The sequence below is a fragment of the Halichoerus grypus genome, chromosome 2 (assembly GCF_964656455.1).
Source record: "Halichoerus grypus chromosome 2, mHalGry1.hap1.1, whole genome shotgun sequence".
Taxonomy (NCBI): Eukaryota; Metazoa; Chordata; class Mammalia; order Carnivora; family Phocidae; genus Halichoerus; species Halichoerus grypus.
The window spans coordinates 12,776,817-12,920,995 of record NC_135713.1 but is presented as its reverse complement, the minus strand read 5'-3'; the positions used below and the strand labels follow the sequence as shown (position 1 = coordinate 12,920,995).

Genomic DNA, 144,179 nt, shown 5'->3' with positions numbered 1-144,179 from the left:
GGGAGTATCTGAGAGCATGAGAAACAGGAACTAGTGAGAAGAGAAGAGAATATTAACGCTGATGTGTAAACAGAGAAGAACCCCCTCAAAAAAAAAAAGACCAAGAAGGAGTTGTGAGAATAAAGAGAGAGCTGTATTCTGGAAAGCCTAGGAATTTGTGAGCAGGAGGAAGTGGGCAGTTGTTGAAGACAGCAAAGGTTTGGAGCCTGGAATGGTGAAGTCTGTGGCCACCTTCAGCAGAGAAGTTTTAGAATGTGTGTGGGGTAGGGATAGGGATGAGGATGAAGGCTGTGTATAGGGATTAGGAGGCAGGACATTGTATCATGTTAAAGGGATGAGGGCTTAAAAAGTGGAGAAAGTAACTGGAGAGAACTCTCAAGAATGGTGACTCCAACAAGAAGGAAAGTGAATAGAACTAGAGATAGAATCAAGAAAGCACCTCCCCTTGCCAGTGGCACAGGCTTCAGGTAATTAGTTTAAGCTGAAGCTAATGGGAGAGAGACAGGAACAGAGACAGAGACAGAGAGAAATATTTCAGAGAAAAAGGGACTCTAGCTCGCAGAGGCAGGGGAGATATGGGTCCAGAGCAGAGATAGGCATGGCTTTCAACTGAAGACAGAACAACTTGTTCAATGAAAATGCAACTAAGGAGGTGGGATGGTTCATTTTGTGTGTCAACTAGAATGAGCTAAAGGGTACACGGATAGCTGGTCAAACGTTGTTTCTGGGTGTGTCTGTGGGAGTGTGTCCAGGAGAGATTAGCATTTGAGTCAGTAGACTGGGTAAAGAAGACTGCCTTCATTATTGTGGGGTGGGGTTGGGATGATGTGGGAACATCATCCAAACCACTGAAGACCTGCCTGGAACAAAAAGGCAGAGGAAGGTCGAATTCACTCTCTTTTTGCTAGAGCTGAGACATCTATCTTTTGCTCTTGGACATGGGTACCTCTGGTTCTCAGGTTTTTGGACTCAGACTGGGACTTACACCATCGGTCTGATTTTCAGGCCTTTAGACTCAGTCTAGATTATTCCACTAACTTTCCTTGTGCTTCATCTTGCAGAGGGCAGACTGTGGAACTTCTCAGCCTCCATCATTGTGTGAGCCAGTTCCTATAATGAATCTCCTCCTATCTGTAGCTATAGCTCTATCTCCTGTTGGTTCTGTTCCCTGGAGAGCCCTAATACAGGAGGCATGGCTGTGGTTTGCATCATAGATGCAGATGTTTTTGTGGGCTCAGAAATCTAGAAGCCAGTAGAATTCCATGCTTGTGGGTTCTGTTTTCTCTGTGAAGTAGGAAGAAAGGCCAGATATCAAGTAAAGATGATACTATACATATATATTATTGGAGTGCAAGGAGAAGAGGAAAAATATGAAAGACCGAAAAAGAGATGGAAATCATTTTGACTAAAGCATAGGACAAGGTTTCGTGGAGGAGGTGGATTGGGCCCTAACGAGGACAAGATGGAAGAAAAGGGGGAAGGAAAAGTAAGTTCCAGGACGGGGACTAGAATGAGAAGAAGAGAGAAACCCAAGTGTAAAGGTCATTTCAAGATCACTAATTCACAAAACTGAGAATGTTGGATAGATAGCAAGAAATTACACAGGTGAAGGGAATTATACAGATATAACAATTACAAAATGTTATGTTTATTTATGCGTTTCTAGGGTCCAACCTGGTTCCTGGCACAAAGATGGGTCCTCAATAAATATGTGTTAAATGAGTGAGAGCAACTTCATTTGCTGTATAGCAAATTAAAAAATTAAAAGGAGCATCCAAGGCCAACCAATGGATACTAATTTCCTTTTTTCTTAAAATAGCAAAATATCATTACATTTCACTTCCATCTATGTAGGTGTTCTAGTCACTATCACTACATAACTATCCCCAAATATGCGGTTAAAGCAGCAGCCTTTCGAAAGGTAAATGTCACAGATTCTGAAGGCAGGGCATTTAGGCGTGGCTCAGCTGGGTGATCCTTTTGGTGACTTTGCGATTACTTAGCGGTCCTCAGTCAGCACATGGGTTAGCCAGAGGGTCCACCATGCTAAACATCCTATAATGCACAGGACAACCCCCACCCACTCTTCCTCACAAAGAATCATTCAGCCCAAAATGTTGAGAGTGCTGATGTCGACAAATTCTGCGGTAGATCCAGGGGCCCAAGAGAAACAGGCAGCCACTGTAAGGCGGAAGCCACACACAGTCACTTTCCCCTCATCGTACTGCTTCCAGGAGGTGGCACAAAAGCCAGTCTAGGGGAAGGGACTAGACTCTACCTGTTGATGGGGGGGTTGGCAAGGTCACCTCGTGCTAGGGCATGTGGACAGCACAATTTTGGAAGTACAATTTACTCTAACAGAGATGGAAGCATAAAACAGATATAGGGGGGCAGCATTTAATGCTAGAAAAGGTGGCGTCCAGAATATATATAAAATGCAGATGGGGAATGGAATGGAACCAGTCAATGTGCTTTATAGAAAAAGTGTGCTTTCAATTGAAAACCCAAGAGGGAAGACTGCCTCTCCCCCATCTCTGGTACAACTGACAAGCAACAAATCAGTGACAGGTGGGCCTATCAGGAAGAATTGGACTTCCCCTCCTGCTGCTTCCTTGGGACCCAATGGCCTAGGGTCTTTACTGATGCTGAGGTCACTGAGCTTAGGCCACCAGTATTTTCACCAGAGATACTCACTCTCTGAGCTCTAGGTACCCATGGAGGTTATAGAGAACAGTTCTTTGGCTTATGTTCATTCTTGTGTTGCCCTCCCCTTAAAGCCAGGTCTCCTGTGAGGCCAAACCTCCGAGCCTCCACTCTGCCTTCCGTCAACGTAAGTTCTCTCCCAAGAGGCTCCTTGGGCCTCTACGTAAAATCACCAACCAGTCAAATTTGATTTGCAGTTGTATTTTGCTTATTAAAAAAAAAAGTAAAACGAATTTTTAAAAGACATTTAAACAAGTTGTCAATATCTAAAAATTAGAAATTTCATATTAAAAAAAAACTTGCTTCTTTTGAAAGCCTGGAAGATCTAGCTATATGGGATCCACAGTCTTGACAGCAACAACTGTCAGAATCAGGTAGCATCTGCCTTGGGAGATACTTTGTGGTCAAAAAAGTCTGTGAAGTATAAGGGAAAGTCCCCAGTTTAGGGATTCCCATTGCATGGTGGCATATTAAACTCCCCGGCAAGCCCTGAATCATGCTGATAATAATGCTAATGAAAATGATCATTGCGTAATTTTGTTTAATGCAGCATTTCCAAAGAGCAAGAAAACTTTTCCTTTTTTAAAAAAAAAAAAAGATTTTGAGACATGTAGAAGCAAAATGTAAGCAGGCCCTCATGAGAGCCTGTGACTTGCATGAAAATGCCTGATCTGGAATCTGGTACATGATATATGTGAAATATATATATAATATTAATAATTATATATTATATATGTATGCATATATATATATTTTTTTTACAAAAATGAGTGCAATGATTTTCCTCTTTGTGTTCATGCCTTTGTTCATTCACCTTTCTTAGTGACTTTGGCCTTGCTCCAGTGACGTATTTGGCTAATAGGCGGAATAACAAATATGACACATGCATAGATTTAAAATTCCTGTGTATTAGGTCTTGCCCTCACTTGCTGGGCTTAGAATTCTGAGACCACCATTTGAATATGTGAGCTAGCCTGCTGGAGAGGCCAGGTGGTGGAGAACTGAGGTATCCCAGCCTACAACCCAAGCCTCCGAGATTGTGAATGGGCTCTCTGGGACCAGCCAGCCTACAGACAATTTTCTAACTCACTACAAGTAAATACACAAACCCAGCTGACATGGCTTGGAACAGCTAACTGTTCCTAGCTGAGCCCTGCCCAAATTGCCAACGCACAGAATCATGAGCAAAGAAGTGGTTGCCATTTTATGTTACTAATTTTGGGATTGAACAGCAATGGAAGACAGACAGCTGTCACTCTCTGAAGTTCTGTATGATGATCTGCTTAGTCATTGCCCTCCCTTCTAGGATTTAGTCTTGTGAAGGCAGGAACTTTGTTTTGTTTACACTGTGGTTGGCAAGCTTAGAACAGAGTCTAGAAGCCACCCACAGAAACCCTCAGGAAATATGTGTTGAATGAATGAAAATCTCCTGAAAATCTCTCGTGGAGCAACCTCGTCTGCTCCTCCTCCTTCCTGAGAAAGGGAAGAGGAGGAGATACCGTCAGGAGCAGTGAGGGGATTATAAATCTAGGTGATCTGGAGTCAGCAACACTTGACACTTTTTTTAAGAGTGGAAAATTTCAATCTGCACGAAAGTAGAGAGACTGGTTTAATATGCTCCTCCTGAACTTGAATTCCTTTCTCAACAATTATAAATTTATGACCAATATTGTGTCATTTATTCTGAGTGAAAACATTTCTGAACTATCTGAACATGGCCACCCCAATAGATAGAAGGTATGTGTGTGTCTGTCTTTTAACTCAGTTGATTCTTGGTCTATTAGATAGAAAAATGACTTGACGGCCTTTTAATTTTTTCCCAAATACAATATTACAAATGAAGCAGCCACACTTACTCATAAAACTCCAATCCTCTCATAATCTTGGCATACTATTTTAAAGACTGCTCTAGATTAACTGCACATTATGAACTCAGTCCAGAAGTCTGAATAAAGAGAAAACTCCCATTTGGATGAAAAAAAAAAAAGCAATTAAATTTAACTGGTAAAGAGGAAGAAATGAAAGATAATGCAAGATTAAGACCAAGATTATTTTTTTATGTGAAATCATCAACGCAGGTGAAATTATTTCAGAGGAAAGATCAAAGGCCTGCTATTTTGTGAGGAAGCCAAGGAATGTACCATATGTGCTCTGTGGGTCCACACAAACAGAGCCCTGGGCTTATATCCTCTTGATTGAACAGACGCTTTTAATGTAATCGGTTCAAGTTCTGAATCAAGTTTAATTTCAAAGGACCACTAGTTGAGCATCAGCCCTTTATTATTCAAAACTATTTTACTATCCAGTGAATTTATTGTCAAAATACCTCTTCAGACACTGTTGCTTCCATTTTTTTTTTAAATAGTCTCTTTTCAGTTTACAAAATCGCCTGAGAATCTCAGGATCAAAACCTGTGAGGTTATAAAAGCCATATTATTCCTGCCTCAATTTTTAGCATTAAAAATAACAAGCAAAACAGTTGAAACAAAACTTGTACATAAAAAATAGGTAATTGTATTGTGCACCCGCATTAAGACCTTAATTGTTGTATTTTTGAAATGCAATTTAACCATGCATATGGTCAAATATCAAATGTTACAAAGGATATATAGTAAAAAGTAGCCTTATATTCTACCCTGCTCACCTGTCCCACAGTGCTTTTTCCAAGAGTCAACAATCTGAGTTGTTTCTTGTACCTTTGTAGAGATAGTGAGTGCACACTCAAACATTAGGCAGGTGCCTCTGTTTTATTTCTCTCATTCAGATGATAACATGATATAAACACTCTCAAACACCCTGTTTTCTTTTCCCACTGTATCCAGCGTATCTTGGCAATCATTCTATGTTACAATGACTGGTGCTTCCTCATTGTTTTCAGTGTTCCATAGGATTCCATTATATGATGTATTATAATTTATTTTATCATTTTCCTATTGATAGATATTTAAGTTTTTTTTTAATCTTTAGCTGCCATAGAAAATGCCACAATTAATAGTCTACTACACTGTCTTTAGGCACATGTGTAAGTATATCTATAGGATAAAAGCACTCCAGCAGAACTGCTGAGATATACACACTTTAAATTTTAATACATATTGGCAAATTTTATAGAGATTATATAAAAGTTATAGCACCAATAACAATGTATCATGTGCTTATTTCACCAAACTCTTGCCCACTCAGTGTGTCACAGAATTTTGCCAATATGATAGGTAAGAAATGATATCTTATTGTAGTTTTCATTTGCAATTCTCTTATTTTAAGGTGACTATCTTTTCATAAGAATAAAAATATTTATATTTCCTTTCTGAGAATTACCTATTCATGACCTTTGTGTGCATAGGATTCTTTTTTTCTTTTTTTAAATATATTCTTTCATTTTATTAATTTGAGATAGAGTGAAACAGAGAGAGAAAGAGAGAGCACAAGCGGGGGGAGGGTAGGGGCAGAGGGAGAAGGAGAAGCAGGCTCTCCACTGAGCATGGTGCCCAACACAGGGCTCAATCCCAGGACCCTGGGATCATGACCTGAGCCAAAGGCAGACGCTTAGCCGACTGAGCCACCCAGGTGCCCCTTTTTCTTATTAATAATTTATAATAAATCAATCTTTATAGTAACCATTATATGTATTTATATAATTAGGGACATTAACCTTTCCGTGAATATTGCCAATATTTTTTTGCAGTTTCCTATTTGTCAGTTGACGTTGATCATGTTGTGGTGGAATTTTTTCATATCGTTAATTTATTTTATAAGCAACCTATTCTACTTTTGAAGTTCCCTGCCTGAGAGTCAACACTGTAAAGAATATATCATATTTGTTCTGAGAATTTCGATTTAATCTAAATTTTTAAAAACTGTTTGCTAGGAGCCATGCATGCAGGCATGCTTTCTAGGTGAAACCCCAGAAGATTCTAGCAGCAACCAGTAGAGAGTGATCACACTCCAGTGGAATCTGACCACAGAAGAGTTGATCTTTGGAAAGGTTCTATCTACATTTCAGATGATAAAGAGCATAGCACTTAAGATAGAGGAAATGAGTCTCCATTTAAAAATATTTTCTGTGGGGACACCTGGTAGCTCAGTCAGTTGAGTGTTGGACTCTTGGTTTTGGCTCGGGTCATGATATCGGGGTCCTGAGATCAAGCCCCTCATTGGGCTTCACACTCAGTGGGAAGTCTGCTGGATTTCCTTTCCCTCTCCCTCTGCTCCTCCCCCTTATTGTGTGTGTGTTTTCTCTCTCTCTCTAAAATAATAAATAAAAATCTTTAAAAAAATTTACTGTGAAAAACAGAGATTAATTTGGGGAAACATTTGCTTCCATGCTCAATAAAGTGTAGGAGTACATGAATTCTGTGAAATAAGAGACTGATGACTAGATGAAAATCCCAGCGTTGCATGAGTAGGGATATACCTGAGAGGTGGGTGGAAATAAAAGATAACCGGATGAGATAGAGAGGAATGAAAACAATGTCAAGATAAAATTATGGAGATAAAATTGTCATTGGAATACTAACTGGTACTGCAGAAAAATCATTAGGTGAAAGAGAACACAAATATTTCGGAATACACAGGGAAAGGACAGAAAGGCAATACAAATGAGCAAAAAGAAAATGCAAAGAAAGGAGGAGAAGCAGAAGCGGAGAGCCGCTGATCAGGATGAAGACCCTAGAGGACGTGGAATTAACAAGGATGAGGACGTTCTAGCCTTCAGATTTCTTCCCAGCAAGCTAAAGAAAATAACGCTGGGTCATTTAACCAGAGAGAAGAATTTATGTACAAATAGTGGTTAGTTCACAGTAGCTGTAAGGAAGTACTAGACTCAGGCTTGGAGTCCTGGTAACCAGGAAGGAGGCACAGCGTTAGGCAGGAGGACTGAGTGCAGGATCCGGGATGGTCCTTCTTCCTGCTCTCTTGGTACTTGGATGTACCTGCTCCCACTACTGCCCCCCAGCTTCTTCCCACAAGTGACTTTCATTTCAAAGTCTGCAGTGGTGCATCGAGTGGGGAAGTGTAGATCATGTTCCTGTATCCCAGACACTGGGAAGGCGCTCAATGTGCGGTGTTTGCCATTTTCACTTTCTGTAGAGGTGAGCCGGCTTTTTTTCCAAACACAACCGGAGAATCATTAAAAAAAAAAAAAAGCTTAGAGTGTGGGCTGGATTGAGAAACCTGTTTCTAATAAATAGAATACAATAAAAGTGATGGGATATCCCTTCAGAGATTAGGTTACAAAAGACTGACTGCCGGCTTGTTGGACTCTTGCTCTCTGGCTCTTGTCACTTGCTCATTTAGTGACATAATCTGCCATGTTGAGCTGCCACCTCCCAAGGAACGGAAGGCATCTTAGGCCAATAGCTAGGGAGGAACTGAGTCCCTCTGTTCAACATCCAGTGGAAAAATGGAATCCTGCCAGCAACCACACATGAGTGAGCTTGGAGACAGATCTTTTCCCAGTTGAACCTTGAGATGAGGTCCATCCCAGCTGACACCTTGACTGTATCCTGGAAGAGATTCTGAGCCAGAGCCACCCAGCTGAGCTGTGCCCAGATTCCTGACCCACAGAAATGGTGAGATCGCATATGTTGTTTTAACCTGCTGGGTTTTATAGAATTTGTTATGAAGCAATGGAAAACCAATTTTTAAAATACTTAACTACTTCTTAATGATTCTTAGGTCAAGAGTTAACCAAAACTGAAACTATTGATTCCTTGGTGTGTATGTGTGTGGGGGGGAACAATGAAAGAAAAATCACATATCAGAATATATAGGTGAGCTTTTACTTCTGACCTCAGTGGTAGAATTTGTGGCTGAGTGGTGCCTCAGTGAGAACAACAAAAGCTGGTTGCATTGAAAAATAGATTCTTTTTTGAAGACTTCAGAGACTGCAGAAGCCCCTTGGAAGTAAGGGGCCAAGCTTCTGGAGAGAGGCCAACTTACTGACTTGGATTTCTGCCAAGGTTGGGAACTGAAGGGCTAATATCCCAGATGGAAAGAAGAAGATGGAAGCTGAGAGATAAACTATTTCCCTTTCCTTGCCCTCCCCTCCCCCAGAAAGACCATAGAGAGGAGCAGTTTGCAGAGGTCCCCAGGGCTGACTCACAAGCACTGAGCAAGCCCACCTGCAGGCAGGCAGGCTCCCGTGGACTCTCCTGACAACGCTGCCTCATCCCCCTTGTGCCTCATTCCTACTCCCTGGAATGCTAATTCCTAATAAAGTAACAGCTCATAAGACCGCTGCCTGAGGCTTTGCTCAGTATTGAAACCAGATTCAAAATAAATGAACAGAAACTAAAACATCTTTAAGGCACCAACAATAGCTAATTAGGAAACATCATGGGAAAAGCACCCCATAAGTTTTATTAGGTTGTGTTTTCATTATCAGTTAAAAATATTTTCTAATTGCCATTGTGATTTCTTCTTCAGAACCATAAATTAATATATGTGAAGGGCTAAAAAGGTACATGGTAAGCACTATATAAGTGCTGGCTTTTACTATTGAAAAGCATAAATATACATATACATATATTTACACATATATAAATATACACTATTACAAGTAAAAGAAAACTCACAATATATATGACAAACAAAATAACAACAGCTAGCATTTATGGAGTGTTCTAGATGTCTCTTTATGACACCACCATGTACTTTTATCCACACATTACAAATGAGGAAACTGAGGCACAGTACTTTGCCTCAGTTTCCAGCTGGTAAGTGACAGAGCCTAAATCTGAACATAGGCAAATTTCTTATATAAAGAACTTTGAATTCTGGTCCGGTTTAGATAATGAGAGGCATAAAAAAGACTTTCTCTTTTCAAACCCTATTAAAATATAACAAATATCTAAGTAAACCCATATGATACTGGAAAGCCAGTGGGGGTGCTAAGGGCATAATAAAACAGGAAATTCTGGAATGTAGAAAGCAATTGGCAATAGATTGATAGTAAATGCTAACAGAACTGAGAAACCTACAACCTTACTACACTGTAACTTGAGCTCCAAAAAATTACCGGGAACGGGAGAAAGCATGGGCTGTGGTGATGTCGTGGTGTGCCAGATAGTGAAAAGGCAACAGATGGAGAAGAGCTCTCTTGCCCCAGCTCCACTCCTAGAGAGAAGCTGCCTCTGAAATTAATTCCCAGGATGCTGGTGTAATGTGGGAGTTCTGGGGATGGACTGTTGATGAGAAGCTCCTAAGCATTCCAAGAGCCAAGATGCAAGGTGCCTTAGGAGCCCACGTCTCCAAGACCCTCAGGGATATGGTGATGTCACGTCCACACACATGGAGAGCCAGTCTAGCTCTGTGTCTATGGGTCTGTCTGTCCTCATGCCTCCCTTCTCCATGCTTTCCTGTCTCCCTTCCTCCAGCCCTCAACCCTCCCTCCCCACACCCCATTCAGCGCCAAAGGCTGTATTGAATGGAAAACTTAAACTAAACAAAGATCATTCCCAACCAAATTGGGCAATAGAATGAGCTAAATAATTATTATAATTACATTATATATTACATATATGTTTATATAAACACTATATATATATCTATTACATGAAAAGATATAAAACTTTACAAATAAAATATAAATGTGTATTATATAAATATAATAATGAATAAGCTAAATAATAATCATTAGCGTGTTCAGAGAGTTTCAGTATAAAGCTAAATGAATACAAATCCAACAGATTTATTAGGGGATTTTCAGAGCTATCTTAAAAATCAGCATATCGAGTAGAGAAAAATGTTCAGCAAATACATAACTTTGTACCAAACAAAATAAGAATATGAAGTCTTTTCAAGCACTTATGAAAAAATTACAAATGTTCACCACAAGTACCAGGTTAAAAAGAAAATCTTGTGTCTTCCAAAGCAGAGAAACCATTCTGACCATGTCCTTAATCCACAATGATATAAAAGCAAAAATAAATGATAAAAGAGTATGCTCTTCTCTTAAATATATTGTCCTTGAAAATTTTTGAATCATTAAAAAATACTATTTAAGTGAAAGGAAAAAAACAGAAATTACATTCTACTTAGAATTGAATGAAAGCACTCAGTGGGTTTCTGCCAAGGAAATACTTCCAAAAATTATTTATAGTTTTCAAAATAGAGCAATAACAACAAAAATAAAATAAAATTAATTGAATCAAAACTTCAGTTTTTGAGAAGTCGTAAGTAAGATAGCACAAATAAAACATTAGGCTTGAGGACATAATTATAAATATTTTTAAAATAAAATGTGAAACCTTGTGTCATCTTTGAAAATCTATATGAAAAGAGTAGTTTTCTAAGGAAGTACAAGATGACGGAAGAAACCTTAAATAATAGGGTGTTAACAATGTAGGGGAAAAAAACAGAACAAAAAAATATTTGCTACAGGGCGCCTGGGTGGCTCAGTTGGTTAAGCGACTGCCTTCGGCTCAGGTCATGATCCTGGAGTCCCGGGATCGAGTCCCGCATCGGGCTCCCTGCTCTGCAGGGAGTCTGCTCCTCCCTCTGACCCTCCCCCCTCTCATGTGCTCTCTCTCTCATTCTCTCTCTCTCAAATAAATAAATAAAATCTTTAAAAAAAAAAAAAATATTTGCTACATATGTAACATTAGGGATTAGTATCCAACCTATACAAAGTACCCTTATAAGACACTTATAAGAGAACTCAAAATTAAAAAAACATTCAAAAGATATAAATAGGCTATTCACAGAAAAGGGATAAAATGAACAATAAACAGAAAGTAACACAACCTCACTGGTCATCAGGAATATGCAAGTAAATACCAGAAGACTAGTTATGTGCTCTCTGTCCACATTATAATTTCAAATATTCAAAAAATGGATTATATCTTGTTCTTTTGAAGCTGAAGGAAAACAGATAGGTGGGAGATAAATTAATAAACCAGTTTGCAATGTATTTGGACAGCATCTATCAAAATTTAAACGATGCTGTCTATCTTTTATTTTAGATTTCTACTTCTAGAGACTTTCTGTATGGAAATATTCAAACAAAATGTATTAGTAGAAACATCTTATAAAAAACAATGGACAACCTAAATTATTAAATAAAGTACATTCAAAATATGAACAACCCTACCGCTTTAAAAATAATTATATCCAAGGTATTTTGGAAAGAGACATTTAATGTAATTTTAGATGCTGAGAAATTCAAAGTTCAAGGTGAAGCTGTCTAGAACATTCAAGAAAAAGACTCCAACTGCATCAGAGGAGAGTGAAGAGAAGGAAGTTAAGGAAACAGATGTGAACATTCAGGCCACGGAACTGATCATGTCATAAGCAAATGTGTCAAGCGCGAAGGCAGCTAAGCCCTGCAGAACCACAGTAATGGCATCGTAGATGCTATTATGGAATTAACAATGTTACCATCCGAAAATACGGACTCTTATTTATTTTGGTGCTTCAAAAGAGTGACTGTCGCTTGGTTTTACACTTGTACTGTTTCTATCATTAACATAAGTGCGGCTTCTGTTCCATACTGCTTGGCCTATTGTTCTCATGTAGCGATTCTTCTTTAGGAAATCATCAGAAAACACAAAGAAAAATTTCTGTATTTATGTTTACACAAATATTATTGAAATATAAAAAACAAAATAAACGACAAACACAGAAAAAATGAAAAGAATGATCAATACTCTAAATGTCCTAGGAGAAAAAAATAAACGGGACGTCCATATAATGTAGTTCATCTTGATGCGGGGTCATTGAACGCAATGGTCAAGAAGGAATTCTTGAGACAGTTCATGGTGCAAATAGGTGGTTTTATTATAGCACAGGGACAGGACCTGTGGGCAGAAAGAGTGGTGCTGGGATTGTGAGGAGTGACTGATTACATAGGGTTTTCTATCCTATGGAGGGGAACTTGACGTTCGGGCTGGAGGAAATTAAGTCTATAGGTTCCCGGAGGTCTGGCTATTATTAAGCTTGTGTTTTACTTGTAAATCATTAAGACAGTTACAAACTGTGATGGAATTTCATGTCCTGCAGGACTGCGATCCTTATCAGTTTACCATTTGTTTCTTCCCCGCCCTTTGTTCTTGGGCAGTCACTGTGCCTGAGGAATGTCACATACATTGCACCTTCGGTGGGGGCGGGGGTGGTATGTGGGGTGTCAGCTTGCCTTTTGCGCTCATTAATCTCACCGTTAAAAAGTATATTTTAGTATGGTGATTAAATTAACAATAAAAAATTTTTTTTAAAAAGTATATTTTAGAAGGATATGAGAAAAGGATCAAAATATACTGCCTGTAGAGTAGACTTCCCTTAGCTGAACTGTAATGTTTGGGAGGACTATAGGTCTTAGTTGATTCACTAAAGGAAATCTTTCTGGTAAGTATGCATTCCTAAAGACTAGCCTATGGAGAAGATTTCATATTCTGTTAAGGGTGTTCCTATTACGATAAAGGTGTTCTGGGTCCTTGTGTCCCCTCCTATAGAACTCAGTCAGTCTCTCTCTGGCTCAGCCCCCCCCCCCAAATACCCCCACAGAAACCCCTCTTCTTCTTTGTCTTTACCGAGGCTACTGGGGAAGGGCTCCGATGCTTTCAGCCCTTCAGGGAGAAGCATTTATGAAACAAGAAGAAAGCATTTATTCCCATACCCTAATTTTGCTCTCTTGGCAGAGACCCCCTTTTGACTCCCTCTCTGCTGCATTGTTATTCCAATGGAGATTATGTCTCTTTTCCTGCTCTTACTGAAGACCCTTCCCAGGAAGGGGTTTCTGGAATGGACAGAAAAGCTCCGGCACTACAAAGGCATGTTTGTTAGGCCTGGGTAATAGAATCAGCCGTCACAGTTTTTTCTATTTTGTTTTCTGTATTTTTCAAAATTTCAACAAATAACATATGTAGGGAAGGAAAGATAATTTTCCCTCTGTTCTTATAGGTTCTTGGCTGAGAACTCCCCCCCAAAAAAATAAAAGATTAACAGGAGAAAAACAAACAGAAGTTTAATCCTGTATATACATGGGAGATACACCGCCCCCGCCCCCCAAACATCACCTTAAAGCTAAAGACAGAACAATGCTGGGGGGAAGGTGACCAGGAAAAGCTCAGGAAATAAGGTGAGGCTTGTTATGTAGATCTAAACTGAAGCCTTCTACATTGTCAAGATTCTGCAATGGGATTTAGAGACATCCTCCTGGTACCAGAGGGAAACCCTTACACATGCAGATTTCCCTCCTAAATGTAAATGACCTTTATGAAAGGCTAACCTCTTTATTTTCCAGAGCTTTTGCTGTGGCTGATTTTTCTTTAAAAAAAAAAAAATCAGCTCAAGATAATCTTTAGGCCAAAGAGGCATATTTTGCGGTGGCATGTTTGGCTCCCCTTCTTATAAAAAATCTGAAAAAATACCATGTTATTAAATTTTTTTTCTTTTTGTCTTAAGAGTTACTAACATGATGTCTGATGATTAGGGATTTCTTCTGAGTGTTTTAGTTTTTAAACCCATTTTATGAGGATTACATTTTCCTCTACCAGTAGAATTTTTCCTTTTTGTTACTACTGCCTCTCCTACAAATACAGGTGTCTTTCCCATTGCTTTCATCAAAATATTTATTGTTTAGTACATGAATTTCAGCATAAATTAGATAAGCATGTCCCTCTATTTTCAGAGTTTTGAAGTCTAAATTATTGTGAGTTCCTAATTCTTCACGTCTAACTTTTAGCTTCCTTAAAGCTAATGTCAAAACCGAAATTTTCTTTGAAATCAGTGGGAGGTTTGTTCACTGGAAAAGATGAAAAATAAGCCAAAAGTGACTCTCACCAGTTTGTGAGGAGTTAACCTTTCGCACATACATTACTTTCAATCTATTTTAAGTTAGCTCTTTAAGCATGTGTTCTTGTATTATGCATTGCTGGTCTAATTAGTCTTTGGACCTTGTCCTTCTTTCCTAATTTGTTTCTATTTCTTTCAAAATTAAAAAAAAATAAGAAACTTTAATATTTAACTCCTCATTTTTTTTTTACTTCTTCTGAAACTTCAGAATATCCTTCTTTGTGTAGTTTATAATTTCCTTTTCAGTGTTGCTTTTAAAATTTTAACTATTTCTCCTATACTCATGTTTTCAGAAGAGTTTTGCAATTATTTGGGGTGGGACCTTGGCATTATTGACGTCTGGGGCCAGACGGTTTTTTTTGAGGGAGCTGTTCTGTGTGTGGTCGGTGATTCAGCAGCACCGTGGTCTCTACCCAACTCCTTTCCAGAAGCACTGCCCACTGATTGTGACACCCCAACCTGTCTCTGTGGTATCTCTCCCAATCGGACAGGGGCCCCCAAATGTGGGGCCACCCAGTAGGGTGGAAGCGAGCAGCAAGGGTGATGAAAGGATTCACCCAAGGCAGAACAAAGGAGCTGGAAGTTTATTGAATCCACCGCAAGGGGGTGGTGGGCAGGACAGCAGGGGAGAAGCTGTCCGCTAGGAGGCAGTGGGTGGGGGTCTCATCTAAAGCAGGAAGGGGAAGAGGTATGGGGACGCATGCAATTTTCTTCTCTTTCTTTCTCTTTTTTTTTTTGGTGCCTGCGCCTGTAAGTAACCCCTTGGTTAGTCAGGGCCTATGGATATTTGGGTGGGTTGCCCGATGGGCCTGTCTGTATTCAGCTCAGGGGTCACTGTGGGCCCTTCGGCCTTGGTCAAGTTTCCATTGCTCAAGCCAGTTGCCTAAAAGCAGCCTCTAGAGTTTCCAGGATGGACAAATATCCCATAGGGATAGAAGATACAAGTGGGCAAAGTTTCTCCCTATGGAGAACCACAGAATTAGGGTGAGTTTTAGGCTTGTGTTGCCATTTTTCAATCATGATGTATAAGTGAATTATTCTCTGAAACATGAAAGTGAATAGCCTTTTTTTTACACCCGGATATTTTTTTCAGGCAGTACATAGTAAGAGCCTAGGAAGTGGGCGCCTGGGTGGCTCAGATGGTTAAGCGTCTGCCTTTGGCTCGGGTCATGATCCCGGAGTCCTGGGATCGAGTCCCACATCGGGCTCCTGGCTCGGCGGGGAGTCTGCTTCTCCCTCTCCCTCTGCCTCTCCCACTGCTCATGCTCTCTCTCTCTCTGTATCTCTGTGTCTCAAATGAATAAATAAAATCTTTAAAAAAAAAAAAAAGAGCCTAGGAAGTATCGTACTTACTCAACTCAATGACCCTTCATTTCTGTTATTTTCTCTCTGCCACTGGCATCAAAACACAATTGTGAAAGAGTATGGCCATGACACTTCATTCTCTCCACCTCAAAAGGCCAGGCACCTAACACCCACCACCTCCCCAGCACCCTATCCCAACACTCCCCGCTACTCAGGAGCAGAGATGTGAAAATGTGGATGAAAGTCAAGTTTACTTCTATTAAAAACAAGACATCAGGCCCCAAAAGGAGTCTCTTATGCTAAACACCACATCACAATCCAAAACTTAATTGCGGTTTCTGTTCTCCCAGAAATGGAACCTTAAAACTGTCAATCAGGAATCTCCTGATCAGCACCAGTCAGGTCGTCTGCCGTAGAGACCCCCGCGGGCCGCTGAGGGAAAGTGACCTTGCAATAACCAACCTGCTTTTTTGACCAGTATAACTTTTCCTGCTCCTGCTCTCGTCTGCCTGTCAGTCTTTCATTTCATACAGCCTCTCAGAGCTCCTTTCTATCTGCTGGATCGGGTGCTACCAGATCAGTATTGATTTTTGCTCAAACTCAACATTTTTTAATATGCCTCTGTGTATCTTTTAACACTACACTCCCATGTTCACTGCAGCATTATTTACGATAGCCGAGATATATAAATGGATGGAGAAAATGTGACCTATATATGCAATAGAATATCACTTAGCCTTAAAAAAAAAAAAAGAAATCCTTCCATTTGCAACAACATGGATAGACCTTGAGGATATTATGCTAAGTGAAATAAGTCAGACAGAGAAAGACAAATGTTTTATGATCTCACTCGTATACGGAATCCAGAAGCGTCCAGCTCACAGAAGCCGAGGGTAGAAGGATGCGTAAACACGGAGGATTTTTTTTTTTTTTTAGTGGTGAAGCTACACTGATGATCTTAGTCACCTCTAGCAGAAGAAGTTTCTTTTTTGGTCCGCTATGAATTAGATAGCATGGGAGGCATATAGCAGAGTAGTTCAGGGGCTGGGATTGGGAGTCCGACGGCCTCTGCGGCTTACTAGCTGCCTGAATGGGCACCACCACTCACTATCTCTGGCCTTACTTTCCCCATCAGTAGAATGAGGATAATCACACCTGCTCCACAGCACTGTGGTGAAGATTAAATAAATTAACACATGTTCAGTGCTTGAGACGGTGCCTGACCCAGTAAATGATCAATCAATTTCAGTTATCATTGGTAAGTGCAAGAGAATTGTTCATGTAGTTAAAGGTTCATTCATTTTTAACATAAATCTTCTTTAAAAGTGCTACAATCACTTCATTTCTCTTGTTCATTATATAAAATTCTTTTGGCTACCCATTACATACCAATGCATTTGTACTTAGCACTGGGAGCAGACCATAAATTTCATATGTATATAAATGATCTCGCTTCAATAATTTATGATCTGATGGTGGAGAGAGACAAGCAGAGGAGAGTAAGAGGAGGGCGCTGTGCTCCCAGGCTCACAAGGGCCCTGCGTGATCCCTGGCCCACTTGGGAGGGGGACACAGAGGGCTGCCCAGAGGAGTCTAAGAAAACTTTTTAGGGGTGCCTGGGTGGCACAGTTGGTTAAGCATTCGACTCTTGGTTTTGGCTCAGGTCATGATCTCAGGGTCTTGAGATCAAGCCCTGCATCCGGTTGTGAGTCGGCTTGAGACTCTCTCTCCCTTTCCCTCTGCCCCTCCCCCCCATACTCTCTCTCTCAAATAAATAAATAAATCTTTAAAAAACCCAACTTCTTAATCTGGTTACTTTAAGTGGTAGAAATTTGTAATTAACAATATTGGAGGGGAATCTTCTGAACACGTGCCCCATCATTCTTTGCAGATTGCCAGGCTGTAACCTTTTCTTGGAGACTCCTGCCCTTCATTATGAGTACCAGTGATCATGCAAGGCTACAAGGCAAACATACCTCCGGTGGCTTAGTAAACTGCATGTAGGGCCGTTTGCTCTTAAATGAACTCTTACTGTTAAGATTGTAATTTTTATTTATCTTTATACCTTATTTTAAAAAGTTTATTATTTTTTTTTTTAGTAATCTTTACCTCCAACGTGGGGCTGGAACTCACAACCCTGGAATCAAGAGTGACATGCTCTTCCGACTGAGCCAGCAAGGTGCCCCAATGCAAAGATTTTTAAATTATTGGGTCTGCTTCTTTGGGAGGAGAGCTGGAACGTTAGCTGTTGTTTCACAAAGCTCCTACTCTGCTGACATTTCTAAATTTGTTATTTGTAATTTGCTGTGGGTAGGGAAATCAAGCATAGGTATTAGGATTATATTTAAAATCAAATATAACAGATCTAGTGGTTTCACTTGATAGGAAAGTAAAAGCATTAGTAAATGTGACTGGGGTGGGTTGCAGTGGTCTTCTGGAGGCTGATTTTTTTTTTAAGATTTTATTTATTTATTTGAGACAGAATGAGAGAGAGAGAGAGAGAGAGCACATGAGAGGGGGGAGGGTCAGAGGGAGAAGCAGGCTCCCTGCCCAGCAGGGAGCCCGATGCGGGACTCGATCCAGGGACTCCAGGATCATGACCTGAGCCGAAGGCAGTCGCTTAACCAACTGAGCCACCCAGTCGCCCTGATTTGTTTATTTTGTGGTTCTAAGTCGCATTTGATAGAATAGTGATTTCTTGGTAATTAAATGGTCTTAATTCTTCTATAGTGATTATTTTTCCAACAGAAGGAGTGCTCCTCTTCCAGTATTTTAGTGTGTAGTAGGTTCACTTTTATCCTGCTTATTACTGCCCTTATTTCTTAGGAACTTGAATCATATTCTCAATCACCCTTCCTTGTCTCCACAGTCCTCATACTTAAGTCTGATATCCACAGCAGCTTCTCTAGCCTCTTGATTTCGTTAGTTGCTGAGATGGAAGCAAACCTGGCACGCTCCTATCTAGCCTTCAAAGCCCAGTTCAAATGACCCGCTCTGAGAAACTTTTTCTTAGGATAACCATCTTTCTCATGCAGAATTGTTTATATCTCTACTTCCATCGTCCTTTTAATCTTTCTACCATAACTTCTAATTTGCATACCATGTGTATGTCTGTGTGCCTATTTTTTTATTTGGGCTATGGCTCTTTTGAGGTCAGGTCCATCCATCTCTCAAAATCCATTACACAAAAACCTGTCACTTGGTAATTGTTAATTTTCCAAAATATGATGTTTTGTGGTTTGCGCTCAATCCTTTTTTGGTAATGCCTGTCATTTGTGGGACCCTCCAATTCCCCCATCCACTTATCCCCCCCACCCACCAGCATACTGAGCTCATGTTTATAGCATCAAAAATTACTTTTTAATTATATTAACTTAGTCCATCTATTCAAAACTCCCTGCATTTAAGAAGCCTTGTATACAGCTGCGGTTTAAAACTCTTGGTTTTTGCCTTTCAGTATCTTTTGGAGTGCAGTGTCATCTTGTTGGCTTAGCTGGGAGGAGCTAAGGTTGGGAGTTCTGTTGGACAGGAGGAAGGAGCTGACAAGTACTGTAAATCAAATGGGCTAGAAGTCAAATTCCAAGATGCAGGGAAGGTTGGCATCTGTTTTTATCTGTCAAGAAGTCATTTCCCTAGAAACAGCATTTCTCTTCCTTTGAGGAGTTGCTGTTTGGCCATACCAACCATGTCATTCTGTTGAAGTTTAAATTTGGTGATTGGTCAGCAGCTCTTGATCCAGACTGAGTCACGGTCATTTTCTGAAACTTTTAAAGTCTGGAAAAGGGGTGGGTTGGGGTAGGGTTGGAGGTGGGACATGGAATTTGTGATCTGGTGTAAACATGGAGCTTCCTCCTCCTCTTGTCTGATCAAGGACCCTCTAAGGGGAATAAGTGCAGACCAGTACTCCTGTAGAAGAAAGAGAGAGCCTAGGATTCTATGCGGAGAACAACCAGGGCTCAGGTCAGTACCCAGTTGAAGCCAAGCTCCAGCATAGCATCCTTGTATGTTTCTGGCTTCATGGCTCTGCTCTTCTCAGAATGGTGGTGAAACTGACCAGGTGCCCAGGTGGTTAAAAGAAGTGTCCTGAGGGAGAGTGGGCAGGGAAAAGGAGAAGAAAAATATGGGTGTTTCACTGTACTTACTTACTTCATTAATTTATTTATTTTAATTTTTAAAAAGATTTTATTTTTAAGTGATCTCTACACCCCATTCGGGGCTCAAACTCACAACCCCAAGATCAAGAGTCACATGCTCTACTGACTGAGCCAGCCAGCTGCCCCTCACTGTACTTATTAATCTTGGATTGATCCTTAGGGACTCTGATAAAGGTATCCGTAGAAGAGTTTCTCTGTTTAGCAAACTAATTTTCTGCTCTCCATCCAAACATCATGGAAATGTAGCTATCTTTAAGTTATTTATGGAACTCTATCAAAAACTTCTAAAAAGTAAATAATATTTCTTTTGAAATAAGATTTCAGTTAATATTTACTTATTTGATCCACATTTATTGAGTTCCCACTAATATCAGCCATCATAGTACATGCCTTAGAGAAAAGGTCCATTTAAACAGACAGACTTGAATTCCAAGTAGCTTACAATCTAGCACAAGAGTGAAAAAAATCTAAATAAGTGCATACCTAACCACAATGCAAGGCATAATGTGATAAAAGCCATAAAAAAATCTATCTAATTTAACGTGTGAGTTTGGTATAAAAATAGATGATTTTCCACTGAGGGGAATCAGGGCTGGCTTTATTCCAGGTCCTTCGAAAGCTTGGGTGGCCCTATTGGGTTATGCTGATTCGACTGCATTCCAGATCTCAGTCAGGTTTAGGATATTCAGTGTACATAATAATTCAACATATTTCTTTGCCTTCAACTTGTCTGGTAAAAATCCCTTCTGCATTACCAAGTTTCAAGGTAGCAAGACCAAGAAAGAAAATAATGTGTGTGGTTTTTTTTTTTTTATAATTTTTAAAATGCATTATGACTCTTTACAAATCAGACATACCCTTCATATATTATTTTATTGTTTTGAAGGTCTCAGAGTGTTGGGGGAAGATATAGGAAGGGTTTTGGGTAGAAATTAGGAAGCTAATTATCTCATACCTTTGATGATTTTATATGCAGAGTTTAGATATCTGTTGAGTGTCCAGAGAAGATACCAGGTTCTTTGAGAGATGACAGGTCAGAGAAGGTTAGTGAGGATCAAGGCACCTAAGAAGGGTAGAGGGAGGACTGGCCAGTCAGCTTAGGTTTGGAAGCCTTTAGGAGTGGACGAGCCAGCAGGAACAGAGGACAATGGAGAGATGGAAGAGGCAGAGATAGAAAGACTTGAAGGAAAGTATGGTACCAAACTTATGAGTAGAACTGATAAATGCTAGAATACAGTGTTGTATAAAATCACATGGGGTGCATCATGAGTGATCAATTAGATTGGTCAGATATGGAGGTCCATCCATCCATATTCCTTCACTTTCCTTTAAGACCAGTGGCGTGCGTTTTCAGATTTCTGACATCTTCATTGAATGTGAAATCAAGGTGTAGGGGAAGCAATATTTTCCCTTCTTCCCTTCTAGGTTCTTTTGGCTGGTCTACTAATTAGAGTAAGATGAGACAGATTAATAGGAGAAAAACATAGTTAATTATGTAGTTATGGGAGCCCCATAAAACAGGACACCCAAAGGCAAGTGATGCTGTTGTGGCTTACAGGCCATCCTGAGCTAAGGAATGGAGTAGGGGCCTCGGGCATCAGGAGGGACGAGGGTAAGTCACAGGACAATATGAAGGGCAGATGTTTTGTAATTAGATGTTTGCCTTGCCACCTAACTTTTAGAAAAAGTTACCTCTGGTAATAGTTCTCTTTCTGGGCCATGCCCCTTTTCTAAATTCTTTAGGTAGTTAAGGGAGAGGTAAAAGTTTTTCTTGAATCTGCTGGGTCTTGATTGCCTTCACTCCAAAATAATACACATGCCAAAATGACATTATTTTGGTGTCGTGTATTCTGTTCCCCATCAAAGGTCAGTCAAGACTTTGATTTCACTTCTACATGGTAGCAAATGACTAACTAGCTACAAATTGCTAAGAGAACAGCATAATTTTAGTTATTTTGGTTAAGCAATGAAAAAAATGCGCTATATGGTACACTCTATCCTTCATTGTCCTACAGATTGCAATCCTACCTGGGAACTAGGGTTAACAGATGCACAGTGCCTTAAAGGCCCAGGCTGGTTAGTGATTACCTGCCTGATTGACTGAATTATTCATCTATTTGTTCAATAAATATTGGCTGAACACTACTCTGACCAGGCACTGTTCTAGGCACTGGGGACAGAGCAGTGAACAAGTCTCCAATGGAGCCAGTGTTTCAGTGGAAGATGTTAGATAAGAAAAGAAGCAAACAAAATACACACGATATGTAAATGCAGGCATAGCTCCAGAGATACCGTGGGTTTGGTTCCAGACCACCATAATAAAGCAAATATTACAATACAGTAAGCCTAATGAGTTTTTTGGTTTCCCGGTGCATATAATAGTTATGTTCACACTATACTGTGGTCTATTAAGCATGCGATAGCATTATGTCTAAAAAAAAAGTATATACCTTAATTAAAAAATACTTTTTTGCTCAACAATGCTAACCACCATCTGAGCTTTCAGTGAGTTGTAATCACTGATCACAAATATAACAATGATTAAAAAAAAGTTCAGGGATGCCTGGGTGCCTCAGTCGGCTAAGTGTCTGCCTTCGGCTCAGGTCATGATCCCAGGGTCCTGGGATAGAGTCCCGCATTGGGCTCCTTGCTCAATGGGAAGCCTGCTTCTCCCTCTGCCTGCTGCGCCCCCTGCTAGTGCTCTCTCTCTTTCTGACAAATAAATAAATTAAATCTTAAAAAAAAAAGTTCAAAATACTGTGAGAATTACCAAAATGTGACAAAAACGCTTATGCTGTTGGAAAAATGATGCCAACAAATTTGCTCAGTGCAGGGTTGCCACGACTCTTCAGTTTGTAAAAAACACAAGATTTGTGAAGCACAGTGAAGTGAAGTGCAATACAAGGTATGCTTGCATATAATGTTGAGTAGTGATATGAAAAAGAATAAAACCGGGCAAGGGTTATAGTTAAAATGGCAGTGGAACATTACTTCCGATAGGAAGCTTAAGGAAGGTCTTTCTAATGAGGTGCCGCTGAGCAGTGATCTGAGTGAAGTGAGAGAGAGAGCCAAAATGACTGGAAAGAGCAGTGAAGAGGGAGTGTACTTGGGAAATCATAAGCTTGGGAACTCAGTGTAGTAGGAATGAATAACAGGGAAGGGGATGGGGTGGTAGGGAAGATACGGATATGTCTTGGAGATGTATCCAGAGGCTAGACTGAAGACTTGCAGGGCATGTTAAGATTCTTGATATTGCACAAAGTATGATGGGAAGCCATTGGTGGGTACTGGGTAGGGGTGGGCTTACATTTGAATTGGATCATCCTGGCTGCTAGAGAGGATGGATTCAAGAGTAAGAAGCAGGGTGATGAGAGGCTACTTTGATCTTCCTGGAGCACCATGATGGTAGTTCGAATTGGGATGGTGGGGTGGTGAAAAGTAGTAGTAAAATTTGGAGTATATTTTGAAAGTACATCTGAAAGAAATTTTTTGATACACTGAATGTATGATGTGAAAAATTAAAGTCAAGGATGACTCCAAGGATTTTGGCTTAAGTAACTGGATGAACAAACGACTAGCTTACTAGCATAATGAAGATTGGGAAATGAGCAGGTTTGGGATGTTGTTTGCTTTTGGACCGGGTTAGTTTGAAATGACTCTTTGGCATCTAAGTAGAGCAGTCAAGAAGACACTTTGATTCGTGAGTCTGAAGTTCAATGGAGAGGTTAGACTAGGAGATATAAATTGTGGACTGCTCTGCACACATCATTGTGTTGTAGGATACTGACACTGTTTTAGTACTGATGTACCACAAAGCTACACTCTGCATTGAATACTCACAATACACAAATTGCACTTCACTATCCTCTTTAAAAAAATCACCCTCCCACCCATACAGCATAACCTAATTGCTCTATAACATAGAGTTCTTTTCTCTTAGATATTTGAAAGCAATTGAGAATTCTGTGGATTGTACTCAGTGACCACAGAGACAAATTAGTGCACTCCATCCAAGTAAATATTCTCTGAAACATTTTTCAAAAATATGTAACCACTACCATGTGTCCCTGCATATATTTATTCCTCTTTTAATCACTAAATTATTTAATATGTATAATGAATATTTGCTATGAATTTATATTTACAAATACGGCATAGTCTATAGCTTAAAAAACATTTGTCATCAGTTTGGGAAAGAAAAAAATGTCTCCATTAAATAATTTTGTGAAAATGCAAGACTATCTTAAACTAAATGTCAGGATTTATGGCATAAATAAAAACTACAGAAGGAGGGCGCCTGGGTGGCTCAGTCATTAAGTGTCTGCCTTCGGCTCCGGTCATGATTCCAGGGTCCTGGGATCGAGTCCCACATGGGGCTCCCTGTTCGGTGGGAAGCCTGCTTCTCCCTCTCCCACTCCCCCTGCTTGTGTTCCTGCTCTCGCTGTGTCTCTATCAAATAAATAAATTAAAAAAAAAAAAAACTACAGAAGGAATTTGAAGGAAAGAAAAGCTAACCCCCCCAAAACAAATTAGTGCACCCCAAAGGTGCCAAGGGTACAACTGTGGAACAGCTTGAAGAATTTAACTTAAAAGAATTGAAAAGCAATTCTGAAGTGCTCTCCAGGCTAACTCTCCAATGGCTAACCCTCCTATTGAAGGGCATTTCAAGGTCATCACACATAATCTAGCTTCAAGGTCATTCTGAAACCATTCTGACCTAGGTGTAGCCTGAATTGTTTTCTATCTAAAATCCCTAAAGTGACCCGAGATGACAGATTCAGGATGTGGTAACAAGGGAAGTTCAAGAAGAATTCCTAAAGATATCCACTAATATCACCAAGTAACTCTTTGGGACATACTTGCCTGGTCCCCTCCTAATCTCTCCTTCATTCTTGGATTCAGCTCAAGAAACTCCTGGTATCTAAAGGGTCTGCAACTTCATAATAAAGACCTGTTTTGGTGAAGGATACATTTCACTCCGCCTGTGCATGAGGGGAGGGAGACATAAGGGAGCCTTTAAGCATTTGTTATGTTATTTATAGCTTTCTTCTCTATATAGGTTGAAGCAGGTTGGATGTGCCTTTCAGTATTTGCTCAAATTGATGGAATTGCCTCTCCCCTCATTCATTTTTCAGTTGGTAGATGCATTTTGGCTACTGGATGCCTGTCAGTGGCTGCTGGTGCCCTGATGTTATCAGATGTCTGTGTCTCTGTCATCTCTTTCACTTGGATGCCAGCAACTAGAGTGGTTCATCCTTTCTGTGTTCCCCAATGTTCTATATTTTTATAGCAGAGAATCCTTCAAAGTTACGAAGGTCTTTTTTCCTTGATCCATTTAAAATTCACTGAGTTAACTGAAGAAGGATCACGAACAAATACGTTTCCCTTTTTCAGGGACCGGTCAGCTTTGGAGGTCATAGAAACTGGAAAATATAATGTTCTTATGTGGCTGCTCACTGTATCAGTGAAAGTTAATTTTCTCTTACTGAAATTATTTTTCAGAAACAATCAACCAAGAGGACACATCTAGCACTGTGGCTCTTTCCTCCTTTATCCATGCTACTCTGCTGTCTGAATCGTTCCACATTGTTTTTATACAGAATCCACAGCTTTGATGCTGTCCTTCAAATAATAATGGACTTTATCACACTGGGTAGAAATTTAGTTGTTATAAATTGAATTATTTAGGGGTTTTTTAAAAGACAATTCAGATAGCTTTTAATTCAGTAACTTAGGATCAAGGCTTCTGAGTACCATAAGACTGTGGCAGTATACAAATGTGGCAATGGCAGTTTGACAGGTGCAGACTGAAAATGAAAGCATATCTTACAACCACATTTCTTCAACGTGATAAGTTCTGAGAGCATTCAGGGATTATTATTTTAAAAATATGCCTGCCACTCTACTACCAAAAATAAGCTAGTCTGAGGAGGGCTAAGTGTTAGAGGACATTCCTGGGAACTATTTCATTCAGGACCATTTGTGTGTGACAAAGCATTTCTGAACTCTTCTTTACTACCTTCTTTCTCTGCTTTGCAGTCAAACCAGTTTATGTCAAAAGAGCTGGGACTGTTCTTTTTTTTTTTTTTTTTAACCATATATACTTTTTACTGCTAAAATGTGTAATGGACAAATTAATTTAAGCTGGTAGTTTACCTCAGTCGTTTCAGAGCATCTATTAATGGGAGTCAGCACCATCAAACATACTGTTTTAGGAGACATGCTAGAGGATTGGAAAAAAAAAAAATCATTGGGTGTTTGAGCCGGAAAACCTGAAGTCAGGGAGCTCAAAAGTTCTTTGTTAATAGTCCGGTGACCTTGAACAAGTTACTTTGCCTATCTGTTCCTGGGTCTTCAGCTATGAAATGCAGCCCAGAATGCCTGCCCAGAGAGAGTCAATTGTGCCAAAGATGTTAAATTGTTAGAATAGTGAAAATCACCATTGATTTGGATAGGCACATTGCACTATATAAATCCAATGCTTCGTGAGTTTACACTGAACGGATTTGGAAACCACTCTGCATGTGCACTCTTTTCCGTCCAGCTCCCTGCAGGTATGGCAGTTTATTTTCAGAAAAGAACAGGGGAAATTTGCCCTGCCCAAAGAGCAGTCCCAGAGAGGTTCTGCGGAGTGGAGGTACGGAGAACTGGCTTTGGGTGCTTAAAATCACGGCCCGAGGACACAGCCACTTCTCCGGGAGGAGAGGTGTCATTCGAGCCCTTTATAAAAGGGCAAGGATGAAAGTGATCACCCGCCACACAACGTGGCACCAGGGTTCACTGGGAGGAACCATTTCAGGAAATGACCCAAGATAGTGTGACAAAGTCACCAAGATATTTACAAATAAGCCGGATACTCACTGCAGGAGGGAGGGGGCGAGGAGGACGCGGGGAAGATTCAGGGGCGAGACGGACAGAGGGAGGCTATAGGTTCCAGAGGCTTCGGTCTTTAGGGCTCTGGTGGATCCGTGAGAGTGCCCTTGAGGGACAAGGTTCTGAGAGGGCTGGGAGCAGTCGCCGGGCAGCGGCGGTTACAGTGTCCAGGGCTCGCGCACCTTTTCCTGACCCCTGCTCAGCCAGCTCCAGCGAGCCCAGGGCACCAGCCTGCGACCTCCAACTCCCACGCGGGTCTCGGGTTCGACCATCCCGGCCCCACCCAGCCCGGCGCTGCCGCATCCCACTTGCCTTCCCAGTAACGGTTTCTGGACCCATGGCCTCAGACCCCTCCCCCCTCTCCAGACTCCCGAGAGCCGCAGTGCCGCGCCGTTTGGAGAGGGGTAGTCCGCCCCGGAACCGACGTGAGCTGCTCCGGGGCGGGGTCCGTGGAGGTGGCTCGGGGATCTCCCCTCCCTGAATTCCCGCCCGAGGTCTCCGCACCCCAGCCAGGGTTCGCACCCGCCGCCTCCACATCCCCCCCACCCAGAACCCCCCCCCCCGCTCCTCCCCGTCGGCCCCGCGCCCGCTCCCCCCACCTCCTTCCCCCGCCCAACCCCCCCCGGCGCGGCTCCGGTCCCCCCTCCCCCTCCCTCTCTCCCGCCCCCCGCCGCCCCGCGGCGCGGCTCTCACGCGCAGCCGAATTCGGCACCGCCTCCATCAGAGCCGAGCCGGCGGCTCCGCGGAGCAGCCGCCTCTGCCGCCGCCGCGGGGCCCTCCGCGTCCCCTCCCCGTCCCGCCCCCCAGCCCCTGGCGCCCGGGTCCCCCTTTCTACCCTCCTCCCTCCCTGCACTCCTCGCTCTGTCCTCCCGCCCCCTCTGTTCTGCCTTCGGCTACTGCCCGAGCCCGGCCCGCCAGCTGGGCTGGCAGGAGGGCGGCGGCGGCACCACCATGAGCTTTGAGGGCGGCCTCAGCGGCAGTCTGCGCCGCGGGGCGGAGAGTGGGGACACCGAGCCGCCCCCGTCGCCTCCCCCTCCGCCGCCGCCGCCGCCGCCGGGAGAGCCGGCCTCGGTCCCCGTGCCCCCACGCTACCTGCCACCGCTGCCCGCGCCGCCCGCGTCCCCCGAGCGCGCCGCGGGACCAGACGAGCCACCGACGGAGGTGGTCCCGCGGCGCCGGGGCGCGGACGAGCTGCCGCCGCCGCCGGCGCCCCTGCCGCCCGCCGGCCAGGAGGTGTCGGCGGCTGGCGACTCCAGGGAAGGTACGAGGCGCCTTCCGGAGGCGGCGGTCCCTGAGGCGGCGGCGGCGGCGGCGGGGAAGGGCGTCCCCGCGGAGCCTGAGGCCGGCGCGGGCGGGGAGGGCGAGCGGCGGGGCGCCGGCGACCAGCCCGAGACGCGCTCGGTGTGTAGCAGCCGCAGCAGCAGCAGCGGCGGTGGCGACCAGCGCGCCGGGCACCAGCACCAGCACCACCAGCCCATCTGCAAGATCTGCTTCCAGGGCGCGGAGCAGGTAAGGCCCTGGGGGACCTCGGAGCAGCTGGCCGTGGGCTCTGGTCGGGACTGGACCCGCTCCTGCCCTGGAGGATCGACCTTTCAGCACCACGGACAGCACTCTCCTCCCGCTTCCTCGCCACCCGCTTCCTCGCCACCCGGCTGGTCTGGTCCGGCCAACTGAGTGGCTGCTACTTGTGTTCCCTTTTCCCTTGCTGTGAAGGCAGATGAAAATGTCCCGGTGGCGAATGAAGGGTTTAATTTGATCTACACTTATTTTTTTTTTCCTACCTGGTTTTGCAGTTACGCATTCCTCAGGTGCTTTAAAGATCATGCCCTAAGTATCTCTTTTGTGAATTGCTAAATGGATTTTAGAAACAAACCTATGTCCCCCTTTCTACAAATGTATCCTGAGGCAGATAGTCTTAGAATACAAACTGGGGGTGAGTCATGCCAAAACCAAAAAGGGCAGGGTCTTTACATATTTCAAGTTATGTTGACTTAATCTCACTGATGTGAAGAGCGTGTTATAGTTTTTACAAGAGAAATAGGAATGTACTTTGACCTTGTGAAAGAAAGCCTATTTAGCTAACAATGTATTTTGTATTTTGTTAGAAACATAAATTAAAAACTCCATTAGAGGTGCATGCAAACTTATATGAGAGTAATCATGGAGACAACAGGATAACCTATCTCTTACAAAATGTGTGGTCTGAGAAAACATTAGGTTTAATATTTTTAAAGGTGAGGAAATTGCGTAAGAATATGCAGGCTTTCAGGAATATAGTGCCCTAAGTCAATATTTATGATGCTACATTTAGAAAAAAATAAAAGCATAATGCTACTGCAAGCTACTTTCTGGGATGCCATGCATTTCTTCTTTAGCGATGATTAAGAATAACTGCAGAGGAAATGCATCTGACCATCCACTTAAAAGTTATTAAAGAGATTTCATAGTACAGCTTTCCCCCAAGGGTATTGGGAGCTATATCTTGCAGACATTTTGTATGTGGGTAGAACATTTATGTCATAACTCTCAGTAATACCTTTGAAATAGTTTTAAGACTTCAGTTTCATTCCCATCAGAGGTATAAAAATTTAATTTTATTTTCTCGGAGAGTTTGATGTTTGTATCCTTCTTTGAAAGAAAAGAAAGCAAGTGTTAGTTTTTTGTTTTTTGTTTTTTTTTTAAATAGAGACATGAGCATAAATATTCACATGGGCTGTGTTCTTTTCAGGGGGAATTGTTAAACCCCTGCCGCTGTGATGGGTCAGTTCGGTATACGCATCAGCTGTGCCTGCTGAAGTGGATCAGCGAGAGGGGTTCCTGGACCTGTGAGCTCTGCTGTTACAGATACCATGTCATAGCCATTAAAATGAAACAGCCTTGCCAGGTAAACATCCATGACATTTTTTTTTACCCTGAAATGATTTTGCTAACCATGTGTGCACTTGAGTTCAGTTACTACTAAGGATATTTACATATGCTACTTACAAACATTTTATGCAAATAAAATAAAGCCAAGATTTAGAATTTGTTGAGTTGTGCTTGGAGAAATCTGTGACATTTTTATCTGAGAAACTAAAGAGACATTTTGTTCAAGTGGTTTCTTTTATTAGTTTGTTGCTTTTTGATAAACTTATGCCCATCTTTGTTTCTAAAAGGGCAAGTTGATAAACTTATACTTCAATTAAACTAGTTATTAATTAGAAATCTTACACAATTTATTTTAATAATATTCTTGTTAATTATGCATTGAAGCCCAGGATGGGCTTCGTTAATGGGAGACACATGCAAGTAAAGCTGAACTTTATTAGTCTGGAAACTTCAGTTAAATCTATTAGTTTTAATCTGAAAACTTTTTTCACTTAACTAGGCTCTTTTTCATGTGATGCATTTGGAAGATTTGGCTACTTTCATTTGCTGTGTTCAACTTACATAGTGGATGCAGAAGTATTTCCAACAGTTACTCTCAATAATACCACTGAAATTGTGTGTATTCTTAAACTTTTTGTGTATAATCACATAAAACACAATACCCATAACCCTACAAATGCCCTTGGAAAAATAGGCTTTGGTTTTTTCATGGTGAAACTGATTCAGATTCTTTGAATAGACTGGTGGGATGTAAAATTCAAAATATTAAGAATGACATATTAAAGCAGAATAGTGTATACTTGATGAGATCTGGTAGTGACTTGGGGCTGAAGTTAAGCAGACATAAAAGAGTAGGTTCAAAACAGAAATGAAGTATGCAGTAGAAGGAAGAAGGGGAAGGGGATCGAAAAGTTAGGAGGGGAAGAAAGTCATAAAATCTAGTGTCCCTTGTTTCTGTTTAAATCAACCAATGTAGTTTGCATTGAGCAGTATAAAATAGGTGCAACTGTTAGGGTTTGCAGAGGGAACCTGGAAGCTGAATTACTACTGCATTAATATTTTAAATTTCATAGATTTTAATTTGCGCATCCTTCGTATGGTTTGCAATTAATTTGCATCTCTGATAGTCATCATTTAAAGCATGATTAGCAGGCATGAGAAGAAAGTGTGGATTTTTTTCAAGTTGACCAAAGGCTTATAAATAATTTGGAGAGAAGAAGAATAACTAATGTGGATAAGTGATGCTATCATGCTGAAGACAGGCACAAACCTGACACGTGTTCCCAGAACCTCTAATTGATTGAACTACCTGGGTATCAATTTATGGATCTATCATAGTTGTCCTGAAAAACAGATGGAATCATGTCTGGATATAAGGATAAGAGTAGTATCATTGGATGTACAATAATTCTATGACTAGAAACATGGGGAGATGAGAAAGGGGGAATTTGGAACTCCAGTGAAAAGTCCCATGAGAAGCATTGTGGCCAGATGTTCAAGAGCTCAAATAGAATGCTAAGTATTTCAGAAACTTATGGCTACCATATATTAACTCATGTGGGATGATTCATTTTGAAGTAAACAGAAATAGGTCTTTGATATAATTTTAAAATAGAGAAGAGACAAAGAGCTGGGGCAAAAAGTACTGTTTACTAATTCTATAGCAAAATGAATTGATTGCTACTATGTTTTGCTTCATTCATAAAACAAATCATTCAATATCATTTTAACAAAAGCAGTTCCCCAAAGTGTGTGTATGATATGACCAAAAAATTAAAAAAAAAACCCAAACCCCAAAACTAACCCAGTGTTTACTAATATACTAGAATTAATTTTATTATGACATATGCAAATACTACCCTGATCTGTAAGGTGACCTGTTTGTTAGAGTGAATTAGAAAATAATATTCAGAAACAAAGTTGATATGAGTGTGATGATGATAGCTTAGATCATGCCCAAGAAAGTAACTTTCCAGGACTGTGTTATATGTATAAAAAACTCAGTACTCCTAATGAGTGGAAATCAGTTATAAGTTTCCTACAGTGTGGATTCTTCTACCTAGGAGCAATTTATTCTCAGATAAAGTTATATTAATTGCCTGACATTTCTGTTATGGATCACCTACAAACTGAGCATTTACTCTGATTTTTGGTATTCTCCCTTGCTGTTGTGAGGCTGATCAGATGTCACATTTATCACATTCATGGTTTTATGACCCGGCAGAAATCCATTTCTTCATGGTATAGGATCCAACAGGAAGTATGTTTTGGCACCCCCCACCCCATCACTTTCCCTGTCCCTCTGTCCTAAGTATAGAGACCTCCATAGCTGTGAGTGGGTGGTTCCTTGGATGTAGAATAGAAGAGAGAATAAATAATTAATAGAGAATATTTGCTGAATACTTACTCTGTGCCAGGCACTGTTCTAAGTGCTTTACATATGCTGATACTGATGTTTAATCTTCATAACAAACCTGTGAGGTAGGGAATAGAATGATCACTATTTTACACAAATGGAAACTGAGACAGAGACAGAAAAGTTACCTAATTTCTACTGGGTACGTATCTAGTCAAGGACAAGGCCAGGATTCAAGTTTAGTCAGTCTGGCTCTGAGGTCCATGGTCTTAGCCTCCATGCCCATATTAGAAAGTGTTCTGAATTGCATCATAGCCATTTCTGGGCCTATCATGGCTTGTCCTGTGCAAAGCTGAGTCACTCAGGAACTGGTTTTAGCCTGGGTCTCTAAGATGGTCTAGAAAGTTTTTGACTATTTATTGTTGTGTAACAAACCCTCTCAGATACTTAGTAGTTTGAACGACAATCAGTTATGATCCCTTCAGAGCCTGGGTTGATTGAGGTCAGCTGGAAGGTTCCTCTCCATATGTGGTGTCAGCCGGGAGCCATCGCTATCCAGAGGTTTGACTAGGATGCTCCAATCCAGGATGGCTCACTCATATGACTTGTTCTTGGTGCTGGCTGTTGGCTGGAAGGCAGCTGGGGCTGTCAGCTGGGGCCTCAGTTCTCTTTCCATGTGACTTGGAGTTTTCACAGTATGCGGTTGAGGTCCAAGTGCTGGGATCTCTTAAGGCCCAATCTTGGAGGTAATACAGTTTCATGTATGCTGTATTCTCTTGATTAAAGGAAGTCACAGGACCAGCCCACATTCAAGAGAAGGGAAAATAGACTTCACCTTTGGAGTCTGTCCTTTGAAAGAGAGTGGCTGTCTTTAATTCACAATAGGAGATAGCTTCTAAAAATAGCTCTATCTACCTACCCTGGTCTCTGCATTAAGTACTTGTTAAGCCCAGATAGGTCACCAAGCACCACCGTAACTTCCCTCCCAGCGCTCAGAAATAAAGAAAGCTTTAAAAAAATGTATGGAGTGATGCTTGATGCATACCCTCAAGCACTTTCAAAAGTGATTACTACCATGAGGTACTTCCTGGTGCTCAGGGGGATGTGGAGACAAAGAAGGGAAAGGAGCAGCTAACCAGGAAACAAGTGTGTGTGTGTGTGGGGGGGAGGGGGCTCGTGCTGCAGAGTCTAAAACTTTAGTTTTACTTGTTTATCTCTTTAATATTAGAGGCCTTTGAAAACTTGGGTCTAAAACTCCCCATTCCTTTGGATTTTAGTGATGTTCAGCAACATGACCCAGTAGAAAACTGATATATCCTCTAAACATACTTAAATCTTAATCGCTGTGTCATTAGCAGTAGGAGTTAATTAAGACATTCCAAGTAATTAACATGCATTTATCCTCCTACCTACTTGCAGAATCTATTTTATTGATTAACATATTCAAGATGGTGCACTAATAATATTTTAAGAGTAAAAGCTAATTCTGTTTTGAATCTCATAGTATGGTATAAAATTAGTGGAATCTAAGAATATATAAGATCAAATTTATCTTGAGATGTTGGTGACATTAACTAATTAAGCTATATTCAGGTTTATGAATGCTTTCTGTACTTGTTCAAGAAATATAGATGTTTGAAGAGATAACATTTATTTGGTAATATATTTGTATGGGAAACTTAAGACTTGTTATAAAAGACAGCGCACTGCCTAAACATAGAAAAATACACTGTAAATGGAAGGTACTCCCTGTATTACCTTGCACGACTTACCTAACTCTTTTGTGCCTCATTAGCTCATTTTTAAAAAGTGATCTCTGAACCCAGCATCGGGCTGGAACGCGTGACTCTGAGATCAAGAGTCTGAGGCTCTACCTACTGAGCCAGCCAGGCGCCCCTCAGTTAACTCATCTTTTAAAAATCATAAGGGCACCTATTCTATCCACTATTTTGAGGACTAAATACATAATATACGTAAAGTGGTTAGTGTCGTGCCCAGCACATAGTAGGTGCCATTTTAATGTTGGCTCTGATTATTATTACTTGTTCATTCAGCTAACAGATGGGGACCTTCAGTGGTTCATGGATCCCTGTTGTGTCCTTCAATCTCTTGTCACCAATGTGAAGTTAAGGACTTCTTTTTCCAGATCATTCTTTTTCCCTGGATGTTTGACCACCGCGCCCTCCCCCCCACCGCCCCCCCCGCTTTTTCTGGGAGAGCCCATCTCAGTGTCTGAACAAATTTGCTTTCGTAAATAATGAAAGAATCAGCATTTAAAAAACTCAGGGGTGTAACGCGATATGACCATCTCAGCACACAAGAGCATGCGTACTGTCCAGATATCCCTCCCCACGGGTCTTAATCGGAGTTACGAGATGCTTCCACAGGTAGCCACGCACAGAGCAGTGCTGCTCAGCTTCTCAGGCATCATTCCTTTACGCTTGGGAAATCCCTCTGCTGGGTGGGATGTGTGCAAGTGGGAGGTTGGAGAGGCCCCCAGAATCCCTGGGAGGGCGATCCTGTAGGAACACAGATAGTTGGCAGAGCATCGGTCAGCGTGAATAGTGGCTTCCATCAGCTTTCCTTCTTCCTCCCTTATGTAGAGTACCAAAGGAAAGGACTAGGAAGGATCTTCCTTGGACGGCATTGAGCGTTGCCTGTGGGCCATATACCTTTGTGAGTATTAGGCCCCTGGACGTTTTTCCTAGCCTCTCACATTTTTATCAGCATTCCCCTTCTGGCTTTTCCTTTCAACACCTACAGTGTGCTGTGCGCAACAGGTCTCATAGCAGGAAGAATGATGGGAAGGTCTTCTGAGAGGGAGAACAACTTGGGAGTGTTTTTCATTTTTATCCAAATTCTTAAAACCCTGGGGCTCACTCATCATGACAGTTTTGAGTTAGAGAGGAAGTTGGCACCAGGTAGGCTCCTCGGGGCTCATATTCTGGACCTTATTTGTAAAGTGTTTATAGAACTTTAACTTTTTGGGGACCCTGGAGTCATCATTTCCCTAAATGGGGCTGTGGCATGAAAGGGGCGGACTACCTTCAGAAGTGATGTAGTCATTCTCATGATATAGCTGATGCACTAGGAGAAGTTGGCAAGTTATTCTAGAAAATCGACTGTGATTCTGAAAATGTAATAAGAAAACATCAGAGCATGAACTTTAGCAGTATTGTGTGCTGTCATTTGAAATACTTCAAGGCATTTGCATTTTATAGCTTAAAAATGTCTGCATGCGTACAACCTGGTTGGCGTGGTGAGCCTCCCCCTTTTTTTTCTAACTGTTGCTCTTACTAACATTCTCTGTAGGTTTGCTAGCAAATGGCAAGCTGAGGAGAAGCTTTTCATTACCGTGCCTGAACAATTGAGAAACAACATTAAAATGTAATGTTTAAATGCATATGTTGGCATATTTTATAGGTAATTAAAAATGTCAAAATAAACAAAGAACACATCATGAGGCAATTTGCTCGCCTTTGAAATTATTTTTGTTTCATTTGCTTTACTAATTCTCAAAACACATGAATCTTCATTTTACTCACTAGAACAGATTAATGATTCTCTGCTGAATAAAATATGTAAATTACACTTTGTGTACTTATAAGCCATCTTACTTATTGTATAGGCCACATGTACTGGGATTTTACAATTTGTCTCAAGGCAAATTCTGTTCTGAGATGGTAGTAAAAAGAGATGGAGTCTTTAGGCATTGTGTGTGGGTGTGGGCTTCTACCCTTTATTGAAAGAGGATTGGGGATGGTGTTGCCCAGATGGGTGATACTCTTCAAAACTGTCTTCTACACACATTTGCTTTGGTACATTCCCTCCCTCTTTTAAAGTATATTTCCACTTTGATACCTTTCTCTTCTTTACTTTCTTGGCCCCCCACCCAGCTGCCTGTAGAAGAAACAACCCCCACCCTCACCCCCTGCTGGGGTGGAGCTTGGGCAGACTTTTTGGTCAAAGCAATTTATGGTGGCAAGAAAATTTGGGAGTGGTTGGGTAGAGGAACCTTGCTATGGCTCCAGAATGTCTTCACCTGATGATATTTATCTTGTTATATAAACTAGAGGTTAGAACATCTGTTCTATAAAGGGCCAGAGAGTAAATATTTTAGGCTTTGAGGGCCTAAAATATTATAGTTACTGTCCTAGCATGAAAGCAGTCAGAAACATTGTATGAAGGAATGAGTGTGTCCGTGTTCCAGTAAGTCTTCGCTTGTAGGCCCTGAAATTTGAATTTCATGTAACCTTAATGTGTCGGGAAAGCATATCTTCCTTTTGTCTCCCCCCCCCAACCCCAACCATTTAAAATTTAAAAACTTGTGGGCAACACAAAAAGAGGTGTTGAGCTGGATTGGGCCCAAATGGATTTGGCAAAAGTTTGCCAACCCCTGATTTACACAAATTGAGTATTGACATGGACATAGGTGTTTTCTGACCTCTTAGAAAATGAAAGGGGCGAAGTGTCCCAAAATTTGTATGTGTTTCTTTGTAATTTTGAGTGAAATCATCATAAACCTGTATCATTCAGAAAATGGTGGCATGCAGCTCCATAACAAAATGCTCTTAACTTCTTAATACTAAATATTAAAACCATTGTTTTTTCCAAACCGTTTCTTGGTTGTATCAGACTCAAACTCTCCATTTCCAGGAGCAGATTTAGTTAAGTTAGAAGCAGAAGGCAGAGACATCCCAGAATAAGCCCTCAGCGTCCCTGGACTAGGCCACCATCTCATCTCCTTGAGTTGTAGAATGCATTTTAGAGAGGGTTCGCAGATCCATTCCTAAAGCAAGTCCTTCCAGGCTATCTGCAACCCAGCAGCTATGCTTAGAATACCCCCTTGTGAATGTCTTAAAATAATATTTAGTTTGATTGGGGTTTCCAAGCTTGCCTTCTAGGAGGGCAAGCTGATGGGAAGGGTTTTAGAACAAATTTCCTAACACAGCTCAACATAGCTTAGGAAAACTTCTCTTTCTTGGTCACTCTGTGGTCATTCAGTGAATACTTGTGGAATGAATGAATGAATGAATGAATGAATGCATAAGCGAATGTCTTTTAAGATGAACAGAACCATGGGGGTCATGTTCATCTTCATGCAGTGAGAATATGTCTTAAGGAAAACAAGTTGCATTCATTGCTCCCACGTCAGCCATCTGCTGGCTGTTAGTTCTCCACTTGTTCTTAAATTGCTCTTCTAATAATTCTGTTCTCAGTGTGCTAGGGCAAAGTTTGTTCGCTTCTTCAGACCACAGGAAAAAGCCTTAAGAGTAATAGAGGGATCTATTTTTAAAACCTAAAATTAAAAAAAAAAAAAAAGGTTCCAGAGAGACATGTCTGCTCTTTTCACAAAATAAAATGTCATGAAAAGAGACTCTGTGAATGTGGAATTACCCATGTGGGACACGCGTGCTCTCTTGAGGTTGTCACTGGTTGAAGAATTTCATCTAGGGTTTGTTCTGAGAATTTGAATAATTTGTTGGAAATTTTGCTGTATGATCATGGGTATAGACGAGCTGCTAAGAATGTCTACTTGGTAGAACTTTTTTGGTGTGGAATCTGTCACCTGACAGAAAACAAGGTGACTTTTTTTTTTTGACAAAATGTCTGTACAGTTGTAACATAACTTCACATGTGCTGTTCCACCGGTGATAACAATACTCCAGCACAGGGAGATGTAGCAAGGCAACAGACTGTTTCTTCCTTGCTCATTTCCTGCTTGGCATGTGGCTTTGCTGTGATGTGACTGATAAACTTGGCTTCCTTCTATTTTCGGACCTTGTCAGGGTAGAATGTGGTATGACTGAGGGCAAAGCGTGTGTGCTTCTGACCCTTCGGAGCAGCCGGTGGGGAGATGGTCGCCTGCAATTACAAGTAAATGGATGGTAGACTCAGAGGTCTCTCCAGGAAAAACTGCACTGTGGCTTGTGCTTTCTGTGTCCTTGGATATTTGACAGCATCTTCCCTGTGAGCATAACTTATAATTCAACAGCTGTTCTACAAGATTTAGCCAAACAGATGTCCGTTGTAGGTAGAGGTGGATGGCCTCAGCAGGAAGCAGTCACGTGGGAAGACATGACAGAAACCTGGAAGCATTTCTATATAGGCAAAGTCAATAAGAGAATTTACTGAGGAGACATTTCTTATTCCATCCTTCCTTTTAGGTGTGGTATGCTCTGGAAACTACTGTCTAAAAGCCATGCTCTCTCTCCAGTTTTTATCTCTTCAAGACAGTTCACTGGGCGCCTGGGTGGCTCAGTTGGTTAAGCGACTGCCTTCGGCTCAGGTCATGGTCCTGGAGTCCCGGGATCGAGTCCCACATCAGGCTCCCTGCTCGGCGGGGAGTCTGCTTCTCCCTCTGACCCTCCTCCCTCTCATGCTCTCTGTCTCTCGTTCTCTCTCTCTCAAATAAATAAATAAAATCTTAAAAAAAAAAAAAAAAGACAGTTCACTTTGATAACACTTGGGCAGTGTATCCTTATCATAGTAATAGAGTGTCATTGCCTTAATATGCCTTTTGGTTTTGTTTCTCATTTTGGTATGCTAATTATGTGCAAGTGGCCAAAGCTTAATTTGGGCACAGGGGGCCCTCCCATATGCATCTAGCTCTAATTACAGGAACCCTCTGGGCACTCCTTTGTTATATATGGACATGCACTTGTGCCTTGACGTTCATTTGTGTCATGACTCTGAGTTACAATATAGTTCAAATAAACAAGGAACTATTTCAAGAAATGCATACAGGCTCGCCTTGGTTTGTTCAGCCTGTTAAAAAAGATTTTTAGAAATAATAACGTTTCTCACAAATATCAGAGAATTTTACTTATATTCTTGTGAAAGAATATTCCAGAATATTCCAGGAAATACTTTTGCTCTTTTCTCTCCCCTCACTGCCTCCCCCAGTATTAACTTCTTTTCTATGTTACATTTGCAGTTTTTTTACATGAATATGCATGTAAGAGGAATCTCTTTATTAGTTTAAAGAAAAAATAAAGAACTTAAAGAGTTTATAGTAGAGTAGAACAGAGCGTAGGGTTTACTAGCAATATATTCAGCATTCAGTAAATACTTGTTTTATGGTCATTCCATCTTTTTCTTCCTTTTCTTGAAAACATTTTCCCTTATTTTTAGTGGGAGCAGGTAGATGGGAGCTTGTCAGAGGAAGCTCCAGTCCTTTTAGAGAGGAAAGGTTATTGATCCTTACCCTTGTTGTATTCTCTAGGACCAAGCATGCCCAAGCTCAAACCTGGAAGTTGAAAGAAAATTTTGAATATAAAATCACCTTTTCATCCCTTCTGAAACTGTTTCCTTTACTTTTATGGTGGACTGTCAGTCCTACTGCTATAGCTTCTATTAAAGTCATTTTCAGATCTAGACAAGACTTGTCAGCAATTTGAGAAGTAGTATAAAGAAGTGAAAAAATGGGGTGCCTGGGTGGCTCAGTCGTTAAGCATCTGCCTTCGGCTCAGGTCTGATCCCAGTGTCCTGGGAATCAAGTCCCACATCAGGCTCCTTGCTCAGCAGGGAGTCTGCATCTCCCTCTCCCTCTGCCCCTCCCCCTGCCTATGCTCTCTCTCTCTCTCTGTCAAATAAATAAATAAAATCTTAAAGTGAAAAAATGCTAAGCCAACAAGATAATAAGTAATTGTGCCAAAATTTGTTGGGTAGCTTTGGATGACACACGGTTCTTAGACTATGGAAGAAAAGGCTCTTGGGTATTGAGAACTTTTTGAGTAATTTGGTGAAACATGTACCAGTGGGTGACTCATCTCTGCCTCCTGCCTGCCTCTTCTCTCTGACCTGCACTTTACTGTTACAGAAAAGGAAATTTGAGATAGAATATGCTACTTTCATTTTGGACATGATTAAGCTCTACTACAGTAAACTTTAGGGGGAAAACACCAACCATTCCTTGAATTGCTCGTAGGGAAAATTTCAGTGCTAAGTGATGATGAATGCGTGGAGATTATTAATATAACAGGGCATAGCGATGGATTAATATGTGTTTATTTTTGGTCTAGAAGATGATTTTACTCATGTCAGGGGTTAGCTTCAAAATATTCTATCTTTGTTATTTCCTATTAAGAATTATATAATCAATAGTTTTCTGTTGATTATTTTTTCATGCATCCAACAAATTAACCACTATTATGTAGCAGGCACTGTTCTGGGTCCTAGAGCTAGAGTTAGGTAAACCTCTGCTTCTTATTTTAAATCCTTGATGATGAGGGATAGACCGTAAATAAGTAAGCAAATAAATTTTAAAAACTAGGTAATTATAGATTATGTTAATACTTCTACTGGAAATAAACTGAGTGGTTAAAACAGGGCATGCTAGAATGAGCCATGTGGTCCTGGATTAGAGTTGGAGACATCAGTATAAATTCATGTTTTGCTCAAGATAGATATAAATATTTATAGATACGTGCCTATGCGTGGCTTAGTATACACACATCCATTTCCTAGCTCTGTCTGCTGAGAGGGCCTAATGGTAGTGACACTCCAGTAGTAATAAACCCACCTAGCATCAGATCTTGGTTCCAATACCATTTTCCAATAAAGGGAACCAGTCACATACAAAATGGTGTTCTTACACAAGATGAGGCTGGAGTCTCTTGTACCAGAAAGTAAAGAAGTGCTTGAAAAACAAAAGGATGGAGGCATAGCAAAGCAATATAAAGGCCAACCTGAAATGGCTAAATCGGGAATACTTTGAGCAATGGAATAAATAATGTAGTATTGGATTATAACTTAAACTATAATATAAACATCCATGAGTGCATACTGATATAAATAAATGATTGAATAAGTGAATGGGGGAGAAGAGACAAATCTCCCTAACTGAGCTAGCTTCTTTGTGAAGTTATCAATTTAGGGAGAGTCTATGATTCTGCAATCATGGTGATTATGTGCTAAACGAGATTATGTGTTTCAAATCCCCCATCAAATCTTCTGTTAACCCGTGTATTTGTGCAGTTGTCCTCTCCCATAATCATGAAGAAACCGTGATTTTTCATTATCTTCTCTTTCCCCAATCACCTGAGACTTGGTGTGAGTAATTGAGGAGTTGTGGGACTCTGTGCTTTTCAAGTAAGTAGGGGAAACTGATTGCCATTCATAAATATTCAACTGCTTCTTCCAAGGTCTCCAGAGCCTCCCGAGTATGAGTTTGTGGACACAATTAGCTTTTGTAACTTAAGCCCCTCCTTTAAAAAACTTGTTACACATCTTCTAGAGGGGTTGAGATTATATGAGGGTCAGTGTGATATAATAGAAAAAAGTGTGGACTTTAGCAATATGCAGACCAGGGTCCAAATTTTAGCTCAACCACTTACCAAGCTATGTGACCAGCAGTGATGCCGTAGGTCTTAATTTCATCATGTTTTGGGGAAAGTTAAATCAAGTAACATTTACAGAGTTCTTGGCATGTGATGGTGCTTTATTAATCCCAGACTTCTAACCTCGTTAGAACAAGAGTTGTAACACATACAATTCTGCCAGATTTTGTATTTGTTGTTTATTCATTCTTTAAGTAATACAACAAATATTTAATTACTAATTGACAGCACTGTTCCAGGACTAGGGATGAACAAAAGAGTAAACAAAAGAAATAAAATCCCTGCCGTCAGAGGGCATACAATCCAGAGAGGGATAAATAAATAAACTCTAAATAAAATAATTAGAAAATTAGTGATAAGTGCTAAAGAAAAAAATACTGGGCAAAGAAGGAGAGATATGAAATCTTGGGAAGGGATGGTTAAATTTTTAGGTAGGTTGGTCAGAGAAGGCTTACCAATCCATGATCTTTGACTTTGATTCTCAGAATTTTTTAATTTATGGCTTTCTAGAATTGGGGTATGTAAATGAATATTCACTATGACTAATTTTCCCACTGAAACACATTTCATTCTGGGTTTCAGTTTTCTATGAACTGGCAAGGCAAATATTTATAGCCTATAGTTTTATAATTTCATCAATATATTAAAAGCCTTGATAGTGGCCAATTTCCTAATCCATTGTAATATCCCAAATATCATGGTAAAGATTCAATATATTGGTTATTTAGGAGCAAGGAAAAAAAGTACAATCAGATATTAAGAAAAGAAGGATAGTGAAGATGTATTTTAGAGTCACAGATGCTCAATTTGTTCTTCTTGAGTTATTCATTGTTCCATCTACAGAATTATCAAGGGGTTAGGATTTTAAAATAAAAACTGTGATATATGAGAAATTCAGCTATTTTGGGTTATAATTATTTTTTAAAGTAATCTCTATGCTCAATGTGGGACTCAAATTCAGGACCCCGAGATCAAGAGTTGTATGCTTCACCCACTGAGCCAGCCAGGCACCCCTGTATTATAATTATTTTTAATAATGATTTTTATAAGTATAGTGATAATAAAATAAGTAAAAATGAATATTGGGCCGATTTTCTCCTGGTGTTGAAAAACATAAAATTTTTGAGGTGGATTATTTTAAAGAGAAGCTCCATCATCTCATTGAATATCATCTAGGAAACTTAGCTATTTGGAGAATGAATGTTTGAGGCTGTGATTTTCAAGGTAATATAATTGGGAGATACTGAACGTGAGTTGGCCACTATGAAAGTCACACATTGACTTAGAGGGGAAATGACTTTTTATGTTGCTTCTGAAGCTACAGAAGCTGACATCTGGGCTTCCAAAATCCATTTGGAATAAATGGCTTCCATTAATCAGTGCAACGAGATGCTGCGCAGCCCCTTTTTTTAAATCTCTGCCATTGACAGAGAATGTGAATATAAAGGAGTTTTGAAGGGTGAACACTCCTTCTGTCTCTTCAGAAAACTTTTAATAATATGGAGACATTTTGTTTGAGCTTATGGTACTTAGTCAACCAAAATAGAATAATCAGTTCCCCAAATTTGATGGGAAATATCATCCATAACTTAACAATCCTTGGCTTTCAAAGGCCATAAGCAAATGGGTTACTAAGAATCCTTTATTCAGGAGAAAAATGATGGTCATTTCATGGGGAGTAAGATTTATATTTATCAACACATGCAAGAGGGAAGATAGATCATGCTGAGGATAAATATTGTCCATGGAGTCCTTATCTAGGTTTCCTGAATTTGCTTGATTGCCTTTTGTAGTGGATGAATTTAGGTCATCTGTTAAAAGTTGAAAGTCTTTCAAAGTAAGTCAGTTAGTGGCAGGTCTTGACGATTTATCTGAGCAAGTATCTAACTATTGGTATCCCTTTCTCCAATTAGAGTTAGAAGAACTTCACTATGCAACTCTGCCCTCTAGTGTTTCCTGTTAACTCCAGTTATATTCTTGAAATGTGTCTCATGGTGCACAGAATTCCATCACGTTAGAGATGTTTCTCTACTTTTTGCATCTTGTTTGAAAATACATTTGGCCCAGGTTCCATTTAGTTAATTGACATCTGTTATTGTTCACCTGATTTGTTTCGAAAAAGGTGCCTGTTTTTCTATTTGATTCGATTTGATTAAATCAAACATTTCTGTTTTCTTTTTTTTACACTTTGCAATTTGGGGGAGTTAAATTTTACTCTGTTCAGAGATTTTGGAATAGCCACTTTTTAAATGGTTTAAGAGTGTGAAGTATGTGAACTCAAGCAGAATGTTAAATCCATTTAAAGTGATTTTAGGGAGTGCATTCACATTTTGATTGCCCATTTGACTATCTGGGCACAACAAGTTTAAATTGAAGATAATTATAGCACCTAGTGGTCTCTGCCAAAATATTTGCACTATATCGATGATTAAATATTTTATAGATATTTTTGTCAGCAAGACAAAAAAATCCTTTATTTGGATTCATAAATATTGGAGCAGTGTTGTTATTCGAAAAACAGTGATTGCATTTTGGCTTTTTTTTGGTTTGGCTTTAGGTTTTTTTAAAGAGGGCCTTTTATTTTGCTTAGGGCAGCATTTTAAAGGAGAGTTTAGACGAGAAGTAGTTTTCTTGATGTAAAACTTAGGAACTATATTTGAAAATGAGGTTTTTAATTACTACTGATTGTTTTACTAATGGCAAGTCATCTTGCTTGAGGGAGAAAATTTTTCCAAGCAGCTTGAGTTCTTAGTTAACAACCAGAGGAACTGTAATTAAGCAGTAACTAGCCACTGACCATCTCCTGAGGTTCATCACTGGTGGGAGGGGATGTGGAGAATGAGTCTCTCTGGCTGGTTGTGAATCCCCAGGCAAGGCTCCGTTACCCTGGAAATAACTGGAAACATCAAAGAAACAGAGGAAGGAAAAAGGAGAGATAAGTTTTCTTTTTCTAAATGGGAAATATAATTTTGGTTTAGAGGTACAGGCATTTTAAGAGCACTAACAGTGAGCATTAGGCAAATACTGTTTGGACTCACAGGCATGCACTTTCCAGATCAAGGAGGCCACAGTTACTCTTGTTTTGATGCATAGAAAATATGACGTTATTAGTTACTGAAAATAAATGATGTGTAAATACTCATCATCGAAGAACTTGGTTGTAACACTGTCCTTGCCTCCTTGACTGAGTAACTTTATCAAATAGTCCATGAGAGCATGGCAAAAGGTACAAGGAATGTTATGTTTGGTCAGGGAAAACCATTTCTACTGTGGTTTCCAAGCGTCTTTGGTGGGACTGGGGACTATAGGAATACGAAGCTTCCATTAGACAATGATGTGGCCATAATGTTCATTAAATGTATTTTAAATAGGGTTAAAGTGTGGGGGATTTTAAGTGAATAAATAAATACATAAAATAAAAACAATATCTTTTACATAAAAATGTACATATAGTACTTCTGCCTTATCAAAAATTGAAATGTATTTCTAGACCAAAATAAATTTCAGAGAATACTTAATAAGCCAAACATGATAATAATTGCATACATTAGCATGGTTAATTTGCAGTTCAATATCTTGGTAGCTAGTGTATATTTTAGTTTGGACGGCTAGAAAAATATTCTTCATCAGATTTTGATACAGTAAGAAAAATAATTTATATTACTTATTAAGTGCCTTTTTTCTCAGCTCCAAACCATAGGTACTAAATGACAAACACAGTAAATTAAAATTGTTTTGCATGGTCAACAACATGTTTTCAGCAGTTAAACCTTGAGCAAATACTGAGCATATTAATTTTTGCGGCAATATTGCAGCAAAGGGTTGGTACACAATTGGGACATTTTTCAATAAAATAGCATAAAGTTTCATTGAGAGTAAGGAGAGAAATACTTACATTGATAATGTCTCCGCACTGCATGTTCTGCATTAAAACCATTTCCTAGCAGCTCCATGCTCATAGAAGATTACTATTCCCATGAAAGGACTAAGAGAATATTGGCCACAGTTGAAGGCAGTTTTAGTTTGTCACTTGAAGACAAGGTCCTTACTGCAGATAAGGTGCTAACTCTACATGGGTGCAGTTGTATGTTATAAAAAGTAACACAGAGCTCCTCATCAAGTGTGAGTCTGAGTTTGTCTAGCACTTCAGACGTGAGAGAGCTCACTTCTCATATGCTGTTGGAGTCTGATAATGAACTTTCTTCTAGATATCTGATCAGAACCAAACCATGCCAGCAAAGTGACTATACCATAATGAAATGATACAGTTATCCTCTTTTAACTTTTGTATAGTAAACCCATTCAGAACTCAGTACAATGAATATATTGCTTTATTGACCTCCAGACATTTAAGGATTAAAGCTGACTTGATTGCATAGCAAACAGCTATGGAAAGTGATGTAGATTAGACACGTGTTTACTTTAAGCGAATCTCAACATGTCATTTCCAGGACCGAAAGTATTTCTTAAGGATGGTTGAGAGTGATCTGGAGTAGGAGGTTAAGAGTATGTTTGGTCACCTCCCCGTGGACACACTTTCTCAGGCTGACCACGGCTGAACCTTGGAGGAGCCTGGGAAACAAGCACACGTGTTACAAAGTTTGTGTTGCGCCACAATGACTATTTCTAGAGATACCTCCTGATAATAGGAGCCGCCATTTTTCGAGCACTGGTGCACCAGCCACTTTTCCCAAAGTGCTTAAGAGGCATTGCCCCATGTCCTTCCCAAACTGCTGTGAGAATGAGCAGTCTAGAAAAATGTATCTTACTCTGAGATGCTTCAATTTAAGTTGTGCCAAGATTTACAGGATTGTCAGAACTAGAGTTCAGAATGACGATTTTAAAGATACTAGCTGGGCTTGAAAAAAGCAAGGAAGATATTAGAGAAACCCTTTCAGGATTATATTTAAATCAGTTCAGGAAAAGAGAAAGAACGCTTCCCAATCAATGATCAGTGAGGGAGGCTGAATACTAGTTCACGAGCCACCACGCATCACTATGGGTTTGGGGTAAGTCTAATGATTTACTAAACTGTTTTAAACGACACAAATAATTCAGGAAAATGTGATATTGTTAAAATGTATGTTAAAATTTAAATAATTCAGATAGGAAAGAAACCAGTAGAATAAAAACGGATAATCCCTCCTTTTATTTACCTCCTGGGCCCCACCGCCAATCCATTACCACAATCCTGGTGATCCCCTGTTAAGACTGTTTGTCACCTTCTAAGACTGTCTGAAGAATGCATTTACATATATATTCAAATTCTGTGTATTTATAGTGTTTCTCTTTCCCTACTACCTGCCTTGTTCTGTAATTTCTTTCACTTGACAGTGTATTAGTACATACGACCCTTTATTATTTTTTAACCAATGTATATATTCTTCACAATGAATCTAACAAATTATTTAACAGTTTTCCTGTTGAGGGACATTTAGGTAGTTTATAAATTTTGACCGTAGTAAAAATGCTGCAGTGAACTCTGCACACACGTTGACTGTATGACTGTAGAGTCGAGTCAGATGTGGAAATGTTGGGTTATGGAATGTGTACCATTAAATTTTTGACAAATACTTCCAAATTGCCCACTGTCAGCACTATATGAATATGACTGTCCATCAGCATTGTAGGACAGTGGCCATTTCCCCTATTCTGACCAACATGGGAAATTACCAATTATTAATTATTAATAAATCAATTATTAATGTTGCATAAAAGTGGTATCTTGTTATTTTGATTTGCATTTCCCTGATTACTAGCGAGGTAGTTTATTGTGTATTGCCCATTGGTATTTCTCTGTGCTTGTGAATTATATGTTCATATCCTTTGTTTTTATTGAGATCAAGCTTATTAATTTTAAAAATTTATATTTACATCATTAAAAATTTTTTCCCCTTTTTTTGGCCAGCTTGATCTGTCAATTTCTGTTACATAACTTACAATCTAATTGGGAGATAGGAATTAACAAATCATCATGCCATTAATATTTAAACTCCATATTAGGATTATCCTTGTGTTTTTGATTTCCAGCTTAATTGCCTTGTGACTAGAAAACATAGATGTTATAAATTCATTCTTTCAGTATTTGGTGATACTGAATTTTGGCCAAGTATGTAGTTAATTTTTACATTTGTTTCATGTGTGCTGGAAAAGAATGTGTTTTCTCCAGTTGTTGGATGTAGTTTCTCAGGTTTGATTGGATTGTCCAATAGGGCATGTTCCACCCCTTACAGAATTCTTTGAGCTCCTACCTAAGGTGAAACTAACAGATTTGATGGACATGGAGCTACAGAAAGTTCCTTGTGTTACTTCCTAACCATGTCAGATAAGATCTGCTTTAGATGCCAGTGGTGGATATCTAAACTATCTGAACCTCAGAAGAGAGAGGACTTTTTTTTTTCATAGAAGTGTCAGATAAGATGCTCCTGGGCTGTGAAGGTCCTGCATGTGCCAGAGTCCAAGCTCTTTTTCTGTTATTGTCCTGATATATGTGACCTCCATTCCCAAGTTCATCTTATTGCCCAAAATGGCTGCTTCACCTCCAGACATCACATCCATATGCCATACGGGAAGAAGGAAGAAGAGAGGAAAGCACACCCCTCTAGAAATGTCTACAAATATCTAGAGGCCATTTCCCAGAAGGTGTGCACAGCACATCAGACTACATCCCATGAGCCATGGGATATATGGGCCACATGACTAACAATGATCATATTTAGCTTCAAGGCAAGCTAGGGAATGTGTGGTGTTCATTCTGGTCAGCCTGTGACCAACTGAATTTTGGGAATTTTTTTTTTTTTTTTAACAAGAAAGGAATGAATAGGTCCTGAGCAACAGCTAACAGTCTCTGCCATAACCAATTCTATCAGTGGTACATCCATCAGTTAATACTCAATTTATCGAATACAAGTGTCTTGAAGTGTAAAGAATACCACACTTCATTTTGTGTGCAATATTTGCTAAAATGCTTAGACTTTCACCTTTTCTGCATCCTAAAACACAACTTCTTAGGTGCCTCTCTGGCAGCGCCTGGTTGCATGTAGAGTGACGTTCATGTTCCCAACGTGGTGGTGAAGTCTTATTCGAGCTAGCCGCATCTCAGCTACCAAACGTACGCCCACTTCCATGCTTCTGATAACCTGTGATCCTGCCAAAGAGTTACCCTTGTTTCTCCAGCACAAACCACGAGTCGCATCTTAGTTCCTGAGCTGAAGACACTCCTTTCTCACCTAGGAAAGCCCCTTCTCTATTTCCTAAGTGGAGAAGTTCCCTTTTGCTTGCCAAGTCTAATCTAAAAGCCACTTGTCTACCAAGTCATCTTCAAACACCCCAGCATGTGTGTAATCTTCTCTGCCTTGCAACTGCCACAGCACTTGATCTTTTTTGTGCGTCCGTGATGGTGCACACATTTTTATCTTGGCGCTCAAGGGCAGGACCGGTACCCAAGTAAGTGTTCCATCCTCCACAGTGCCCAGCCATATGTGTAACATTGGACAGTCCATCAAGAAAGCAAATTAAGTGAATGACTGACTGCTTGTAAAATGTGTGCATTTAGTGTCATAATATTTATTTTATACAGTCTAAATTACCATATTACGTTAATGTAACTTACGCTCTGTGGGGTCCAAATGACACGGTTGCTACTTGATCATCGTAATAAGCTGAGAGATGTATTTAGTTTAAAGATAGCACAAGCAGCTGCAAGCGGCAGGAGAGAGCATGACACCACTTACCAGCACATCTTAATATTTTAATAGACTCATTCTTAGCCAAATAGAGGAAGCGGAATTTAGAAACAATGCCAGTTCCTGCCATTGGCTTCATCAGGGGGCACTTTATTCCATCAATTTTGGGAGGGAGTGATGAAACTTCTTGGGCTCCATTTGTGTCTCTGACTGAGGGTAAGAAATGGATCCCTGATTTTGCTGTGAGAGCTGTTTGTAGGCTGTCTTATCTTTTGGTCTTAATACCTATCTCGCCTCAATTGGGATTTCTTGGTATTCAACTGGATCCTGGCAGAATTTGGCTTAGTTTCTTTAAGATGAATTAATAAACAGGGCTTGATATTGTTTGTGACATGGCTCTTGATAACACTGTTAGTATTCTTAGGCCATATATATACTCAGAATGTGTGTTTTAACTATGTTTTTCCATGCTGGTCCAGAAACTTGGAACAAATCTCAAGTTTGGACAAAAACTGAAAAATTTATCTGTTAGACAGATGGGTAGGCAAGTAGAAACTGTCTGACTCGCATCACACCCATCATAAGAACGTTAATTACTATGTCTTTATCTTAATAAATTCAAAATGCATTTGGTAAGAATCATTTGTTTATAATAGAGCTGTGAGCAAAATAGAAATAAAAATATAAAGCTCAACTAAAAACCTCTTCATGCTTAATGACTAAGATACACAGCTGGCACCCTCTTATCTGAGGTTATTCTGGAAGTGCTAACTAATGCAGTTAGGAAAGAGAACCAAAAAATGGATAGGCATTGGTGCTTTTTCCTCATGGGCAACATCAACAAAGAATACCACTCTTTGCCTTCATCCAAAAATGACAACAACAAAAAACCCCAAGAAAGTCACTATTATTTTATTTGCATTCCTTTGGTTAGTGGGGAGATTAGGTGTCTTTTCATGTTTTATTGGCAATGTTAAGAGTGAGATATGAAATGTTTACTTGTGGCAATAACTGGAGACATGGGAGGAAGAATTCTAATTGACATTGGCTTTCAATAGCTTCCATCTCTCTCTCCCTCTCTCTTTCACACACGCACACACACACACAGGCTCTTAAGGCAAAGATGCAAGACTGTAGGCTGCCAGGTTTTTGTACTTCTAGGAGACAAAATAATGAATCAGTCTCAAAGAGTGGGGTATGGTGGGGGAGTGGTTCTGGGAAAAGGATTTGGGGCCTATAAACTGATACTGTGTTTTTGGAGAGTGGTCTAGAAATGTTTATCTGAATATAAAATAAAATATGTTCAGCTCTTTGTCTTGGCAATCATACCTCAAGAGGTTTACTCTAAGGATATAATTATACAAGTCCGAAATGATGTATGTATGAGGATATTGGTTTCAGTCTTGTTTGTGACAGAGAAATATTGAAAAAGACCTAAATGATCATCCATAAGGGCTGGTGAATTGTTATGCAGTGGAGTACTATGAAGCCAATGAAATGTATTGACTTGGAAAAATTTCCGCAACCTATTGTTGAGGACAAAGAGCAGGTTATAGAACCTGTGTGTGTTCCACTTAGTGGTTGAATAGATAGGTAGACCTATATCTATATATCTAAACATATCTGTGAATGTATAGAGAGAGCTAGAAAAAAATGCTAAAATATGGACATTGGTAATTAAAATCCAGCTGGGAAGATACTTGCAAAAAAGAGGCTGTTGTAGAGTAGTGGAAGATATTTACAGTAACTCAAGGTCCCAGGGTTTCAGAGAAGGGAAAGATCAGCTTGGCAAGAGAGATCGAAGAGGGTCTCACACAGTGGGAAGCACTTGAGTTGATTCATTTACCAGAGTCAGAGTTTGATTGGCTGGAGAAGCAGGAGCAGCTTTATAGGGTAACAGCATTCTTCCTACAACGTTTGTGTGAAGCAATGAGGCTGACACTAGGAATCACGTGTAAGTTATAGCTCCCAGCCTGGAGGAGCTTATAGCCCACTGGAGAATAAAAGCACATAAATTACAGTCCCGTGTGGAAAACACATCTCTAAAGGCACTGTGGGAGTGCTAAAAAGGGGTCCCTGCCTAAGCCTTGAGTGTGGTGAACAGGGGTAGATAGCGAGGGGCTGCATGAGGGAAGTTTCTAGAAGAGGTGAGCATGAGTTGAAATTCAGGATGAGTTAGCTCTGTGGAGAGTAAATAACACTGGAAGCAAGCATGAATGCTTACCTCAGACTTGACCATTACACTGATACAAAAGGCCGTGTCCAGCTCACTGACAGGTAGTGTGTTGAACCTGTTTGGAAATAGCACTACTTTTCCATTCACAGAGTCCGTGTGAGCTTCTCTGGCTTGCCCACGGAGGCCATTTAGCCTGTATGCTTAACCCCATGTATTAAGTTGCTTAGGTGAATTGTTTTCTGGGTCTGGGGAGGTGGGAGACATATTCCTCTTCATCTCCACTCTCTCCAGCTTTGTGACTGGTATGGATACAGGGCAGGGTGAAGAACTGGGGCCATATGCAATAGGAGGCACTGGGTCATGGGGCGTATGTATAGATAGCTTTAGTAGAGACTACCGAAAAGTTTTCCAAGTGCTTGTACAATTGATACTCCCACCAGGAGTATGAGAGATCGCTTCCACATCCTCACTAGGAAGTATCCATGAGGTGAAAGGGCTCTTTCCTCATCTCAGTTTTCCTTGGCCTTTTCTCCTCATTTCACTTGGACCCTAGATCTTTAAAACAAGGAGCGCAAGGGACTTTCTGGAAAAACTCCACTTATGTTTCAAAAGAAAGCCCTGGAAGTTGAGGCCAGTCAGGGCTGGGGTGAGGCATGGACCAGCACCGGGCTGGGGTAAGGAGGACACTGGGTGAGGAGATGGGAGGGGCCTGCTAGCAAGGTGCCTCAGTGACACGGCTGGGGAAGACTCAGTAGGGGGTGTGGGGAACAGGTCATGGAAGGATAGGACGCTTATTCCCTCTTCCCCAAACTCGCCATTGTGCACGTGGTTTTGGATGAGGGTCAATACTGATTATAGTTGGAAGTTGGTGCCACGGGTAGGGAAAGGTGGCCAAATGTGAGTGTGTGTAGACCAGTGAGGAAAAAAGGAAAGAGGAGAGGAGAATCCCATGTAGCCACTGAATTTGGTCGATTTCTGGGTAGCCATTCTTTTGTCAGGTGTATGGAAATCATCTAAACCTGGGATTATAAAATAGTGTTACATTTATGATGAGTTTGTATTTTTACTCAGTATATATGTATATGTGTGTGTGTGTTTATTTAATGATACAAGTTGGTTTTCTCTGATACAAGTATGGTACTCTGATTATTTATTAGATCTGCTGTTGATTGCATCTTCGCCCAGTTTTTCCTTAATATTTCCTGAAGTGTGCAATATAAAACAGGGGCAGAAGATGAGGAAAAACTCCCTTTATAGACATTTGCTCATGGCCAAGGGTGCACATCGTGGTCTTGCAGGGGACGTAGATGTTTCCTGGAATATGCAGTCTTATAAACCACGAACCAGCTGTTCCTCCTTGGGTTCTGTAGCTTATTCCATCCATTCACATGTGCTCATTGAATGCATATCATATTCAAGACATAGACAACGAACCCAAATCACAGCAAACCCACGTGCAGAGTGTTTGGAATTGCTATGTGTGCCACACAATAGTTAGCAAAAATAGATCCAGTAGACTCCACTGTCTAGGATGGGTCCTCTGAGTTAAGGGGGGGGGCTGATTCATGGTCACCCAACATACATGTTAAAGATCTTCCAGACCAGCCCTCTTTACGGTAAGAAGAGATAAGGGAGCCAAGCTCCCCAAGACAATTAGTGGCTGAGCTGTGTCTAGAACCAGGGTCTGATATTTCTTCCAAGAAGCATTATAGGCAAGAGCATGGTTTAATAAGCCCATGGGTCAGGTTTCGAGTCTCTGCATTTATTGGCTTTGTAACTTTGGGCCTGCTTTTTAACCTCTTGGTGTTCCAGTTTTCTCGATTGTCAAAAGGGATTAAAAATAATAGTAGTAACTGGGTCATAGGGTTTTGGAGGATTAAATGAGAATAGGTATGTAATGCACTTAGCAGATGGGTAGAAAGCAGAGAAAAACTAAGTACCGATTCAAGGTGTTCTTGAAAGTCCCTCTAGACTGCCCAGTGAAAGCCTGTTCTTTTGTGGCATTGCCCTACTTTAAACACAGTCCCCTCAAACACAGCATCTACCACAGTATCAAATGAAAGAGAGGTCTTTGAACCGTTCCTTCCTTTGAGAATATTGATGGAAGGACCTTTGAGATACTTCCAGGATTGACACTCCGCTATACTTCAACACAGCATCTTCTCTCTGTCTCTGTTTCTGTGTCTGTCTGTCTGTCTCTCGGTGTTATTTAGGAATAGCTAAACTAGAATTTCCAGTTACCTAGTCTCCTCCGGAGGACTATATAATGGAAGGCAAGAGCTGTATTGCTTACAACGTGTGAGTCCTAAGCCTGTATTTCCGCACGAGCTGGACTGCTTTTAAACTATTCCAGCAGAAAGCCTACATGGAGGTTATTGATTATCCTCCAGTTTAGCTCTTGTGCCACAAACTCCAAAACTTGGAAACAGCCCACCCTGAAGAGTTTCTCCTGCTTCTCACAGTCTTTCAAATCAGGACTTGGGATTAGTTTGAGGTTTTTAGTTGTTAGAGCTGTAGGTACCTTAGTCATCACATCTTCCAAACCCCCAGGGTCATAAAGCTGGTGGACTGAGCCCCAGAGTCCTGGTTCCTGGGATCCAGGGGCCTTTTCTCTCTTCTCCAAGTCGTGGCAAACCAGAGAACCAGAGAGGGTTCTCCAGCTCTGAGTTGACGTCTTTCTCTCTTGGTGTGAATACTCGCTGTGAAACTATTTCAACCATCAGAGCTAAAGAGAAAAAAATAGAATTCTGTTAGCAAATTAAAGGTTTTGCTTAACTGTACCTTGTTTTTTTATTTGTGATCTTAACTGATGTGTAACAGGCATCAACTTCCCTGAGTTGGAATGATTTGGTGGTAAATATAAAGAAAGCCTCTGTGAGAGGTCACAGGAAAACTGCCTGGCCCTTTATTTTGACAAGATAGAAACAAACTGAGTCTTGACATTTAAACAGTGAGATTAACATCATCACCTGCTCATGATTGAGAAGGTTGACCTTTTGTTCCAATTCTTTTGATTATTGACAAACTCAAGCAATTTTCTGCTGTTCTTGAAAGATAGCCACATTTATGAAATTTGGGAGAATGTTCATTGAATTTAGGTAGAAGAAACTTGAAAAGCTTCCACACAGAACCCTCTTAAAAATCCAAGGCCTAAAAAAAAAAAAGGGTAAAACCGTATATAATTATTTCTCGTGGGCAAATGTGGGTAAATCTTATCTAGAAATGGAAGGACATTCATTACTAGGACACCCATCTGAGGGTCATGTACTGCATGAATATTGAAATTTAGAGAGAGTGATTCTGTGAAAAGTAGCAACAGTGATATTCATGAAGAAGAAAAACATTTTTCTGCATTTATTTGGTTAATGGCATGTTCTAGAAGGGGAAAAAATGGACGTGGTTTATATTTTTCCCCAAATATACTTCTATCAATATTGACAAACTGATGTTTTCAACACATGTATCATTTTAGGTAACGTAATTATGTTTGGTCCTGTATTCTAAAACCACCTTTTCTTTCATAAAGAACTCTGTTAGTCAGCTTGGGCTGCTGTAACCAAACACACAGACTGGGGGGCTTCACCAACAGAAATGTATTTCTTACAGTTCTGGAGGCTGCGAAGTGCAAGATCAAGGTGCTGGCTGATTCTGTTCCTGGTGTGGCTCTCTTCCTGGCTTGAAGAAGGCCACCTTCTTCCTGTGTTCTCCATGGAGGGCTATCTTCTTATAAGGTCATATTTCTATCAGATTAGGGCCCTATCTTTATGACCTTTAACCTTAATACCTCCTAAAGATCTTATTTCCAAGTATGGCCTCATTGGTGATTAGGGCTTGAATGATGAATTTTGTGGGGTACACAATTCAGTCTACAACGAGAACTTACTGCTGGACTGAAAGTGGATACCTACAAAGCAAAAGTCTTTTAGTTGTCAATTTCATTTAAAGTCTGGCAAGGATACTGAGATTTAGTTTATAAATTCTATCCAGATGTCTTGGTGAAGAGTGAGTTCTCTCACATTCCCTGGGCATGATGAAAAATCCAGAAAATCTTGCTTTGCCCTCCCAGTTTATGGGCCTTTCCCCCTTAAATTCACTTCTTTGTCTTTAAACATTATTCCAGGTAGCACTGTAGATTACTTCAGGGTCTTGATACATTAACGTCAATGAATGGGTCAGCTCTTCCCAGAGGACAGAGAGAGGAGGTCAAGGTAGGGATTAGGAAAGAGACTGAGCTTAGGGTCCTGTGAGGGACAGCTGGCTAGATAGAGATGGAGGACAAGAAGAAGGTGAAAGTGAGGCCCAATCTGGAATTTGAGGATATAGAAACCAAACAATAGGATGTAACTTACCTTTTATTCCAGCCCTACAAAATGCTTGAGATGAAGGCAGTTAGTTTAGTGTTTGGGACACCTGGCTGGCTCAATCAGTAGAGCATGTGACTCTCAATCTTGGGGTTGTAAGTCCGAGCCCCACGTTGGGTGTAGAGGTTGCTTAAAAATAAAACCTTAAAAAAAAGAAAGCAATTAGTTTAGTTTTTTCAGTTGTTAGTGATCTTTGACATTTTGATCAATTTTTAATTCTAGAATAGTCTTACGTCTATGGAAGAGTTGCAGAGATAGTACAGAGAGTTCTTGTACACCCCCACATCCAGCTTTCCTTGTTAACATTTTGTATTACTATGGTACACCTGTCACAATGAAGAAAGAAATGTTAACGTGTTATTATTGACTAAGCTTCACATTTTACTAAAATTCCACTAGTTTTCCCTTAATATTCTTTTTCTGTTCCAGGATCCTCTCCAGGGTACCATATTAGGTTTAGTTGTTTGTGTCTCCTTAGGGTCCTCTTGGCTGTGACAGTTTCCAGACTTCCACTGTTGCTGATGATCTTGACAGATTGTGGATTATTGGTCAGGTGTCTTCTAGTATGTCCCTCCATTTGGGTTTGCGTGCTGTTCTTCTCTTGGGTAGACCGAGATTGTGGGGCTTTGGGGGGAAGACCGTCTAGGTGACATGCCGCTGTCATCACATCCTATCGAGGGGTACATGCTGTCAACACGGCTTCTCACTGTTGATGGTGACCTTGACTGCTTGGCTTAAGGTCATGTTTGTCAGGTTTCTCCACCGTAAAGTTACCCTTTCCTCTCTCCCCCTCCATAATAGACTCTTGGAAAACCAGTCAGTAGGTACAGCCCATACTCAAAGGGTGGAAGATCTTGAACTTTTTAAATTGAACATATTCCTCTGTCTTCTGTTAACCTGCAACATTTAAGCACGTCTCTAGTCTAACACTTAACTCTAGCGGGAAGGTTTTATCTAGTGATTGTCTCATAGGCTCTATGTACCATCTTTTTTTTCTCATTTCTGGCAGCTGTCACTCTTAATTTTGCAGGTTTTCTGCTGTGTACACATGGCATTTAAAATCTAGATTAAGACTGAAAAAGTTAGTCAGCGATCTCCATGTTCCCACTTAATGTAAATGTTTGCCTAATAGCCTAAAAATTCAAATAACGAACTGAAAAGCATCTCTTGATCACAGTGTTTGGCACTGCTAAGTGATATACTTACTCTGGCACCACGAATGCCTCACTCTGCTGTTAAACTAGGATCTAATTTCACTGCGTGTGGAGCCGTGTGACTCTCTGAGCATTCCTCTGTGTGCTCCATCAACAGATTGCAATATGTTGCTTTGATTAGGGCTCAAAATGCATGCTTTAACTAAAAGCTAAACCCCCCAAATCAATCAAACAGGCTGATAGAAAAACAAGAGGTAGGATTATAGGATAAAGAGGAGAGAAGGTAAGTGAGCACATGTTTCACAGTTAATGGTAGAGAACGAAGGAGGAGATAGGGAGTGTGTGGGGTGATGCTGTCGAGAAGCATTCTGTTACGGGGAGGGCAGTGAGGACCTGCTGGTGATTGTATGTGGAGGCGGATGGGACACTGGGAGAGAATGTATGATCTGGACATTAAGGAGAAATTTGATAAATTCCATTTTAAAGAGCACAGTCGCTTTAATGGATGTTTAGAGAATATTCAAGAACATGTTCTCGTCTTTTGTATTTACTAAACCCATTTTATGGTGTTCATTCTGAGTTTCTCTGAGAAATAATAATAAACATCTGCTGCTTGTTTTTCATGTATTAAGTGCTTTTACATGCATTGGCTCATTAATCTCTTATGAAGAACCTGAGGTGTTAATTTTATCAGTCCCATTTTGCAGATGGGTCTCCTGAGACTTAAGGAGGTCTCACTTGTTCAGGGATAAAGAACTAGGAATTCCACTTTGTTTCAATTCAAGTCCATTGGTTCAGGCAAAAGGGAGGGAACAGCCTTCCCTGCTGAGCCTGGGGGAGTCATGCACAGGTGAATCTACTGCAGTCCATTTAAATAAAATTACCTCCCGAAGCCTACCAGTATTTTGAAGAGATTTTGTTATCAGGATGTTTAGGCTTTTTTGGTGAAGTGGGTGCTTACCCAAACCAAGGCCTGAGGATTCTGACTGCAATTCCCACTCCTTGTTCTCATTCCCCTAGATCTGAACAAAAGTCTCCCAAACGCCTGCCTCTCTCTCTTTGACCTTGCTCTATTGTGTAATTAGTCTCTCTGGTTTAGTAAAAAGATTAAATTATAGTTGAGGAAAAATGCCTGTGTTCCTTGGAATACTAACCAGGGCCCAGCTTTTGGGTAGGACAGTTCTCTTCCAAGGGTACGTTCTTGTAGATTTGCTGCTTGAGAGATCAACCAAAGGGGATTGTCAACATTCATTGGCGCCGTGAGCCCGCTCCTGGAAGATGGCGAGATGGTATAGCCGCATTGCCTTGGCCCAGTGGGTCAGATCTAGGGTTGTGGGAGGGACAGGGAATAACTGGGAAATAGAAGCAGAGAGGGCAGGTCAAGGCATGTGTCCCCATCAGCTGTCCTCTCCCACCCAACTCCTACCTCCCTGCCTGCCTCCCTCCACCTCCATGGTGTCCTGTTACTCTGCTAAGATAGGAGTCAGACAGGGACAGAACAAAGGGATAAGCAAGAGGAGCTTCAAATAGTATGAAGGTCCAAGGACAGATAAGGAACCTGAGGAACCCAGAAAGGAGAAAGGAAGAGAGAGAGGCATAGGATGTCCCCCCACATATTTTTTTTTTTTTAGAGAGACTGTGTGAGCTGGGCGGGGGTGAGGGGAAGGAGGGCAGAGGGGGAGGAGAGAGAGAATCTCAAACAGGCTCCATGCCCAGCTCAGAGCCCGACTTGGGGCTCGATCTTCCAACAGTGAGATCATGAACTGAGTCACAACCAAGAGCCGGATGCTTAACTGACTGAGCCACCCAGGTGCCCCTGTTTCCCCCCTTTTAAGGTCTGATGTTAGTTGCCTGTATGCATTCATAGGTAACCTGCGTAGAGAGTAAGCAGTGCTTTCCCTTTGAATGGCGCTAACAAAGGAGAGGAAGTCAGGGTCCTGGAAGCAATAACGGGAACTTCCCCGGGTCCACCAGATTGCACAGCATACCGCACTCCACTGAGACCCCGGCGTCCAGGGCTTGTAGGCTGTCCGAATCCTCAGGGCATAGCCAGGCTGCACTGTTGTACTCTATAGTGTATTTTGTCATCTGGTCACCTTTTGAGCCATCTACTTGGCTGAAGGCACTGTTGAGTTCAGAGGAGGATTTTTGAAATCTGTCCCAATGGTCCTAGCGTAGAATTGCTTTTAATGTTCTTATTGTAACAAGGAAAATGAGCTTGAGTGGAGGAGATGGTGACATAGGTACACACAAGATTATGCAGAAAACCATGTTAGGATTGATTGTATATTCTTGGATGCTTTGCCTCTTAACAATCTCACCTTAGAAATGACTTGCCTTTGTAAAATAGAGTACAATTTAATAATCCCCCCCTACCCCAGTTTTAACTACTTGTTGATAATCATTTTGGTTTCAGAAATAGTGATGCCAACTCCTTCCAGTGAGGTTTTTAGTCATTTTGGCCTGAGTTGATACTGTGAGACTAAGATAGAATCTGCTGTTTTTCCTCTTAAAAATGATCACAAGGCTGTCTTCTAACTTTTTGGCAGTAAGTCATGTGGAAACCATAGGGTGGCTCTGTTTTGCCTTTTAAAATTTTTGTATTAAAGTGATTTTCCAGGAAGATGGAAAAGAAATTCCTCTAAAAATTAGGCAACATCCTGGTTGCTGAATGCCTTGAGGGGGTCCTTGTGCCATGAGGTAATGAACATGGAGAACTTGGATACTGGAAAATACTTTCCACAGCATCGATGTTTTGGAGGCCATGCTACTTTTTGTGCTCAAGGTCAGAATATATTGTTCTCATGTGTTTCTCAGCGCTTGAGTTTCAATTCACATTTTCAAGGTGAATGGAAAGTAGAGTTTATGTTTTTTTTTTTTTTAATGTCATTTTTTCCCAAAATATTAAAGTGAACGTGATGTGTAGACGAGCGTATCCCAAGCTCTTAGGCCTCTAAAGGATGTGTTTCTCTAACATTTCTGTTTGATGACTTAACAAGGACATCCTTCTTTGATTTTGCCAATAGAACATGGCTGAAGGATTTATAGTTTGTTGTTTCCAGACAGCTTTCTCGTCCTTGTGGACACTGTTGGCTCCTCAGAGAAGGGCCATGTTTTTGTTTTTATTTCACTCAGTGCCTGATATCTGGGGAGTGTTTACTACCAATAAAGAGGGTTTATGTGGCTAAATTCTTCCTGCTTTTAGATTTAGGACCAGCAAGTGAGCTGGATGAAGACAGCTGATCTGTACCAGTTTATCTTTAACACCTCGAACAGTGTCTGGCACCCACCAGGTGCCCAATAAATATTTGCATGCTGAATGTATATGTCTGCCATCTGATGTGTTACACACCAGTAATTAGATAAAGCAGGGTGTTTTATACACAGACTCGAAGGTGTCTTGTCAAGAGTGTTGAAAGAATTCTGGGAGGGAGACTGGATGTTTCTTCTTCTGTTGGTTTGGCAACTAGATGATTCCTTCAACTTTCAGAATAAATCAAGAATTCTGCAGCATTGGCTCTGGCCGCTGCCCCCTTCATTCCCACTGCCATTGCTTTATTTAACCATTGCTTTATTTAACCATTGCTTTAGAAAAAGGAAAAAGAACAATTTTGAATAGGTACACACCCACTTACAGCAGCACTAAGCATGTAATACGCACTTTGTAAATGCTCATTATATTACTCATTATAGTATGTTACTCATTATTATGATATTGGTGATGTCTCCATATTTTTCTATCTTATTAAGTGTCTTAAAAAATAAAAAATGGGTAAGGAGTGCCTGGGTGGCTCAGTGGTTAAGTGTCTGCCTTCAGCTCAGGTCATGGTCCCGGGGTCCTGGGATCGAACTCCACATTGTGCTCCCTGAGGCGGGAAGCCTGCTTCTCCCTCTCCCAATCCCCCTGCTTGTGTTCCCTTTCTCATATGTCTCTCTCTGTCAAATAAATAAATAAAATCTTAAAAAAAGAAAGAAAGAAAGAAAGAACTCTTAAAAAAAATAGGTAAATGTTAAATTTTACTAAATTTTTGTCCCATTCTTTTCCAGCGTTAATGGAGAACATAAAGTTTCTCTCTTTTTACTTACTAATGTGAAGAATTATATTGACATATTTTCTAATGTTGAACATTCCTTGCACACCTGTTAGGAGCTCCATTGTGCTGCATAATTCAGCTTGTGCATATTTACTCTGAGATTTTTGCATTGAGAACATAAGCGAAATTTGCCTGTAGTTTCTTTTTATGTGGGTGCGTTGTCTCTTTCAGATGTTGGTGTGGATGTTATGCTGTTTTTTTAGAAGAAATCTAAAGCTGCCCTTCATTTTCTATGTACATTGTAAATAGCATTGAAATTATCTGTTCCTTTAAGGATTTGTAGAATTTCACAAATCAATTTGTGAAATTGATTAAGTCTGGCGCATTTTGGGAGGGGTTATTCTTTGAAAATGTACTGCATTTTCATTTGTTGTAATTGGTAATGGATGATGTCATCCATTCATTTAGGTTTTTACATTTATTATAATATTTTGGAGCCCAGTAGTTTTTATGATTCACACATTCCATGAAAAATTTATGGTCGTTTCTATAATCTCAATTTTTTTTCCTCTTTATTTTGGTGAGCTGAGAGTTCAATCTCATATATTGGCCTTAGATTTCTTGACTTGAAAAAAAGACTCTTTGTTTCTTATTTATTAATATAAGTAGTGTAATCTGTGAAATTTCTTCTGAGCACATCACAACTGTATCTCAGAGTTTCTGATCTAGAGCATTCCATCTTTGCTATTGTCTGCATATTCCGTATTCTTGGTTTTAATTTTATTTTTGACACAAAGTTTATTTTGAAGGCTTAAAAATTTTCAGATGGTAGGGTCCCTTGATTTTCTGGTTTTGCTATAGATTTTAATTTTTATTGCATTGTGAGCAGGAGTTATTTTTTATTTCATTTCTGACTGAAGCTTTATTTTTGATATAATTAATTATCAAAATATTCCATGGATTTGGAAAGAAGTCACATCCTCTCTTTTAAGATATGGAATTCCATTTATAAATCAGTCAGAACAGCCTCGTGATTTTATTCTTATTTTTATTCATGTGACCATTCTTCTGCAGAAAGAGATAAATTTCAATACTTCTGTATTTCTTATACTTTGTACTTTATATAGGTTTTGCTAGTTAAACAGTGATGCCATATTTATAACTGTTAGATGTTCCTTGTGGATTGCAATTTCTACAATTTTAAAGTAGCTTTTTCCTATTGGGTGCGAATTGCTTTGAATTTAGTGTGTCTGAAATTTAGATCAGAATTCCAAGGTGTGGTTGGTACTCACCTGGCATGTCTTTGCCCAATCTTTTATTTTCAACTTTTCTGAGTCACTTTATTTTAGGTGCTTCTTAAATAGAGCATACCATCTGTTTTTTTTCCCCTCTGGGAGCCAGTCTGGGGGTCTTTTTGTCTTGATTTCTTAATATAGTGCAAATATGTTTACTTATAAAATAGATGTGCTTGGTCTTAATTCTGTAATCATATTTTATGTTATTCTTTTATTTCTTAACTTTTTATCATATGGTCTTGGCTTTATTGTATGTTTTTTCCTCTTATTTGGAAAGTTCCTATCTGTTATGGCTTAACTCTTTTAGTAACAACCTTTGTAACTGTAGCTTCATAGATATATTTAGTTAATGATTTTTTTTTAGACATTATCTATTTATGCCCCCAAGACTCATGAAGAAATAAGTATCATTCCACTTATTTCTACTTTCTACTCCTTCCTTCTACTACCTAATTTTAGTTGATTATACTATTTTTTTTTAGCTATTCTCTATTTACCTTTATATTTTTAATATACTTAAATTTCTTTTCCTTTTCCTTTACCAGATTTAAATGCTATGGTTTTGCCCTGGCTGTAAGGGATGAAACAATCAGTGCCCTTTGCTCCTCTCTTTGTACCTTCTTACAGTACAGACCATTTGCATTCTGTTCTAGAGCTAGTTCTCATGGTGGTGTTAACTCTCATTCCTTGTTGAAATGCAGCCAGGAATCACCACTAGTCATTTTGCTAAGGGTTTTTATTTATCTCTTCAGTTTCTTTGAGGACTTTGGACACCTTCTGCCATGTCCCCATATTGAATGTTGCTGGGGAGCAGCCCAAGGTTAGCCGATGTCTTCCCTTCGAGATAAATTGATCTCTTTCTCCTAGCTGGATGCCCAAAGGATTGTTCTTTATCACTGAAGTCTACTAACTTCATGTTTGTTGTTATATATCAAATTTATTTCTGGTATCCAATGTATACTTTCAATCTGTTTCTTTATCTCTTAAACATTTTCTTGTATAACATCATTCTACCTCCCTCCCTTCCTTCCTTCCTTCCTCCCCCGACCTCTCTCTTCTTCTCTGATTTCTCTCTCCCTCTATTCCTTCATTCTTTCTTATTGCCTTTGATATCTTTTCCCACACTTTGCCCTGGGGAACATGTTCAATATAAAAATATGACTGTTTGGGGGTGGGGGTGGAAGTGGTGAGAGAGAGGGAGATGATGTGATTATCACATGATTTACTCATACTTTTTGGGGGGCATTTTATCAGTAGACCACCTGGGCATTGCCAGCTATGTAATAATTACTTTTCGTCTATCCCATGATTTAAATATTTTCAACATTGTTTTTTTTTGGGGGGGGAGCTACATGATCTCATTTCTGAAGAAATACTATTATTTATAATGTTTTCCTTTGAATCTTTTTTCTTAAATTGTGAATCCAAAAACTGTAGATGATATTCATAAAAGACTCTACATGACCAGTAGGGTGGGGAGGAATTAATCTCATGTTTTACTTGTCAATTTAGGTTTCAGTAATGCACTTGATTTTACACACAGCTTTTTCATTCATGTTCGATTTCTGGTCTACTAACTCCTAGATCTATTTCAGACACACCTGCACTCATTGTCTATTACATTGTGTAATTAACTTATCCTCTGTAAATGACCCAGCAGAGATTCCTTTTGCATCTCATCCTTTTTGCTTCTGATCAGCTCAGCATTTAATCATGTCATTCTGAATTCATAAAGTCTCCCAGTTTCGTAAAAGACCCAAAGCTGTTAAGTTTATACACTGTCCGGTGTGTAGTCACGGATGAAAAGATTATAAAATGCACCCGGCCAGGAATATCTTCTAAATTCACCCAAAACCGTAACCAGTCATTAAAAAAGTGAATTTATTGGTTGTAGTTATAAAATTAATTATGCTTAGTATAGGGAATTTGAAAACTATGTGTGTGTGATATATCACCCCTAATCCTGAGGGCATAAAGATTACTCAGCATGATTTTGCATTTCCTTTTAGTCTTAAATATGCATTTTTTTATGCATATAAAAATATACACACATATAATTTTATTGTATTATAGTCCTGCTGTGTACACCTAAAATTTGGTATCAAGTTTTTCTCTTTATATTGCCCTATTTTCCCATTTTGGTAAATATTCTTTACATGTGGTTTTTGTAATGACTACAAAATTTTTAAATTCAGGCTATACCTGATTTTACTTAGTCACTCCCTCATTGTTGAAATTCTTGTGTTACCAAATGTTGCCCATATTTATAAATATTTCATTGAGATCAGGTCCAAGAAGTAGAGTTAATAGGTGAGCATGAAGACTTTTTTGGTGCCAAGTTTTGGTTTGTTTTCTAAGTGTTTTATTTTGAAAAACTGCACATACAGAAATAGAACAGGAGCGTGAGCATTTTTAGTCTCAAGATGTGATGTGAGACTGATGAGAATGGTTTGTGCCATTTTATGTTCTCACCAGGAGAACATGTGTTCGTGTGGTTGCCTGCCCATGCCAACCTCAGCATTTATGTGAGCCTTAAATTTTGTTGTCAATTTAATATAGTAAAAATGGCATTTCTTTGCTTTAAGTTGTTTATTTTATCAATGGAGTTGAGTAGATTGTTGTTTGTGAGTCATATGTATTTTTTTCTGTGAATTGTCTAAAGAGATCTTTGCCAAATTATCCGTTGGAGTATTCAAATTTTGCTTATTTCCTTTAAAGGCATTTTAAATATTTCAACATTTTTCATATTTTTGTAGATATGTGCATGTGCATGCATGTAGGTATGTGTGTGTGCATCTGCACATGTTACAATTTTTGTTCCTCTTTAGGTAAATCAGTTAACAAAACCCTCCAAAAACTCAATGGCTCACAACAATAATCCTTTCTTCTTGTTTGTTAGTTTTGGGGTACTCTATGTATTCTTCTGGTCTTGGTTGGTGGATTCTCTCATGCCTGTGTGGCCCACTATAGGGTAGAGAGATGCCTCTGCTGATTTTACCCGAGATCTCTTACATTTAAGCACTTAGGGTTTTGGCATGCTGACTGGACTCCGATGACCTGGACTAAGCCAGCTGGGCGCTCTCTCCGTCTCCAGGCTAGTGTGGCTTGTTCAAATGGCAGGCTTCCAAGAAAGGCTTGGAACTGGTACACAGCTATTTCTGACATTTCTGACATTCTTTTTTTTTTTTTTTTTCTGATATTCTTAATGGCAAAGGTAAGTCACAGAACCAGACCAGATTCAAGTGATGGTGAAATGGACTCAACATCTTGATGGGAGGAACCGCAAAATACATTGCAAAAGACAATGGGAGGAGTGGTTAATTGTGGCCATTTTAGTTTTCCACAGTAGGTGAATGGTTTTTTGTTGGTGGTGGTTTTTGTTTTTGTTTTTTGTTTTTTGTTTTCTGTCTCTTTTTAGGATATTTCTTCATCCTTTTGTTTCAAAAGGATGTATTTAAGAGACATTTAAAAAATAATTTTGCTTTTTTTTTTCAGTCCAGGAAGGCTTTTTTTCAACATGTGTTTGATTCTTGCATCTATTCCTATTGTTTGTGATAATGTCAATTTCTTACTGCAATGTGAATTTTGATTTGCCTGTTATGTCTTATTTCCTTGCAGTTATTTATCTTTATCCCTATTGTAGCTGGTTGTTCTCTCTGTTCCTACTGACTGTTCATCTTTCCAATCCAAGTTTTTGCAGGGCATACCTTTTTTCATATTTCTTTTTTTTTTTTAAGATTTTATTTATTTATTTGAGAGAGCAAGAGCGAGGGAGCCCAACTGGGGTTCAATCCCAGGACCCTGGGATCATGACCTGAGCCAAAGGCAGATGCTTAACCGACTGAGCCACCGAGGCCCCTTTCTTTCATATTTCTGAAGCTTCTAAGAAGTCTTCTAAAATGTTCTTTGGGTTCCTTTCATAAGATGTCAGTTGTCTTCCTCTCAGTCTCCAGGCTAGCTCATCATGCTATAGTATCCTCTGACACTTTGAATATAAATCACCCACATCCAAATGCAGCCCCTTATTTTCCTGTTACTCAGACTTTTTCCATATCCTAGTAGTTTGCTTGTAAAAATCCCTCCTAATACAACCAGATTTCCGTACACAAGCTTTCCATCATTGACTCATCTTAGTTCTGGCAATCCAGACACTGGAGGAAGGTTAGGAGGACTCCTTTAAGGAGGAAGAAGCCAAAGATGGATGCAAAGTGGAAGCTCCTAGAAAAGCAAGAAATGGAGCCCTGAAACAGGTACTAAGTTGGACTGGTAGGGCACACAGGACTGGCCTGGCAGCTGATACTGTCAGATCAAAAGGAACGTATCTGGATGGCTGCTCCTCACACTTTGCCCCTTCTCCTTTTCAGCTCTTTAATTATTTCCTCTCATTATCTTTGCTCTTGGACCATTTACACACCTTGAGAACTCATGTTATACTTGGTTCTGAGCAGCAGCAAACCTGCTCTGTAGGCAAGAAGAAGAACTGCCCCTGCTGCACTCTCCCTCGTTCCCCGAGGAGCCTCCCCAGCCAAAGTCAGGGTGCTCTGAGCTCTTGCAGGGAGGACTTTCCCTTCACAGGGATGAAAGGAATCCTCTGTAGCCAGCTTCGACTCTACTCAAAGACTGCAGTCAGTGGCTTCACCTCTGTTTTTCTTTGCTGTTCTTTCTGTCGGTGAACTCCACCCTACCTTGGAGCATCTGTGGCTTGATTACTGGGACTCTCTTGTAAATGGTGCCACATCACCACCATTTAATATCTCCCATCAGAAGTTGGCAGAAATTAGGAATTTTAGGGGGGAAAAGGACATGTATTCCCATTCCTAAGCACAAAGTAAAATGAGCTTTCTATTTAAGTCGTCCTTTGTGAAATGGCAGTATTCCCAGAATTTGTGAGCTGACAAGGATCTGATAGATCATCAGGTTGAACCAGAGGAACCTGATCCCCAGAAAGGTTGGGATTGACTCATTCATGATTCCAGAGTGGATAACTGAAAGACAAGATTTACACCCAGGTCCCCCCAATCTGCTGCTTTTTATTCTTTATCCATGCCCCCAGGTCTTCACACTGCTTTCCGATAATATTACATTTTGTTTTATATTTTTTCTTCCCTTTCTACTACCACAGTATACATTATTTTCACCCTTGTCCTAGTATAATTCCACATTTGTCTATTTATTATATTTCAAAATTGAAATTATTTCCAGAATCTACTTCTTGTTGTCTAGAAAATCATAAACAACAAACTGTAATTTTACTATTTTCTGCTTCCATTTCTCCATACAAGGTAATTCTGATGGGGATTATGTTACTACTTACTGAACCAAATGCTGTGTCTTCCATGATGGTTGTTTGCTTTCTTCCTTACAAATGAATTAGGAGTTATCGCCTTTAGGGCTCGAATTTTGAACTTTTTTTTTTTTCTTAAAGATTTTGTTTTTAAGTAATCTCTACACCCAACATGGAGCTCAAACTCACAACCTCGAGATCAGGAGTCACATGCTCCACTCACTGAGCCAGCCATGCGCCTGTAGTATTTTGAACTTTTTAAAAAGAATTGCTTTTAGCTGTTGTAGCCCTTGCCTTAATAGTACCTGTGGATTTGGGGCGCCTGGGTGGCTCAGTTGGTTAAGCGTCTGCCTTTGGCTTAGGTCATGATCCCAGGGTCCTGGGATCCAGCCCCGCATCGCATTGGGCTCCTTGCTCAGTAGGGAGCCTGCTTCTCCCTCTTCCTCTGTTGCTCCCCCTGCTTGTGCTTGCTCTCTCTCTGTCAGATAAATGAATAAAATCTTTAAAAAAAAATAGAACCTGTGGATTCATGTTAATTTGCCCCTCCCTTCTATTTACTTCTTCAGGCTATCCTCTGTTAAATGGAATAATCAAGGTCCTGCTGGCTTTAAAATGTGTATTTAAAGACATGTGTAAATATTCAACATTATTTCATCTATTTAAAATGAAGGATCCATCAGATCATATTTGCACGGTAAATTAACATGAGCCTTCAGGCATATGGATTAAAATAAATTTTGCCAGATAGGAAAAGATTTAGGAAGTGAATTTCAATGAGATGGGAAAATGTGGTGCCTCCTAAACATATCTGGAGATTGGCGTCGGCTTCTGGTTTCAACTCTGGCAGTGATGCTGGGTTGATTTGTGGGTGATGACGATTGTCTTCGACGCTAGTAACTACAAGTTGGGAGCATATTTTCAGCATCCCTGATGTCCTTTAATAGTACTTTCTTGATTGTTTTCCATCTATGAAATTGTTATTGCCTTTTGCCCTTTTATGTCTGCTCCTTTCATGAATATCGTCATCAGGAGATTTCTTTTAAAACTAGAACCAAGGATGTTTTATTTTCCAAAGAGTGATTTGTCCTCTGTTTAGTAGCACCCTGCATTGATTATATTCCATAACAGCCCACAGCTCTGCAGAAGCCTGGAAACAGCAGAACCACTTCTAATGCCCAAATATCACAAGCACAACATTTTGTATCACAATAACTAATTTGTGAGCTTATTTAGCATAGAAGTATTCAAGTTCAAGGTCTGTGCACAGTCAGTCTTACTGGAGAGCTTATGGTCTTCACTGGTGAGAAACATGGGCTAATAATGGTTAATAAATGCTTAATAAAAATATGAACATACCTATTATATGTGTGTGTTGATCACCTAGAATTTATGGTATTTTCTTCTGTACCACGGTTAATATGAATTGTTAGCTGAGAGGTAGACCAAATTTCTGAAATCAAATCTAGATATAATTATTGAATTTATTAACATGAGCTTTTACCTATATTTACATAATGGACTTAGACAAAATCTTAGGAGCAATAAATAATTACTTCTCATTTTCTCTGTAACTGATGAAGTGTTTTGTCTATTAATTTCAGTGAAAATATGTCTTAAAGTGCTAAAAAAGAGAAGGGATGGAAATTTTAGCCATTTTGGGTTTCATAGCACAAATTTGACTGCATACTCTTTGTGATTTTGATTTATTTTTCTTTTGGTCCTTGTCTCACTGATAAATATTCCTCACTCTGGTAACATCCCCACAGCGCCATGTTCAGATAAAAGTAGGTTGGGACAGGTGTCATAAAATGACCTTAAGCAAAAGAATTATGCAACTCATTAGAATGAATGTAAATTGGAAATCACTGTTTCTCTATTGAAATACCTGAAAACAAACCCAAGCAGGGTATTGCAAATATCTTCTTCAATTCTACATTTAACTTTTATAAAATCTTTTCTGGGATTGCTGAAACTTAGTGTAAAAATAAAGTATTGCTGAGCTAGCAAGTTGTTTGAAAAATAATTTACTTACAGCATAATGGGAATGTAAAATAACCCTAAGATAAATATTTTAAATGTCTTTATTTGAACATCTTCATATTGAGTAAAATTAAATTTGAGGGGCACCTGGGTGGCTCAGGTGGTTAAGTGGCTGCCTTTGGCTCAGGTCATTATCCAGGCCTCCTGGGATCGAGCCCCGGGTTGGGCTCCCTGCTGGGGCGGGGGGGAGTCTGCTTTTCCCTCTCCCTGCTCTTGTGGCTCCCGCTTGTGCACTCTCTCTTCCCCCTTCTCAAATAAATAAATGAATAAAATCTTTAGAAAATAAAAAAAATTAAATTTGACATAGCTATTTCAATATAAAACACTTGACTTAAAAATTCAAATTTTCCCTTTGTAAACTGTGACTTTAAAAATGGTTTATTCTAATACATTGCTTTATAGAAAAAAAAATGAAGGGCACAAACTATATGCTAGAAAAAACTTTCCTGAGCAGTGCCATGAAAATATAACCAAAGAAACACTGGTAATAGTGTGAAGGTGATAGAAAACATTCCTAGCTATTCCACACCTTTAAAGACCTATACATGTCTTTGGAGCATCCGACCTACACTGTTACATTTGTAAGACATCTGACTCTGAAGAAATGAAAACAAAGTAGTGTACCAGGATGAGCAGCAGAGTACCGGCTCCCGGCGATCGCATGCCAAGTGCATGAACTGTGGCCAACAGTTGATAAGTTCTGCCTCGCCCCAGAAAGGACTGAGTGATGGTAGTAAAGTTCATCTTCTCATCAGCTCTTGCTAGTCAGGGGTTAATGGGACTTCTTTATGTAAAATTATAAATGTTGAGAGGGGAGTGGTTCTACATACAAAATAAAAGAGACTACCTTGTAAATGAAAACAACGAAGCACAGAAGGGTAGAATAAGTGAATATCTAAGGTTTAAATATCCATCTGGAATTGATGTTTTATGAATTACTTGTATGAACAGATGGCCAAGCTTGCTCCTATTTTTTTCCCCAAATTTTTGAATATTGGATCAGTTATTTTTTATAAGCTCTGAAATATGCATTTGAAAGTGGTGTTCTTCCACGCACACATGCATGCACGCTCGTGTACACACACACACACACATACACACACACACACACACACACACACACACACACACCGTTTGGCATATGACCAGTGAACTCTACAATCCATTCCAAGGAGGTTGTTTCTTTAGTTAGGGCACATTCTTTGCTCAGAGACTTTTCCCATACCAGCTTCTCCGAGAAAGATTATCTTCCAGGCCACATCAGCTGAGAATTACATAGGTGCTGACTGACATCAAGAGCATTCGGTTCTGTTTCCCTGGCTCTCATCCCCCCTTCCTATAATGGGATCCCGAGTGGCTTCCTCCTCTTTCCTGTATATATCTGGGTGTCCCCAGGGGCTCTCTCAGTGGGCTCGAGGCTGCCGTGGCTGTTACTAGCTGTTCAGCAGTTTGCAAAGCTGTGCAGAAGTACCCAGCTAGCCTCTTGTGCCCAGATTTGGACTGAGATGGGCGCTCTCCCTTCACCTGCAGGCACATGAGTACTGCCTCTGGGGGGCTGCGATAAGGGGGTGTTTCTGATAGCCTGCAAATAGTCAGGCTGCATTGTGCCTCGAGTCTGAGTAGGAGGAAAACCTTACTTTCTCTGTTTCGTCATTGTTTGCCTGATCATGCTGCCTCGTGTCTTGGGGTTTACATTTATTAGCCTTTTTAACTACATGAAGCCGCATCAGCCCTGGTAGGAAACACATGGATAACTCAATGGGTTTTGTGGGTGGATATGAGCTGGGTTAAGAGAACCAAAAAGATGGTAGGTACTGGGAAGTGAAGGGCAGGTGGAAAGCTCCCGGAATGCGTTCAGAGCTATAGCTATGGAAGAGGAGATGAGCTGAGGGTAGCAGAATGTAGCCACTGTCCTGTTCATGATGAGGTGAGGAGGGAGCAGGGAGGGCAGATACTCTGACTTAATGCCACTTCCTCCCTCTGACTTCCTCTGGGCCCTTCCCATTGGCCCCATCCAACCAGGAGTCAGAGGGCAGGGGAGCTAATATGGTTTCATAAAGAAGAGGACAGAAAAAGACAGAAATGAGATCTGGAGGGGCAAATGAGGAGTGTTTGGCACACAGCCTTTCTTTCCCTTCCCTCTGTCCCATGCCACACTAGCTTATGGGTCTTGGGAGCTGGGTTGGAGCAGAAATTCGCAAAGGAAGAGAAGGGAGAGAGAGAGAGAGAGAGAAAGGAACATGTAGGATGACTTTATGGCCAGGCCTGGTGTGGCTAACATCTGGTCCGTCACATCCTGTTGATGACTTAACCACATGGCTCTAACCTGAATGCAAAGAAAGGCAGCATGTTTGAAGAGTATGACAGTCTCTGCTCTGTGTCTGAATCCCAACAGGGAACATAACCTAGAGTGAACCGGGACTCCTTAACACATGTTAATTGAATACTCAGCCCCAATGTTCGCACGTATCCGTTAATTCCTATTGTCCTACGAGTTTTCACCATGCCCTGTGAAGTGTTTGACCCGTTACTCTAGACACGCTACTTTAATAATTATCTAATTTTTAAATTATATGCAACTTTAATTATTTCCACCATTCATTATTTGGAAGAACCATGGAAGATGCTTTTTTCTTTGAGTGAGTTGAGATGATAGAAGAAGGTAAATTTATGTTATTAAAGATTGATGGTCCTTTAAAAATATTCCCCCAAATATTAATTAAGCAAATATTAATGCTTTAATCAAGATTTTAATTTGACTCATTATAAAATGTTCATGCCTATTATAAGTAGGTGCTAACCAAAGCAGGACTTTTGCAGATGCCATTTCTTAAGGTTAGAACAAACAATGAAATCATATTATGGGGAACAGTTAATATGGCAAATTGATTTAATGTCAGCACTATTAGAATCTTAACTCTGCAATTAGAATCTTAATTCTACATGTTTACCACATGAGAAATTTTTGAGTATTTGAAACCAAATATTTAGGACCAAAGAGAAATCCAGAGGAAGAATATATCTTTCCGCTTTCCTCACCATAGGAAATATTGGACCACCATCTGATGCTGTTTTTTCCATTCTTATAAGCAGCTAGTTCTTATTTATAAAACGTCTATGTCAGGCACTAAAAAAAAGTAGCTGCTATAACAAGAATGCTATCAAATAGGGGCTTTGCAATTAAGAACTTTAAATCCAGATGCAAAGTATTGTAATTTGAGATAAATTACAAAATAATTCATGTGTTAAAAATTAGTCTATCTGCCAACATTTTCTTGTAAATGCTTTAGCTGTTAATTAGCGGCATTTATATGGTACATTCTTGGCATGTGAATTCATAGAATTGGTGAGCACTGTGCAAATGAGAAAATAATTTATCTTCATTTCTGATTCTCCTTTTACTAGCTGTCAAGATCCCTGTGTGCCCCTTCCATCCACCACCCCCACTTAAAACCATCACCGGTTTATGTTACGTTGTTCGCTCATTAACGATTTCTCCTCGACTGCACCAGGCTGCAACGCTTAGTGCATAGCAACTGTTTGTTGGAGCGATGTTGTTTAAGAAATCCAAACTAACAACTCTGAAGTTAAGGGATTCATCTGAATCTTTCACAAGGAACACTCAGAATGATCATTTTCTAAAGATGTGCAGGCAGGGAATTATGTCCACAAATCAGAAGGAGGAAATTCTCATCACATTGACTTAGTGTCGGCAGATTCCATGGGCATCATGTCTTTGCTGTAACTTTCTTCTCCTGGAGAAAAGTAAAAATATGGGTTACCTCAGGCCTACTGGTATTTATCAACTGAACCTGAAAGCGACTTGTATTAAATTTCTGCTAACTTATTTATATAGCTTTTCTCTCTCTCACAGAGCAAGTATAGCTAGATTTCCTCCTAATCAGGCCATATATCCTGGGTTTCTTGACATGGGTCCCTTTGGTATTGCAATGAAGCAGTGGTCAGTGTGAACTACGGACAGCCAGGGTTCACCAACTGAGAGGTGACCATGGATGACCAACCAGTAAGGTCTTGGGTACTTATCCAAGCTCCAAATCCATCCCTGGATGCTGGACTTGGGACTAGAGTCTTCATGGTCACACAAGCATTGCTGGACAGCGGTTCCATGCTTTAAAAGTCACATGGCAGGGGTCCCTGGGTGGCTCAGTCGGTTGAGCGACCAACTCTTGATTTTGGCTCAAGCCCTGATCTCAGGGTTGTAGGATCGAGCCCTGCTTCAGGCTCTGTGCTAGGCGGGGAGTCTGCTTGGGGTTCTCTCCGTCTCCCTCCGTCCCTCCCCTTGCTTGCGCGCATGTTCTCTCACTCTCTCAAATGAATGAATAAATCTTTAAAACAAACATTTAAAAGCCACATGGCAGAGGGCCATTTTGGGGACTCTGTGCAGCACTGAGGGCTCTAGGATATGATAATACTAGGATTTACTGAACTTGAACCACATGCCATCCTCGTTCTAAGTAGTAACATATGTCATTCCCAGTGCACACAACGGCAGGGTTACCAGCGTTCGAGGTACAGCTGGCGTCTGTCCCAGGGCTCAGTTCCAACATGGGATGGTCACGAGTGTGCTCTCGGCTGTGTCTCAGAGAAGGAGTTCTTGGCGCCCCTCCTGCCACACGCGTACTGCACTTCGGGGTAATGTGACATATCACGGGTATCAGGGCCCTGTGGAGCTGGTATTGCAGATTACAGTACATGCTTGAAACTCCACTTTACCTTCACATAACTGGCAAGAGGCTGAAAAATATTCCCGCAAAGAAACTTTGGGTTGAAGGAAATTATAACACTGCAAACATAATCAAACAATAAGAACATGGCCAAGTGGGCATTCCTAGTACTAGTGTAGTCATATTTCTAGGAGAAAAAAAACGACAAATCTAATCATATCTGACAAAAAGCTAAAAACCTAGAAACGAGTAGAGATGTTTCGAAATGTGGGTTTGCATCTTCTGTTGTTAATTACAAATCTTTCCCCCAAGTGCATTGTCATGGACTAGATAAAAACTAATGATTGTATAAATCCCTGGCTCGGGAACTGCCGGCCCAAGACTTCCCAAGGGCACCACCAGGTACTATAAAATTTCAAAGAACGCACAGTAAAGTACAGCGCCACCTGCCAGGCGCTTGGTGAATTACTAGCGCGAGGGAGCTCAGAGTTTCAGATTTCAACAGTCGATCTTGCACATTGATGATGTCATACATTTGTGAAGCTAGATTTACAGCATTTGCTCTGATAAAACACAAGTGCCTTTGATAAAAGACCTCAATGTGAGACAGGAATCCATCAAAATCCTAGAGGAGACATAGGCAGTAACCTCTTTGACATCGGCCCAGCAACTTCTTTCAAGATTCATCTCCAAAAGCTAGTGAAACAAAAGCAAAAATGAACTTTTGGGACTTCATCAAGATAAAAAGCTTCTACACAGCAAAGGAAACAGTCAACAAAACAAGGAGGCAACCCACAGAATGGGAGAAGATATTTGCAAATGACACTACAGATAAAGGGCTGGTATCCAAGATCTATAAAGAACTTCTCAAACTCAACACCCAAAAAACAAATAATCAAGTCAAAAAGTGGGCAGAAGACATGAAAAGACACTTCTCTGAAGAAGACATACAAATGGCTAACAGACACATGAAAAAAATGTTCATGATCATTAGCCATCAGGGAAATCCAAATCAAAACCACACTGAGATACCACCTTACACCAGTTAGAATGGCAAAAATGGACAGGGAAAGAAACAACAAATGTTGAAGAGGTTGTGGAGAAAGGGGAACCCTCTTACACTGTTGGTGGGAATGCAAGTTGGTACAGCCACTTTGGAAAACAGTGTGGAGGTTCCTCAAAAATTTAAAAATAGACCTACCCTATGACCCAGCAATTGCACTACTGGGTATTTACCCCAAAGACACAGATGTAGTGAAAAGAAGGGCCATACGCACCCCAATGTTCATAGCAGCAATGTCCGCAATAGCCAAACTGTGGAAAGAGCCGAGATGCCCTTCAACAGATGAATGGATAAAGAAGATGGGGTCCATATAAACAATGGAATATTACTCAGTCATCAGAAAGGATGAAAACCCAACTTTTACATCAACATGGATGGGACTGGAGGAGATTATGCTAAGTGAAATAAGTCAAGCAGAGAAAGTCAATTATCATATGGTTTCACTTATTTGTGGAACATAAGGAATAGCATGGAGGACATTAGGAGAAAGAAGGGAAAAATGAAGGGGGGCGGAATTCGGAGGGAGACATGAACCATGAGAGACTATGGACTCTGAGAAACAAACAGGGTTTTGGGGGGGAGGGGGGATTGGTTAGCCCGGTGATGGATATTAAGAAGGGCACATACTGCATGGAGCACTGGTGTTATACGAAAACAATGGATTGTGGATCACCACATCAAAAACTAATGATATATTGTATGGTGACTAACATAACATAAAATTAAATAAATAAATAAATAAATAAATAAATAAATAAAAAACACAAGTGCCCCTCGACGATAGGTGGAATAGATCATGGAAGTGGCAGTGTCTTATTTTGGTCCCAAGTTGGAGAAGATGTGCAGGGTCACATGTCCTGTTATACATAGTTATAGTCATTTAATAGTGACACTTACTCTATTCTTTTTTTCAATGGCTAGTAAGTTAGGGAATAAATACTTACTAAGTTGTCTGGATTCACCCACTCAATAAACAGCTACAAGTTATTCTTTTAGGCTAGGAGCATTGTGAGAAAATTTACCGTCATGCTAAAAGTTCCATGAACCTAGAAAATCTGGGAACCTCGGCTGTAAACCCATGATAGTTACCAAGACTCTTTCAAAGTGTAATATGCAAGATAGGGAGACAAGTCTCTTACACTGTTCCTACAAAGATAGTTTCAAGTCACATTTGAACAGGGCAGACCAGTTTTATTCATGCACTTGGGATCTTTTTGAAGGTCTTATAAAAGCTGATAGTTCTCACCATGCCTACAAATTTGCATTAGGGCAATCTCAGTTCTCATTGCCCCAAATTGGTGTTTGCATTTTCAAGGATCATGGCTGCCTTGGATTTTAATTTGCTTGTGCAGCTAAGATGAAATGCCCCTAAGCACTGAAGCGCCTGTAGCTAGCACTCAAGTGACTAGATGCAAGGCTTCTTGGGGCAACATGTTTCACCGTTCCCTACAGGAGGCAGAAATCTTTATTAATAGAGCATATAAGGTAACAGGCCATGAGTCTGGTTTTGGCTCCACTTCTTGAAAACATACTCTTGTCTTCCCTGCATGTCCTCTGTCACCCATTATGCTGGGCTCCAGACTCAACGCTCTATCAAACATCAAACTTTGTTGGCAGTTGTTTGCCCCCAGACTCACGGTTCTGCCCTCTCCTGGATTAATAAAGAGGAGGGACCAGTTTTGTTCAGATTACTGAGACTCGCCTTTGAGTGAATCCATCATCCCGCCACATTCTAGTAGGTGATGCCCCTTGAGCCATCATTCCAGAGCTTTGTGTGAACCAGCCTTCCTTTTCTGTAAGAGAAATAAGTTCCAGAAATGCCTCCATGTAAGGCCATCCAGGGCTCTCTCCATCCTTTTTCTCCCTCCCTGCCCTTGCTGGCCTCTCCTGAGCTGCTCTGCATGCAGAGCCCCTGGGCCCTACATACCAGGTCCTCATTTTCATTTTCCTCCTCCCTTTCCTCACAGTATATTGATAATTCTCTTCATTGTTCCCAGGCCCTGCATCCTGGGTCATTCCATGCTCAGAAGCTCATAAAATTAGCGGCTCATTTGTTGGCAGTTTGGCTGGGCTCAGCTGGGCAGTTCTTCTGTTGGTCTTGACTAGGCTCACTTATGCATCTCTGGCAGATGCCAGGAAGCTGACACCTGATTGGGGACCTCAGGCAGGTTGGCTTGTCTCTGGTCCACATTGGATGCTTCTCCACGTGACCAAGTCACTTGTGCCACTTTCTATTGGTTAAAGCAAGTCTCACAGCCAATCCCAGACTCAGAGGGTGGGGAATTGGCTCCACCCCTTGATGGGTAGAACTGCGAAGCATCATCACCATTTTTGCAATCTACCCTAAGGGGAGTGACAGCACATGGGCCAGAGAGTAGTGCAGCCTCTTAAGTTGTAAGTGTAAGTTTAGATTTCATTCATAATTAAGTTGGAAAGCCATCTGAGAGTCTGGAGCAGAGCTTTAACGTGATCTGACTTAGTAATTGAAAACTCTCTCTCCGGCTGCTCTGTGGAGAAGAAACCATAGCAGGGCCAGGAAGCTGGATGAGCAGCTAGGAGGCTGTTGTAATAATTCTGTCAGACTTGGTAGCAGCTTGAACTGGAGGGTGGTGGTGAAGGGGGTGAGAAATGACCACATTCTAGATACACACTGAGTGCCTTCCCCTGCTTATTCCTTCTTTTTGTCACCTTGATTGAAAGCTCTTTTGGGCGAGGAATGTTTTATTTTTCACAGTGTTCTTAGCACGAAGGACCATGGTTGGCACATAGCGGATGTTCAATACATACTTGTTGAAGGAATGAGTGAGGAAATGAATCTGTTGGGCTTTTGATTTTCAAGGTGAACTTACGGAAAGAAAAAAACCCCATTCCCAGAAACTCCTTGGGACCCCAGTGGCTCTGGGCAGCTCACGGCTGCTCATGGCCTGTTGTGCCGATGCAGGCTTTCTGCTTGTTGTCCTTGGACCAGGCTGCTGGCACGGGAGTGTCCTTGACTTGAGCACTTAGCACCACACGTATGGACATAAAGCCTAGGGGAAACCATTTGTGAAGGGTTATTTAGTAATGCATTTTAAGCTAGTTCATTTTGCTTCATTGCATTCTGCATGTTTATTTGAATCTGTGGGTTGAGTTTTTATTACTTTAAATAGAAGTAATAAAACACAGAGCCTTGGGTTTTTTGCCTTGGAGGAATAATTGGCGGGATAAACTCCGAATTTGAGCATTCTTAAATGTTATTGTCAGCAAGTCAGTAAACATAATTGTTTTGTTGGCTGATAAGGATTTCAGTATCCCCAAAACATGTTGTGTTCATGAATAGGCATCCTTTAACATTTTAAAATCACAAGGCTTCCAACCTTCATGGCTTCAGGAACTTGGAAAAATTAAAATCAAATTTTTTCAAGTCCCTTGTAGAAAGGATGTGAGGGTGATGCTTCCCGCAGGCTCTCTCTGCGCCTGGTACCAGAGGAAATGTCAGCTTCTTCAGGACCCATCCTTCTCCTGCTCCAGAGCTCAGCCCCTCTACGGCTCAAGACTCTTATTCCTCAGTTGTTTTTCTTCTCTTTCCTGACTCTTCAGTGTCTCCTCTCCATTAGATTATCCCCAGAATAATGTAGAGTTCCGATGTCCCCTATCCCCATTCTAAGAAACAGAACAAAAGAAGCAAGATGGTGGACAAGTCCACCTTCCTCTGATGCACCCAGCTACTGCTCTCCTTTTCTTTCCCAGCCATTCCACTTAAAAATATTGCCCCCCTCACTGTTTCTGCCTCTTCCCTTCTCTGTCCTTCTTCAGCCCACTCTAAGCTGCTTCTTCCTCTGTTAGTTTCCTGAAACTGTTCTTGCTGAAGCCAGTTAGGACCTGGAAGAGGGTCTTCAGACATGTCAGAGCATGAAGCAGGGGTGATGCCCTCCTTTCTTCTCTTGCTCTCATGTCTCTTTCCTGCTTCCCCTTATCTCACCTACTGCTCTGTTTCCTTTTGGTTTTTATCTTGGTTCTTATTTCTCTTTCAAATACGGTAATTCTTTCATTTTCATAAATCCAACTACCTACTTAATGTCTTCACTTGAATGCTTCGTGGGAATTTTGATCTAAATGTCTGTAACTGGACTCTTGGTCTTTCCCCTCAAAGATTGCCTTCCTCCAGGCTCCCTACCTCAATGTGTTGCTCCTCCATTCACCTGCCTTCTGAAGCCACCATGTGGCCCAAATCATGGCCCCCTCCTATTTGGACCAGTTGAATGACCTTCTAAATGGATTTTCTGTTTCTCCCCTGCTTGGATCCATTCTCTACATGGCCATGAAAGAAGCATCACCTTCTGCCTTAAAACACTTGGTGGTTGGTTCCCCAGTGATGTTGGGAGAAAACCTCAGCCCTCGAAAGGACTCGCAGGCTCGGCCTGACCCAGGCGGTGCCTGAGGCTTTGAGCTCCTCTCACGTCACTTCCTCTGCATGCATGCATGTGCCTCCAGACCGCCACAGGTGCTTGGGGCTCTGCCCTCTGCCAGGCACAGCTGTCCCCTTGCTCTCCTCCTAATGACATCTTCTTACTCGTCCCTCAGGTCTCAGGAGAAAGTGCCTTTTGGTCCAACAGGCTTCCCTGAACACCCAAACCCGCTTTCCTCCTTCAGAGCAGCTGTGTTGGTTCTCACGGCCCTTGTCACGATTTGTAGTTATGTGCTGACTTTCTTGGTGCCATTTTGGTCTAGTGTCTGTGCCTTCTGCTCTTCTGTAGGTACCACGTGAGCAGGAACTTCCCTGACTTTTCACCAGCAGATGCCCAGCATCAGGCACATAGTGAGCACTAAGTTATTGGGTGAACATGTGAATTTTATTTCCTACTTTATTTTGGAAGACAACTGAGTTCAAAGAAAGCAGTCATCAGTTTCTGTGGGCCTTCCTGAGAGACCAGTCCAAACGGGGGCAGGACTGTGCTCTGTGGCTTTGTGTAGAGCACTTCCAGACCCATGATGTTTTCTCTGGATGCTTAACATGAAAATTCTTCAGGAGAGCAAAGAAAGAAGCTAGTCCTGAGGCATGCCTCCCCAAATAAATCAGTTTAAGAAAAGTTTGAACCATTTTATCAGATAGCTTTAAAAGGTTAGTGAATAAACATGCCGAGTGGGTACAGTCAGGAATAAATAATTCACAGCATCCCAAATGAGCCATATTATAGCACAGTCGATCCAGTCATATTTTATTTATCTCTGTATTGAAGAAAATCAATTTGAGAAAATTTCCAGAGCAGTCCTGGTGCTTAGCTGATCACCACCCCCTCCTCTATGTGTAAAGTCAGGTGATTCTTTTCAGACAGAACAGCTGCAAAACTCATTCTTTCTCTTGCTCTTATTACTTCTGGTAAGATCCCCACCGCTGCAGTACTTACACATTTGTCCTTTTCAGTGTGTTTCTGACTTGTTATTTTATTTATTTGTTTATTTGTTTGTTTGTTTATGATAGAGAGCATGCGTGTGTGTGTGCGCACGTGGGTCCCGTCGGAGAGGGGGGAGGGACGGAGGGAGGGGGAAAGAGAGAGAATCTTAAGCAGGTTCCACAGCTCGATCTCACGACCCTTGAGATCATGACCTGAGCTGAAATCAAGAGTCAGATGCTTAACTGACTGAGCCCCCCAGGCGCCCCTCTGACTTGTAATTTATAATTGCTCTGTGCTTCTAATCACCAGAATGACATTGCGTTAGAGTTTGGTTCTCTTCCATGGTCTCTGTCCTCCTTAGATGTCCTAGCTGGGCAATCTCAGCACCCCAGAGCTTTCATCCCTGTGCTGCCCCTGCGTGAGGGGGGTGGCACTGTTTCTGAGAAAACTACTTCTGTTATAAAGGTGTTCTTTGGGGGGTGCCTGGGTGGCTCAGTCAGTTAAATGTTTGCCTTCGGCTCATGTCATGATTCTAGGGTTCTGGGATCAAGCCGTGCATCAGGCTCCCTGCTCAGTGGGGAATCTGCTTCTCCCTATGCCTTCAGCTCCCCCTTCTTGTGCTCTCTCTCTCTGTCAAATAAATAAATAAAATCTTTTTTAAAAAAAGTGTTCTTTGGGAATTTTACACAAATCCAATTTCTTTAATATTTGTCCATAGGTTTAGATATCTTTGTGCAACTATTCATCAATGAATGAGGTTATACCTTTGATTTATTTCAAAATATTCCAAAATACTTTTTATCATAATCAATAGGATAGCAGGTTTTACTTATGATTCCAGTAGCCTTAAGATTAATTTCTCTAGGGGCGCCTGGGTGGCTTAGTCGGTTAAGCGTCTGCCTTCAGCTCAGGTCATGATACCAGGTCCTGGGATCCAGCCCCACATCAGTCTCCCCCTCAGCCAAGAGTCTGCTTCTCCCTCTCCCCTGTTCATGTGTGCTCACTCGCTCTCTCTCTCAAACAAATAAATAAAATCTTTTAAAAAATTAATTTCTCTAACATTGTTATAAGATCTCTTTATCAAGGTGGACAAAGTGTAGTCAATAGCTCAGCACTGCTTTTTTTTTTTTTTTTTTCCAAAGTTCATATGGTGGCAGAAACTTTTCTGTATCACTGTAATGACAGTTCTCTGCAATTTAGGGGGTAGGGGTTACACTGAACTAAGCCATTTTAAATATTCAGAGTTGTTTGAGGAAATCATAAGCGTGAAAAAGCAGGCAATCCCAGTTGCCTGTTAGATATCTAGGGGCACCTGTCATGAAGGTAGGACAGTGGGTATAGTACATACCCTAGTGAGAGAGAATCCCAGCCCTGAGCACGGAAGTGCAGTCAGTTTGATTTCATAGAGATGGATTCAATTTTGTGGTTATAGTCAGAAAGCATCCTGTGATCAAAATGCTTCCTTTCAGGACACTGACTTCAAGAATGCCATTCATTGACTTGATATACTTAAACATAAAGAGGATGATTTTCTTTGTTGCCTGCTGGTTCTCTTCTGACGGTCATTACTAAGTACATGCATGTTCCAAAGGCTAGAATCATGCCACACGCAACTTTTTCCATCTTGCCCCTAATGATTCTCAACCTCGCGAAATGTGAATCAACCTGAGCTTACACGAGTGTTTAGTTCTCAGAGACGCCCATGCAAAACCAGTCTCAGCAGAATTGCTTATATTGACATTTTCCTAGAAAAAATAATCTAGAAATGTAAATAAGTCCCAAGTTTCAATTTAAGTGTTATAAAACTTTTGTATAAACCTTTTTATTTCTTGCTGCTCACCCAGTGTATGAAAGTACTAGATCACTGGGAACGTACATGCTTTCTGAAAACACTTCCTTAAGAAAAAGTGTTCTTCCATGTTGTTGCTTCTGTCCTCTTTTCCACAATCCAGGGCTCTTGATTCAGATTTACTGATGAGCTCCTTCTTTTCTCATAAAGCGACGAGGCTGCGACATGAAGCAGCACCTGACCGTGTTCCCCAGCCGAGGGGAAAGCCAGCCGCGTGCAACATGCCATTCAGGGACACACAGGGAGAGAATCTAAGTGCACGTCCTGTGAGAGCGTTATGACAGAAATGGATGAATTAGGGAGGGAGAGGGCACTTGTTGCAAAATAATGGTTTAAATTAGACTCACAAATTTTATCTTAATAAGTAGATTGGCTACATATTTCACTTTACATTATTCTTATTACAAAATGCCCTTTGCAAAGTTCCACCTCAGTCTTCATTAAAAATGTTACTGCCAAGTCAAGACTCATAATCCTATTCATGAACTTCACTGGTGACAGGAATTTATTCACTGCAAAAGGGTGAAAGAATCGCCACGGTGTGAGCCATGGTGTGCAGTTAAATGCTACGGATGAATATTGTCAATTAGCAGAGGTTGGTTTTCATTCCATCACACGGGTGTTTTATTGTTTTTGTTTTTGTTTTTAAGATTTTATTTATTGGATATATAGAGAGAGCACGAGCAATGGAGAGGGGCAGAGGGAGAAGCAGACTCTCCACTGAGCAGGGAGCCCGATATGGGGCTCAATCCCAGGACCCTGGGATCATGACCTGAGCCTAAGACAGACGCTTAACTGACCGAGCCACCCAGGTGGCCCCAGGCATTTTATTCTTAAAAGCAATAATCCAAATAATCAAAGTAAATTAAATCTTAGGAAAAATATGAGAAATCATGTTGTATTTCATTTTCTTAATAATGAAGGCAGCCATTTCTTCTTGCTTATGAGAGAAAGACTTTCTAGGGTATCAGCCCTGATACCCAATGCCAGTAGGTCCTCCACATCCACCAGTTGTGCAACATGGAGATTCTGAACATGAAGGAGACACGACCACTCTACCAAGAATGAGGATGTTTTCCGGGGGATGAACAAGCTAGAAGTAACAGAAAAGGGGCACGTTGGAAATGATGTGCAAACATAATCAGTACAAAAATGGAACCCCAAAAAATCATTTTCAGATTTTAGACTCTTTCTATACCATTTTTCTTTAGTTGTATAAGCTCGGTTTTCATCTTAAAACTAAGGTCCCTGTGACTGTGAAAAAGTGAGATAATGACCATCCTTGGAAAATAAAAATACTCCCTTGATATAAAATATCAGAATTAGGAGAATGGATTGTATTGTTAACAATTTCTCAAGGACAGTGTGGTGTTGAGATTTTAATATGTGTCATTCCTTAATTACGCCCTTTTTTATCCTCACTCAAATACGTGTATTTTTTTTAACTGGAGAAGACAGACTCTGATCTAAAAACTATCTTTTTTTTTTTTTAAGATTTTTATTTATTTATTTATTTGACAGAGAGAGAGACACAGCAAGAGAGGGAACACAAGCAGGGGGAGTGGGAGAGGGAGAAGCAGGCTTCCCACCGAGCAGGGAGCCCGATGCGGGGCTCGATCCCAGGACCCTGAGATCATGACCTGAGCCGAAGGCAGACGCCCAATGACTGAGCCACCCAGGTGCCCCCTATCTTTTTTTTTTTTTTTTAAAGATTTTATTTATTTATTTGACAGAGAGACACAGGGAGAGAGGGACTATAAGCAGGGGGAATGGGAGAGGGAGAAGCAGGCTTCCGCCGAGCAGGGAGCCTGATGCGGGGCTCAATCTCAGGACCCTGGGATCATGACCTGAGCCGAAGGCAGATGCCCAACGACTGAGCCACCCAGGCCACCCCTTTAACCTATCTTTCTAAAATTCTATCTTTTTGGGGCACCTGGCTGGCTCAAAAATGAGCCTATGACTCTTGATCTGAGGGTTGTGAGTTCAAGCCCCACGTTGGATGTAGAGATTACTTAAAAATAAAATTAAAATAAATAGATAAAATTCTATCTTTTTAAAAATGGAGCAACATTAACGTAGTGAATTTCTTCAGTATGCTCAGGAATGTTCCAAATTTTAGTCATACTTTTCATTGGATCGCTAGTTAACATTAATTATGGTTGTTGCATTGAAATGGTTAACGACATGTTGGATACAGATGTGCTCCTTTGAATGAAAGTCTCAACTCCCCACCACGAAAAGAGAAAGAAAGCATGAGGTACCTCAAATATTGCCAATCCAATACATAAAGAAAAAGCTTTCTAGAAATTATGTTAAGCTGCTAATAATTTTAAGGAAAGATAATATGTCTGCCAGAGACAAATCTATTTTAAATATATCACATATTGCCAAGAGTTTCCTTTACTGGAGGTGTTGGCCATGGGATGAGCAATTTCCTCTTGTAGATACTGCAACAGTCATGCTTTCTGGTTGTATCGTTCTTTAATTCCTCAGCTTTTGATATGGAATGAATTATCTTCTTGTTGGACCTGAAGGAGTATGGTAACTATTACTTCATAGGCTGGAGGTTAGAAATATAAAACCACACCACTTTCTGAGTCTGCTATTATTAATTATAACAATAAATAAGGTCTGTAATAATAACAGAAAAGATCTGTAACTTATGTTGGTCATTAACTGGCTGTGTGATCTTGGGTAGGTCACTTTACCTTTGTTCTCAGTTTATGTGGAATGGGTATTTGGAGTAGATTGTTTCTAAGTACTTTTTTTAACCTCTGATATTTTCTAGTCCAAATAAATATCCATTTTATATTATGTGGTTCTATTATATTGTATTGTGATTGTACACTTCATATATGACGATGCTGCTCTTCACCTACAACTGCTAGCCCATGTGTCACTGGTGGAAAGATGCAAACGTACATGGGATGAAGGGTCTTCTTCATTACTTCTGATCCCTCTAAGTCAGTGACATGATTTAATGATTCATTTGTGGAAAACAATCTTACTGGGGCTCCTGGGTGGCTCAGTCAGTTGAGGGTCCTACTCTTGATTTCAGTTCAGGTCATAATCTCAGGGTTGTGAGATGCAGCCCTGTGTTGGGCTGGGCATGGAGTCTGCTTGGGATTCTCTTTCTCTCCCTCTCCCCTTTCCCCCTTAAAAAAATTATCTTACAAATACTGAATTATGTGACTTTGGTCTCCCTTAGTGTCCTAACCAAAAATTCCTTGCAGTATCACTTTTGTCTTTTAAAGAGGGCCTTTAAAATGGCATATATTCTAAAATTTTATAAATTAGTAACAAAATAGAGGAATATAATTTGCCCAGTTTTTCTAGAGAACCAGAAAGAAAATATAGTCCCCAAATGGGACTTCACTGATAAGTTAACACTGATGGTCCTGGAAAAAAAAAGGGGGTTGTTGCTGTATTTGTGCATTTGATAAACTGTCTCTGGGCTTGCTCGCACTCAGAGCTCAGCTGGCGAGTTTCTGGGAAGTCCGTCCTCTTCACAGTTAATAGCTAGATGTTGCTCATGGAGCATTTACGTGCCAGGGATGCTGCTAAGCATTTTATAAAAATTATCTCTTGAGATGCTCACAGCATTTCTACAGATTAGTAGTATTATCCCTGTTTTGCAGAATGAGGCTCTGAAATGTCCAGCACATTTCCCACGTTATACAGAAAATGACAGTTAGGACTCTCACTGAGGTCCAGCTACACTGAGGCTTCTGACATTGGCCACCGTCAGGGGGGAGGACACAGGCTAGTGGCCGCGCACACACGCACACACTACACAGATGCTGTCTCCATCAAGTTGTTCACACAGAGCTCTGCTTCTGCAGCTGCGGAAGAGACACTTCGCTCATGGGCCCCAGCTGCCGGGACGTACACTGGCCCCATTCTGTGTTGCCCACTCTCTCACCTTCCTGGATTTTCAATGTCAGTGGGAGCAGCTTCCAGAGACCACACCATGAACCACCGTAGTAGCCGTTCTCCGTGCTGCACTCGCTTCTTCCCCGTCCCAGGCCACTGGGGCTTCTGCAAGTGAACAGATCTGACCTTCTGGGCTCCTTCTTTCTGCACCTGGAGCTTGTCCTTCCCTGGGAACCGTTCTGCCCCCCACAGGTCCCCTTCCTCTTCCCTGGCAGGTATCCAGACAGGACCTTCCAAGTTCTGGACCCACCACCACAACCCGACGCCTGCCCGCCCTCTTCTGGTCTTTGCCCTAAAATGCCCAGATAAAGGCTTTTATTTCTTTTAGTGAGGGGCTCATTTAATGTTATCACAGCTATTTCATAATTTATTAATTATGTGGGGGTAACAAGTTGCCTTATTTTGCTATTTGCAAAGCATGCTGTGCTCTCTGGTCATGTGCTCCTACTTTCGGTTGCAAAACTTGTCAAAGAAGTTTGTTGAAGAATAAATTATCCTTCACTAGGGACATAACCTCCTAAAAAGCAACCGTATGGTAATATGATTTCCAAAAATATCAATAGTGCTTCCCTTAAGCTCTCTTCTTATCTTCAAAACACTTAGTTGATTTTTTTCACTCTACATCTTTCCGGGGAGGGAAAACGCTAGAAAATTTGCTTTTGCATCTTCTGGCAGACAAATCTTGTTCATTAGTAAAGTGGCTTCAAAGCCAGTTCACCTGTCAGGAGGATAATTTCTTATTCATTCCTTCTGCGACACTCATTATTTAGGAATGTTTTCCAGATAGAACTTCCGTAAGAAGTACAGGTGCAGATTTGTAAAAGCCTCACCTGCAGCCAGGGCTCTGGCCACGGTCCAGGGTCACGGGGCAGGAGGTTTCTGCCACTGTCGGAAGGAACGGGCTGGCTCTCCTGGAGTGGCAGTTATTAAGCGGCAGGATGAAGAGTGAATCGTACTGAGCCCACAGGAATGAGAAGATGAGCCAGCTAGGAAGGGCGAGGCTTCGGGGTACGTCCGGAGTCCCCGTAGCCGAGGACCCATGCTGGTGCTCGTGTTCCCGACCCGTTGGCCAGCTCGGCAGCCTTGCCACAACGTTCTGCTTCTCTGCTTGGACCACTCTCTTCTCTTCCTTAAAATGAAGGGCCTCTGAGGAGCGTTCTGCCTCCTTCCAAATGTGCTTTTATGAGGACAAGTTCTAAATTGTGTGTGTTCGGAGCTGGACTAGGCTGAATTTGGTCCCCGGGGGACACATTTTTCTTCTGTGCTCACCATTGCTCTCAGAACCAGGTTGTTTTGCCTTTCTCTCCTGTCTAAAGGGCTATTCCTTCTACAACACAGGAGTTTAGTCTGTAGGGCAGCTTCCTCTCTCCAAGGCCTAAAGCTGGCCTAATCCAGGTTGGTACCAGAATATTAGCACCATCCTAATCTTTTTGGATAGCTTTTTTCCAATTCCTAATCAAAACTAGAAAAGGCCAACAGTTTCCAGTAATCTGGGTGATTACGGTGTATGGAGACACTATGTGGGAAGGCCATACAGCATTACGGATGTTATAGTGACCAAGGCCATGGCCTTGGATGAGGGTAGCTCAGTCTGTCTCTCTTTCCATCCATCCATTCATCTGTCCATCACGCACCTATCTTTCCTTTCCTTTCCTTTCCTTTCCTTTCCTTTCCTTTCCTTTCCTTTCCTTTCCTTTCCTTTCCTTTCCTTTTCCTCCTTCCCTCCCTTTCTTCTGTCCATCCATCCCTATCTATCTCTCCCATGTTACAAAGAAATCTTTCCTTAAGCAACATGCCTTTCCCCCCTTCATCAATGCTTTATTGAATCACCTCTCATTCATTTTAAAAATTAGCATGTAGTGCTAATATATACATGTAGCTGATTGCCTGCAGAATCACAGAGAGTGTGTGCTTGTGTTTAACTGGGCACCGTGTGTGTATCAGTGCATTAGTCGCCATCTGACATCATCCTCTCTGCACCATTTCTCACACATTTTCCAGACTCAGTGACCATGTAATGTAGTTTGCTGGCTGATGAGCTGACCCGTGGCACACCTTGGATGTCTCTGCTGTTCAGTTTCCCAGGAAACTAAGTGCAATTATCTTGAAAAGAGTCAGGCCTTTTCCCCCTCTTTCCCCCTCGTTTCTTTTGCTCAGAAGAGAATACAACTGAAGCACCAACAGTCCAAACACAGCATATTTTAGTTTTAAGTGTGATAGACCAGAAGAGTGTTTCATGACCTTGGCACTAGCAACATTTTGGGCCAGACAATTTTTTGTTGTGGGGCCTGACTTACAGGTTGTAGGATGTTGAGCAGCCTCCCTGACCCCTTAACCCCTAGAGGCCAATAGCACCATCTCCAGGAATGACAAGCAAAAATGTCTCCGGATATTGTTAGATGACCCCTGGGCAAAATCATCCATGGTTGAGAACCGCACTCTAATTAGAAAGTCAAAGTGGCTTTTGGGATCTTTTCATGCTGTCAGAACAAGTCACGCACATAAAGAGAAAAAGCAAAACCTAACCTCATTATTGACCCAATGTTTCTTGAGTTCTGCCAGCATGTCACCACACTGCCAAGTGACAAGGACTCTGACATCGGGAAGGTCCAGCCCTGCCTGCAGAGAGCTCACAGTGAGGTGGGTCGGGGGACAGGTGTGTAAACAGTCACGGACAACAGGACTTACAGGGAGAAAATGAGTCATACTGCTAGGTGTTACACAGCACTTTTCACTTCTCAGTTCTTCCGGCGTCCTGCATTCCCAGTCCCTTTTTAAAAACTGGGCACCTCTCTTGTTCATTCTCCTGCCTGGGAGCCTTGCTCGAGTTGCTCAGGTTTTAGCTCAGATTTTCACATCTCCGAATTCTCCCTGCCATTCACAGGCCAGCCTGTCTCTTCCAGGAAGCCGTTCTAGATTGCTTTAGCTTGCATCGGTGTCTATCCACCAACCCCCCCCCCCCCCATGAGACTCACAATCCCTTCCGCTTGGCTTGTGGCTTAATTACATGCTGTATTGTTTGTACCTGTTGCCCCCCTGCTTGCCATGCACTGGGCTAATCACTCAAGAGACTGTGGGCTACTTGAAGGCGGAAACCAGATGTTATACTGGATTATTCACATTACTGGCTAAGTGAGTCATTCTTTGACTGCCGTTGGCTTGCAAAACTCAGTGTAAGAGGAGAACTCAAAACTATTAGGAAAAGTGAGTGAATGATAAGGTGAAGGTGAAGCAGATCTAAAGCTAAAGAATGGCAGGTACTTGGGTCTTCTGTCTGGTACCTTATTTTCTGCCTAATGAACTTCCCCTGATGCTTCCAAACCCCAGGGCACATGTTACCTCCTGCTCTATGCTTTCTGTGGCTTCCGATTATGCAGTGTATCTCTGCTTTGACAGCATGGTGTGCACAGATGTGATTGCTGGGGAGTCCCTGTGGTCTTGTCCAAAGTCATATGGCAAAGAGGTGGAAATATCAGACCCTGTATTCAAATCTCACCTAGAATCTAAACTCTTTATCCAGTGTGTACCTTTCTAGGAATTGAAAAGCTGAGCAGAGTGAATTTGGGTAAATGGCGTTATGGGTCCCCTCTCTGTTGTGTTGCACTAGGAATTAAATTTAATTAAAAAGTAAACTCATTTCAAGTATTTTATAATAAAAGAGCATACACCAACCAAGCAAGTAATTGCTGAAAAGATTTCACTCATTTTGCTATTTTAAGGATTCTTTTTTGAGGGCTTAAAAAATGGTCTTATTCAGGGGCGCCTGGGTGGCTCAGTCAGTTGAGTATCTGACTCTGGATTTCAGCTCAGGTCCTGATCTCAGGGTCCTGGGATCAAGCCCCATGTCAGACTCCATGCTCAGCAGGGAATCTGCTTGAGATTCTCTCCCTCTCCCTCTGCCCCTCCTCCTGCTAGCTCTCTCTCTCTCTAAAATAAATAAATAAATCTTTAAAAAGTTTTTATTGAGGCATAGCTTACATACCATTAAAATCGCCTATTTTTTTATGCACAATTCAGTGATTTTTAGTAAATGCTTTGGCTTGTGCAACCATCAGCACATTCCAATTTTAGATCATTTCCATTACCCCCAAGAAACCCTCATGCTTTTAAGGACAATTTGTCTTAGGACCCCTTGGTAATATGGGGAGGAGAAGGGCAGGGGTAAAAGGCACAGTGGGAAGGTAAAGTTACATAGTAAAAAGGAGTATTTGGGGGAATTATAGAGCATTACCAGGTGATTTAATTGAAATCTTCATTTTAAAAGTGGGGGTGAGGAGGGTCGAGAAGTTGGGGAACTGGAATGAGTTGATGACAGACCAAGAGTCTGGTTTTCTGATTCTTAGCCTGTTGCTCCCGCAGTTACCACGATGCAAAGAGTGATCAGTGAAGGGGGGGTTCCCCTCATCTCTTGCTGTTGAAAAATCTTATCCTGATACTTAGTGATTTGAAACAACTATCTTCTTTTGCTCATGATTTTGTGGTTTGGAAAGGGTTCAGTTGGGTGGTTCGTCTGTGATCACTGTGGTATCTGCTGAGGGTCTGCGATTGGAGGCGCCACTTCCAGGATAGCTTCTCATTCACATGTCTAGTGCCTCAGTGCTCTTTGGTCTCCCTCTTCACATGACATCGTCCTTACCCACAACTTCTCATGGCTCGAGATTCTTACGGCATGGCAGTCTTGAGGTGGTCACACTTCTTAGAAGAAAAGCTGCATGACAGTTAAAGTCTGTGCTTGGAATTGATAATAGGGTCACTTCTGCCATATTCTGCTGGTTAGAGCATTCGTTACTCAAGGGAGGGGAGAAATCGATGCTCTTTCTCAACGGGAATGGGCGAGGCCACATGGCAGAAGAGCATGTGGGATGGGATACATTGTGTCCCTCTTTGGGAAACACCAGAAGCAAGAGCAGAGCCAGGCAGGTAAACCCCTCAGAGACATCCTGTCATCTTCAGACCTGGTTCTTTCTCGTGATTGTCTAATAGTCATTGCCTGAGAGGATAAAACTCAAACTCCACAGCCAATCCTGGGAGCCCCTCAGGAGCTGGCTGCCACCACTTGCCCACATGGACTCTACTCTCCAGCAACAATAAAAATCTCACTATTTTCCAGACGTGTCAGCTCCTTTGCACATGCTTCTTCCTGTCTGCCTTTCCCATCTCTCCCCACGTCTTTAGCCTACCCTCCACTGGGCAGATGCTTCTTGCCCATCCTTTCAAACTCAGCTCACCTGCTGCCTTGTCCTAAAAGCCTTTTGCGTTTCTTTTTAATACCTAGATAGTGATTCCCATAAGAATAGGATTTTTCCTCAGCCTAGTAACTGCTGTAGGGCCTGGCATGTACCAGGTATCTGGTAAGTATATGTTGAAGGGATACACTTATACACATCAGAAATTTAAAGCGGATGCCATTCCGTGCACACCTTTATGTTGGTGGCATCATCTCATGGTGAGGCCTCCCCGGCCAAGAACTGAGGCAAAGCCCAGTTACATGTAGTAGACGTTGCGTTCAGTACTCAGTGCGATGGGCTGTGTCTTCCCTGTTCCTGACGCTGCCACTTCCTGACTTCATGGTCTTACGGCCACTCGTTCAGTCCCCAGAACCCAATTAAGGAAGGGGAGCAAAGCATGGAGTATCAGGACAAAATTCTTCTGAGATACCTTGTCAAATGTCATTTTATAGAGAACACTGGAGATCCTTATAAGAATAATTCACTTGTTATTAGAGCCAATTCACAGCCGTCTGTTTGTCCCAGCACATAATGCTGCCTCTCCATAGCTAGGAGAAAGTCACTTTGTTAAGACTGCATAAATTCCACAGAAGAGGTGATATTCCTCATGCTCTGGTCCCTAATTACCAAGGGTGCTGTTCTGACCACCAGAATATAGTGTTTGGGTGACATGAGCTCAAGTATTTCAAATGGGAAGATAGTTTCTCTCCATGAAAATTCTGCTCCAAACTCTAGACTGAAAACAGCAACAGTCCACTGAGAGTTTAAATAAGCTTTAACAAAGGTAGCTTTCAACTCTTTGTCGAGAAAACACATAAATATGGTTATTACCACCTACTAATTACTTAGATAGAAATCTCCAGGGGAATCTGTGTTTAAACATAATTAATATCGAATATTGAGAAGAGTAATGAACTAGAAATGGATTATATAGAGACACGCTTTTGATTCATATGGGGCAAAATCTAGTTACTAAGACTAACACTATTAGACAGTTGGCACTTGGAGCAGATTTCCCTGATTTGAAATAATGGATAGTATCTGCTTTTGTTACAGAAAGAATTAACACAGAGAGGGAAAAGGCAATATAAGGTCTTGAACACAGAAGAGCTAAAGTGTATTTTTATCTTAACTTTTGGATTGTTAAATGTGGATTTACAAGCCTTTGACAATTATGACACTCTATAACAATCAAAACAATTGAACAAGAGAGAACATTGAGAGATGAGATAGGGAACAGTTCTGGAAGAATTAAGAAGGAAAAAGGGGGAGAATCAATATACTTTATCTTAAGTGAGATCCAGAATCTTTGGTATTTCTCATGGATTCTGTGCCCTATAGTTGCTAAAGTAATGCTTATTAGTTCAAAAGTCATTGCTTCTGTTAATAGTCGTTTGAGAGATTTTTCTCAGACAAAACTTTCCAATAAAGGATACTCATCTCTTATAAGAAAACTTTTCACACCTTCTACTCCTTTGATCTACTGTCATCCTGTGAGTCTGGAGACAGCCAAATAGGATATTCTTCAGGACTTAGTTTCCTATTCCAAAGATTTGGCATCGAGATAAAGGACAGCTTTTATTCCAGGGGTTTTTCTGGACACGCATTTCTTTAGAAGGCTCATCTCACTTGTGTAGTTAGTGTCTTGGTCCCTGGCCATTCACAGATGCTCCTCCCATGTAGCATCCCTTCCCACTCCACATCTCTGGGCTCGGCTGGTTTTGCTTCTCAGTAACCAAACCTTTACTTTAGATTCATTTCCTTTCCTCCCCTCCCCTGCCCCCAGCCGCCAGAACTAAATTTTCAAACTTTGCAGACTCTCTGGTCATGTTGGCCTACCTAGCTCTGGATTTGTGGTCCCTTTGGTGCTCTCTATGGCCTTGGACCAGTTTTATCTTTGTCCCAATTCATCCAGGACTTTATTCTCCTGACCCTGAAGTCAAAGTGTAGCCTTGCCTATTCTTATGTCTAGCACAATCGAGCCTAATTGTCATGAGGAAAACTGGGAAGAACCTCCTTACCAGAGTGAAGTCTTAGAGGCCATCTTCTTCCAGGGGCTTTATTCTAGGGAAAGAAAATTTCTCTCCTACTTCGTTTAATCTTAGGTCCCAGACACTTAGTCCTTGACACTCATCCCAGGACCTCCCCCAAGGTGGCCCTTAACCTTGAAGTGCTCAATTTCTTCTTCTTGCGCTGCAAACCATATTGAGTACAATCTCTGTAGTCCTGGCACATGGCTTGTCAAACCTCTTGGGATTTCTAGATTTCTGGAAGAAAAAAATTTCATTGGTGCTCTGAGTTCTGTACAATAACATGAAACCCTCAGGACATCCCCTAGTACACATGGGGAGTTGCCCATCCACTTCTCAGCTGTTCTGTTGGTCTTGGTCATGTGATCTAGTTCCAGGCATCTTAATTAAACAAAATGATGTTCTGTGGCCAGGATGTGGTGCCTCGCAGGATGTGCATTACGACCAGCCAAGGGAACAGTGGGAAAGATTGTTCCCTACAAGAAAGTAAGTCCAGAGGGTTTTCTGCTGAACTCTTGTGGAGATTGCAACCAACGATTTGGAGATTTGTTTTTCTTTTTAATCACTGTGAGTTAAAATTAGATTGCTAACATCAACTGATTAGCAATCATTCTAAACCAGTGGCCTCTGATTTGAAACTGTAGACAGTAACAAGAAACCATTGTTTTTCTGATACTATTTTCTTCTTCTTTAACTGTAGAACCTAAATTTGGGGGGAATAATTATCTGAACAATAGTGAGTCTTCATAAGTGCCATTTATTTAGGTCTTCTTTAATTTCTTTCAGCAGTGATTTGCAGATTATTTTTTAAAAATTTTAGTCCTAAGTCATTTGTGATTTATGGTATTTTTTATGTAGTATTGTTTTTTGTAATTTCATTTTCCAACTTTTTGCTGTTGGTATTTTACACAATTGATCTTTGTTTATTGACCTCGTATTTTGAGGCTTTGCTAAATTAACTTCCTAATTCTGTTAGGTTTTCTTGTAGATTCCCTAGGATTTTCTACATAGATAATCATGTCATCTACAAATAGAAATAATTTTATAGTTCTTCCTTTACAATCTTTATACCTTTTTTTTCCTTGACTTATTCCATTGACTAGGGTTTCTAGTTCCTAGTGAATAGGAGTAATAAGGGTGAACATCTCTTCCCAGTTCCTGATCTTAGGGGAGAAAGCATTCTTTCTTTCCTCCCACCATTAAGTATGATCCTAGCTTTAAGTCTTTGTAAATGCCCTTTTCAGGTTAAGAAGTTTTCTTTCTATTCCTAGTTTTCATCTTGAATGAGTGTTTGTCATATAATTTTGCTGCATCTTTTAAGAGGATCTTTTTCTTTTTCTTTTATTTTTTAGTTTCTTAATATCATTAATTACATAGATTGACATTTTGTTATATCAACATTTCAACCTAGGATAAGCCCCACTCACTCAGTATGCATTATTGTTTTTGTATACTGCTGGATTTGGTTTGCTAATATTTTGTAGAGGATTACTTTTTCATTTATGCTCATAGGGAATATTAGTCTGGAATTTTTTTTTTATAATTTTCTTTTCTTTTTCAGGTTTTGGTATCACGGTTTTGCATGACCTCATAAGATAAGTTGGGGACTATTTTGTCCTCTTTTATTTCTAATAGAGTATATGTAACTTTGATGTTATTTTTTTTTCTAAATGTTTGATAAAATTCTCCAGTAAAACCATCGGTCCTTGAGGTGTTTGTTCATTTGTTTGTGGAAGGCTTTTAATTATAAGTTCAACTATTTTGTAAAGGGTTAGTCATACATTCTATTTCTTCTTGAGTCAGTTTTGATGTTATGTTTTTCAAATAATTTATCTATTTCACCTATGTTATTGACTTAATTGGCATAAGGTTGTTTATTATATACCCTTATTACTCTTTTTACCTCTAGGAGCAGTCATTTTATATCTCCTCCTTTATTTCTTCATTAGCCTTACTAGAGTTTTATCAGTTTTTCTTAATTATTTTAAAGAAGCAGTTCCATGTTTTTCTATTTATTTCATCTGAGTTGTTTAGATTTCACCTTTCTCAAAAAAAAAAAAAATTTCACCTTTCTCAGGCAAAGCAAATTTTTTTGCTCAAATTTTTATTTCATCTCTGATAAGTTTCTGAAGACGTTTTTCTAGCAGAGAGGACCCATACCAAACCATGAAGTCATGTTTAATATGCAGCCTATAAATACAACTCTACAAAGAATGGGCATATAATTAACTGAATGTTGTACCTTCATGTCAGATTGATTACACATAGAGATGTTTTCTGCCAGCATTTCAAATCCCAACTTATAGTGGTTCAATTTAAACACCATCTAAGATGATTGAAAATAGGTTTTAGCTAAATTCATTTTTCTGAAGAAAACATTTCTTAAGAGCAGGTGTTCTCTCCTGTGACACTGGTAAGTAATCCCACCTGTCATTCTGCATGCCATAAATCATCATACTACAAATCTGTTAGCTTATGATTCATATCTGGCTTGCCTTTTAAAAACAAAGGTGAAACAGTACTTTAGAATGAAGGATTTAATGCAAACTGAACGAATCTACTTTCTTTAAGTTCAATTTCATTCCCTCTGAGTGTGTGTTACTTTCGGGGAGGAAATTGGATTCTAAATTGAGAAGGTGCCTTAACTATTTCAGACAACGGAATGACAGGTACATCTTTCTAAATAGCTTCCTGGAGGCCTGATGGAGTATATGCCTTTCTCCAGTTCTTGTCTTACCAGCTGGAAGTGATTTATATGAGGAGATGACTTGGTCTTACCTTGGCTTGGGCTCCCATCATTTCTTTAAAGAAAATTCCCAGCTTATTCTTTCGTCCTTTTTTCTCTGAAGGAAGTTATAAATCTGTGCTAATTAATTAGATTTCAGTGGGAAAGGCAACCATTTTGCCATGGTTTCAAAGAAGTCTGTGGTAATTATTGGGATAGTTATTTAATTTCCCATGAAGAATGCCACACTGACATGGACCCTCATACGCAGTGATACCCAGTTCTGGGCCATGTACATTGTCTGTGTCTTTTTAGGACTGGTGGACCTTACTTGGTGCATCTCTGAACAGCTGTGTATAATGAGAATATTAAACAATTTCCAATGTGAATTTATTTAATTCCTTTCAAACTTCATTAAAATAAAAGAGATCTATCTCCCTGAGATTGTCTTCTTAATGTTAATATTCATTTAACAAACTGCAACATTCAGACGAAGAAGTATTCATTCGAGAACGCCATTTAGAAAACAATTGGTCCCATTGCGTTGGCTCTGCTCTGCTCGACTGCTTTTTGCATATGTTGACTTTTCCTTAACTGTACAACAACACCTTTTAGAGAGGTATAATTATGCCCAGTTTGTTTTTGCTTTCAGATGTAGGATATGTCAGTTTATACAGGCAGAGAGAAGGGCATTTTAGAAAGAACTTGGGCTTTGGAAAGAGATTGGAGTTTAAATTCTCACTTCTCTACTCAGTGGTGGTTTGGCCAGAGCTGGGACTTGATCCCGTAGGAAGGACAGAATGGGTGTGCAGAGAATGAGATTGTGGCCGTCAAATAGATGATGGAAACTGAAGTCAGGATAACAAGGAGTCAAGTATTTTCTGGGTGAGACTTAGCTTCTGCCTTCGTGAAACTTACAGTCTGTGGACAACAGGGAGATAATCATCTGGGATGCAAGAAAAAATCTGCACTCAACAGAAATACAAACAGTCGATTATGGGGTCCGGACAGAGGGATTCTGCATGAGGAGAGGAGGGGACGGCTTTTTAGAAGAGTTGGCATGAAAGCAAGTTATGGATGGGGGAGAGATTTCCACCCGTGAGAAAAGGGAGGAAGGCATAGCATGCTGAGAAAGGAACATGCTCAAAGGCAGAGAGGGACCAAAATGAAAAGTACATGGCATCTGGGATAATACAGGGAGGCAGATTAAGCAGAATTGGGGAGCGTACATGTCCCTCCCTCTCCTTCCCCTCCTCCCTTTCTTCCTTACTCCTTCCTTCCCTCTCTTCCGCGTCATATCCCTCTATCCCTTCTTTTCATCCTTCCTGCGACAGTTAGATGCCAGGCGCTGGGAATATGTACTGAGCCACACACGTAGCTTTCCTTCACGGGGCTCCTTTCATTAGGAACGTAGGCTTGGGGTGCCACTTGGTATCAGGGAATGACTCATGGCTAGCACTCCAGCTGCAAAGCTATTTCAGGAGACCAGAGAAGACAGACTTGAAGCTGTTCCCAGGAAAACCGTGGTGTCACTGCAAAGATGGGGTGTATGTAGTTCATTGTCATCAGAGCTCAGTAGAACTATTATATAGTACAATTGACCCTTGGACGACACAGGTTTCAGCCACGTGAGCCCACTTATACATGGATGTTTTTGGATAAATCCAGTATGATATTGTAAATGTATTTTCCCTTCCTTATGATTTTATTTGCATTCCCCCCCAGCTTACTTTATTGTAAGAATACAGATATAATACATATAACTTACAAAATATGAGTCAGTTGACTGTTTATGTCATTGCTAAGGTTTCTTTTCTTTTTAAGATTTATTATTTATTTGAGAGAGAGAGTGTGTGTGTGCAGTGGGAGGGGAGGGGTAGAGGCAAGACTCCCCAAGCAGACTCCCTGCTGAGCTCGAGCTCAAGACCTATGTAGGACTTGATCTCACAACCCTGAGATCATGACCTGAGCCTTAATCAAGAGCCAGATGCTCAACTGACTGAGCCACCCAGGTGCCCCTGCCATTGCTAAGGTTTCTGGTCAGCAGTGGGCTATTAGTAGTTACGTTTTGGGGGATTCAGAAGTTATACATGGGTTTTTGGCTGTGTGGGGGGTTGGCATCCCTAACCTCCGTGTTGTTCAAGGATATATAAATATATAATATAAATATAACATAAAAGCATGAACCTAGGAGCCAGACTGCCTGGGTTAAATCTCAGCTTTCATCCTTACTAGGTGTGTAACCTTGGGCAAAGTGTTTGACCTCTCTCTGCGTCAGGTTACTTATCTTTAAAATGGGGATAATAATAATACCTTCCTCACAGAGTTGTTGTGGGGATTAAATTAATTAAAAAAAAAACTCTTAGAAAAGTGCCTGGGACATATTGATCCTATATAAATATAGGCTGTAATCCTTAAATTACTTCTATACACCAAATGAGGATGAACTTTCAGAAGATTGTTATTTTTGCTAACAATACATCCAATAATTTTTGTAGAAGTGAACATCTTTTCAGGAATATAAAAGTCAAACATATTCAAATATTATGGAAAGAAATAAATAATAGCAATTATTTAGAGTCAATCTGCTTATTGTTATAGGATTTACGTTTCCAAACTTGGAAAGAAATTTAAATAAATACATACACACGTACACATACCGGTATACATACATCTATGCATGTTAAGTTTTAGAGGTGAAAAGTATGTTCAGCAGTTGACAAATTCTGTTCAAGATTCCGAAATATCTTACAGACTGAAATCCAGGCCTTGGATACCATTGGGATAGAGAGAGAAGCCCCGAGAGACTCATCTTCTATTTTTATTGTCTAAGCTAATGGTCCATTAACACAGCTTCTTGAAGCTGAGCCCGTTAGATAATGTGTACCTCCCAGGGCAAAGACGTCATGTGGGTGTTTCCTAGTGGTGGAAGGCAGCATTATTTTTCCTAGGGGAAGAATGTGAATAATCCCACTTTTTTCGCATAATGGTAACAGTAAGAAAGAGCATTATATAATGGGCAAAGAAATTACCAAGATGATATCAGCATTCAAAGGGAAAATCCTTATGTTCATAATCAGTTTAATGATTTGGGTTCAATAATGGTTTGCCCTCATTAGCTATTCAGTGAAATAGTGCTAATTTTAAGATTCATCAGTGTATGAAGAACATCACAGCACTTTTAGACATACTGGCATATTTGCGTTATTACTGGAGTGATATAAAACCAGAAATTTCAGGGAGCTTATTGTAGATTTTGAGCAGTTTATCCTTCTTGAGAAATAAGCTTCAAAAATCTCAAATTATTTCCTATGTCTACCACAAAAGATAATTTCTATGATAATAATAAATAAGCATCTCAGTGTACTGAAATTGAGAATTGTTCTCTTTTTTCCCCTAGCTTTCAGGATATAATTTTAAAACACACGTTTAATTCCAACCTGCCAGGTATTTGAATTTTAAGCCATTTTAAATTTGGTGTCCTCAAACAAGTGTGAAACATCAGTATTTCTTATTCCTGGTAAGTCTGCCCCTTTGCTCATTCTCCTTCCCTGCCAAGGAACAGCTTAGCTTTGTGCGTCAGAAGCTTCCAGGCCCAGTGTGGCCGGCAGTCATGCTCACTCTCAGATGTGAACCACCGCAATTTCCTGTGTCCCAGGAGACACCTCAGCTTCATCCATCCATCCTGACCAGTTCACCGAACCCCTGAGTGTTTAGTAGGACCTCATCACATATGCCTGTGACCACCATGTTTTTCTAAATTGGCATGCAGGCAGTCTTGGATCAATTAATTAGTAAGCCTAACTGAAGCTAAATATAATTAATTGTACAATATTGAGCTGTCCAAATTTAACTCCACTAAAATTACAGGATGAATGTGGAACATAAAGGATTTCTGGAAAAGGAAAGTAGATATCAGTAAGACCATTCTTTTTTTTTTTTTTTAAGATTTTTATTTATTTACTTGAGAGAGAGCACAAGAGAGAAACGGACCCATGCTGAGCAGAGAGCCCTACACGGGGCTCAATTCCAGGACCCTGAGATCATGACCTGAGCCTGAGGCAGATGCTTAACCAACTGAGCCACCCAGATGCCCCGTACCATTCTTGATAAATCCTCCTAACTCACTGCTGCTTACCCAAGACTCTTATGATTCAGGCTTATGTATTTTGAAACATATGGCTCACCATGTGAAAATCTCTCTCTCTCACACACACATAACTTGTGTACCTTTGCCCCATAAGTTTAGAAGTATGCTTTGTTTTCATCTATCTGATGTAATTAATAAATTGATAAAGAGTAACAATGCATATAGACATGATAGCATCCATCTGGGATGGATGTTAGCTGGAAGTAGTTTTCTGTGTTGCTTACCATGTTGTTGTATTTAACGCAGATTTCAATGAGCCCTGAGACTAAAAACCAACAAACAGTGACACTTTATACTTGTTCGGTGACACCAAATTTAAAATGGCTTTAAATTCCATTGCCAGGCAGTTCGAAATTAATGTGTTTAAGATTATGTCAGGAAACTAGTAAAAAAAAAAAACTTCAAATACATAATTGAAATAAATTGATTCAATTGTAATGATAAGATATATTGACAAATTTAATTATTATTCATCCAGAATTATAAAAGCAAAAGCCATTTTTCAGCAAGTGAATCTGCATATTAAAATTGTTAGAAATACCCTTCTTGTAGAATTCCGCCAAACTATCATTTGGTTCTGAAGTTTTTAAAGGAAAAATAAATGACTTTAGAGAATTAAATATTTCAAATGCATTTTGATATTTAATCCTTAACAAATGTAGAATTTAACAATATCCATGAATATGCAGGATAAAGGGTGTATTTAAATATGATAAGTAAATTATTTATGATGAGAGACAGAAGCAGTGAGGGAGAGAGGGAAGGGTGGTGATAGACTTGCCATTTGGGATGCACATATTCAGACTTAAAGGTAAGTAAAGAGTTTAAGGAAATATCAGATTCACCCAATGGATACTGATTTTTCAAGCTCATTTGTTTTTACAAAGCTCTTTCACACAGAATGAAACTGTGCAGGTTGTTTTGAGTTTCATTGTTTACTGACAAACCGTAATAGCAATTCTAGTTTTGTTTCTGTCTCAATTATGCAAAAGGGAGAACATGACTAATTAATTCTTTCAAGTTGATAACACCCTTGAAAGACTTTTGATCATTTGTACTGTAAAATCCTCCCAAATACCGATACTTAGGATACCAAATTATTCTCCCCATTGAATAGTGTGGTATTTACACAGTTTGTGAATTTCAAAGGTACTCTGTTTGTTTACAAATTCTAAATCTTGACAAAAATGGCTTCACAGATTACCTGTTAGATAATTAAAGTTCAGTGATATCTGAGTATATGAAATGTACCAATAACAGATAATGTACAATCTTATAGTTCCCTTAAAATTCTAGTGTGTTACTTTAACGACTTTTTAACTGATGTTCTTACATAACTTATTTATTTGTTGCTTACATTTTTTTTTTTTTTTTTGCAAAAACAAGAGACAGTTCCCCTTTTTGCAGTAGCCAAATGTGTTAAAGAGCAAAATAAGTTTCCAAGTAGAGGAGTCTTCAACACATATCTTCAGAGTGTATTTAATTTCATGCATGTGTGAAAGATAATAATGTGATCCCAGGTACTAAATATTCTTCAGCCATTCACTCCCAGTACTGTTATCTGGAATAAAACTAGATTAAATTTGCAGAACGGTGAATTACGGAAAATAATGAAGCTAAGGCAATTCATTAATCTTTATCTGCTTGTCTATTTTTTATATCCTGGATGAAATGGAAAAATTCATGTGGGGGCTGATCAGATTGAAAAGGGTCTAACATGATGGAGAGAAACATGGGGCTGAAAATGTGTTTTTTTTTTTTCTTTTTAAGTTAAACGCAGCACCTTTTTCTCACATGCCTCTGTTTTTCTTTTAGTGGCAAAGCATTTCTATAACACTGGTTGAGAAAGTTCAGATGATTGCTGTAATCCTAGGATCCCTGTTCTTAATAGCGAGTGTGACCTGGCTCCTTTGGTCAGCCTTCAGCCCCTATGCAGTGTGGCAGAGGAAGGACATCCTTTTTCAAATCTGCTATGGAATGTATGGTTTTATGGATCTAGTGTGCATAGGTAAGACCATGACGTTACACATTAACTGTCAGTAATCCATTTCTTGCAGCTATTATATTTTCATCAGTGGGATCTCGTATAGAATGTTGTGGTTCACGTGATCTTGGTTCTCCAACTACTTACCTATCTGGGGTGTCACAATCTGGCCACTTCCCTCAAAAAAGCATAGCATCTCTCTTCCCAAGGAGTCCGAAAAAATGAACAGGATAATGTCCATTTAAGGTGCCTTATTTTGCAACAGAAAGGAAGGAGGAATGGTGGAAATGATTGGGGGTGGGCAAAATCAGGACAGTCATTCATTTCTACGGAATGAGAGCAAATCAGCCCCTCTTCAGCAAGCCGGGGAAGCGTTGACAGTGCTGGTGGTGGTGGTCTGTGCATTTGGGGAGAGGACCCACAGACTCCTGGAAGGCTTACCTCGTGGCGATGTGACTCAGATTCCTCGAGGGCGTAAGTGCTCCTTGAAGGGGTGGGGACCAGGGGTCAGTTTTCCTTTCTGTCTTGGGCTTCTTTGTTTTGGTTAATAAATTCAGTGGCTTAGACGAGATAAAGGATCAAACCTTTTAGCTTAAACAGATCCTACCAGAAAAGGTTACTTACACGTTTCTCTTGGCCAATCTGCTGTTTCCCCTGGACCATGAGAAAACGGAAACCTGCTCATGCAGCACTGATGTGGGGTGTGTGAGGTGCCCGTCACTGGCACTGTGATGGCGTCTGGTTAGCCGTGGGGGGCAGGGACGTAGAGGCCCACAGGGTCTCGAGGAGACTTTCTCTGCTCTGATGTGCATTGCAGCTTAGTGGGCTGTAAAGAGCTGAGAGAGACAGCCATGGTTTATAGCAGTTGGTTCTCAAAGTGTGGCCCCGCTGCTGCTTTTTAAGAGATGCACATTCTCAGGCCCCACCCCATCTGCCAAATCAGAAATTTCAGGTTTCGGACACCCCCCCACCCCCCACCCCCCACCATCTGCGCATCACAAGCCCACTGAGATTCTCACACGTGCTAAAGCTTGGGAAACACTGGTTTCAGGGAATGGTGCAATTTGGGATCCCCTGACTTGGTTTCCAATCTGGGCCCCTGCTGGGACAGATCAGTGCTGTTTCTCCGTGTCCTCTTTCCTCACCCATGAAGACAGAAATAATAATCCCTAGCACACAAGCCTAAATAGAGGAAATAATGATTATAAACAATTATGTTATTAATTGGAAGTTATAAATGAAAGGTATTTGAATAAGTCACAAATATTAAAATAGTTTAAATCATTTAAATTCATGCCTCTACTCACCAGACCCTTAATTTAACTAGAAGTTTTAATATTCTCAGTGACTTTTTTCTAAAAGAACTCTATAAATTTTAAAATAGGATTAGCCTGAATTTCCTCTCCTTTCCTTCCTCCCTTGCCACTAGTACAAGACTAATAGGAAAGAAAATGATCACATTTCAGGCCAGGAAGGAAAAAGACATGGGGTGGGGGGGGGATATCATGAGTAATATGTAAACTGAGCAGATGTTGCCTGAATAATTGAGCTAATCAGGTATATAAACAATTTGATTAAATGTGATAATACACTTGTAAGCATTTGGAAATGCTAAGTCTCTATACAAATATAATTTCCAGGGTATTGCTCTAAATAAAGGAGAGTCACAAAATTATTCTACAAATTCCTCAGTAAGTTCAGAGTTAGATCATATTTATTCAGTCCTTCAACATCAATGTTATAAAAATGTGGTATTTCTTTGATATGAAAAGGAGAGATGAAAAAACAATGGAACCATTAGGCTTCCAGTTCAGCCTGGAGGGAAAGAGTCCATTTGACTTTTTTTTTTTTTTTTTTAAAGATTTTATTTATTTATATGAGAGAGAATGAGAGAGAGCACATGAGAGGGGTTAGGGTCAGAGGGAGAAGCAGACTCCCCGCCGAGCAGGGAGCCCGATGCGGGCCTCGATCCAGGGACTCCAGGATCATGACCTGAGCCAAAGGCAGTCGCTCAACCAACTGAGCCACCCAGGCGCCCTAAGTCCATTTGACTTTGATATCATTACAGCACTAGAGAGGAATATATATATATATATATATATATATATATATACACACACACACACATTCTGTTTAGGAACTCACTTTCCTGGTTTTCACAGCTTGCATTTAGTGCTGAGTTACTAGGTCTTAAATTTTGATTGCTAATGCCAGTCTTTTAATCAAAATTATTAAATTTTGGTTTTAAAAACACATGCATATGAGCTAATGATTTTTTGGCAGAATATGACATATTTGGGCTTCCCTTTTGAAATTTGGGTATTTGCCCATTTTATAAAGTTAAGTTTTGTAAGAACAAAAGCCAATTGATATTTTGCTGGCTTACACTTTGGAGAGTGAATTTTTATTGAAGTTTTAAATATTGACAGTACCTTTCATTACATTTTGACTTATTAAATCCATATTTCATCATTTAAGGATTTATTTGTATTTTGAAAAATGTTAAGAATTCAGATTGAACAGCATTGTTCCTGTGACTTGGTAATCACATTAAATGGTCTATTTGGGCCCAGAGAAAATCTTATTTTTTTCTCAAGAAGTTGAGAAACTACTATAGTCAAGTTAGCAAATACACGTAGGCTATCAATAGCCAACTGGATCATAGCCAACTGGATCATAGCCAACTGCTGACATTTCAATTGAATTCAAATGTCTGTTAAATTAAATGTAGACAGTAACAAAGTAGATTACATTGATTATACCTCAAATACCCCTCACTGCAGGACTTAAGAGTCTGAGTTAGGGTGGAAAAAAAAAAAAAAAAAAAAGAGTCTGAGTTAGGGGGAAAGCATGTTTATAACTTTGGGTCCAGTTTGCTCAGCCCAGATTAATAAATATTTATTGAGAACTTTCTTTGTGTCGGACACATTGCTAGGTGCTGGGAACACAAGTCAGGGCCAGTCACTTTCCTGGCCATGAGGAGCTCCCAGCCACAGAGGAGGACAGGTGTGTCAGTAGGTCATGAGAAGACGGTGGGCTGTACAGGGTTCTGGAAGGATGCATAGGAGGTGGTAGTTGGATAAAGTGGGGAGACATGAATGCTGGGGTGTTGCATGCAAGGTGGGGGTGGTTCCAGGCAGATTTCAAGGGGAAGTGATAACCAAGCAAACTGACAGATGAGTAGATGCTTAGCAAGTGGGGAGGTGGCCCCCTTGTCACTGTTGGAGGATGTAAAATTGGCTTCCCATTCAGAGGGCCTTAAAGTACTTGGAAACATTCCCACATTCCTGTTTGCTCAAGCTCTTCAAACTTGTTTATACCTAAATGAGAAGGAGCAGACTGAGAGCTTCATAAATGTTCCGTTTAAAAAATAATTCTGAAAATCCATAGAAGCTTATTCCTGAATGAAAAAAAAAAAGTTATAATCCAGCCAGTGGTTGTAATGCTTAGGAAGAGATTATTGCTGGATTGTTAAAGAGAAAATATAAAGATTTGTAGAAAATGTATTTACTTGGGGAAATCTGTTTACTCATTTCTACACACAGTGAATTTGTCTTTTGCTTTTATTCATTATTATTAATTAATACCCTTTCTGCTTTCCCAAGATTCAGTTTTTTCTTGCCATTCAAGTTTTGAATTCTCCCAGGGGTCGAGGTATTGTTAGAGTTGAGATGTCTGGATCTGGCTGTCCAGGAGAACTTACTGCAATGATAAAGATGTCCGTCTGGTGCCCAGTGCCACAGACACAAGCCGCTGGCTACAGTTGGCTATCGAGCACTTGAGTGTGGTTCGTGAGAAAGAGAAACTGAATTTTAAAATTAATTTTCTTTAAATTAACTTAAATTTAAATAAATAGCTACCTGTGGCTAGTGGCTATCATATTGGACAGCACAGATCCTGGATGATGATTCAAATTAAATGTGTAAGGGTTTGATTAGCACAGTTCCCCTCACCTGTATAAACAGGTGGCATTTCCTAAATAACAAAGAAGCTCTGTGCCAAGACAGATGAAGAAAGTAAGAATGAACTGAAGAGGATTAAGAGAAGGGTGTTAAAGGTGTGCGGGTGGTGGCTGAGAGGTAGACAGAGAGCCATGAAAGGGAGACGTGTCTTAAGGGACTCGAAGTACAAAGAGATAACTTTATATTATACTTGGGGAGCTCTTTTAAATATTTAAACAGTTGTCATTCCAACTATGATTGTGTACCAGGGAAACTAATATAAAGGATTTAAATCACTGAGCTGTGTTAGCCCAGGGCAGTAATTTAGGGAGAATAACCAAAGCAAGCTGGTGTTGGCTCCCTCCTGAGATTTGCACAGTGGACAAAGGAAGATTAGCAAACCCAGAGATGAAGAGCAAATGCATGGCGGAAGGCTGTGGGCTCGGGATTTGGTTCTTAACTCCGTACTTCGCACACTGAGAAAATAGAAGGCTATTCCTTTCATTGGTTGTGTGGTTCAGAGGAAGCTTGTTCCATCAGAGGAATACATTTAGTAATGACTGAAATGACTGAGAGTCAGCCATGAGGACAGGGAGTCATTTGATTAACTTGCTTCTAAAAAGTTACCGAGTCATTTCAGTGTCCGGTAGAACCTGATGAGGTGCGTTCTGTTTCTTGTTTGAAGCAACAAAATAAGATTGAAACCCCGTTACTTTAGTGGGATTCCTGAAATAGGGACAGCATTGCTTATGTCTAATCTCACTAACCACTCCATATCTGGAAAATGTTTTGATCTTCCCTGATATACCAAGGAAAGGGACCAGATATGCTTATAAAATTTAAAAACTTAGATCACTTTTGTTCTTTTAAAAAATATTTTCTTAATTGTCCACATAGTATAAACATATACATATTGAAATAAGCCCATTTTATGAATATATAAAGTTTAAAAGAAGACCACTTCACTCATACTGCCTGTTCTGTTATGTCATTCTCTTTGTGGAATGGTCTCCCCCACCCCAACATTTTGGTGTGTATCTGCCAGATCTTTTTCATTGGGTTTACATGCATATGGGCATACAGACACGTAGGTATTTTAATATAAGCAGGATCATACTATTCATTGTTGAAAAAAAGTCATTTTCATTCAACAACATGACCTAGCGATCTTTCCCTGTTAGAATGGATGTCCAACCATTTACTTTTCTTCTACTGATGGATATTCAGGTTGTTACCAGTCTTTGCCATTAGAAACAATGTTGCTAATGAGTATTTCCGTAGGCAAGATTCCAAGAAGTGAAAAGTCTGGGCTGAGTAATAAGTACATGCCCCATTTTTGCTCTCTAAAAAGGCTTTGCCAATTTGCCCTCCCCCCAAACAGATGACAATTCCCATTCTCCCACACCTTGACAAAAATGGGTATCCATTTTTTGACCTTTTCATTGGTAGTTTGAGCTATATTTAACACCATTAGAGTGCTTTCCTTAAAGTCTGTCTAACTATTCAGGTTTGTGGGGTAATTTTGCCTAAGAAAATAAGAACATCCACACTGAGCCCTGCTCTTAATGCAGCTCGTCCTGCCTGGCATCTATTGGGATGTGGTAGGCAGGGGCCCAGACTAGCTCTGCCCTGTAAATACTCCACCTCTTCTTCCTGAACATGAAGTCAGAAGACAGGGCCAAGGTCAGAGATCCCTGTCTCTCAGACATCCTGCATTCCCCCGCACATGTAAGGAACTCAGGACCAGTTTCTCCCATCTATGATACCATTAAACACTCAAGGAGTTTCACTTCTCTCTTTTTTCATGTAGAAAGTGCTCCCAGAAATTGCTTTTAGGAAAATTGCCTTCCTCTGTCACTTGGGTCTGTGGCTAAAGTACTGAGGCTATTATTGCCTGTTCTCCCTATTACTCTTTTTCTCAGGTTAAAACACAAGCACACGGGGTTAGAGTTGACGCGCACACGGACCCACCAGAAACCAAAAATCCCTCTCAGGGCTCCTTTGAAATAACGAAATAAAGTATATTATGATTGTTTATGTTGTCCTGCTTTTGAAAACTGCAGAGATTAGGGAGTTTTAAAAAATAACCTGATATATACTTGAATGAAGATCAGATCAAAATAACTTCTCCTTAATGTACCAATTACAGTTAATACTGAAAAAAAAATGCTCCTTCTGCAGAAATTTCATACTCCCCAATGTCAGGTTTTATTGTCCTCTAGTCTAAATCTAATTAATTTTTAAAAATTCATGTGAATTCTTATAGCTATTAGTTTTGAAAAATCTGTTTTTCATAGTTGGTGATCTGTCTAGCTCAAGGTTTTTGGGCACACTCAAATAAACTAGGTAGAGTTACCCATTGGTAATATATTCACATTTCATTATAGAACTTCAAAAAATAAATCCCAAATATTCCTATGGTCTTTGATTATATTAGACATATGTTTACATGTTAAAAAGCCAAGGTAATATTTCTCTCTTACTTTCGATACTGCTTCACTGTGCTTTTTTTTTTTTACCCCACCAGGCAGAGCAGCTAAAAGTTACACATGATTGAACCTTTTACTGACACGAAACTTAAAATGTACCTTTTCTAATTGTATGATATTATATGAGGAAAAGTGAAGAATTTTGACCAAGAATTTCAGGATAATCCAACTCTCGGTGACCACAGATGAGTTCTTCTCACTGCAGATGGCCAGTGGTCTATTTCATGCCCAGGTTGTTTCTTCCTAAAATGATGCTTTTAGGTTGTCTTCCTTCCTGTGGCTCGCTTTCAACAAATATAAACCAATTAGCATAAGCAAAGCATGATTAAGAAAGTAAATCAACTCAGGAAAAAGAATTCTAATGCATTCCAAGCAAAATATAAAATGACTTTTGGACTATCTCTTGTTTAAAATTTTCCATGCTCTCTGGCACTTCTCAGCATGATTCAGAAGTTGACAATATTTCCTGAAGTATTTTCAGTGAAAAACAACATATTTACTTAAGGAGTTTGAAAGAAATTAGCATTGGAAGTTGGAATGTGCCATAATTTAGAGCAGAAAGAAAATGAGCTTGCTGGAGACCACACGAGAGCCTTTGGTTCTCGCGTCGTCAGGCAGGGCCATCAACCATATGGATGAGTGTGTTTGAAAGAGAAATTTAGGCAAAGTTCATAAAATGGGCAGCCTTTGGGTCATTGTAGAGAGACAAAATATTTATGGATAGATATAAAATCTATCAAAAAGTTCCGAGAGAAAAATGTACAATTACCAAGAGAACAGTCCTGTTCCCCACGTTCTTCAGGGCCCGTGTAGACGCTGTCCTGCACAGAGGGGTTGAGGATGCCTGGTGGAGTGGGAGAGCCACGACTCTAGAATCCAGTGTGATCTGGGTGGGCCTCCTCTGCGGGAAGTGGGGAGGACAGATGTCAGCCGCCAATACCCCCCCCCACCTCTTCTCAGGGCCCCACGAGCAGGGCAGCCCCACCCCACTCAAAATTGTCAGCAAAGTTGATGGTAAGACCCCAAGTATATGTAGATTTTTGTAAATCACAGAACACTGGGAGCCCAGATCCAGCCTTTCACAGGCCTGCACCCTCTCCCACCTAAGTCACCACCACCACCCCCCCCAAGTCTGGGATCTGAGCTACCGAAAGCATTCTGTGGGTGGCGCTTCGGGCTGCCCCAGAAGGTGGATTGTAGGAGGAGGCTTTGCTGGTGGCTGCCCAGTGGCCTAGGAGGCACTGATAGGATGCATCGGCGTGAATCATAAGGCATGTGGAAAAGGCAGCTCAAGTTACACACTGGTTGGCAGGATAGCTGGGAGAGTTGACTAGTCCAGTACTTCCTTTTTGAATCTTCATATCACGATTTTCCCTCCAGACGTAAAAAGACAATCAGCCCCCTCCGCTCCAAGAGAAATGCTTCCGTTTCCCGAGCAGTAATTTGACGGGGCATCTGTACCCCTCCAGTGCCACAGTTTGGCTACTGTCGAGAACTTGGTCTCGCCGCCAGTGCAGGGAGGACAAAAGCCTCCTTCTACTCTTGCGCAGAGCCCTTCTGGGTTTCCCTTCAAACTTCCTCCCAGGCCGAGGGCTGGCTTGGGAGGGCGGCCACTCCGCGGGGTCTGGTACCGCTGTGGCCACGACCGCTCCCAGACTTGCGCGCTCTGCTAGCCCGTTTGGAATCATTTCTTAAACAGAGTAGGATTCCTTTGCAAGCATCGATCATTCCTTCCTGACTCCAGCGGGTCTTAGCCCGCATCATGCCCCAGGAAATGCCACAACTTCCCTTAGAAAGAGTCCGAAGCAGGAGTCCATCCTCTGATCTTTACGTTTCTCACTTCTGAGCACATCGCGGTCAGGCCCCTCCGAGGGAGGGGCAGAGAGGCGCTTTGTAATTCAGAACTGTCAGAGGAAAAACAAATCTTCATCTTTTATATGCTTTGAGAAGTACTCCATTGTTATCACTTTACTCTGGAGGTACAAAATAGAGGCTTTTCTATGCCTTAACCACACTGATGTTTACCAATTTCTCTGAAGATTATTATCATGGTTGGTTATCAGGGATATTGCTGCCTTTAAAACCCAGGAAATAGAATAGAAGGACTTGTTTCTGCTACTTGCCCTTCAGTGCAGTGTCTAAAATGGACTCTCAAAGCAAATGAACTCTTTAGACCTCCTCATGTGGGAGAAAACACGACCCATTGCCTTCCTCTCCTTTGACCTTGGGAAGTTCAAGCTCTTTTGGAGAAACGTTGACATAGGTTAACAGAGCAGCAGACCAAACATGCTCGTGCTGTTGACTTCTGTTTCCTCCAGAGAAAAGGTGACCCTTTCAGTCATCTCTCCCAGCGGGGACCAGTTGAGCCGAAGGGGCACCAGTCATCCATGAAGCCAACATTTGCTGAGTGTTGACGGTGTATTTATAAGTCTGGAGTGCAGGGTAGAGGTTTTACTAGAACAGAATAAAACACTGCCTGTTTCTGAACAGCCCATGATCTGAGCATAGTTGTTACATTTTGAAATATTTTTAAAAATATTGAGAGAAGAATGTTATTTTGTGACATATGAAAATTACATCAAATATAAATTTCAGGGCCCATAAATAATGTTTTATTGGAATACAAACCTATCCATTCATTTATGTGCTGTCGATGAGGAGTACAATCTCGTCATTGAGAGACCATAATGTTCACATAGCCTAAAATATTTACTGTCTGGTCCTTCCCAGAAGAGGTTTGTGGAGCCTGGAATATGGCATGTTCTCTGCTCTCCAGCTGCTGGCGAGAGACAGGGGAAGAAACGATTAAAATGGAAAATGGAAGGTGTCAGGAGACAAACACCTGTGAGAGCTGGTGGGAGAAGGTTGGTTAACCATCCTTAGCGGCAGCACCATCTATGGGGGCAGGGAGCAGAAATCTTGAGCTAAACTTTAAGAAGAGCATGAAAGGGGCCAGAGAGAGGCAGCTGCCTGAACCTGTCAACACATGAAAATGTGTATTTTTGAGGACTCAGAGGGAATTTGGTGTGACAAGAGCAAAAGATGCTTGCTGGGAAGTAGCAGAGGAAATAAGGTCTGACTGTCTACAGGGATCCTGTAGGTGGGACATGGGTGTGGGACCCAACCCTGAAAGCTCAGGAACCCCTGGAGGGTGGTCTGCCACATGTGACTGGTCAGCATGATGTTGAAGAAAGAGCAATGATAGCTAGGAGAGGTTGAAGGGGTGGGGGGTGCGGCGCGGAGGGCATGCTGGGAACGCAAGAAGATAATAATCCAGGCAAAGGATTAGGCCCTACATTAAGGTAGATAGGCAGCTGCTGGAATTAAAAAAGGTTGATCACAAGATAACGGTGATCGAATCAATAGAGGTAGGGCAGAAGTGGGGGGTAAAGGAAAGGGGCCATCAGGTGTGATTCAAAGAGGCTGATTGGCAGATGGGAGGAAAAGATGATACGTTCTGTTTGAACATTTTCTTTTTGCAGAATTTCTGAGGAATCAAATGGAAATGGCCAGGAAGTGGCTGGATATCGGGGTCTGGAGCTCAGGATAGGAATTTGAGCTGGAGATTGACATCTGGTAGTTGAAGCCGCGGTCTACAGGGGAAAGTGATCTGGGCGAGATGAACAGCAGTTTGAGGAACACAGAGACACAAAGAGCAGGCAGAGGAGCATGACCAGGGGAGAAAAAAGTGGGTCAGTCTAGGTGAGGAGGAAGGAGGGAACTTCGGGGAGGAGGAACACATGGTCAGTAGTGCCAGATGCCGGGTCAAGAGTAGGTGAATTAAGCCAAAGTGTACTCACTGGATTTAGCAGTATGGGTGTTGATTGCATAGACACAAGGCTGAGAATGGCTGGGACAGGCAGAAGGGGGCTCAGAATGTAGGTTAAACAAATCTTGGCTGAACAAGTTAAATGAGGGCAGAACCTAGAGTTGGGTGTGGAATTGAGAAAAGTTCCTGGGTTTTTTTTTTTGTTTTTGTTCTGTTTTGTTTTGTTTTAAGATTTTATTTATTTGACACAGCAAGAGAGGGAACACAAGCAGGAGCAAGGGAGAGGGAGAAGCAGGCTTCCCGCTGAGCAGGGAGCCCGATGCGGGGCTTGATCCCAGGACCCTGGGATCATGACCTGAGCTGAAGGCAGATGCTTAACTGACTGAGCCACCCAGGCGCCCCATCTGTTTGTTTGTTTTAATGGTAGAGTCAGGCAGGGACAAATGCTGAGAAGAAAGATCCAGAAGAAACCAGAGAAAAGACCGAAGAATGGACAGCTTGATGCCTGTCTGAATGCAGAGCTAGCACCCAGCACGCAGGGGAGGGGTTGGCCTTGCCCAGGAGGGGCATGGTGCCCGAGAAGGGCAGGCAGGAGGAGAGCGGGCCCAGTGGGCACAGCTGCCTGTGCTGCTCCCGGAACAAGCTGAAGGGCCTCCTGGCAAAAGACCTCCCGTTTCTCAGTCAAACTGGTGGTATGCTCAAGGCACCATGTGGGGAAGAGTCTGAGGGGAGCATTAAAAATGAGGATCAGCTGCCGAGGGCTTTGGGCCCTGCACTGGGCATGATAGAGCGCCCCCTGGAGGCTGGAATGAGGGTGGCCCGATCCCCAAGGCCCCGTCGCTCCGTATTTTTGTTGCACTAGGGATGAGGAGCAAGGTGGAGACAGGGGAACTTTGAGGCTGGGCTGAAATGGGGTTTGTGATGCAGAGTTGCAGGGAGCCTGAGCAGCACTGTCAGCCTTGACTTTCTCCTCCAGGGCTGGGAGAGTGATTACAGGGTGGGGGGTGCTTTCTCGCTGCTGAGGAAGGAACCAGAGCCAGAAAGAAGTGGCCAACTGGGAAGGAATGTGCGGTCCAGGGGCTCGGCCTTCAGCAGGTGGAGGAGGGTGCGTTGAGACTAAGAAAGTGGGTAAGAAGCCCAGGAGGCGGTGGTTGTCCACACCAGGTGGGAGAGTTTCGAAGCTTGCAGCTGGAATGGTTTCTGGAAGGGAAGGGCCCAGACTGGAGTGAAGGAGGGACAGCAGAGGGCAAGGGTCATGCACCTCAGGTCATGGTCGGGTCATCCACACTGGCCCGAAACATGAAGTCGTGTGTGTCGAGAGGGCTGAGGGGAGCCAGGAACCAGGGGACAGATCATGGGTGATGGTTGAGAGTGGCTGAGGGGCCAGGATGGCTATCTCTTGTGGCTGCACCATATGCTCATGGGATCACACATGCGGGAATTCCTAGTTGTGGGAATTTAAATACGCGAGACTCACGCACAGCTGAGCAGCCTTTGAGAGATCTGAGTGTGTCCCTAGGCCAGTCGGAGATGGGTGAGTACTGAGGCCACCGGCTCGGAGCGGGAAGTCTTCCTGGGAGGAGAGATCAGAATCGATTGTGTGGCAGAGGGAACCGTGACATGAAGAGGCGGCCCCTTAACCTAAAATCCTGGACATTGTTCTTCAGAACCAACACCTGCCTCTCTGGGGATCTCCTGGCTTCAGACTATTTTGCAGCCAAGAACTTTATTTACCGAAGAGAACGTGAACATGATCACTCTTCTGATGATGCGTCAGTGCTCAACACAGAGGCCTGGGGACTGTGGGGGCGCTGGAGGGGAGCCGGAGACAAACTCAGGAAGCACAGAGATGAGCACAGAAATGGAGCTCGTATCTTATTCCAGATATGTAGAAATAAGGTTTTAAAGACCATACTGCGGTAATATCTCAGATTATGTTTTCTTTTTTTTTTTAAAGATTTTATTTATTTATTTGATAGAGACACAGTGAGAGAGGGAACACAAGCAGGGGGAGTGGGAGAGAGAGAAGCAGGCTTCCCGCTGAGCGGGGAGCCCGATGTGGGGCTCAATCCCAGGACCCTGGGACCATGACCTGAGCCGAAGGCAGACGCTTAACGACTGAGCCACCCAGGCGCCCCTCAGATTATGTTTTCTAATCCAGGTACTATGCGAAGCGATTTTCCTCAGATTTCCTATTTAATCCTCAACACTCTACTGGATATAGGTTGCTGTTCTCATCTCGGAGATGAGGCACCATTAAGTAGTCCCCCCAGGGTCTCACAGATTGGAAGAGGGACCCGAGATTGGAATCCAGACCTTGTCGCGCCAGACCCTGTGACAGAATATTTATGTGATTCAGTTAATTCTATTTATTATTTAGTAAATACCCCTTCTTATATGCTGAGCTCGAATGGCTCATTTACAAGATGTTTATTCATGAAGTGAAACCACGTCAGTTGGTGTCTCAAACACCTAAGGCATAACAACAGGAATAAATACTTTTTGGAGGGATGGGGGAGCTGAATTTAGATCAGAAATGGAGAAAAAAAAATTCCCCCCAAACCCAAAGTAATATAGCCACTTTGTGAAGTCTTTACTCATGTATTCTAAATTAATAGAGCCATACAGAACATACAGAAATATTAGTAGAGAATGGGCAAGATTTAATTCAGCATCCCAAGAGCAATCTCTTTCCATTGATCTGGGTGACACAATTTCCTAATAAGAATTATGTATGTAGGGGCGCCTGGGTGGCTCAGTCATTAAGCGTCTGCCTTCGGCTCGGGTCATGATCCCAGGGTCCTGGGATGGAGCCCCGCATTGGGCTCTCTGCTCAGCGGGAAGTCTGCTTCTCCCTCTCCCACTCCCCCTGCTTATGTTCCCTCTCTTGCTGTGTCTCTCTCTGTCAAGTAAATAAATAAAATCTTAAAAAAAAAAAAAAGAATTATGTATGTAAAGAATCACATCTAAACCTTGAATTTTGTTGCTAGGTCATAGACTAGAATATTAAGGAAAGCTAAGGTCTGAGCATTTTAATTTTCAGGTTAAAAATTCCATTAATATTTTCAATTAAAAAAATCTTACTGAGGTTGTGTGAATGAAATCAAAGAGTTAGAAATTTTATTTATGTTTAGGTGGTCACTTCTATTTGGAATTTTTACCCACTGCTTGTATGATTTAAGAGAAATGAAAAACAAAGCCAACAAAGATGAGATAGCCTATTACAGTCATAAAGATAAACAGGCTTTAGATGTTTCAGGTTAGATCTTTTTAAGTGTTATTCTCATCCTGAAAAATAGAACAACCAATACATATATGCTTTACTCTAGAGATTAATAAAATCGTGTTCTGTGAGTTTGCAGTAGACAGTTTGTCCATTGGAGAAAGACATTGTGTTTGTTTCTACTTGCCACTAGGAAAAGCCCGTAACAGTCTTCTTCTAAGAACTCTTTTTGGTCCACGGCACCTGGGTGGCTCAGTCGGTTCAGCATCTGACTCTTGATCTCAGCATTGTGAGTTCGGGCCCTGCGTTGAGCTCCACGTTGGGGTGGAGCCTACTTAGGAAAGGAAAAAAAGAACTGTTTTTAGTCCATATACTGGAATGTGGGAAACAAATGGAAACCCACCAAAGTAGAGTCCCAGTTCTAAAAACTTTAACACAGAAAGTGGACATTGATAGGGTTTTTTAACCCAATACTGTTTCACTGGGGTTTGCGGAGTTACTTCTATAAATTGTGAGGGTCACTGTAATCCTTCCCAATGCTGCAGTGTACCCTTGAAGATGAAGACCAGAGGAGAACTTACCATCCCAGCCTCGGGTGTTACTGAAGAGACTGTGCTCACGGTAGATATCCCTTGGGCCAAGAAGACACTAGTGTGGGCTGACTTTGGCCAACGATGGCTCCTGAGGTCTGAGTTCTTGCAGAGTATAAAGCACACTGGACCAGGCATCAAAGGTCTGACTCTGATCCTGGGCTCTAGCACTAACTGTGGACCGTTGGGCAAGCCATGTCACTTCTCTGGGCCTCAGAGTCCTCATCCCCCAAAGCAAAGGGGTTAGATGAAATCATACCCAGTATTTTCTGATTTTGAAATTCAGTGACTATGTCCACTGCTAGTCGCTGTGTGATATGACGTCACCCTTTTGCTGAAGGTGTTTCATCTGCTCATGAATTGAAGGACAGACTTGAAGTTGTATTCAGCTGAAATTAAACTAGTTCTAATCCATGCTCCCAGTTATAGGAGGGCTCTAGGATATCTTTGTCATCTCTAAGGGCATTGGGCTTATTCCTTCATTTCTTTTATTGAAATAATCATATCCATAGGTGGCTTTTCTCACAGGTACTTCTGGGCAGAAGCTTAGATGATATAACAATTCTTCTCTCCAGTGAATTCTCTTAATCCTTTAAAAAATCAATGTATCATGTGTTTTATAACGTGTAACAAGGTCTACAGCTTTTGAGGAATGTTCTGTGACTATGCCAAAGGCAGATTTGAGAGGCAGGGCTAGTAATTGAAAGATCAGAAGTCTCCTATCTACTAAGGAATAAAATCATTAAAATGATTGATTGATGGATTGGCTTCTTAGAACAGCAAGTAGTCAGATGAATGGACAATCTCTTTTATACTCCCTGTTTTGCCTGGAAATAGCAGAGAAGAATCCATATCAGCCTCTTAGGCTTTATGACCTGAGCGTAGTCATTTTGTGACTAGCTGGGTTCATGATTGTTGGATGCAGGGAGATATTTGATGACCAGGCCAAAAAGACCATGGAGGAGTCGGCTACAGTTTACTGGGACTGAAAATAAGTCCTTGTAAAGAATTTTAGCTCTTCTATCCTGTGCCCGTTTGTGTGTGTGTGTGTGTACACATACATATGCTCATATATGTATGAAACATAGGTCCCGATTCCTAAACCCCTTCCATCTCTAGTCTTGGAGTCCTTGTCGCATGTTTCAATGTCTCCATTTGGTATCTTAAGATAGTACTCTACCATTTTAAAGAACAATACTTGAGATCTTTGTGTTTGTGGCACCGTCACGACTAGACCCTTGTCATCCCTTAGATTTCAGTGATGGCTACTCTCCTCTTTCTCATTCCCTCTCATTTAGTGAAGATTTATTGAGTTTCTACTGTGTTTCAAGCATTGAAGTAGGAGTAGGGCTCCTGTCCTCTGGGGGCACACAGCTGAGTGAGGTCACAGGCATAGAAAAAAATTATTCTAGTACAGGTAATAAGGAAAATAGTGCAGGTATTTCCTTGTGGTGAGGTAGAAGGTAGGAGAGAGGGATTAATTTTGAGTGGGTCAGAGAAGAAATTATGAGAGAATCTGGATCTTGAAGCATGTTTAATAATAGTTCATTGTGAAAATATAGGAGAGTGATCATTCCGGAGAAGTCTCTGTCTTACAGGTTTATCACAGATTTGCTAAGAAGATAAAATTAGCAGAACTTAGTGCAAGAGGATAGAGGAGTCTAGGTGATTCCAAGGTTTTAGCTTAATTGACTTGGGGAACAGTCATTAACTGAAATAGGGATGGTAGGTCAAGAAGCAAATTCAACCTATGTCAGGACTTTTTGGAAAAGAGTGTGCTTCCCTCCCTGCCAGTTAGTAAACTATTATACTCCTTATTAAAATTCAGTTTTGCCATCTCGTTCAGTCGCCAGGCAGTGACGTCATCAATATGGAAGATCCAGCACCTGTGTGCTCTTTGCATCCAGGCTGATGACTGTGGACTTCACTGAGCAGACGGGAGGACGGAGAGAGTGGCAGGGTCATAAGACAGACACTGTGAATTTTCTTCTGTGTACTCTCAGAGGAACAGTCACTTAGGGTCTTCACTATTTGTAATAATCTTTTCTTCATGTGTACTGTTACGTACTCTACTTTGGGGCTGGGTGGGTCAGATCATCAGTATTTGGAAATTAGCCAGCCTCTTGTTGCAAGGGCTTCTGTGCTGTGGGAAGTTCGTGAATAATTCTTATTCTTATTACATTTCTGGCACAGAAGATTTTCTTACCAATAGTTTGAGTGTTTGAGCCCCTGAACTTTATGCTCTCATGATTAGCCTGCCATTCTCAAATCTGTGAATTAATACATATATATATGTATATATATATAATTTATATTCAGCAATGGAAAAATCAACTCATCTTTTATAGACATAAGTGCATTTTATGTGGGATATTTCTTTACATTATTTGTTCTGATACGGGCAACACTGGAAGTTACATTTTCACAAAAATCCCCGTATATAATCAGGGCATGTAGTTCCCAGAGACCTGGCTTTTGAGATATCAATTTATGATGGCTTTGTCTTGTGAGTCTAGTGACTTCAGCGACGGTATATATTATATTGTCTTTCAGTTTTCATCTCTGTAAGTTTTATATTTTTGCATTTTTTTTTCTCTAAGCTCCACATATAGTTCAGTTCAACAAAAAGCATTCAATATACAAAGAAGGAATCACTCATGTTTATTTCTTCAAGGTTCATATTAACAAGATTCAACAATAGAGTAGTGACTTTTTTTTTTAAAGATTTTATTTATTTGAAAGAAAGAGAGAACAAGCGGGGGGAGGAGCAGAGGGAGAGGGAGAAGCCAGCTCCCCACTCAGCAGGGAGCCCCACGTGGGGCTTGATCCCAGGGTCATGACCTGAGCCGAAGGCAGACACTTAACCAACAGCCACCCAGATGGCCCATGGGGGAGTGACTTTTAAAGTGTTTACGTCTACTGTCACATCTAAGTGTCCATGAGCATTTAAATTTGGGGTAGATTGGGAAAATACGCCAGGAAGATTAATGCATTTTATGACACTCTAGCAAAGCTCATACTACAAAGGGTATCTTGGACCACAGTCTTATTTAGTTAATACTCGTTGAACAACCATGCTCTGGTCTTCAAGTAATAGAAATTAAGGAGTCAAAAATGGGTCCACTTTATGAGATTGACTCTAAACTGTTCTTAAGTGGGATTAAATGGGACCCAAAGTCCCTGTTCTGCTTCTGGTGCACATTGACTTCTCTGAATGACATCAGTTGTATTTTATAGAATATGTGTAAATTTCACTGAGCGGGGTGGGGAGAGAGGGAGAGAGACAGAAAGAACTCTTGACAATGGACAGTGGTGAAATTTAATCTTGAAATCTTGTACATTTTCACAGTCAAGAGCCTTTTCTATCCAAATATCTGCTGTGTGTTGCAAGTTCTTTAGCTCTCCCAAAGTCGTTTTGATTGAACAGCACACAGGGCTTCAGTCTTTATTCCTTTGTGGACCTTGCACTTCTTGGGAAAGCTCAGGGTGGGTGCAGCTTCCCGGATGAGGCTCTCACCACTTGTAGTGTTGCCTTCAACAACTTTCTTCTTGTGGGTAGGGAGAGGAGGAAGGGGCTGTTTCACTGGGCCTCTTAGAGATATAATAGTGTCAGTGACACACAAGGATATTAAAAATGGCAGCTAATGATCTAACTTTGCCCAAATGACAGTCTCCAGGGCTTAATTTACTCATATTTTCAATGAGGGTGATGTAGATCTACATGGTCTGTCTTCATCTGTTCGAGCCTCTATAGCAAAATACCACAGACTGGGTGGCTTAAACAAAGGACATATATTTTTTACAGTTCTGGAGGCTGGGAAGTCCAAGGTCAGGGTGCCAGCATGTTCAGTCTAGTTGGGTCTCTCATTTTGGTTTGTGGATGGTTGTCATTCTCATGTGTCCCCGGATGGCCTTTCCTTGGTGTCTCTTCCACTTTATATAGAGGCATTAATCCTATCATGAGAGCCTCCCCCTCATGACTTGAAATAGCCCTAATTACCCTCCCAAAGGTCCCACCTCCAAATACCATCACGTTAGGGATTAGGGCTTCAACATACGAATTTTGGAGAGACAAACATTCAGTCCATAGCAAGGACTCTTTTAGTTGGTCTTAATTCTATGACTAGGAGAAACTGCCTTACCATTGAAAATTTAACATGAATACAACTGTAGGACTCAAGGTTTATAAGTAGACACATTTGAGCTCCAATCTGTAGTCTTATTCTTATATCTTCATGATGTTGGACAGTTATTAAATCTCTCCATGTCTCAATTTCCTCAACCATGAAATTGTTCAATCATGGTATCTATTTGTAGAGTCTCTGTCAAGATTAAGTGAAAATCATGCAAATAAACCACTTAGTGCAGTGCTTGGCACAAAATAGAACCTTGATAAAAATTTAAGTTTTGAAAAACAACCAAATCTATTTGAACAAGAGCTGAGACTGGTAACACAAGAAATGAAATTATTTGATCAGTAGTTTGGTTGTTAATATCAAAATTTGTTTGTATTTCACTATAAATTTTACAGTTCTCTGTTCATTATAACACATCATTTGTTTGAATTGAAATAGACATGGACAAGTGGCATGTGTGTGTGCACCCACTTGTGAGCATCTGTACCTTGATAATCTCCCCCATCATTTCTTTGGGTAATTAATTCATTTTCTGCTATCATATAAGAATTTCAACCAACACATCACTTACAAACTTGGGATATATTTTACCTATACATGTACACTGTGCTTTTATTTCAGTGAAACCAGAAACATTTAAACTTGCTCTTTTTTAAGAAGATTGTTCCCTAACAAAAATGTTCCTTTGCACATCAATAAGGGGATGCTCCAATTAAATGTTAAATGATAAAAAGCAGGGAAATGATAAAAAGCAGCCAACCACACATATACACACATACTTACTGAACTCTCAAAACCCCAAATTCCTATGAATCATACCTTGTTGACACCCATGCAATTAATAATGTAGCAAGTATCCTAAAAGTATCCTTTAATATTTACATTTTATAGAAATTATCATTGCTTTTCCTTTCAGGTCTAGTGACTCAGATGAAAAAAAAAAATTTCAGAATAAATCTAAGCCTGTTCTTATATGACCTGAAATGTCAAGGTGACAAATTCATTTAATGCTTAATTTGAGGTATTACTCAGAGAGTGAAGCCACTGGAGGAAGTGAGTTTTTCAGTTGTGAAACAAGAGGAGACAAGATCATCAGTAAGAAAGTATGGCAGTATGATTTTTAATTGTTGGATTTTCAGCATGTGGGCTAAAGTCAAATGAATCCTTACTCTTGGATTTCAATGATGGGTGTAGCCACATGTTCTCATTACCTCAAGTACAAAAGGCATTTGCTACGATTCTAGAAGATTTAGAGAAGAAAGGGGAAAATGCACCTTCCAGAGGACAACGTTGGGGTGGAGTGGCATTCTCCTATTTCAGGAAAATTTAAGCTTCTAAAGGGCAAGGAGTAATTCTGAACGCTCCTGGGGAATAAAACAAAATCTAAGCATCATTCGTAACTTGAAATGCAATTAAGCAGCACACGGAGCTGGAAATTCAAGAGGACTCTGTCTTTATGAAAACTTCAAGTAGCTCTCTCTCTAAATTCCATTCAAAATGTACTATAAAGACCTGTGGGATTTATTTGTGCACATTGGGTAGATTTATGTATTTAGAAAAGGGCTACCAGGAATGTATTCCCAGAAAGTGACTTTAAGCTCTAGTAAATGATCTGATTTCTGGCCTCTTAAAGGAAATGGATAAAAAAAAGAATAGGATCCTGTGAAATGAGTGGTTTCCTGGGGTGAAGCCATCCCCCATCACTGCACTTCTCCAGAATGAACCTGTTGCAAGCTGTAATGGTTTTGTGATTAGTGTGAATGAATGTTTCTCACCACATGGATTCACTATTGACTTTTTAATTAATAATAATGTCCTGTGCTTATAGAACCACCATCTCAAGGAAATTTGAGTGCTTTCTAATTGATGAATTTCAATTTATCTTTATACTATCTTGCTGAACGTATAGATTAGGTATTCTGGTTGTGTTTTAATAAGGAAAAATAGAGCCAGAAAAGTTAAATCATGGCCCACAGAGATTTCAGAAGGCTAATAATAGAATCATCAATTAAAATCTGGTAGTCTTTACTTATTTTGGCCATTTCCCAAAAATATCTGATCAGTTGTGTCAATTATTCCTTAGGAAAACGAAGTTGATCAAAACAATTATTTGCAATTGCTGTGATTAACAGAAGTTTACATTCCTTCTCATTATTTTGGTGGTGTTCCACAATTATTATCTATTTTTATTTATTGGACCACATGCATGTTTTAGTGGCCTATGTTCACATCCTTGGAATGCTTTTAGGTCACAAGTGTCAGAAGTTTATCCCCTGGGAAGGGAGTGATATAAAACTTAAATTCTGGTATTAGGTAGTTGTGACTTCTAAAAAACTGGTATCTCCATCACCTACCTGCCATTGTTTTAGCTGACAAAAAAATGAAGTAATCCTCCCAACAAAACCATGTTCAAAACCCTTACTCATTGTGCCTATGGGAAGGTAACTATCATCCTTTCAATCACCCCTTCATGCAGCCTTAAAAATATGAGACTGATTCTTTCTGCCTCTTGCATTTCTATTTCTGTCAATTTTTTTTAATCTGTCAAGTGTATTACTTTGTCCCTCTATATTCTCATTACTGTTTCCGCTCTGCTCTCCACATGCAACGTGGTAACCTCCCTACTTGTCTCCACTACCTGAGTTGTCTATGCCTCAATACATCTTAGGTAAATTTTCCTAATTCTCTGTAATTTTTTAACATAGGAATTATTCAGGCACAAAAAAGTATGCAGAATATGTTGAACAGCCACATCTTCACCCCCAGCATAAAAAAATGTGACATCAGAGATACAGTCGAATGGCCTATTTGAAGCCTCTCCTGGACCTTGTTTCTTTTCTTTTGCTCCCCACTATCATGCCTTTCATGGTTATTATTTTTATGCATGTTTTTATACTTTTTACATAGATTCACTATTGACTTTTTAATTAATAATGATTTACCCCAATCATTTCTTTCTGAAACTTTCTTTTTTTTTTTAATGTGGCTTTGAGATTTCTGCTCTTTTAAGATTTATCCATCTTAGTGCATGTGACTTTGTTCCCTTCAATTGTGTTGCTGTGATCATTGATCCACACAATGCAGTTTATCCATTCTTCTCAGAATGCACTTTAAGATTGTTTGGGATTTTCCCCCTCGAATATGAACAACTACGTAATAAACATTTTTTTTAAAGATTTATTTATTTGAGAGAGAGAGAGAAGGGGGGTAGGGGCATAGGGAGAGGGCAAGAGAGAATCTTAAGCAGATCCCCCCCACCCCACCCAAGCACAGAGCCTGACGCAGGGCTCAATCTCACGATCCTGAGATCACTACTTGAGCTGAAACCATATTCCATCTAAAAAAAGACTCTTATTGATCTCTCTACCGACTTTCAATGGAATTTCAGCCTCCTGAAGGAGAAGAGTTTCTTCTCACTTCTCAGATGAAGGGGACCTCCCCCAAGGAATTTCTTTTTGTGAGCAGTCACCAATTCAAAAGCTCTTGGACCACATGCTGAAATGTAACTGTGTGAAAAATGCAGGGTGTGGCGGGATCTGGGCTGGATGGTAGAGATGGAGCCATGTATCCTAGTTACACACTGCCAGTTTATGGTCCCTGAGGTTCTTGCATTACCTTGTTTATTTTCCCGAGAGTCTGTCTCAGAAATGTGTAATCATTCAATTTACTATATAGGAGCAAAGAACAAGGACTCTGGAGCCAGCCTGCCTGGGTCTGAAACCCTTCTCCCCCGCTACTAGTTGTCTGCTCTTGAGCTCCTTCCTTGTTTGTAAAATGCTGGATGTGTTCATAATGAAAACTCAATGAGGTAATATACATGAAACTCTCAAGTGGGTGCTAAATACATTTTTGTTGGATTGTTGAAGAGAGTAAAAGTAAGAAAAAGGTGTATCATACCTCCTATGTGTCAGACATTGTTTTAGGAACTGGGAAGATGGTAATGATTTTAATATCTGTCTCTTTCCTAAACTAAGTTACCAGTTGAGACCAAAGTCCCCAATACATTGCGTGGCCCACGGTGGGCACTCAGAGATGATGAAAGAATCAATAAACTTAATGATTCTCTTAAGGCAATATAAGTGCCCAAGGTATGTTCTCAGCCATGATGGGGCAAGTTAATTATATTCATGAGAACTTTGCTTTGTGCATGTTAGTGTATTCTTATTCTTTGGATATTGATTATTCCTGTGTAATCTGGAAAGTAGCTTACCATTAGCCATAATATTTGAGAAGTCAGGATACCATGTTTTTTGACGATGACAAGTAACAGAGAATTGACTATTTTTTTTCAATCCCTTACTTGTATACAAAATAACATTCTTAACTTTTTTGATTATGACCGGCCTTTTTTTTATTTTTCCTTGAATTTTAGGTCTCATTGTCCATGAAGGAGCTGCAGTTTACAGAGTATTTAAGCGCTGGCGAGCTGTTAACTTACACTGGGATGTACTAAATTATGATAAAGCCACAGACATCGAAGAAAGTAGCCGGGGAGAGTCTTCCACAAGCAGGACTTTATGGTTGCCATTGACAGCTCTGCGGAACAGGAACTTGGTCCACCCAACGCAGTTAACTTCCCCGAGGTTTCAGTGTGGCTACGTGTTATTGCATCTGTTCAATCGGATGAGGCCCCACGAAGATCTGTCAGAAGATAACAGCTCAGGGGAGGTTGTGATGAGAGTGACTTCTGTGTGACCCAAGTGTAAGGCAGCGTGGAGTAGACCACCCTGCACATTTTGGAATGTAATTGCAATGAATGGGGAAACCATAGCACTTCTAAAAACACACATCTATGAACTTTTTAAAATTTATGCTTTTTATATGAACATTTGAATTGCAAATACATTTTTCTGAAAAAAAAAAGAGTTCTCTGGTTCTTTGTTTTTTGATTTATCACATCTTTTATAAGTTGGTACTTGAAATCATTTTACGTATAATTTAACTCTACTTGGTTAAAAGAATGATGAAAGTTATCCTTAAGGCTGAAACTATTTTTTCTTGCTTGTTTTAAATATATTTTTATCAAACTTTTTGCTCCATGTGTAGTTTTTCAGGCATGTTACGAATGGGAAAGAGTTTAGAATGCTGTGGGCAGATGCCAAAGTGCCCACTGGCAATGCAGCGCTGTGTACTGGTCCTCTGTGTGCCTCGTGCTTATTGGCAAATGTGAGTGGGACTTTTTTGCTGGGTTGAAATAATCTGTCACCAGGAATGCAAGCTCTAGGAATGTTGGCCTGTTTTCTAGCTTCTGAAACAGTACAGAGAGTTTATTAAAAGTTAAAGATGAGTGGAAAAAAGTAGTTTTATTCCAGTATGTATGACGTACTTGTATTACATACAAGTAGGCAGGGCACACTGCGTACCTCTAGCCCAAAAACTCACCAAAACGTTGCATCATTGCTTGTGTATATTAATACGGCCTCACATTTGCATAACACTCTTATAGACCTATGTAGTCATTTAGGTTAATTATTAGTGTCTTGATTTCTGTGAGCCCTATCTTAATTAGATTTTCTTTTTTGTAAAAGCTTATGTATCTACTTAATCATTTAAACACTGATCCTATTACTTGGTTTAATGAAGTCCTGGGAACTATATTCACCAGCAGCGAGAAATGTTTCTCTTTCACTAGATAAGTATTTTTTTTTTTTTTTAAAGATTTTATCCATTTATTTGACAGAGAAAGAGAGACACAGCGAGAGAGGGAACACAAGCAGGGGGAGTGGGAGAGGGAGAAGCAGGCTTCCCGCGGAGCAGGGAGCCCGATGTGGGGCTCGATCCCAGGACCCCGGGACCATGACCTGAGCCGAAGGCAGACGCTTAACGACTGAGCCACCCAGGTGCCCCTAGATAAGTATTTTTTAAATGAAAGGAGCAAAAGAAAAATGAGGCTATTGATTCCCCAGGAATAGTTTCCTAACTAGTGGCACCTGGAGATTTTCCCCCTTAGTCTTCCTAATGGAGGGAAATGGCACAGTTTAATGAGCAATGACAGAACAAATGAAGAGGCAGGCAGTCATGCTTTCCTTAGAAACATGAGTTGAACATGTAAGTCATTTGAAGTAATTGGTGATTAGATTTTAAAGCATATGAAATAAAATGCTTTACATTCTATTTTCTAAAAATGACCTCTGAATAATGAAAACAGAATAGTTAATGTGAATAGGTAGCACTGTGATTCCAACATAGCGAATCCCACCAGTACTTGAAATAATATTTTCCCAGTTAAGCAACTGTCACAAAGGAGTTAAGGACGTGATCATTTGCAAAAATGGGAAGGAGTCCAGAGGTCACAGAAGAAGGAAAACAACTACTGTTTAGGGGCAGATGTAGGAAGCGAGAGTGTTACACATGCTCATTCTATATGTTGTTTTTGTTTTTAAAGTTTTATTTTAGAGAGAGACAGAATGCACGAATGGGGGAGGGGCAGAGGGAGAGAATCTTCAAGCAGACTTCCCACTGAGCCCGGAGCCCAACAGAGCCCAATGCAGGGCTCTATCCCATGACCCATGAGATCATGACCTAAGTCGAAACCAAGAGCCAGACACTGAACCTACTGAGCCACCTAGGAGCCCCTAGATGTCATTTGTTTTAATCTATATTAATGAGCACAATCCTGGGTGAGGCACTGGGTATAAATCCGGTCTCTGTCTCTCAGAATGGGATCGGAGCAGAACATGTAATAGAGACACCAGGAATGTCAATCTGCTGTCAAAGAAGCAATCCATTATTTGTACCCCACAAGTGTTCATGTTTGTCCTGGACTGTTCAATCACCAAGAGGAGTCATCAACAACAGCACGTTTAATGGAGAATAATTGTAGGTACTGTTCAGAGCATCTCATTATAAATACTGGACAAAGAGACTTAGACACAGACTAGATGATCATTGCTCTGTATTTAGCAAGTCTGCCCTTCTAATTAGTGTACACCCTTGTATTCACATCAACTCACTAGAAACAAAAAGGGGTAAAGGATGAGAAACCCCTCTCTGTAGTGTCAGGTGGGGTGCAGGAGGTCGAGAGGTCACTATGAGAGTACAGAGTGGGTTTGCCAACCTGGAAGGAATATGTGCCCCTAGGCTCCCCTGTCTTCCAGCACCTTGCCTTTTGTATGTACATTTTGTCTACACCCACCATTTTCCCTCATCACCTTCACAGCCCCCACCTACTAACACACCCGCACATAGTCACATGCCCACATGTGACCAAGTCAAGGTAGAAATAGGATCTGGCAGAATTACTACTCAACAAAATGTACCATCCATGAAATGATTACACAGAAACTCAAAAGAAACACTCCAGGTGGGGAGGGTGCATGCATCTAAAGAATTGAATTCACTGCTTAACAATAATTAAAATTTTAGCACGCAATATGAGTTACGATATAAACAACGGTAAATGCTGTCATTCAAACTCGGACTGCCTTAAATATCACAACATTTATGGTAAGGAAATAGTTGGAAATATTTTAATTATTTTAAAAATATTTTCTAATATTATAAAAACTTAGACCTATAGGCCCTCCGTCTCTTTTCAACCACTCATTTGAAGGACAAACATTTACAGAGCACCCCGTGTGCCAGATGCTGTGAGCAATGGGCCACAGGATGACGCAGGTTCACAGGGAGTCTGTGGGGCCAGGCTGCACGGCAGCATATGTGTTGGGATACAGGCAAGCAAAAGGAAGTGGCAGGCCAGAGAAGCAGGTTTGCCTGGGGTGGCTGGAGAAGGCATCACTGAGGAGCCGGCATTACTTGGGTGTTGAAGCATGAGTAGAAGTTTGCCAATGGAACAAATGCAGAAGAACATTCTGGGAACAGCTCCTTGGGGGTAAAAGAGAGGCATGTTTCAGTAATGATGAGAGATTTCACGTTGGGGAGCAGAGGACACATGTGGAGACATGATCCATCTCTACAGGGTTGACTAGGTAGCTGGGACTGAACACAGGGAACCATGAGAAGATGCTGTTCAAGCTGCAAGTGGTAAGACTTGGCAAAGTCATTTTTGGGGGCATGAATGTCCTCTAACCCCATACCTATGGGCAACAGTCGTCAAGATGGGGCTAAAATATAATGGATTGTGGTCATACCCTCAAAGGAGTTTGGAGAAATCCTAGGAAATGAAATAGTAGGCAGCAATCACACACAGGCCTACTGCTATAAATTAGATAATGCAGTAGAAATATTGGGGGCATTGAATGGGCTTTCCTCCCTCTCCCAGAAGACAGCAAAACCCATAATTCTGAAGAGGAAAGCACATTGTAAATCTTGTGAAGTAGAAGATAGTGTCTCTTATTGAAAATATCTTAAGACACTTCCCAGCATAAAGATTATCATCTGATTTTTCTCCAACATGATTAATTTTTTTATTCTGTATGTTTCATTAACTAAATAGATGCCAAAATAAAGCAAGCTCTCTCTGTTGCTTCTGTTTTGGTCTAAAACTACTATTCTTTTCCTTTTTTTTTTTTTCCCCCACACTGTTAACATAGCCTATTATTTTTGATGATGTGCTGATCAACCCTCCTTTATGGAGTGAAACAGCAAAATTAATGTGTCTTTGCTAATCCAGAATTAGATCAGCTATCATCTAACAACTTATGTGTCATTTTATACAGAGGTCATAATTTGTCCATATTTTTCTTTGTAGCTAATTTTTTGACTTGCAAATTTTAATGACAGTAGGTTACCAATGTCTGATACTGAAAATTTTTCTTTCCAAGTTCATCTTTTATCAAACTTCAGTGGCAAAGTTTGGTTTTTTATTTTCAATTTATGTTTGTATAAATGACCTAACATAAAAATAATTTTATATTCGGTATATTAAGAAATAATTGGTTTAAAACCTTAAGAAGATATTTCAGGCAGTTAGTTCAGTCCCAGTTCATCAGTTCAGAAAAAAATGTTTCCATCCTGTGTGTGTGATACAGAATTACAGCAGGTGCCATAATTTATAGCAAAGCTCAAGGTTCCAGGCCCCAGTGGAACCTAGAGATTAATTCATTATCTCATAAAGATGCCATTTTATACACAGTGGATTTATCTAGTAAATTAGTCAAAGACTTCAAAGTTATTTCAAGGGATGTTCCCCCTAGGAAGTATAGACACTGGGAGCCAGTGGGAGAACGAAAGCTATGCATGACTTCCTGTGAAATTTTGGTGATGTGTTTTTTAAAAAACACATCATAAACTTTACCCCAAAGCATTTGAGATTGATTTTCCAAAACAAGTTAATGGTCACTTAATTTTCTTGTAACTTTTTCATGTTTCTGAGAAGTTTTTCTATAAGCAACATGGCCTTTCAGGGGAAAATTATCTTTTTCTAGTGCTGCGAGTAGAAAAAAGAAGTTTGCTCCAAGATGCATAGGGAATGGAGTCCAATGTTTGTAGGTGGGTAATGGTGACCTGGGTGCTTTAAAATCCTGCTCTGTGGTGCTCTCAGGCAGGAATCTCTGACCTGAGCTGCCCCGGACTACAGAAGGGGCATCAGCTGTGGGTGAGCGGAACCATGGGGAGGAACGCCTTCCACAAGTGGCATTTCTAGCTCCTCATCACAGCTGTACAGGGGCTTTGGGAACATAGGAGACCTGCCCAGAAGCTGCTATGGTGACAAGGACTATGTGGATGGAGGCTGGAAATTCTCTATGGGACACACTTTCCATGATACCCTTGGGAATGTCAAGATTTAATAAGAAGAAAGAGCCAAAGCATAGATTCAGAGACCAGGAGAAGAAAAAGTAATACCATTTAACTATGCCCTTCACCCTGTGATTAGTTTTGTTAGCTGCAGTTCTCAAGATGCTTACTTCTCTTCCTCCCCCTCCTTATTCATTATTCTTGGTTTAGACAACAAAGGGGCATGATCACCATTATGCAATTGTTAAAAGTATTGTGACCCAGGCACACTAAGAGGCCCCTGACTGCTCTAGTTGAATATCTCACGAAGAACCAGCTCCCCAGATGGGCTGGGGAGGCTGCCCCCCATAAAGAGATAAAGAAGTCAGAAGAGTCAGCCATGATGGAAGGACAAGAAAAAGTGGGGCGCAGTGGCAACAAACCCAAGGGGTTGCTCGTGACAATGAAGGAAGGCTGCCTGGGAACAGGGGATAGATAAGAGGCTGATTTCACAAAGTTTATGATCTTGGGGAGGATGATGTCAAGTCAACTGGCAGTTCAATGAAGTGGTTTAAGCACTTTGATGCCAGAAATGAGAATTTAAGAAAAGACAGCACAGAAAGGACAGACGACCCAAACTGAGTTTTCAGAGAAAGTTTCCTAAAGAAGGTAACCAAGAGGGAGGCAGAGGTTGTTCCTGACTTTGCTCTCCCTCATAAGAGGAACAACTAACAACTATTGAAGAACAAGATGCCACTGAGAGAATCCTAGAATATGGGGTGAGGCTGAAGCACCCCCATGCACCACACAGACCAAGACAGACTGCCTTGGCCAGCCTGCTGGGCTCTTGTTTGAAATTCCACTGAAGTTATAGATGAAGTTAGGGGCAAATAGATGGAACAATATTGAGTCTTTCAATACATGGACATTTATTTAAGATTTCATTGATTTATCTCAACCACATCTTACAGTTTAAAGTGTGGAGTTCCTTCACTTCTTTTGTTAAAGTTATTCTAAGTATTTCATATTTTTATTTTTGTAGATGATGTTTTATTTTATCTTTCTAATTGTTTATTGCTAATATGTGGAAATATATTGATTTTTCTGCAAAGACCTTGTATCCTGAGACTTCGCTAAATTCCCTCATTATTCTCCAAGGTTTTTGTTGTTTTGTTGTCCCAGTGTTCTCTACATACACGATCAGATCTGTCTCTGTCAATTATGACTATATTTGTCCTTCATTCTTCAAAATTTGTTTTTCATTTTTTCTTCTTTGTCTGGCTTCTTAAGGTGGAAGTTTAGCCCAATGGGTTTAAAAGCTTTTTTCTTTTCTAATATAAGCACTTAAAACTACAAGCTGTTTTAACTGCATTCCATACATCTTGACTACTGTTTTCCCTATCATCTTGTTTAAAATACTTCATAATTTCCCTTGTGCTTTCTTCTTTGATCCATAAATTATTTAGAACTATGTGCTTAACTTCAAAATATCTGTAAACTTGCTAGATTTCTTTTCATTCTCAATTTATAATATTTATAATTTAACTCACTGTGGTCAAGAAGATACTTTGTATAATTTAAATCCACTGAAATTTATTGAGATGATGTTATCGTCAAATATATGGTCTTTCTTAAGCGTGTCATAGATCTATTGCTTTATAACCAACTACCCACAAAAAACAAGCCACCTCAAAACCTAGTGGTTTTAAAAACAATAACTTATTATTTCATGATTCTGTTGGTTGTCTGGATGATTCTTGTGCTAACTTCTTTTGATCTCACTCTGAGACTGCATTCAACTGGAGGGTTGGCTGGGGGCTGGGCACAGTTGGGACACTGCCATGATTGGGCTTCTCTTTCAACCTCAGAGATTAGCCTTGACTTCCTTGCAGCAGCATTGCAAAAGGGTGGGGACAAAGTGGCAAGGCCTCTGGGGCCTTGACTCCTACGTGGTACAACATCAATTCTCCATACTTTATCGGTCAAAGCAGATTTTAAGACCAGCTCAGATTTAAAAAGTGGGAAAATGGATTCTACCTCTTAATGAGAGGAGGGACAATTAATTTGTGGTCATGTTTAATGTATTGCATTTCATGACATTTCCATGGACTCTTGAAAAAATATGTGTTCTTGCAATTGTTGGGTGTGATATCCTATAGATTTCTGTTATGACAAACTGGTCAATATTGTTCAAATCTATATCCTTACATATTTTTCAAAAATTTATGTTTTTATCAATTACTTCCTTATGATTGTGGATTTGTCTATTTCTCTGTTTAGCTTGTAAGTTTTTGTTTCATGTGTTTTGAAGCTCTGCTTTTAGATGTGTATATATACATATAGGGTCATTGTGTCTTGACCTTTTTTTCATCATGAAATGTTCTTTATCTCTGGTATGGAAGTTTACTTGGTCAATATTAATTTTGCCATACCAGTTTTCTTATGGTTTTGTATTTACAATGGTACACCTTTTCTCCTCCTTTTATTTATTTATTTATTTGAGAGGGAGAGAGAGAGAGAGAGAGAGAAAGTACGAGAGAGAGATAAAGTACGAGAGAGAGAGAAATGAGGGGGGGCAGAGGCAGAGGGAGAGAAGCAGACTCCCTTCTGAGCGCAGAGCCCAACAGGGGGCTTGATCTCTGAGACCTGAGCCAAAATCAAGAGTTGGACACTTAACCAACTGAGCCACCCAGGTGCCCCTCCTCCTTTTACTTTTAAATTATTTGTGTTTTTATACTTTAATTTCATCTCTTGAAAACAGGACATAGCTGAGTCCTGCTTTTTTATTCACTCTGAAAATGTTTGCCTTTTATCTCCTTTGCCATATACGGCGACCTAGTCCCCTGTTTTAAGGATTAGAATTTGGACATATTTGGGGGGCCATTCTATCCTTTCTTGTATCTCTCACCTCTCATCCCTTCCAGGACCTGGTATAATTCTCCTTAGGAAAAGTTGTAATAAAAAATAATAATAATAAGTAGTAATGGAAGAAAAATCAAAACAAAACAAAAAAACTGTTCACAACAGGAAAAAGATGCAAACATAACCTTGGGAATGAGGGAACAAGAATCATTCTCTTACGTTTTAGCTCTCTATGGCCAAGGGGGGGGGGGAACAATTAACTAATAGTTAATAATTAATAAATTACCTCTCTATGGTTTACTTTTTCCCCGGAATTAATGAAACTCTCTCAAAATCTCTAAAGAGGAAAGTACCTTTTAAAACATCAATTTATAGGGGAGCCTGGGTGGCTGTCAGTTAAGCCTCCGACTCTTGGTTCCCTGCATCTGTTTACATGCTCAGCGAGGAATCTGCTTGAGATTCTTCCTCTCCCTCTCCCTCCCCCTCTGCCTCTCCCCTCGTTCTCTCTCTCTCTCTAAAATAAATGAATAAATAAAATCTTTAGAAAGAAAATAAATAAAACATCAATTTATATAATTCTTTGTCAACGTCTATGCCCGAAGCACCAATCATGAATTTAGGCAGAGACAGATTTCCTGAAGTGGATAGACACTTTAAATCTCAGAAGAATGTTCAGGAAGAGAGTATGACATTTATTTCCCACAGATTTAATCTTTGCTGTTTGCCTCAGATCTGATAGCCTTAGAGGAAACAGAATTCAGAGTGCACGTTCAAATTACACCCTTTGGGAATTATGCCTGAGCAAGTTCTGTTCCATTAGAAATCTTCACCTATTGTGTTTATGAAGAATTTGCATTAACACCCTTCCAAATAAAAACCAAATACATTTATTGACAGAATTTGGGCCTGAAAATGTTCTTTTACTTTCCCCCCCCACTTTTACTTAAAATACCCTGGGGTATAACTTATGTTGGTCTTTTTTTCTGAGGCTTGTAGAACGAAGTTTAATCAAAATGACAGGCAAACTATTTTTTTTAAGACTTTCTGACTCAAGTCCTTTCTATTTGGACTAAAATGGTATTAAAACCCCTAGCTCCAATGAACTAAAGCAACCACTTCCATGGGTAGTGATTTTTCTGGACGTAGCGGAGAATGCACTTTGAAACGGCACTCAACAGAGCAGGAGGGTCTGTGTCTATGACATATACTCGTTTGGAAGGTCTGGTAAGTAACAGTGTGCCATTGTCATTCCTGGTGGGGGAACTGGGAGGCTGTCTACAGAGGCTGCTCTGAAGAAATAATCAGGATGAGTAGTCCTTCTTAAATAAATCTCCTAAGTGCATAAGTGCAGTGTTTTACATCCTTAGCTCCAATCATTTCCTTGCTACTTGGTTGTCATTACCAGAAGAGTATGTGTACTTGGGTAGGGAGGTGGGCACGGGTGTGAGGGAGATGAGAGCCGTTTGTCAGTGTCAGTGGAAAATTCATCGTCAGGACAAGAGGTTGGGACAGTCGGTGCTCGGGGTTTCATTCTCCAGTGTCTGATGCTTGTTTGTGCCACCATTCATGGAACCCAATCTAATTCTCATCCGCCGTGCTTGCTCTTCGGAGTCACTCAGAGTCAATTTTAGCTGTGCTCACAGATGTGTGGGAGTCTGGCTCCTGTCCCAGCTTTATGACCTCACTCACGGCTGACAGTCTTAAGCCCCAACAGCACCCAAGATTGAAAAGGCAAAATTTGCCTTTGGGAACAAGGCTACTTTATCTGGTAAATATTTATTGATCCTCAATCATGGGCCAGACATGGTGAAAGAGGGTCGGGAGGTGGGGTTTGGAGGTGGGGTTAGTCCTGTCCTTAGAGCTGAGAAGAGGTGCCCCGGTCATGCGTCCCTCAGTTGCAGTCCCCTCCAGCTGCACTCCTCCACATGGCACAAGGAAACTCGGCCAAGGGTAGGTGTCCACCCAGAGTCCATCCAGAGCCCACCTCTCAATTTAGAATGCGCTCTGAGCACTAACAGCCCAGAAGTTTCTACCTGAATTGCTCATGTCTACTTCCCGAGCTCGCATGGACCTCTTTCCTGGGTTCATTCTTCTAGGGCTGACTGTCCTCCTGCAGGACTATCCCTAGGACCTGGGGCTGGCCAAGAGGCAGCTGATGGGGCAAGAGGATGTGTGAATGAAGCCAGGATGTATGAGCTGGAGGTTACAAACTTGTGACCAAAGCCCTTGTGGTGAGGAAAGAATCCAGGGGTAGAAAGAAAACGGGTATAGCCATGGAGTCCACGAACTCAACCCGAAATTTAGATTTCAAGTTAAGAGGATAAAACTTATTTGAGAGTTTTTAACTTCATTTTTCACTTTTAAAGATTAGACATCTGGTATTTGTAGTCCTGCCTTGAAACCTGTAAATATTAAGAGCTTGTCTACAGGCATGGAGTTAAGAAATCAAACCAAATTATTATGTATCATCAACTGCTATGTACGGTTTAGTAAGGGCTTCTACATTTTTTTTAGGAATATAGTAATATAATTCTGAATTCGGACTGCTGGGTTCAAAGCTCGGCTTTAGCTCTTAATCATGGAAGAGTGACACAGGACGTTTATTTTGCAGACCCACTAGTTGATCTATGTCCTCCATTCCCTCTGCGAAACATACTAATGATACCCAAAACACTGGAGTGATCTACTGCGGCACAGCAAACTACTTAAACCGAGTGGCTTCAAATAATGGTCTTGTATTTCATTCACTAATCTGTAATTGGGAAGTGCTCAGCAGAGACGGCCCCTTCTCTGCATATGGTATAAGATAGAAGAGGGGTTTGGCTGGGACGGCAGGATCTGCTTTCAAGAGAGCTCATTCACATGGCTGGCAAGCTGGTGCTAACATCAGCTGGGGGGTGGCTCAGGGCCGTGGCTCCTCCCCATTTAGCATCTCTGCAGTGTGCAGAACAAGGTAGGAGTGAGTGGCGTTTTTATGAGTTAAGGTTGGAAGTCACACAGCATCATTTTTGCCATACTCTGCCAAGGTAGTTACTGACGGTCTTCCAGGTTCATGGGGAGGGGACATAGATTCTACACGAGCATCTGAGGTGGTACATCTGGTTACAACCATATTGGAAACAGAATCCTCTGTAAGAGAGATACACAATTCTGCTTTTACCAGATGAGTTTCTAAGAATTAGTTGTCAAATCTCTTAATACCAATGTCAACACGTAATTTAATCAAATATAACTAATGATGAAATGGAGTATGAAAAAAGGCGCTTTTTTTCTCCGGGTGAACACTAGGCTGAATGCTTTGGAAGGACTAGACAAGAGTGAGCCATGTAAGTTGAATGTTGGAAAAATATATAAGATTATAGAAAACAAAAAAGCAATCTAGATTCTGTGTCAGATTGTTTCCCACGTGTCTCCAGGTTTATTTTGCATCAGAGAAACTGAAACCAGAAAATGTTAAGCATATATTATACATGTGGTTTCTGCCAGAAAAACACCCCTGAATTCCATTAGCAACTTCTACCAAAAGAAAAGCCCTTGTCAAATTGACGTACATTATGCATTTAAAAAAATAGAATGTTTAAGGTATGCATGAATCCATTTTTAACAATTCCTTGTTTCAATTTCAGTTAACTGATTAATTCCTGGGACTTATTACTTTCAGTATGAAAGCTTTGGTTGTACTTGACCCCCTTTTGCCTCAGTTTACTCGTCTATAAAATGGATGTTATCATCATGATATTTATTTCATAGTGTTTTTTAAGACTGATTTATTTATTTATTTATTTATTTATTTATTTGAGAGAGAGAGAGTGAGAGCAGAGAGAGGGGCACAGGGAGAGAGAGAATCCTCAAGCAGACTCCCCGCTGAGCAAGGAGCCCATCACGGGGCTGGATCCCAGGACCTGAGCCGAGATCATGAGATGTGATCTGAGCCGAAACCAAGAGTTGGTCGCTTAACTGCCTGAGCCACACCGGTGCCCCTCACAGGGTTTTTGAAATGATTAACTAAAACAATCTGCTTAATAATTTAATGTATAGTAAGCATTTGATTATTATAGTTATTACCATTAAATTGTTTTAGGTCACAAGGAGGAGAGACAGGCTTGAGAGACCCCAGGTGATGGAGATCTAGCAGGGAACATTCGGGGAAATGAGGAGGGTCAGGAAAACACCTTCGCTCTCCCACAGTAGATGTCACAAGGAGTCGAAGTGTGATTCCCGATCCTCAGGAGCTCTGGTACCCTCTTGCCCTTTCTGTCGACAGCACTGAGACCTACTCCACTGAGCTCGCCATTCTCAACACTGAGCTTCTTCTCTGGCTGCTTCTCTCTCTACTCTTGGGTTTCTTTCATGGCTGTCCCGCCTCTATTTCTTCCTTCTATTTCTTGTATTTCTTTCTAAGATTTTATTTACTTATTTGAGAGAGAGAGATAGCAAGAGAGAGCATGAGCGTGGGCGGGGGAGAAGGAGAAGCAGGCTCCCGCTGATCAGGGAGCCCAATGCAGGACTCAATCCTGGGACCCTGAGATCATGACCTGAGCCAAAGGCAGACGCTTAACCGACTGAGCCACCCGGGTACCCCTTCTATTTCTTGTATTACTTGTTCAGTTCCTCCAGAAAGAGTCCCTCTCCTTGGGTTCACTGATCTTCATCCAAAAAGAAGCACATTCGTCTGGCACTTGACCACCTTGTGAATCATTGGTAGATACCACCTATGTCATGTGGGTTTTAGTCAAGGAGCCAATCTCTGGTTCAGTCCACTGTGGCCAAGATATCTGTGTCTGATGGCACAAAACCAGACAGCACATGCAATTCCACTCTGGCCATAGGTAGAGCAAGGATGCAGAGTTTCAGGAGCTTCAACTGCTTCAACTGATGGCTGGTGGTCCTCCCTCTGCAGTTACGGCCATGTTGGAAGTTTATGGCTGCCATTCATTCTCCTTGAGCAGTGCTGGCACTGTCCCCTTTGTCTTGACTCCCACCTTTTCAGGGTGAGTATTTGATGATAACTATTTAAAAGAAAGGGGCCTTGTGCCGAAGAACATGAGTGAGAAGCGGACCCTGGTTTTAAATCTTGGCTTCTCCACTAGAATCTCTCTCTCTCTGCCTCCAATCTCTGTGGGTCTCTCTCTGTTTCTCTCTCTCCCTTTCACACACACACACACACACACACACACTACATTTCTCATTAAAATTGATGGAACTGGAGGATATTATGCTAAGTGAAATAAGTCAATTAGAGAAAGACAATTATCATATGGTTTCACTCATATGAGGAATATAAGAAATAGCACAGAGGATCATAGGGGACAGGAGGGAAAATGGAATAGGAAGAAATCAGAGAGGGAGACAAAGCATGAGAGACTCTTGACTCTGGGAAACAAAGTGAGAGTTGCAGAAGGAGAAGTGGGTCAGGGGATGGGGTAACTGGGTGATGGGCATTAAGGAGGGCACGTGATATGATGAGCACTGGGTGTTATATGCAACTGATGAATCATTGAACACTGCATCTGAAACTAATGATGTACTATATGTTGGCTAATTGAATTTAAATTTAAAAAATTACTCCTAAAACTGATTTGAAATAAAAATCATTTATTATCATTACACAATATTTCGAAGTATGTACTTGAGCAGAGATGTGGATAACTCATCCTGCAAACTTATCCTGTAATCCCTACCCTGTGAGGATTACTGTCTCTGACGTGTCATAGAAGCCCCAAGAAAAACGTGTCATAGAAGCACCAAGAAAAACAAAACAAAACAAAAATGAGAATTGAAATCATTTACCCAAAGTGACACCTGAATACAGCAACATTTGCCATCCTATTTGCTGAATATTTCAGCATCCTTCACTCTTTGGTGAATATGTACCTTCTATCTTTAGAACTCATTTAGGGAAGACAATCCAAAAACGATACAAAGAGAATCCATCTGGAATCAATTGTTTAAAATGATCAGGAACACTCTCCTTCTCTTTGGAATGCTCCAATCCCCTAAATAGAGTTAAGATTAAAATAACTCTTCCATATCACTGCTGGCCAGAAAGTGGGGGAAAAGGATGTGCCAACATAATGGAGTAAGAATTCCCACAAAAGATTCCTTTATGGTATCAACCAGCAGTCCGTCTAGCTGCTTTCTTCTGGCCTCACACCTCCCGACAGTCTCTCCTAGCTTAGATGAGCCTGGCAGTTCATTTCCTTTCTAAATAGAGTAAAGGGATAGTGAAATCACCCTAATAAAGAGAAGTTAGCACCAGGAGGTACAAATAAAATGATCAATAACCAAGTGGGCCATCTGGCCATCACTCCAGCCTCCACTGACAATATCTAGAGTGTTGTTCCATGGCATGCATTTTATCACTTGGGGCAGAAGGAAAAATGTCTTTCTCTACAGTCCAGGAACAGAAGATCCATTCTTTAATAGAGAGCCAAACCCATTCACTCTTCCCAGGTTGGACCTTTAAGACCCCTTCAGATTGGGTTTCCTGGGGTGTAGTTTTATCAGAATACATTTGGTCCTTCCTACGTGCAAATTTCAGGACATAAATAATGAACCAGAGTCTGTACAAAGTGATTTTCCAAAACACCAGGAAAAATTGGTTTCCTCCCATCAAGTGGCTTTCACTACCCATAATCCCAAGCTTCCCATCTCCTGGTGTCTCTTTTTATTCATCCTAATTAGCAGTAAGTGAATCCAGTCGTGTTCTGTGGTCAGCCAACTCACAATTGGATTTTATGTGCACTTTAGACTCAGCAACCTGCCGCTCTCTGGCTCCAGACACCACCTCATCTATGGTCAAGGGAAGTGTCTGCTTTTGATTGATTTCTACTAGAAATCAAACGGTTGATTCTGTGTGCATATCCAACATACTGCGACCATGCTGATTTTCTCTATTTTTTGTTTTGGAGAAGTTTAAAGTTTTAATAGGCAATGACTAATTTGTGCTGCTCTGCTGAATGCATGGAGTGGGCACCGGGACTCATTTCATAAGGAAAAGCTCTCCAAAGGTCACAAGTGGTGGCGTATAGCAAGTGGATTGTCAGATCACAGAGAAGGAAAAGCACATTGTCAGCTCGGAATGGGCTTTCTGAGCAAGGATTCGAGCACAGTCCTCTCTGAGATAAGCCCGCCGTAAGGGACACTCCTTGAGCACCTTCTCTGTATCCCTTTCTCTGTGATGGATTGGCTGTAGTCAGGGTGCTCATACTAAGGGTATGAAGAGCAATAAATGGGGTCTGCACACCTAATCTAATTCCATACCGAAAAAAATCTCAACATCAGTGATTTGCTATCCAATTTTCATGGATCACTTTTAATGATAAAACCCAGACCCTGCTCTCTTTTGAGAACTCTTATTTATTCCATCCTGGGCTCAGGCTGGGCTCTCTGGGGTTTCTTAGCTGCTTCTTAGAGTGAGAGGTGGCTACTTCAAAGCCCCAAACGTCCCCCAGAGGGCAGACCCAAGAGCTATGAACACAGAGCTGCACTGGTCTCTCCAGCTCAGGGTCCTGTGACCCCACAGTGTCCGGTGGCACACCCATAATGCCACACTTGAAATCTCCCAGTGTTATTCATTGTAATTAACAATGGGTGAAGCCCACCTGGCATTATGCCCTTGGAAGAAGCCTGGGAGGGAAAGATTCCCTGTGGGTTGGCCAGAATTTGACCCAAAGTTGCAAACCTCTGTTACACAACCAGTCAGGGTCAGATGCCTTGGCAGCTTGACCACCTCATGTCATCCTTCTAGCAGCCAACGTGCCTTGAGGAAGGTGCTTCCTACTCTGTCCTAAGTTCCACATGAAACTCATGACCTCAGCACCCTCAGACCGGGCCTGGCCAAAGAGCTTGCCGTATTCACTGAAAGTATCTGCTGACATTGACCCCTCATAGACCATAATGTCCATTACCATCCCCAAAGAGCTGCCTTACTAGAGGCCCAGGAAAAGGGTTCCAGGAACCTACCTTGTGCCATGTTTTTTAGACTGGTCCCTCTAGGGGGCGCTCCTGTACACTCTCAGGTGCCCTCTCTTATTTTAAGTAAACTCTTTTCTTAATAATTTTTAAAAAGATTTTACTTATTTATTTATTTGAGAGAGAGAACTAGTGGGGTGGGGGGGGAGGAGCAGAGGGAGAGGGACAAGCAGCCTCCAAGCTCAGTGCAGAGCAGGACGTGGAGCCCAATCTCATGACCCTGAGACCATGACCTGAGCCGACATCGAGAGCTGGACACCCAACTGACTGAGCCACCCCAGAGCCCCTCTCTTAAAAGATCTAGTATTACGACTGGTTACGCATTGTACGCTAATCGTTTACAAATCATCTGTACTTGCAAATACGCTCAGTGGGAGGAGGGAGGAGCTAGATGCAGAACTATGTATTTGTTCACTCCAAAAATACTTATTGAGCACCTATTATGGGCAAGAAGTGATAAGTGCATAAATTACAATTATGTAGAAGACAATCCCTGACCCCAAGAACATGACCAATATACAGCCAAGGTCCAAGGCAGTATGATAGGGCCTTGGAACAGTAAGCCCTGGGGCCATGTGGGCTCTGTGGTGGTCTGGCCATGCCTTGCCAGGGCAAGCACTGCCATCAGAGGAAGTCTACACAGCCACGTGCTGTTTCAAGTGTTGTTTATGATCAAATACATGCCTCCAGTGTATTATCTTTTTAGGCATATGCGATTATTTAAAAGCGTTGCTGGATGTATACGGAATCCTTCTGTCCTTATGTGACTTCTGTCCTTCTGTTTCACAGAGAAAGTTCACCTACAATCGGGAGAAAGGATAGCATAGCTATTAAGAGCAGGGACTGTGGAATTGGGTCATAACTCAGGTCCCCTTTACCTGTGCCGTGACTTTGGGCAAGCTCTTTAACTTCCCCTTACCTTGGCTTTCTCCTCTGGGAAATGCCATGATACTGTTTTCCTCACAACGGTGGAATGAACATTAACAGAATCAATACACAGAACAAACTGAGGGTTCTAGGGGGGAGGGGGGTGGGAGGATGGGTTAGCCTGGTGATGGGTATTAAAGAGGGCACGTTCTGCATGGAGCACTGGGTGTTATGCACAAACAATGAATCATGGAACACTACATTTAAAGCCAATGATGTAATGTATGGTGTAATGTATGGTGATTAACATAACAATAAAAAAAAGAAAAAAAAGAATACACAGAAAGCACATAAGCAGGGCTTGGCACATGATAAAATGTTAGCTACAATTATAATCATGGGGGGGGACATGAAATACTTTGTGGTTAAAAATGGGTTCCTGAAAACTAGAAAATTTGGGAATGGAATTTTTCTTCCAGGGACCTGGCTAGGGAGAACGGAGCCAGTTGCCATCAATGGGCATAAATCCTGTAAACTGTTGTCACCAGTCCCAAGTCAGCAACATGTTGGGCCACTTGTTGGGTTCAAACTTGTCATGTCCGTTTCTTGCACATGCCCCCTATGCATTGATAACGGCCAGTGAGGACACTGTTGCCTGAGACTCTTTCCTGCTCCAGGTGTATGGGATATGCCCGATTATTTCAGGGCATCCAGTCTCGATGGACTTTGCTCTACCTGGCTCTTTCTTCCAAGAACCTATGCCTACCAGACTCTATCCCACTTCTCCCAGTGTGAACCTCAGCACTCCTGGATTCCACATAAAGACGAATTTTAGTTACCTCCCAGCTACACATAAAATCTGAGGTCATGGGCACGAATGCAGGGGAGAAGAGGGATGGGGGAGAAGAGGGGAGGCCTTTATTGAAGCCATGATGGAGATAGAGGGTTCAAAATATATAATTAGATTGGGAAAAAATATATACTCTGTGTTCTCCGGTTTTCATTTGGACCTATTTGTATCTGAGTAGGTTTAACATTTTTTCTTCCTTCCTCAGGGTCTCCATTTTCCTGTAATATCTCATTACTCAGGAACAAGAAAGAAATAGAAATTGCCAGAACCTACAGTGAAATCTCCCAAGTCCAAATGCCATTTGCAATTACTCAGGCTTTGGATTCAGAGGGATTCAATGGTAATGTCTCGCAGAGGCAGGGGTGAGTCAAAAACAATTTTTCAATTCCCCATCCATAAATCTCCATCTACCTCCCCATCTCTCTCCCTCTTTCTTCCCCTCCCTCACTTTAATTTCTTCACAGGGTTGAGGGGTGGGGGACGCGCCTGGGTGGTGCACTTGGTTGAGTGTCTGGTTCTTGATTTCGGCTCAGGTCATGATCTCAGGGTCATAAAATCAAGCCCTGCATCAGGCTCTGTGCTCAGCAGGGAGACTGCTTGAGATTCTCTCTCCTTCTCCCTCTGCCCCTCCCCCTGCGCCACTCTCTCTCTCTAAAATAAATAAATCTTCAAAAAAAATTCTCCACCAGTGTCTCTCTCCATCTATCTCTATGCATCTCCCCTTTGTTGCCTATCATCTATCTATCTAGTCTCTAGACTGAAGAGATGACAATCGAAGTTTCCGGAAGATCTGGACTTTGGGAATCAAGACAGTTGTTGTAAGTGTGTCTGTTTAGTATGAAGGACAGAAGCACATTAAAACCCACCCAGAAGCATTGTCCCTAGAGGCCTCACTTAGATCAACTCATTCCCACAACAGTGCTGTGGCAGGTTTCAGGCTTTCTATTTCCCAAAAGTGGAAATAGGAGGCTTAGAGAAATTAAAACTTTTTCTCAGTGTCCATGGCTAAGAAGTGGTAAATTTGTCTCTGTTTAACACACAGGAAAATGGATTCATGAAAAAATAGTTACAAAACTAAATTAAATAAAAACAAGGCCTACATACATGTTTTGGGGATCCAAATGGTCCCACAGATGCACATCCCAGTTGGACCCAGCAATTCCACATCCCTCAGCCAGGTCTCTGCCACACCTGTCCTTTCTGTCTTCCACTAAACGCCATTTCACCCCCCACTCCCTCCTGGATGAACTTCCTTCTCTCTCAAAATGGAGTACCTGGCCCATCAGCCCTTGACCTTCACCCCAGCCATACTGGCTGTGGGACTGTTTTTGGGACAAATTCAACAATGGCCTTCGCTGGGACAGAAGACCTCTAGAAGCTCCCATGACACTTGCTTCTTACGCTACCACCATCCCCCCGAGT

The 144,179-nt window shown here is 40.9% G+C and overlaps 1 protein-coding gene across 1 annotated transcript; it reads left to right on the top strand.

Moving 5' to 3' along the window:
• The first annotated feature begins 27,776 nt into the window (after nt 1-27,776).
• Nucleotides 27,777-125,995, top strand: MARCHF11 (membrane associated ring-CH-type finger 11). The gene is made up of 4 exons (XM_036074823.2): nt 27,777-28,334; nt 29,554-29,709; nt 102,273-102,465; nt 124,962-125,995. The coding sequence occupies exons 1-4, from the start codon at nt 27,777-27,779 to the stop codon at nt 125,282-125,284; spliced, it is 1,230 nt and encodes a 409-aa protein (XP_035930716.1). The 3' UTR covers nt 125,285-125,995.
• The last annotated feature ends 18,184 nt before the right edge of the window (nt 125,996-144,179 follow it).

Bases quoted from the DNA above. Each gene is read 5' to 3' on its own strand.
- MARCHF11 (XM_036074823.2), top strand. From the start codon at position 27,777: ATGAGCTTTGAGGGCGGCCTCAGCGGCAGTCTGCGCCGCGGGGCGGAG. The intron at 29,710-102,272 runs GTAAACATCCAT...TTTTTCTTTTAG, and splicing joins AAATGAAACAGCCTTGCCAG to TGGCAAAGCATTTCTATAAC. The intron at 102,466-124,961 runs GTAAGACCATGA...CTTGAATTTTAG, and splicing joins TATGGATCTAGTGTGCATAG to GTCTCATTGTCCATGAAGGA.